The sequence below is a fragment of the Phascolarctos cinereus genome, unplaced genomic scaffold (assembly GCF_003287225.1).
Source record: "Phascolarctos cinereus isolate Bilbo 61053 unplaced genomic scaffold, phaCin_HiC Scaffold_726;HRSCAF=1367, whole genome shotgun sequence".
NCBI lineage: Eukaryota > Metazoa > Chordata > Mammalia > Diprotodontia > Phascolarctidae > Phascolarctos > Phascolarctos cinereus.
The window spans coordinates 375,021,852-375,166,030 of NW_027556098.1; the positions used below are offsets into that span (position 1 = coordinate 375,021,852).

Below are 144,179 nucleotides of genomic sequence, written 5' to 3' on the forward strand. Positions count from 1 at the left end.
TCTTTTCCAAAGGAAACAAATATAAGAAAACAATATCATCTCTGCCCTTAGGGAACTTACATTCTAATGGGGGGAAGACAGTCCATAGAGGGGAGCCAGAAAACTGAGGGAGGGGGACACAGACATGGCAGTGTAGCTTAGAAATGATGGGTGGGAAGAGATGTGGAGACCTGGTTCCAGGTAAGATAAGGTAAAAGCTCACCTATCAAAACCCAGGGTGCTCTGATATCAAACAAGGTGATAGATATCCACCAAAGGAGAAATTCTTAAAAATCAGCATGAAGGGGAGGGGGCAGCAGGGGATATAGTTTCTCAGCATATGCCCACATTTATATGTGCATATTATTTCTCCCCCAACAGAATGTGAGTTCCTTAAGCAATGGCATGGCTTTGCTTTTGTCTTTATAGCTGAAAGTTTAAATACTTAATATTTATTGAATTGTGGTAGGGAGGAATAGGGGGGCAGCTAGATGGTAGAGTGGATAGAGTGCCATGTCCAGAGTCAGGAAGACTCATCTTTGTGAATTCAAATGTGTGACCCTGGGCAAATCACTTCACCCTGTTTGCCTCAGTTTCCTCATCTGGAGAAGGAAATGGCAAATCACTCCAGTATCTTTGCCAAGAAAACCTTAAATGGGGTCACAAAGTGTTGGACACAACTGAACAGCAACAACAATAGTGAGCTATGGCGTGCTTTTTCCTCTTGGCAGAATACGCTAGGGTTGACTGTGTTCAGAGAAGAGGGTGCGGCTTGGGCTGATAGGGTATAGAGAAGTCAGTACCTGTCTGGAGTGCCTGCTCAGGGCTGAGTTATGGGCACAGCATTGGCAGAAGTTGCTTAGGGGTGGAAGGGAGACCTGCTTAGAGTGAGGGATGTGTTCAAAGCTGAGAAGGACTGCTCAGGACGGAGGACATAGAGAGCACTGGTGAATACAGGCAATGTGTGCTGAACACATCTGGGGCTGGATGCCTGGGCAGGATTAAGAAAACTTCTGCTGCTACTACTACCACTACTACTACCACCACCACCACCACCACTACTACCACTACTACTATTAATAATAATAATAATAATGATGATGATGATGATGATGATGATGATGATGGTGATGATGATGATGACCATAGCTGCCATTTAAGTTCTGGTTCGAGATTTGTAAATCACTTTACCTCCATTTTCCTCACTGAATCCTCACAAAACCCTGTGCTTTTATTATTATTCCCATTTTTTACACTAGGAAACTGAGTCTCAAAGACTTGCCCAGAGCCACACAGCTAGTAAGTGCCTGAGGCCATATACAAATCCAGGCATTCTCCCCACAGTATCCTGCTGCCTCTTAGTGGGTCACGTCATACGATCATTGACTCAGAGCTGGGGCATTTGACCCTGCTGGGCATCCTCTCATCCTGGACACTCCAGGTTTTCGTTACCCTTCTGTTTCTTACTTCACCACCTACCAGTCCCCCTAAGTCTTCTTTGCGGGGTTGTCATCCGTATTGAGTCCCCTAACTGTGGGCATTCATCCCCCAAGCCTCTGTCCTGAGTTCTTTTCTCCTTCTATCTCTACTCTGTCCTGGAGACCTAATCAGCTCCCATGGATTCAATTTTCCAACACTCACCTGTCTTAGGGATTCTCCCACCCCACCATCTCTCACCTTTGCCTCTTTGTCTCCCCTCACCCAACCACCACCCTAAGAGTGGAAGGAGCATTCCAAAGACTCCCTGGCTCCCATGGTCTTTGACCTTCGGGAGATCCCCTGGGGCAGCCCCTTTCTCATCTTCCTGGGAAATGCCTGGTACTGCCAGGGCTGCATTAACATCCAGCAGCAGAAAGCAACGGCTGCTCCGGGGCTTCCAGGTCAGAGGGGCTCCATTCTGCATTTTCCAAAATCCCCTCTAACAGAACAAAAGAGATGTTTCATCCTCACTTTTAAAGGGATGTAAACTGATCTGACCTTGGAGTATTTGCAAGCATCGGAAGGGGCCTCTCCTATTCTTGTGGCTCTAGGATTTCACCTGTGATTTTGGGGGTCTGCGATTCTGGAGTAGAGATTTCTAGGGATATCCTCTCTATGGGATAAGAGGGGGCAGGGCAGGGGCTGCAGACACAAACTTAGAGAAGACTGAAGCTCTGTTAGTGACCACTGCCGAAAAGAGGGCATGGTTCTCATCAAGCATCTAGTAAGCTCCTACTATATGCTGGGGGGTAGGGCTGTGAGGACAATACAGGCGATGATGACCCCCACTCTGGAGGAGTCTACATTCTACTTGTTGGAGAAAATGGCTACTTGGGCACAAATGGGTAAATAGTGCTGGATTGATAATCAGGGGACTTAAGGATAAAATACCTCTTAGCTCTGTGACCTTACAGAAGTCACTTAATCTCTGTGAGCATCAGGAAGGCATCTGTGAACCATACAGCCTCGAAGGCTGTCCTAGATCTACTAGTCTATGATTCTATTTTTTTGTGTGTGGGGGGAGGGAAACTAACAATTAGGGGATTCAGAAAAGGCCTCTGGGGAAGGTGGATTTGAGTCTTAAAGAGGGCTAAGGGTTTGCAGGGGAAGAGGCACAGAGAAAAACCACCGTAGGCACGGGGCACAGCTTGAACAAAGGTTTCAGGTAAGAGATGGAAAGTCTCAAAAGGGAATGAGTTGAATGGCTTTCCAAACATTTGCCCCAACCTAAATTAGTGGTGAGTGTAGTGCTTTTTCTTCCATGGAGTTCTCAGAGGCTTTAGTGGAGTAGAGGACTGGCCCTTAATTCTCATGGGACCATACACTTAGGAGTTAGGAGGGACCTCAGAGGTCCTCTAGTCTTTTACAATTTGTCTTTCATTCTCAAAGAGGATCATGACGTCAGAAAGATGATGCCATGACTTGCCAGTGAATTGAATTTAAGTGACGGGGGCTGTGCAAAGCTACCAGCCTCCTGAGCCATCTGGGTCTGGTGGCAAGATATTGATCAGGATGGCTAGAGATGGCCCCAGATGCAGTGGGAGACCTTGGCCTTTTTGAGCTGACTTTTCTGAAAGAAATCAAGATATTCAACGAGGGGATATTCAATCAGAAGGGAATGCATTCTGAACATGAGGGTTAGCCACTACAATAGCAAAGGTACAGCTATGAGAGAGACAGAGATAGAGACATAGAGACAGACAGACAGAAAGAGGGAGAGAGATGGATAGATAGATGGATGGTTAGATGGATAGATAGATGATAGATGATTATAGATAGATGATAATCATCCATCTATATATTTAGATATATCGATCTATCTTTCCCAATCTCTGAATGCTACTCTGTCTATGAAATTCTGTGATTGTGTGATTTCAGAACTGAAAGCACAAACCACAGAATCTGGTATTTGGAATAGGTTTCAACTTTACAGAATGTTACAGCAGGAGGGTACATTAGAATAAAGACTGGACCTTTGGTTTATTTCAACGCTATGAGGAACACCCAGATCAAGAAACTTCCATACGTCTGTCCATATGCTCCCGGAAACTTGGAGAGTTGCCAGAGCATGGAAGTGTTAGGGGTCTTGCCCAGGGTCACACAGCAAATGTGAGTGATAGGTGGATTGGAACCCAGGTCTCCTTGGCTTCCGGACCAGCTTGCTATCCACCTTGCTCTTGGGGCATGGAATATGAGAGCAGAAAATGCTACAGCTGGAGGAGGTCTGACCCCTCTATTTACAGATGAGGAAAAAGAAGCTCTGAGTAGGGGAGCCCAAGATCGCGTTGAAGGTAGCAACACAGCTTGGGGGAGAAAAATTAATCCAAGCACAGCCTCTTCCTGGGGCCTTACTCAAAGGCAGCTCCAGTCTGCAGAGGTTAGAGTGCTAGGCTTCGAGTCGCGAACACCTAAGTCCGAGTCCTATCTCAAAAATTTATCACCTGTGAGACCTTGGGTAAATTACTTCTCCTCTCTGATCCTAGGCTCCTCCTGCAAAAAATTAGGTAGTCACTCTGGGTGATGCCTAGGGTCCCTTCCTGTTCTGACATTCTAGGAGATCCCCATCTCAAAGAAGTCCAACCATGTGGTCGCCTGGGCACAATTTCACTCAAAAAGTGCCTCCCCTTCAGCCACCTGCTCTTCCTCCTCTGGCCCAAGAACATTATGGGGGGCCCAGAAACAGGAGAGAGAGAGGAGAGGATACAATAGTTTTTGTTTTGACCGTAGGTCACAGGAACCCAAGATTTAGAGCTAGAAAGGATGTTAGAGGCTCTGTGGTCCAAATGCCTCAGTGCACAAATGGGGAAACTGAGGGCCCAAACTTTTATCTCTCTGTCTGCATGGAACTGTGTGTGTGTTTATGAGTATGCCATGTAATGCAATTCCATTCAACAAACATTAAATGCCTAGGGACCTTAGGAATCTAAATCTAACTGCCTCATGTTGGAGCTGGAGTAGGGAGGAGCCTTAGAACACCGAATGTCAGAACTGGGAAACGGCTTAGAACACAGAACATCTAAGATGAGAGCAACCTTACAACACAGAAAGTCACAGCTAAGAGAGGCCTTAGAACATAAAATATAAGAGCTGGGAGAGACCTCAGGACATAGAATGTCAAAGCTGGGGGGGCCCTTAGAACACAGGATGTCAGAATTTGGAGGGGCCTTCAAAATACAGAATGTCAAAGCTAGGAGGGTCATTAGAGCATAGAATGAAGCACTGGCCCTGGAGTCAGGAGGACCTGAGTTCAAATCCGGCCTCAGACACTTGACACTTGCTAATTGTGTGACCTGGGGAAGTCACTTAACCCAAATTGTCTTACCAAAAAGAAAAAAAAAAGAACATGGAATGTTAGAGCTGGGGGGGCCCTTAGAACATAGAATGTCAGAGCTGGGAAGGCCCTTAGAAAACAGGATATTAGAGGTGGGAGGACCCTTAGAACACAGAATGGCAAAGCTGGGAGGGTCATTAGAACATGGAATGGCAAAGCTGGGAGGGATATCAGAATATAGCATATCAAAGTTGAGAGGGACCTTAGACAAATCCTCTCATTTTTACAAAGAAAGGAACTGTGACCCAGAGAGGGGAAGTGACTTACATGGTCACACAATAAGTCCATCACTGTGCCAGAACCAGAACCTTGATCTAACTCTGCTCTTTCCGTTGCCCCTACACTATCTTTTAGGGGGGACATGCTTTGAGGCCCATCAGCAAGAAGAGAGTTACCCAGCGTCACATCGTAAGCTCTGAGAACTTCCTGATGGTTGAGATCTGCTGTGTCCTCCCAGGATCTCCCCGAGATACCCCAAGACTAGGGAGAATCACAGGAGAAAACAGGCATGCGTGGCTTGGTATGACACCTCTCCTACATACAAATATGGCAAGATGTTCATCTGATGTGCCCCAGTTCAGAGAGCCGAGGAGTGACTTCCCTTCTCCTTCCTGTCTGGGCCTTTGCCCTGGGGTGGGCACTGCCTGACTTGTTTGACCCATGGAGAGGCAAATCATTCTGGGAGCCCGACCTGGAGGCAAAGCTAAAAGCTAAGGCTGTGCTGGCCAGCCCCCTAAAATCTACCACTGTGATGCTGCAGCCACCTGGACCATGGGACACCCCGAGGAACCTCCCCCACCTGCTTCTTCGTCAGGGAATGCCACCACTAGCGGCTGTTACAAGAGGCGAGCAACCATCAGAGATTTATACCTGAACTAGGAGTCAGGAGGCATGGACTTCAGTCCTGGGTGTGCCACTTACGGTGGCAATGACTGACAGCCTGGGCCCTCTGAGGGGCCTCAGTTTCCTCCTCTGTAAGTGAGTTAATGAGAATACAAAAATTCTAAGCCCTATGCTCTAAGGTCATTCGCATCTCTGACAGTCTCTGTTCTAAGTCTCCCTCCAATTCTGACTTTCTCTGACTCTATTTCATATGCAGTGGAAGACAGCGAAGGACCTAGGCTGGCTAGAACAGTGTTCCCGTAGGACAGAAGGTTAATTTTCAAAGTTCAGTTTGACCGCTCCCAGCCAGTGACATCACCCCTCCCCCCCCCTCCCCCTCCCCCACACCCTCTGCCCTCCTACTCAGAGCACTAATGATCTTTGTGCATGGGGCACCCAAAGTGATGGATCATGTTTCTCTCCCAGTCCTCACAGCTTTGATGAAGAAAGAAAAAGTCCCCGAGGGCAACCTTAGTTTATGGGTTCCAACAGACTTACAAACTTGGAAAAACCTTCCCAAGCCCTTCTGCTGAGAATGTGGTGGTGAGTCAGGGCTTTCCAGCCAACCCTAAACGGCTCGAGCTGGGGCTTGGAGCTGAGGGGTGGGGGACCAGCCACTAGAAGGTTGGAGGCCCAGGCTTTGGCCAATACCAGCCATCGATCCATTACCAATGAGCACGTATTAAGTGTCTATCGTGGGCCAGGCACTGGGAAAGGTGCTGGGGGTACAGATATGAAAATGAAACAGCTCCTGCCCTCAGGGAGTTTACCTTCTACTAGGTGAGTCTGACATATTCACAGAAAATGGACTATATGTTACGTACAAAAGAAATACAATAAATAAATTAAATAAATTTGGTCTAAGAGCACTGGCAAGAGGGAAAATTCCAAAGGAGGGGGCCAATGAGTTGGACTTTAAAGGGAACTAGGGTTCCAAAAAAATGGCAGTGAGGATGAAGAGATTCCCACCACCGAGAACAGCCTGTGCACCAAGGCAGAATATGGCATGTGGCCTAAGGCAGGCCCCTTCCACTACGGCATAGAGTGCCTGAGGAGGAATAGTGTGTAATCAGCCCAGAAAAGTAGACAGGAACCAGACGGTGAAGGCCTTCAAGGGCCAAACAGAAGGGGATGCAGTTTCTTCCAAAGGCAATGGGGAGCCACTGAAACTTCTTGAACGTAAGAGTAGCATGGTGTGACCTAGGCACAAGGCCTGTCCGGACCAGGAGATAAAAAGTAGCCCAAGACGGACTCATCTCTCAGTAACTCTAAACGGGGAGTCAGGAGACATGGACTCTGATACTTCCACAGAGATCTGGGGCGAGCCACCTTCTGGGACTCAGTTTCCTCCTTAGATTTTTTTGTTCGTTTTTTCTGACTCTGTGTGACCCTTCTTGGGGATTGTTTTGGTAAAGATACTGAAGTGGTTTCTCCAGCTCATTTTACAGATGAAGAAACTGAAGCAAACAGGGTTAAATGACTTGCCTAGGGTCATTCAGCTAGTCACTGAGGCCAGATTTGAAGATGAGTCTTCCTGATTCCAAGCCCAGCACTCTATTCACTGCACCACCTAGCTGCCCCTCCTCCTTGGTTAAAAGGGGATTAAACTAGGTGATCTCCAGGGTTCGTACTAGCTCTAAATTCTGAGATCCCGTGATTCCAAAAGGCACTTCCTGTTCTAACAGTCTATATAGGTCTTTGATTTGGGATCTCAAGGGATAATTTGGTCCATCCCTCTACCGCTAAGATTTGCACAATTAGGGGCCTATTCAGTGACTAATGATCAGGGTTTTGTTTAGTGGCTGCTGGTCAAAGCCGTGGTCTTCATATTCAATGTTCAGGAGGACAGGTTAGTCAGCAGTATTCAAAGAGCAGACCGTTGTCTTCCTAAATTGAAGGGCTGACCATGTCACACTCCTATTCAATAAACTCCGATGGCTCCCTATCACTTCCAAGATGAAATAGAAAGTCCTCTGATTGGCATTCAGAGCCCTTTATAATTTACCTCTCCCCCCACCTCCCCAGCCTTGTGCCTTACATACCACCCCATCAGGGGCTCTTCAATCCAATGACACTGGCTTCCTTGCTGTTCCTTAAATATGGTGTGGCACCTCCCACCTCTAGGCATTTTCCCTGCATCTCCCCCCTTACCTGAAATGTTCTCTTTCCACATCTCTGCTTCCTTCAAGTCCCTGCTAAAAACATACCTTCTGCAGGTAGCATTTCCCAAACCCCCTTAATTCTTAATTCCCTCTATTGATTATTTCCAGTTTATCCTGCGTATATCTTGTTTACACATCCTGGTTTTCCTGTTGTCTCCTCCATTCTCTTTGACAGCAGGGACTGTCTTTTACCTTTCTTCTGTATTTCCAGCACTTAGCTAAAATATCTGTTCTGAGGAGTATTTCTTTGAAAGGGGGACATTGTGTATGAGGGCATGCTGGGGGTGGGGAGGGAGAGGCAAAGAGGGAGAGAGTACCTTTTGCACCTTACTCCTTGCAAGGCAGCATGGGAAACTCACCAGCCCCATTTCCTTGGCATTCTTCCTCTTCAAGGGGGCACGTGGAACCCAGTAAATAAATGTCTCATCTGTGTGGGAGCTGCAGAGCCAAGAGTATAGGACATGGGGACTTCTCCCATAGTTCCCAAAGCTTCATGTGAGTAAAGATGCCCAAATATACATCCTAACTACTGATGGCTCATGAGTCCACTGACAGTGACCCTCCAGCCCCCAATCAGTCACACTTTTGAGGTCTTTGTGAACACCAGGTGAAAAGATATCTCCTTTTCCATCACTTTCACCCCCATCCTCAGGCTGCCTCCCTTAGTCCCTGCCCACACACCATATCAATACTGGGGAAGGAGAAGTAGCAGAGAAAATAATTGTTAGGGTCCTTTTAAACTTTAGGATTCTTTAACTCTCCTTTCAGGTCTCAAGGTGATCACTAGGCCTATGGCTGAGTTATAAATGGGCTACATTGGGAGCTCACCTTCTGGATAGTGGATCTGGAGTGCTGTTGAAAGAGAGTTAGGGTGCTGTAGGGACAGAGCATTGAATTTGGAGCCAAGAAGATCTGGGTTAGAATCCTGACTAAGGTAAACTACTTAATTTCTATGAGTCTCAGTTTCCTCTTCCTTAAAATGAATGAGAGGGGGAGGTTAGACTTGATGATCTTAAAGAATATGGTCAGCTCCAAATCTGTGACTCTATGAATACATGGAACCTCATGCTAAGATGGAAGGAACATTGTACAGAGTCAGAAGGCTTGGGTTCAAGTTCTTATTGCCTATACGACTTTGGACAAGTCATTTCTTCCTCTCTGAAATTCAATATTCTTTTCTATAAATTAAATTTAGACTTGAGGAACTATAAGATTTTTTGCAGCTCTAAATTTTATGGTCCCATGAGTATGATAATGGCAATCAGGAGACCAGGATTATAGTTCTAACTCTGTTACTAAGTCCCTTAGTAAATCCCTTCTTTTCTTGTGACCTCAGTTTCCTCATCTGTAAGATGAAGAGATTAGACTTCAGGCCCTCCCAATTCTGACATTCTACATCCTAAGGGCCCTCCCAGCTTTGACATCCTGTGTTCTAAGGGTCCCCCCAGCTCTGACACTGTGTCCTAAGGGCCCTCCCAGCTCTGACATTCTCTGTTCTAAAGGCCCTCCCAGCTCTGATGTCCTGTGTTCTAAGGGCCCTCCCAGCTCTGACATTCCATGTTCTAAGATCCCTCCCAGCTCTGACATTCTGTGTTCTAAGGGCCCTTCTAGCTGTGACATTCTGTGTTCTAAGGGCCTTCCCAGCTCTGACATTCTGTGTTCTAAGGGCCCTCCCAGCTCTGACATTCCGTGTTCTAAGGCCCTCCCAGCTCTGACATTCTCTAAGGCCCTCCCAGCTCTGACATTCTGTATTCTAAGGGCCCTTCTAGCTGTGACATTCCATGGTCTAAGCACCCTCCCAGCTCTGACATTGTGTATTCTATGATATGTAGTGGGTACATATGAGGGACAGAGATAAGGTAAATAGTTCGCCCATAACTCCTAGGCTCCATCTCATTGCGTTATAATCCTGTTGTATCCGTATGAAGACAAGCATCTCATTTTAAAGTCAGAGAACTCTGCCCCCACCAGCCCTGCTGCCAGGGCCAGGAAGCTCAGTGCACAGTCTGGTTGTTGATTGCCTAATCTCCTGGGGTGCCGGTAGATGCCTGGAATGCTCCATCGATAGCACACAGAACACCCATCAATTTCTCAACCACATAATGATCCCCCTTCCTTTGGACCAGTAAGTAAAGTTGGTATGTTTCAAATTTTCAGACACACCCATGGAAAATGGGGTCATTAAAGGGAAAGGGGGGGAGGGGAAGAAAAACCATAGACCTTTTTATGGTAAAGAATACGTTCTCTCTTTCATCTGGGGCCAGGCCACCTTCTTGGAATGGAGTTGAAGAGCAATACTAGCCTTTGTAGACAATTGCACCAACTCTGGCCTATGGGCCCCTTTGGCCCAGGGTAGAGGGAACTGGGTGGGCACTTTCATGGAAAAAACAGTTCCAACGGGGACTGGAGTTTCTGAAAGGGCTGTTGGCTGTGTCCTGGCCATAGGGGGTGTTGGAAATATCTGTGATCCCTAGAGCACCACAGCTTATGAGACGGATGGCAAGCTTGGGGCTGGGGAGGGCCCTGGACAAGGCTGACTCCTCCTGGGGGCCCTGCTGCGATGCCCAGCGCTCAGCTGGCTCTCTAGGGCTCTGAGAAGCTCCTCCTCCCCTTCCCTCCTCCCCACCCCATTCTGGGGTTCCAACCTCTGGAAGCTGGTTAGAAGAGTGTGGTCATCGACAGCTGCACATTCTTGTCGGGTTCCATCACCAGCTGACAGTGCATATCGTAGGACTGGGAAACCGGCTTGTGGTGGGCAGGGAGTGAGCCGGCGGTAGTTCAGACCAAAAGTCAATTCGAAGAACCATAGATGGTCTTCCTTTTTACTCTGAGGCCAGAGGAAGTTGTAGTGTTGACTCCAAGCTAGACTTCTGACCTACCCATCCACCCCCCAGCCCCAGGCCCTGGGTACCCTCCCACATCTTGATAGCCCTGCCACCCCTAACCCCCACACCTCACCCCCAAGATTCCCATCTTCCCCTCTGTTAACTGTAAATCCATCATAGATCCATAGGCCAGTGACAGAGCTGGAAGAGAACGTTAGAGCTGAAAGGGAACTTAGCGTATAGGCAAAAGAATGATCATTTCCGGGATGTCCACAGACCAAGAAATCCCCCACCGTGGGGTTCTTGTGCTTGGAGAACGCAGAGATAAGGAGCAGCTTCCCAGACCTGGGTCCAGTTGGACACACGACTCAAGGTAGTTCAGCCAGAACAGTGTCCCGGTGTATGGCTGAGGAGTTCCATGGTGTACACGGTCCTGCAAATATTCCAAACGAATGTGTGGATGGGGTTGGAGTGGGGGTGGGGGAGCCAGCAAAGCCTCTCCCTTCAATGAGAACCCAATTCAGTGTAGAGGCAAAGACCCACAGCCAGACCAGGTCATCAGAATCAGGACCCGCTTACCAACAACTCTCATTATGTCGTTGTGTCCGATTCCATGACCCCATTTGGGGTTTTCTTGGCAAAGATACTGGAGTGGTTCATTTTACAGATGAGGAAAATGAGGCAAACAAGATTATGTGACTTGCCCAGGGTCGCACAACTAGTAAGTGTCTGAGGCTGGATTTGAACCCGAGGTGAGTCTTCCTGACTCCAGACCTGGTGTTCTATCCACTGCACCACCTAGCTGCAGAGGCTAGCATAGTCTTGACCACGGTCGATGCTGCTCCTTAATGAGGTATTTCTATCATAAACCATAAGTCCTTTCAGCTTTTGCATGTGAGTGTACTTGTCTCCTCTTCCATCCTGAAACCTTGTTCATGCTTCCCTCATTCCAATGTGTTTTAATGATCTTCTTCCCCTCTGGTTTCTGTCACAAAATGTGCGTCCTTGTTAACTGTCAACCCCTAGGACATCTATCACGCTACTGGGGTAGAGGTAGGAAGGAGGTAGGTGAAGGGAGAGAAGGGGCAGTCGATGCTGACCCTCAACATCCCAGCATCTTCTTTGCCCACCAGTCAGAAGACCTTCAGGCTTCTCAGAATAGTAACATCCCTAGCTAGGGTCACTCTGCTTGGTGGGTTTCAGAAAGGAGACCAGGCTTATCCGGGCTCCGTTCTCAGAACCTGGGCTTTGTGGAAATCAGCCCAACTGGTGTGTTTCCACAGCATCCTTCTCGTTGCCCCCCTCCCGCAATGCCACTGGAACACATCCTGGCAACCCATGTACTGGGCAGTCACTTTGCAAGAACCATGAATGGTGGAAGGGGGAAGGGGGGGGTGGAGGACGGGACACCAGAGACCAGCCCTGAGCACTGTTTATATTGCGGCATATGCTTTGAATTTTTACTTAATACTAATTCATATAAAACCCCCGTCAAGAGCCACCCATCCACACATATGGAAGTGGTCTCACGAGTAACAATAGTCAGACGCAAAGGCCCGGGGTCGGCCCTGCTGGTGGGATGAGAGTTGCACCACAGACAAGTGTGGGTGTGGGAGAAGGGCCAGTTCAAGGAAGAAAACCCCTTCATGCCCATAGATGATGATTTCCATCAACCAATTAGCCATCCATATTATTCTCAGCCCTGGCAGGAGGACACTGTCATTAATTAAAAAGGAGGATGAGAAGAAAAAAAATTCTCCTTAGCTCCACACCCCCTCTCCACCATGCTAACTGTTTTCAGAACAGAAAACTAACTGGGCCAACAGTATAGGCTGTTCCTTACCAGCCAACACAGAAACTATCTTTTTTCTTTTTTTTTCTTTCTTTCTTTTTTTTTTTTTCAAAAGAAGAAGGAGCCACAGTGAGATCCTAGGGCCAGGGTGACGTTCTGGGTCAGGTGACTTCCCCCGGGCCAATGAGCCCATGTTGGGCTAAAGGCTTTTTCAGCCTGGGGAGCTGAGGTTGGCTTGACACTCTGAAGGCCTCTTCCCCAACCACAGAACCACAAGCTGGGAGTCCTCTGCCATCCCCAGGGGTACCTGGGTGGGAGGGAGGGTTGGCTTCTCTCCACACCCTCATCCCCACTCCCCTGCGCTGGGGAGGGGGGGCCTAGCCTTGCCTACACCTCTCACAGGTTGGGGAGGGGGTGCTGTTCTGTCTGCCTTAGGGGTAAGTTTCATTCATTCCTCTGGGCCCTGGCCCCCAGCCTGTCCTGCCCGCTGCTGCCTTGGGTCTCCCCCCTCCTGCCCGCTGCTGCCTCTGCTCTCGCCCTTTCCATCACTAATGATAGTCTGTGCATATACTTCTGTTGAACACTCTGTGGCCAGACATTCCTGTGGGACTGAGAACCCAAATTCTTGGGTACAAATAGGCATTAGTTTCCTCTGGGATCTCTCTCTCTCTCTCTTTCTCTCTCTCTCTCCCTCTCTCTCTCTCTCTCTCTCTCTCTCTCTCTCTCTCTCTCTCTCTCTCTCTCTCTCTCTCTCTCTTTCTTTTGTTGTTGTTTTTCCCCCCTCCTTTTTCAAGTTATTTTCAAAAGTAGCAGAAACACACACACACACGTCCCAGTTCCAACCCAACCCCCTCCAGGACTGAATTCTCGCCTCCCTCAGACCAGAATATGGCATCCAACAATATCTTTGATTCCTTCACGACCTATTCGCAGCCCTTCATTCGCGGTGAGTAGAGAAATCCCTATATAGCTGCCGGCTGCCCGATGCCCACTGCCCACTGCTGGGGCGGTAGTGGGGTGGGAGTGAAAAGGTGGGCTGTCTGGGGGGCATTTCTCCACCTTACACTGTCTCTTCTGAAGGTGGTCCGCCACTGTTGCGTCTCAACTCAAGCCCCCCTTTCCCTGCACCTCCTTCCCACCTACCCCTCACTGCCACCCCGAAGATATGGCAGTTGATTCTTGGAATGAGTTTCTTGTGTTGAACACTGGAACTCTCCCCTTAGAGAATCCCCATAGATGACTTGAGTGATATTACTAGCTTCTCTTTGGGGGTAGAGGATGGCTTTGTCCTCAGCCTGTGGAGGCTGAGAGGGGCTAGGCCATGACCATTTGAAGGGTGGGTAGTGTCTACTCAGTAAATCAAAGACCAGTGTTCCCGGGTTTCTGGGAGGGTTCCATTGGCTAATTTGGGAGGTAGGGGACACCAGTGTCCCCTCACCCACTGACTATGTTCGTAAGACCTTTCACTTTGCTCTGACTTTTGGGGCAAACATTGTCCTGATATGGCCCCAGGGACAGAGAAGGGAGCTTGGCCTCTGCCTTTACTTGCTAATGACCGTGCATGCCACAAACAGGCTGAGGGACTGGGTTTGGGCTTCTAAGGAAACCCTCTGGACTATCTCAGGCTAGATTCTGAACAAAGCAGGAAAAATTGGACCTGAGAAGTCAGGCAATATTTCTAAAGTTTTTGTTTCAAGGATTATCATCCTCAGGGTAGGAAAAAGGGAGAGGAAAGCAGCCAGAGACTGGTTGAGAATTCAGGTAACTTCTGCCCCTTGCCAGAGGCAGAAGGGTAAGAGAATAATCTTCCCTACAAAAGGTCTGTGGTCTCTTTTGCTGGGCAAGGAGAAGGTGTTTTACTATAGAAACTTGACAAGATCTGCTGGGGGTGAGGGGAGCGAAAAGAGCAGAGCTGCAGGCGTATCTCTTTGAGCATAGTGACACAGGCCGAATCCTTCCCTTGGGTTGCAGGGACCTGGCTGCCGGCTTCCCCAGTGCAGGCCACGCAGAGAGACCTGCTGATGTTTCCGATGGACAAGCAATTACTGGAGAGATGTTTCTCTCACCTTATCATGGCATAGTTCAACCAAAGCTGCTGGTTTTCTCAAAGACTATCAGAAGCCTAAATGATCACACTCAGAACCCCTTATGAGTGCATAGCGTGAGGTACTGGGATGGGGCTAGGAGACCCATTGTAGCAACCAATGTTATATAGGAAATAACTCCACTCCAGGATCATAGAATGTCAGACCTGGAACTTTGGAACATGGAGCATCAGAGCTGGGAGGACTCTCAGAACGCAGACTGTCAGGGCTAGAAGTGAACTTAGAATCTAAAATGTCAGAGCTGGGAGGGTTCTTAAGACATAGAGTTAGAACTGGACCAAATCTCAGGCCACCAGGCCCAACGTCTTCATTTTACAGATGAGGAAACTGAAGCTTAAGGAGGTTGTGTGATTTGTCCGGTGTCTGTATCCCAAAGGTGGGATTTGAACCCAGGACCTCCAACTCCAGAGCTCATGCTCTTTCTGTAATAGCATGTAAGAAGGGACCCTAAAACATAAAGGAGCTTAAGACATAGACTCTTAGAACTGTACAGGATTTTTCATCCCCGTAACATCTACGGGGCATAAATATTCAGAACTCGAAGGCCATCTAACCCAATTTCTTCATTTTACAGATAAGGAAATTGACTAGGGATGTTGTCCCAGCATACCCAGGTAGAGGACATCAGAAGGGAGGGTTGAACCCACATCCTCAGACTCAAGCTGGTATTCTTTCTGCAATAACTTTGTCCAAGGCACCTTAAAATGTAGAATATCAGGGCAAGAAGGGACCTAAGGCTATAGAATGTTGGAATACAGAATGTGAGATCTGGAAAGGACCTTAGAGCACAAACTACCAGAGCTGGGAAGAACCCAGCAAGTGAGGAAAGGGAGGCCGAAAGAGGAGGCTTGGGGGAACAGAGTTTCAGCGGCCAAGTTAAGACTTGGACTGAGTCTCCCAGTTGCCCGGATAGTGTTCTTTCCATTATGATAAAAAGCACTAGCAGGTTTGGGTGCACAGGAGCAGTGAACTAGAGGCCAGCAGCAGGTTGAGCTACCATTTCCTAGTCGGTCCACCTGTGTCCGACTGGCCAGCATTTCACTGCATCCAGTCATTTGATCTTGTGAGCCAAATCCCAGACTGCATCTCTAGAAGCCAGGCCCAGGTGGGACAAGACCCTGGGGGCCAGAGGAGAGGAGGCCCCAGCTTCACAATTGGGAGACTGATGTCATTTGCCCAGTTGCTTCCTCTTTTCCCCAACTAAGTCTGAACCGGGTGACAGGCCAGCAGGACTCCTAAGCTGGATCAAGGAGGAGGAGGAGGAGGAAGAGGCTGCAGATTCAGGAGGCCCAGGCCGCCAGCTGCGATTGCCACCTTCAGGTTAGCTGGGTCCTCTTTCCCCAGACCTGAGCAACCAGCAGAAAGTGGTCCTAGGAAAATGCTGGGCCTGGGGCAGTGTGTGAGCTCTCTGGAAGCTGGGTGCTCCTTCCCCTCCCTCCTTCTAGGATGCTCTTGTTTTATGGAAGTCCCTTTGTCCCCTCACTGTGCTAATGAAAGACAGCTCCGATGGCAAGAAAATAAGGGTTTATAAAAAACATTTGCACCACTCTTTGTGATCTCTATTCCCTCTTCTACAAGCCAGATGAAGAAACACTAGGGTTTGACTCAGTGTTCTCAAGACAGACACGTTCCTGTCTGTCTTAAATTTAAATTCCAAAATGATCACATAAGTTCAATCAATGACCAAGAAAATCACGATTAGGTGACTAGATAGCTAGCCATCTAAGTGGTGAGAAAACGGGACTTGGGATCAGAAAGACCCTAGTTCAAATCCAGTCTCAGACACTTATTAGCTATATAGTAGGCAAGTGGATTCACTTCCCCAACTCTGGTTTCCTTATCTGTAAAAAAAAGAATAACAATTGCATTGACCTCTCCACGGTTGTTCTCAAGATAACATGAGATAATATTTGTAAAGTTTGTTTTGCAAACCTTAAAATGTTACATAAATGCTATCTATTATTATTATTATGATTATTATTATCATGCCTATATTAAGCACCAATTATTAAAGCACAGCAATGGGAAAAGAACTGGATTTCAAGTCGGAGAGGATGTGAGTTCAAATCACACATCTGTCGCTACCTGTGTGGCCTGGGCAGGTCCTTAACCTCTCTGTCCTCAGTTTCCTTTTCTGAATGGGATGGATTACATAGCCTCTAGGGTCCCTTCTGGGGCTAAATCTATGAGCCTCTGTCCTAGGGACTGAGAATACCAAAAACAAAAAGAAAGAAAGAAACAATCTTTGCCTTCAAGGAACTGGCATTCTACTGGGAAGAACAATATTTACATACATAAGGATATACATTGTCTCCAGTTTATTTGTACTGTCTTTGGCATGTTATCTCCTCCATTAGCCTATGAGCTACTCGAGGCAGAGACTGTCTTTTGCTATTCTTTGTAGCCTCAGAGCTTAGCACAGTGCCTGACACATAATAGAGGCTTAATAAATATTGGTTGACTGACTGAAAAAACACACACAAAAAAAAAATAGATTCAAAACAAGTAGATGGTAATTTAGCGGAGAAGAGAAGGCAGGCACTAGCAGCTGAGGGGAATTAGGAGATGCCTCATGTGGGAGGGGATGCTTGAGCTGAGATGTGAAGGAAATTGGGGAACGTAAGAGATGGCAGAGAGAAAGTAATACATTTTGAGCATGAGGACCAGGGGGGAGATGGCAGGACCTGTGAGAGAAATAGCAAGAAAGATGGTTTGTCTCCAGCAGAGAGTGGAGTAGCTTATAATACACCTGGAAAAGTAGGGTGGATCCAGGTGGTGGGAGCTTTAAAAACCAAACAGAGGAGTTTGTGTTTGATGCTAGAGGTAATAGGCAGCCACTGAAGCTTGTTGAGCAAGTGAGTAACTTGGCCAGCCCCATGTTTTAGGACACTCACTGGCAGTTTTGTAGAGGATGAATTGCAGAGGGCAGGGAGACCCACCAAAAAGCTGGATGTAGCCAAAAGATGAGAAAGTAGAAATAGCAAGACTCGGTAATAGATTGGATAGAGGGGCTGATGGGAAAGAAGAGTCAAGGGTCTGCCATGTTCTATCCACACCATTCCATTATCTTCATGGGGTGTAACAGAAGGCAGCAGATGGAGCGATCTCATCCTTCCTTACCAGCCTGTCCATGGAAATCACTGTCCAGAGAGAATCTTTCTCTAAGGCTGACTCTGACTCCCACCTAAGTGGGCTCGTCTGCAGGATGGATTGTGGAGGATGTGAGGTCCAGGTGGGGTAGGAGGAAGAATTAGCTAGATCCCCAGTGTGGGAATGGGGGCGTTGGTGTGCCATGTGCAGCTGGACATCCCACACTATGCCTTGGAGGGCAGCACCCTGGTACTCCATTACAGGGACCCCGAAGAGCACACTCCCAACTCAGTGGAGGTTAGGGCCCCGGGGGCCGAGTGTGCAAGGAGATATTTCTGAGTTGATACCCTTTGGAGTTTCAGTGGGGTGGTATTTATGGAGAGGGAGCTCGAAAAAGGAATCTCAGTCTGTCCCAGGCAAGACTGACTAGCTCTTAGACCCTAGCTTTAGAGTGAGAAGGAAAGTTGGAGGCTATTAGTTCAACTTCCTCATTTTCTAGATGAGGAAACTGAGGCTTTACAGACTTGAAGTCATTTGTCCAGAGTCAAACAGCTAGTATGTATTAGATGCAGGATTTGAACCCAGGTCTTTCTGTTTTCAAGGCCACTATTATATCGACTATTCCATGCTAGCTATCAACTGCATCTGAAACTTTGACTTGTGTCCCTGGCTAGGTGATAGACAGGGTTGCTTCAGGGTTAGCCCGGTGACTTACATACAGTAAAATTTTAAGAATTCCCTTTCCATTTATTCATTCATTCACTCATTCATTTGTTCCACTGTTGGAAATATCAGGCCCATCACTTCTTTACACCCTCTGTGCCTCTGTTTTCCTGCTGTTGAATAGGTGTTTTTCCATCTGCCTCCCTTAGTTCAGATATGCTGCTGATGGGACCTCAAAATCCCAGGCCTTACATCCTTCCCTTGTCTCCTGGTATAGCCATGAAATCATGGGTTCACCAAATGTTAGTCGCAAAGGACCCTAGAACCCCAACTGGTGATAATGGAAGGGACCTCAGAATGTAGAATGTCAGAAGTGGAAGGGACCTGGAAACATACAATGTCAGAAGTGACCTTAGAACATATAATGTTAGAGCTGATAGGCGGTCTTACAACATACAATGTCAGATCTGGAAGCGGTCTTAGAGACCATGCAATTTAACCCCCTAATTCCACAGACAAGAAAACTAAGGCCCAGAGAGAAATACAGTGATTTGCTCACCTATGGAATGGTTGAACCAGCCAGCACTATCCCAACTGTATCATCCTAAGCTACAACCTTCATCCTGCCAGCATGAGGCATGCCAAGAAAGGCAAGCCCCCATCTCTTCCTGATACAGTTTGACCAATGGATGAAGTCAGGGAGAAGTTGTAGGGATACCAAACAGTACCTAGACTCCATCTGGCCTGTCTTAGAGGATCTTACCCACTTACGGGAAGGACTCAGTAACCCTTTCCCAGATCCACTCATGAGGCACCAGCTGGCTTTTAATGTGATATAGCGGGAAAAGCCTGAAATTAAGGAGAGGCCCTTGTCCTGCCCCTGGCTCTAGCACTAATTTGCTGTGTGACATTAGGAAATATATTTACTTCTCTGAACCTCAGTTTCCTCACTTGTAAAGTAAAAAAATTATACTAGACAGACTCCAAGGACCTATTCAGCTATAATATTCTATGTCCTGAGGTCCCTTCCACCTCCAACACTCTGTGTTCTAAGGTCCTTTCCACCTCTAACATTCTATGAGCTAAGGCCCCTTCCACCTCCAACACTCTGTGTTCTAAGGTCCTTTCCACCTTTAACATTCTATGAGCTAAGGCCCCTTCCACCTCCAACACTCTGTGTTCTAAGGTCCTTTCCACCTTTAACATTCTACGAGCCAAGGCCCCTTCCACCTCTAACATTCTATAAGCCAAGGTGTCTCCTAGCTCTGACAATCTCCTACCAGCTCTAAGGTCCCCTATCGGTTGGATATTTATATTCTAAGTATCCTCCTAAGTCTGATAATATGTGATTCTGTGAAGCATCCTTCCCCACCCCCCTCCTTCCCCACCCCCCACCCCCCTGCCCTCCTACCCCAGTCCAGGACCTTCCCTCCTTTTCCCCTGGCTATCAGTAATTCTTTCTCTGTCCCTCTCTGGTCTCATCTCTCCCCTTGTGGGCTGATCCTCACACTAGAACAGCACGTCACAAGAAGGCCCCATTTCCTTTCCTAGTCACTGTTCTCAGCCCCAAACACCTCCTACGAATACAAGGGTTTTTCTGAGGAAGACAGGAGGCAGCTGTTTCCCGCCTCCACCAAGGAGTGAAAAAGAGGAAATGGGCCCAAGTTGTAATAAGCAGGATTTAGGTTAGACCTCAAAAGGAAGAATCCTCTGGTTGTAATGGCTGTTAGAAGCTGTAGGGTCACCCTAGGTGGTAGGGAGCATCCACTCTTCTGAAGATCTATGAAGAGTGAGATAGCTGGAGACCAAGGGGTCTTAAGCTTCCTCTACCTTGGGGCTCCATGGAGAGATTTCACGGGGCCTATAAGCTTGGATGGAGGGAAAAAAAAATGTCTTTTTTATTAACCTCGATTGTCCTGTATTTTATTTTAGGTATTTGAAAACATTCTTCTTAGAAAAGGTCTATAGGCTTTACCTGACTGACGAAGGGGTCTACCACACACAAGCATGCAAGCGCACGCGCACACACACACACACTCTTACACACGATAAGAATTGTAGACAAATATGGGCAGGCAGAAGCTTGGATGGAAGTGGAGAACATATGGGATAATCCATAGAAACTCCCCTAATCCATGAAAACCTTGGAAAGTTACTCCCTTTGTATCTAAACCTTTCTGTCCCGAGACTGAGGGGTAGGGATAGGGGAAGGGGAGCCGTAGTCTAAACTTTTCATGATTAAAGGGTCTTAAATCTAGAGTTGGAGAGGATCTCAAATGCCCATCTAGTCCAACCTCTCATTTTAAACATGCGGAAACTGAGGCCCAGGCAGGTTGAGACTTGATCAAGGTTTGACTCATTGTTCCCTTGAGAGGAAAACAGCCCAGCTAGACATAGAAGGAAGCTGGAGCCACATTGGCCAGCCTCCGGCGATCCGTGACAGGCAGAGGTCACAGCACTAGTTGTGCCCATAGAAGGATAGTTCCAAGATGGATGGGCAGGCTGGCAGTGCCCACTCAGCAGTTTCAAAGCTGGTCCTTTGAAACCTCTCCTCTACATACCTAGGCCTGACCCCAGAGACCACCCAGCCAGACCAAAGTGTGGCACATTCCAAAGGGGTGGCCCTTTCCTCTCTCTCTCCCCACATGATCCCACCTCAACCCGATGGGGCCTCACCCTCTCTCCTGATTCATCTGCAAACAACAGGGACTCTATGTCCCAGCCTTGCCCACCATGGTCCACATAGAGAGACCATTGAGAGGCTCACCAGCCCTTCCCAACCAGCAGACCGCTGTCCTGTGGTCCTAGTGAAAGAATGAGGTTTTTCTAAACCACTTGGGGAGGAACAGGGTGGGGAAAGAGACAGGGAGTGGTCACCCAAAAGGTGTAGGCGTTGAAAGTATGACCCACCAGAAGGATCTGAAGGGTACAGGCCCCCTGAGGCAGCCTTTCCTGAGCCAGCATGACCACAGGCTCATGCAGGCCTTCTACAATGACAGAGGGGTGCTAGGATGGAGGTGAGGGGGCTGAGAGAAGGTCGCAGGTAGCCTGGGCCTATCATTTTCCCATCTGGAAACATGTCCTAGACAGAAATCCCGAGGACAGAAGCAAGTCCAAGGTGATATCTTGCATGGTTTGGAGTTATCATCTGAACCTCCAGAAACACGGCTGCCCTTTTCTCAGGGAATTAGAAAACGATGGAAGTGGAAGTGAATCTAGAACACCGAATATTCTAAATGTTCTAGAGCAGGAAGAGACCTTAGATGACAGAATATTAGAGTTTGGAAGGACCTTAGAACAGAGGATATAAAAATGGAAAGGACCTTAGAGCACACAGAAATGTCAGAACTAGAAGGGGCTTTGGAACATAGAATGTCAGAGCTGAGAGGGACATTAGAATACAGTGTCAGATCTAAAAGAGATCTTAGGACATAAACTGTCGCATCAGAGAAAGTCCTGAGAATACAGAACGTTGGCATCTGAAGGGATCTTAGAACATAGAATGCCAGAGGTACAAGGTGTCTTAGAATGCTTAAAACGTGGAATTTATTTATTTTTAATACATTCAGCACCTACACACATAAGGTCCTGTACTTGTTGCTGGAAATACAATGAAATTCTAATTTATTTTTGTTTTTTAAGTAATTTATCTTGATTTATCAACAATCACTTCCATAAGCTTTTGAGTTTTAAATTTTCCTCCACCTCCCTCCCCATGACAGCATGCAATCTGATTGAAATTCTAATTCTTCATTCTTCAGTTAGGGAAATGATTATCCAGAGCTCTCTCTTCTTCTTTTCCTTCTTCCTACCATTGGCTTTTTTGTTCTCTCTTCCCTTCCTGACCTTAACCTACTGCCAGGATCACCCTGCTATCTTAAATGTCCTAATCAGGAACTCAGGTCTCAAATTCAGTACTCCAATCCATTGTCCATTCAGCCACTGAAGTGATTTTCCTAAAGCTTAGATCCAATCAAGTCACCTCCCTACTCAATAAACTCCAATGGCTCCCTATCACCACCAGGATCAATTATAAAATGCTTTATTTGGCGTTCAAAGCCCTTCTTCACTCAGAGCCCCCTCCTATCTTCCCAGTCTTCTTGCACCTCACTCCCTAACACATATTCTTCTGTCCAGTGACGCTGGCCTCCTGGCTGCTCCGTCTCTCAATGCCAAGCATTCTCCATGGCTGTCCCCCATGCCTAGAAGGCACTTGCACTACTGACCTTCCTGGATTTCTTTAAATCCCAATTAAAATCCCGCCTTCCCCAATCTCTCTTAATTCTAGTGCCTTGCCTCTGCTCATTATTTCCAATTTATCCTGTATAGAGCTTTCTTTGTACATATTTGTTTGCATGTTGTCTCTTCCATGAGACTGGGAGCTCCTTCAGGGTAGGGACTGCCTTTTGTCTCTTTCTGTAACCCCAATGCTTAGTACAGTACCTGGCACGTAGTAGGTGCTTCATAAATAATTATTGAATGAATGAACTGATGAGAGGCAGTTATGACACTTGCTAGCTGTTCGACCCTGGGCAATGCTTACAATCTCTGTGAATCTTAATCTTCTCATTTGTAGATGGGAATGATAACACCTCCAATGAGATAATATAGGCAAAACATTTTATAAATTTCCAAGTGCTCTAAGTATCAGTTATTATGATGATCATTACTGGGATCATTGAATGACTTACAGAGAGTGATCTTTAGAAGGAAGGGAGAGATAAACAAAATAGAGGAGGGGTCCTACCTCCCATAATGTGCCAGGTGCTGTGGCAAGCACTCAGGATACAAAGTTAAAATCCAAACAGTCTCTGCCCTCAAGGAGCTTACAGTCTACTGGGGAGTGGGGGCGGGGGAGAGACAATATATACACAAATAGGTAGAAAGTAAGAGAGCACTAACAGCTTGGGGAATCAGGAAGGGCCTCTTGTAGGGGGGGGGACACCTGAGCTGGACTTGGCAGGAGGAGGGATTTTATGAAGTGCGGAGGGGAGGGAGGGCCTTCCAGACACAGCAGTGTGTTTGTTATGGGGAACAGCTAGCAGGCTGGAATAGGATGCACAAAGGGGAGTGATATGAACCAATACTGGAAAGTTAGATGGGGGCCAGGTTGTAAAATGCTTTCAATCAATCCATAAACATTTATTAAATACCTACTGTATGCCAGGCACTGTTCTAAGCTTTAAACGTTTTATGCTTTTACAATCAGAAGCAATAGGGAGCCAGTGAAGATTTTTGAGGGAAAGTATTATGTGTACATGTTGGGGAAGGAGGCAGGAGAAGGAGGGGAGGAGAGGTGATCAGGTTCAGATCTGTGAGAGTTTTTTTTCTGAAATTTTTTTTTAATTTAATTTTTAATTTATGGAATAAAACAAGCATTTCCATAACACAGCACAATAAAAAAGATGATTGTACATAAAATTGCAAATCTGCTATATACAGCTTACTATTCCTTTCAAATATGTAACATAATGAATTTGTGTTTTAAGAATATTAATATGGCAAAAAATCCCCACCTACCCTTTTTTTTTTTTTTTGGCTAGGCAATAGGGTTAAGTGACTTGCCCAGGGTCACACAGCTAGTAGGTGTTATGTGTCTGAGGCCGGATTTGAACTCAGATCCTTCTTGACTCCAGGGCCAGTGCTCTATCCCCTGCCCCCACCCTCTTCTTCAAGTCACAGATCTACTGGCACCTCCTCTTAGAAGCCTTCCCTAACTACCTACCCCCAGAACAGAATGACATTTCCTTCCCATCTCTGACCTCCTTTTTATGCCAAGCTCTGGGTATTAAGCATTGTACCACTGCAGGGGAGTTCAGTTATCTATACCTGTCTGCACCTGAGCCCGGCCTGAACAGCTTAGATGGGGAGCCTTGTGAGGGCAGAGCTCAGGTAGTCACTGGTGGCTCTTTGTATCCCCCACTTCCCTGTGAGTACAAAATCCTCATACTGTCGGAGTTGAGTGAATATTGATTGAATGAGTGAGTCGGAGGGATGGGAATTGGGTTGGCTGGAGAGCCTTTTAATCTTTATAGATTTCCCCTTCCTCCTGGCTCGATCCCCTAGGGCTTGAGGCCTAGCTGTGCCACAAATCCACCCTGTGTCCTTGGGCACCCGGGCCTCAGCTTTCTCCTCTATAAAAGGGGAGAGGTTAATCCTTACCCTGGCTGCTGGGAGGTGTAAATGAGATCATGAATGGGAGAATGCTTTGGAAACCTTGAAATGCCCTTCACACACAAGGAGTTATTGTTAGCACTCGTTAGCCCAAATCTGGGGCTTTCTCTGAGGTGGTTTCTGGAGACTGTTTAAAGCCTCTTGGCACCAAATTGGCTCCGTGTTCCACATGGGGTTGTTGCTAGGTGGTATAGCAGATAGAGCACAGGGCTGGGAGCCAGAAAGACCTGAGTTCAAATATGACCTCAGGTACTTAGTAGCTGTGTGACCCTGAGCAAGTCACCCAATTTCTGTTCGCCTTAATCCACTAGAGAAAGAAATGGCAAATCACTCCAGGAACTTTGCTAAAAAAGCCCTGTGGACAGTATTGGTGGGCTATGGTCCACAGGGTCACGAAGAGTCAAACACGACTGAACAACATTGCTATGGGAGAGAAGGAAGGGAAGGGATAAGAAGGTGTTAAGTCTAGTGGGAACGTGTGCTCCCTGCCCCACTGCGAGAGAACTGACCTCCCTTTGTCCCATGAACAAGACATTTCATCCCTTGACTCCAAATGATCTCTCTGGCCGCCCCTAGGCCTGGAAAGCTCTCTCTCCTCCACTGTGTCTCCTGACCTCCCTGACTTCCTTTAAGCCCCAAATAAAATCCTACCTCCCACAGGAAGCCTTCCCCAGCCCCTCTCAATCCTGGTGCCTTCCCTCTGTTAATGATTCCCTATTTATCCTGTACATAGCTTGCTTTGTCTATATTTGTTTGCATGTTGTCTCCCCCGTTAGATTGTAAGCTCCTTGAGGGTAGGCACTGTCTTGTCTCTTTTATATCCCCAGCTCTTAGGACAGTGCCTAACACGTAGTAGTAGACACTTCAAAATGTTTATTGAATTGAATTGTCTCAAGATCTCAGAGGACCCTCTTCCCCATCCTGGCCAGAGCAGCACGATGCCCTCGAGAGGGCAGCTAGAGCCCACATCTGGAGGCAGCTAGCCACAGTGAGAAAAGTCTCCCTGAAGTCACTTCCCTGACTCCTGCTTGGGGGGATGTGCCTCCCTTAGGGCAGATGGGAGGAATCTTGGTGGGGGTCCTCTCCCGCACATCTTTGGGAAGGCAAAATCTCTTCATCTCAGAAGGGGCCATCTGAAAGCTCCTCCTGACCTCACACCAGGACTCTGGGGCAGGATCCTATCATTTCTCTTCATTCCCTTAGGAGCCACTGCCCCGCATAGCCCAGGCATGGGCTTTTCCTCTCCCCCAGGAGAACCATGAGAACAGGCAGGGAGTTGTGCTGAACGGGGCCCCGGACTCAGTTCTATACGCCCCTTAGTTTCATGTTGACTGATTTCAGGAGCTTGTGGTAAGTTAGGAGGCAATATGACAACCCCCTCTTTGGGGTGTGGGGATGTCCAGCCTGTTCTCTGGCCTGTCCTCTCACCCCATGGAGCAACTGCAACCTCCCTCACCAGAGGTGGAGGAAGGGAGGGGACGTGATTGCCAAAGAGCTGCGGCTGGAGGAAGAGGATAGCGCAGCTCCAGGATCTGGCCGAATGAGGTGAGGTCGAGAAGGATGCTCTTGAACCCACCCACTTAGCTTCTCCTCTCCCCACCCTATCCTCAAAAACTCCCAGGCACTAACTTACCAAGTCTTTTCCTTCACCTTGGGGGCCAAGACTAGAAGAATCACAGATTCATAAAGCTAGGAAGGAGAACCTCAGAAATGTGAGCGTGAGAACCAAAAGGCATCTTCTAGGCTTTGATTGCCTTCTCTATCAAATGCAAGGAGTGCCCTAGCTGCTCTCAGGTTCCTTCTAACTCTAAAGAGGATAGAATGTTAGAACTGGAAGGGATACTGGAACATAGACTTAGAACACAGAATGTCAGAGCTGAGAGGGCCCTTAGAACACAGAATGTCAGAGCTGGGAGGGCCCTTAGAACACAGAATGTCAGAGCTGGAGGGCCCTTAGAACACAGGATGTCAGAGCTGGGAGGGGCCTTAGAACACAGGATGTCAGAGCTGGGAGGGCCCTTAGAACACAGGATGTCAGAGCTGGGAGGGCCCTTAGAACACAGGGTGTCAGAGCTGGGAGGGCCCTTAGAACACAGGATGTCAGAGCTGGGAGGGCCCTTAGGACACAGGATGTCAGAGCTGGGTGGGCCCTTAGGGCACAGGATGTCAGAGCTGGGAGGGCCCTTAGAACACAGAATGTCAGAGCTTGGAGGGGCCTTAGAACACAGGGTGTCAAAGCTTGGAGGGCCTGTAAAACAGAGAATGTCAGAGGTGGAAGAGTCCTTTGAGATCATAGCCCACTCCCTTCAGTTTATAATTTGAGGCCGGGAACTGTTAGAGAGGCTGCCCAAAAACAATGTTAATACTTAACAGAAGCTAGTCTTTAATTGCCACTGGAAAGGTCAGAGTTAGATTCAGCTCCAGGAACCGACCCATCTCAACTGATCAAACATTTATAAAAATGGCTTCTATGTGTAGTCCCTGTGGTCAGTCCTCAGGATGAAAAAAATAAATAACACTGCTTTTGCCCTCAAGGAGCTTACAGTCTAGAAGAGATGGTGGGAATGTAATGACCACCCAAATGCAAGCTCAACAGCTCAGCTTGGCCATCTCCTGAGCACTTATAGAAAAGAGGCCTATGAGGTTTGAAGAGAGAAAGGGAGTTACGTTCAGAAGACATCAGGAAGGCTTCCTGGAGGAAAAGGTAGCACCCCAGCAGGGGCTGGGCTGGAAGATGCTCCTGTTGGGGAGGAGTTGCTAGGGCTTCTGCTTTCCTGCCAGAGCCTTAAAGAATCTGGGTCCTTCTCTATGCCACGGTGAGGGATCAGAGGAGGCTGCCTGTGGAGGACTTCCCCTACAGGGGTGGGGAGCCTACAGCCTCAAGGCCACATATGGCCTCCTAGGTCCTCGGGTGCGGCCTTTTGACTGAGTCCAAGTTTTACAGAACAAATCCTTTTATGAAGGGGATTTGTTCTGTGAAGTTTAGATTCAGTCAAAGGGCCGCCCTTGAGGACCTAGAGGACACATGTGGCCTCAAGACCACAGGTTCCTCACCTCTGCTAGGACTATGCAATAGAATAAGCCAGAACAAAATATTATTATTATTATTATTATTATTATAACACATCATGGCAGAGTATGATGCAAATATGCCACCTAAGGGCTACATTGCAGCTGTAACACTTGGCAATGCTGCCCAAACCTGTTAAAATATAATTGGGAAATATTTAACAAGAATAAGTAAAAATACAATAGGACATAAATAATGTTAATGCATGATTTTATAAGCCAATATATGGCCCAGAGGGGTCCTTATGTATGATTTAGTGACTCTTATTTCTAATTGAGTTTGACATGACTGTTGTAGTGGATAGAGAGCCAGAAAGACCTGAGTTCAAGTCCTACCTCAAACACAGACTGACCATGTGACCCTGGGAAAATCTCTTAACCTTTCAGTGCCCCAGGCAACTCTCCAAGACTAGCAGTTGCCCAGCTGGTGCCATCCTGCATTAATAGAGGGAGTTTCCTCATCAAGGGCTTCCCTGTGCCAGGAATGTCAAAACTCAGATAGAAATGGGGGGCTACTAAACAGTATATAAGGATCTCTGTGGACCTCCCATAATATTAACATTATCTATGTTCTTTTGGATTCTGTTAAATATTTTCCAGTTACAAGTGCTGAACCTTCAATACCTCTGCTGTACTCCAAAGAAACTGTAAGTTTGGACCAAAAAAAAAAAGGGAGGTACAAAAATGTGCGTGGAAAGCACTAATCTGTCAATGTAGGAACAATTTCCTGACAATGAGAGCTGTCTAGTAGAATGGGCTGACTTGGAAGGTCGTAAGTTCTGCATAGAAGTCTTCATCCAAAGAATGGATGACCATTTACTGCCTGTTTGGATTTCTTTCTGTATGGTCTGGACTGGATGTCCACTGAAGTCCTTTCTAACTCTCAGTTCTATAATTCTGCAATCTTGATGGGGGAGTGTTAAGGGACACACACTTTTTAAAAAATTTTATGTAAAATTAATTTTTTCATTTTCTCTCCCTCCTAACTCCCCCACCTCAGTCCCACAGAAGAGGAAAGAGAAAAGAAAGCCCTCTTAGCAAACATGTATAGTCTGACAAAACAAATCCCCAAATTGACCATCTCCAAAAATCTATGTCCCACCCTGGGCCCTGAGCCCATGAGCTCCTGGTCATGAGTCCTCTGCAATCCTGCTTGGCCATTGTATTGATCAGAGTGCCTGCGTCTTTCAAACTTGTTTTTCTTTACAATGTGGTTGTATAAATTCCTCTCTTGGGTCTGCTCCCTTCACCCTGCCTCGGCTCGTATAAGTCTCTGTGATCTGGGTCTTGAAGGATGGGCAGAATGTCAGTAGGCAGAGTTGTGGGGGCAGTACAGGCAGACGCCCTGGGAAGACTGGGAGCAAAAAAGCCGAGTGAGAAAACACCAGGCTCATTTGGTAGATGACAAACAGGTCAGTTTGGCTGTGGCGGAGAGAATCCAAGAGGGGGAGGAGTGTGAGCTAAGGCTGGGCACCTAGGGTCAGCCTGTGAAGGGCCCCCAACACCAGCCTAACAAGTGTGGCTTTGACCTTCTGGACAATAGGGAGCCATAGAAGGTTTCTTAGCAGGGGAATGGCATGACTGGAGTGGTGTGCTCTCTGCACGTGAGACATGCTTCATGCATGTTTGTTGAGTAAAAAAATGATTGTGAATTAAGAAGATTCATTTCGAGGCACATGTAGGATATAATGTCAGGGCAGAGAGTGTAGTCAGGGAGACTGATTAGAAATAGAGTGTGTGTGTGTGTGTGTGTGTGTGTGTGTGTGTGTGTGTGTGTGTGTGGGCGCGCGTGCGCGCAAAGGAGGGGGTGGATTATAGTGAGTTTGGGAGAGGGGGAGGGTGTCCGGGTTGTTGAGTGTTTGTTGAAACCACAAAACAAAAAAATGTAGAACTTTGACTCAGAGCCAGGTTCTTAAATGTGTTTGTCTCCCCCTGGCTCTGTCAGACACCTCCCCTCCCCTCCCTACCAACGTCATTAACTCTTTCTTCTCTTATCAGTGAGTTCATTCATTCATTCACTCACTCACCTCAAATACCTCTCTTCTTTGAGGCCTCCTCAGGACATGTGGGAGGCCTCAGGTTCCTGTCTTTTCTTTAGCTTTTGCACAGAAATATTGACTTCAAAAGGCATAATCACAAATATACAAACTTACTCCTCCCGGGGTTGCACCACCTCTGGAGAGGAGGAGAGATTATTAGGTTCATAATTTAGCTCAATTCCCTTAGGACACAGTCCAGATTCCAAATCTAAAGCCCCCTCCAACTCCCAGCCCAGGCACACTGGCTTCTCCAGGCTCCCATGCTGGGCTGGCTGCACTGTCTCTCCTTCGATCCTGGCTCCAAGGTCACTGTGGAGGAGATTCCAGCAGAGCAGGACTAAGGCAGGACCTACCAAGGTGGGGATTCCTCTTCTAGGACTTCTAGGACTGGCTCACCACCTGCCTTTGAGACTAGCCCAGGAAAGTGTGAAGGGCTCACCCCCAGAGGCTCCAGGAGCAGGGGACCCACATGGCAACCTTGGAAACCCAGGGAGTCACCTCCTAACAATGACAGTGGCCCGAAAGGGAATGGAGGAGTGGCCTCTGGCTCGCCTGCCCCTTCCCTGGAGACCTCCCAGTGCAGGCTGGATATGTTGGGTCTGTTGGAGGGAAAAATTCATTTGGACCCCAGAAGGTCCCTTCTGTTCATCTCAGTAGTGCTGGGTGTGGTCAGAGGTCTCCTTCTGAGGAGAGTGTCTTGGTTTGAATCTGTGGAGGGAAGCCCTACTCTTTTGACTAACTAATTCATTCTTCCCTCTCTTCTTTCCTCTCTCCCTCCCCCTCTCTTTCCTTCCTTCCTTCATTCCCCTGTTCATTTGTTCATTCCTTCCTTCCTTCTTTCCTTCCTTTCTCCTCCCTTCCTTCCTTCCTGTCTTTTCATGTGTTTGTTGAATGGAAGTTAGTTTATTTAGTGGGTATTTTTTTTTTGAGTACCTGCCCTGCTCAAAGCTCCCTGTGTGGTACACAGAGATGAGTAGGACAGAGTCCTGGTGCAGAACCATAACTAGCAGGTGGTGAATGGGGCATTGTCCCAGGTCACTGGCTTCTTGTGGGGGCAGAGGGGCCAGTACCAGCCCATTCCCCTTTTGGACAACTCTCAGCTTTTCTCAAACTTCCACTCATTTCTTCTCCTGGCTCTGCCTTGTTTTCACGTCTTGCCTTGAGGTCCTCCTGCGGGGGAATCCTTTCCCTGGAGTCACTGTCCCCTGACTCATCACAAAGCTCAGGGCTAGACTCTCTGAGGGATAGGCTGGTTTCTTTCTGAGCACAATTGCAACCATGGGTAGGAATATCCTCTAGGCTGCTTTCACCATACACCTCCCCCAGGAACAGCTACTAACGTCTCAGTTTCTGCCTTCAGGGCCCTCCAACAAGTCTATTTACTAAGCACCTGCTGTGTACTAGCTCAGGAGTGGGGAACCTGTGCTAGATCCTGGGGACTCAAGACAAAAATGAGCCTGTGAGGGATTGACTTCAAGCTGCTTGAGGTCAGGGGTTATTCATTCTTTGTGTCCCTAGTGTCTAGTACAGTGCCTGGCACATAGTGGGAGCACAATAAATCCTAGCTGATTGGTGATCCTATGAGAATGTGAAAGTAGATGATACATAAAATGTAAAATAAAATATCATCCAAAGTGGGAAAAAATTAATTGGTTGGGTTCAGAGGATCATGGAGCTACAGGGGGTCTTAGAGACCAACTAAGCCAACTGCTCACCCATTTAACATATGAGGAAAGTAGAGGTAGAGATATCAAGGAACTTAGTCACTCATTTATCTCAGGATTATACATTCAGAGCTAGACCAAGTCCTGATTTTACAGATGAGGAACTGAGGCCAGAGAGGTTAAATGACTTGCCCAGAGTCATATAGCTCGGTGTTTGAGGCAGCACTGACCTCGATTCTTCTGTCTCCAAATCCAGCGCTCTCTTCACTGTGCCATCTTCCTCTAAGAGGTGGCAAGGGAGAGAGTCAAGATTTGAACACAGGTTCTCTGACTTCAGATCAAACCTGGTGCTCTTTTCCACTTTACCAAAATACAACACAGTAGGGCGAAACATGGCAAGAGTGCTCATTTCAGAGTCTCATAAACAAGGTTCAAATGTGTTACCCTACGCAGTGGATAGAGCACCGGCCCTAAAGTCAGGAGGACCTGAGTTCAAATCTGGCCTCAGACCAAACACTGACGCTTACTAGCTGTGTGAGCCTGGGCAAGTCACTTAACCCCAATTTCCTAAAAATAAAATAAAATAAAATGAAATAAAATAAAATAAAACAAAACAAAACAAAACAAAACAAAACAAAATAAAATAATAAAATAAATAAAATAAAATAAAATAAAATAAAATAAAATAAAATAAAATAAAATTTTTAAAAAGTATGTGACCCTAAATCACTTGACCTATCTAGGCCTTGGTTTCCTCCTCTGTGAAATGGGACAGGGTTAGACTAGAGGACCCCGGAAGCTCCTTCCAGCTCTAAACCTAGAACCTCTTATCTCATGCAAATAGATAAAATAATACAAGAGAGATAAGCTGGCTGAGGGAGGCAAAGTTAACACTTAGGAAGCCCATTGAGAAAATGAATGTGAAAACACAAGAGTATATGCAACCCTTCATGGGTGTTATACTGAGAACGATGGCAGCCTGCGGCCCAGAACCCCAGCCCTGGCTTTGACTCAGATCAGATTCAATCTCAAAGTCACCCTACGAACCATTGTCTTGGCTCTAGTGTTAGTGTGGACAGAGAGACAATAATAGCTGCCATTGTATATGGTGCTTTGAGGTTAGCAAAGGGCTTTATATACATTATCTCACTTGCTCATACAGTAAGCAACAGGTTACAATGGAAAGCATCAGGACTGGGTTCAAGTCATCCCCTCCTTTGTTGTTGTTCAGTTGTTTTGGTTGTATAGGACTCTTCATGACCCATTTGGGGTTTTCTTGATAAAGATACTCCAGTGATTTGCCATTTCCTTCTCCAGCTCATTTTACAGATAAGGAAACTGAGGCAAGCTGAGTTAAGTGACTTGCCCAGGGTCACACAGCTATTAAGTGTCTGAAGCTGGATTTGAACTCAAGTTTTCTCAACCCCAGGCTTGGTACTCTATCTGTTACACCACCTAACAGTCCCTGTTTGCTGAGCCTTAGTTTTCTCATCCATAAAATGGGGGTAATAATAATTGTGACCTATTGCTGTTGTTAATTTAAATTTAATTTAATTTAATTTAAATTACATTTTAAATTAATTAAATATTTTAAATGTCAGCTATTATTATTATGCCAGGAAATCACCTATTCATTCCACAAACACTTAAAATGATTTTATTACGAACTCGATAGACATAAACAAATAGGATCATTTCCATATACAAGAAAGAACTGAAAAAGAGAATTGTATATGAAACCATGAACCTCTCTTGCGTATAACTTGGTTTTCTTTAAAGTATAACATCTCATATCAAAGGTCAGGACCTTAAAGAGACAGCACCTTACAAAAATAAATAAATATAACAAAATATAAAATAAATATAATAAAAATAAAATAAAAAATAAATAAAATAAATTTAGCATGATAATTCCAATACTGCCCTGCTTGTCTGTGCCTCTTTGTGGACTTTCTTCTGTTATCTTCTGTGTGTTTTATACATGTTTCATCGATGCCCTTTTTTTTCTCTTTTTTTTTTTTTGCATCACTATTAATTCTTCCCCTCCCTTAACTCTTCCCCCTTACCAGAATAATGTCTTCCTTTGTGACAAAAAAGTATGGTCAAGGAAAATAAATGTGCACATTGGTTAACAGATAAGCATTTAAGAAACTACCATGTGTCAGGTGAAATACCAAGTGAATGGTCTAGCTGTTGAATGCTTCAGGGGCTCAGAGGAGGGAATTTCCAGAGAATCCAGAACAGGGCAACCAGGATGGTGAAGAACTTTGAGATCATGGCCTGTGAGGATTAGTTAAAGAAATGAGGGATATTTAGGCTGGAGAAGAGAAGACCTAGGAGACATAACTGAGGAAGCATGGTCTATTGTTATTATTCATTAATAATTATAAGCATTTTAAATTATGATGGGGCTATTATTATGATGGAAGACCTAGGTGTCACAGTGGTTAGAGCACTGGGCTTGGAATCAGGAACACTCTTCATCCTGAGTTCAAATCTGGCCTCACCCACTTACTAGCTGTGTGACCCTGGGCAAGTCACTTCACCCTGTTTGCCTCAATTTCTACATCTGTAAAATGAGCTGGAGAAGGAAATGGAAAACCACTCCAGTATCTTTGCCAAAATGGAGTCACGAAGAGTCGGACACAACTAAACAACAACTCAACTCATCATTGTGATGCCAAGAAATCATTCATCCATGAGTTTGAGTATTCGTAAGGTAATGATGCTTGGCCCCAGAGAGCAGAACTAGGAAAGTTAAAGAGAGACTTGAGGTCAGAAAAAAACTCATTAACCATGAGAGCTGTCCAAAAGTGAAGCGGACCTACACAGCAAGTAATGATCTCCCCATCCTCATGGAATGTCTTCAAGCAGAGACTGGATGTATACTTATCAGGTGTGTTGTAGAGAGGATTGTTGTGCAGGTATGAGGTTGAATTCTAAAGATCCCAAAAGATCATTCTCTGATTCTGGAAGAGTAGGATCAGGGAAAGCTTCCTGAACGAGGTGGCATTTAAGCTAGGTAACATTGCAATCAACAGAATGTCCATCGATGAGCACATTGTGGTATGTGAATGGAGAGGATATTATTGCAGCAGAAGAAATTACAAATATGAATTCAGGGAAACGTGGGAAAACTTGTACAAACTGGCACGGTAAGGAGAAGGCAGAACCAGGGAAAAGATACATGGTGATTATGTTGCTATCACAGAACATTGTACGAGACGACCCTGTGTAATCGTAGTGACCAGTCTTGGTCAAGGAGTTGAGAAAAGGAGTCTCCTTCTGTTTTCTTGGAGAGGTGGAGGACCATGGTTATGGAGCAATGCCTTTGCTGACATAATGTCAGCCAGTTTTCTTTGAGGCAAGAAAAGACTCCTCAGGGGGCAATGGGAGGGGTGGGGAGGGAGATCATGGCCAGATACGACTAGAGAAACATTGGGAACATCGGAGGCCAATGAGACAGTGCAAGAAAAGGGTGGAGCATGGATTTAACTGGAAGAGTCCCTAGAGAGCAGTGGAGTCTGACCACTCATTTTTCAGATGAGGAAACTGAGGCAGACAGAGGTAAAGTGACTTGCTCAGAGTCACACAGCTAGTAACTGTCTGAGGTGGGATTTGAAATCAGGTCTTTCTCATGCCAAGTCCAGCCCTCTCTATCCATTACATTGAGCTGACTCACTTGATAGACCTGTGATTTCATGGATGTAGGAAAATTCCCAATGAAGAGACACCCTCTGTCAGTGACATCAGAACCTTTGCTTCTGTATCTAGTCTTGGAGAGCTGCCTAGAGCAATGAAGGCTTACATGCCCTGTGCAGAGACCCCAATCTTCCTCCAGTCAGGGGCCCTCTCCATCCCCTTGGCCAGGTCGGCTCTAAGGCATTAAGGTGAAAAAGAGCAAAGGCCTCTAGGGATGTGCTTGGATGGAGGAGGGCAGGGGAGGGGCAGCAGGAGTTAAGTGAAGAAAAGCCGGTGGGCGCACATTTGGGGGGCTCCTCTGAGGCCTGGCTGAATGCTTTGGACCCAATTCCATAGGAATTAGACAGCATTTAGGTTTTGTCTGTGTAAGGGGCTATTGTATGTAGTAAGTGCTTAATAGATGCTTGTTGGAATAGATTGGCTTCTGAGAAGGGGGGATGGGTGAGATCTTCAGGGCAGTGGTTTCCCATGATGCATATTGGTGGCTTGGTTTTAAATAGGCCACTGAGTACATGCAACTGTGTGAGAGCCCACGCATACATGCCCTATCCCTCCCTCTGCATAGGCATAAATACATGCATCCAACATACTAATAACATATTTGTGCATGTGCTGACACATATAGACTCACAATCATAGGGTCCTAAGTCTAGAGCTGGGTCAGAGGCCTGTCCTATCATTTGACAGATGAGGAAACTGAGGCCCAGGGACCTTCACCTAACTTCCTCAAGGTCACAAAAAGAGAAGTTAGCATAGCAGAACCAGGATGCAAACTCAGGTGCCGTGATGTTGAGTTCAGAGTTCTTGCCACTGAGCCACACTACCTCTCTAGGTACACATGTTCAGAAGAGGCATCCCAACAGGACGGGACACACACAAATCTCAAAGGCAATGGAGTTCTCTTTTAAATGCAAATTCCAGCAGCGCCCCTCTCCCCAAGTGTCCTTCTTTTCATTTTTATCAAACAATTGGCATGAGGTACTGTTGTATAACCAATAGAGAGATGGTCTCAAGGTCAGGGACAGCTGGTACAAGTCTTGACTCTGACATAGGCTAGCTGCGTGACCCTGGGAAAGTCATTCCACCTTTTGGTACCTCCAGACAGGTATCTAAGACTACAAATCATGGAGCACATGCTGACTTTACTGGCAGGAGGGGATTTTGTATACCAAAGTCAGTCTATCAACATTTAGTATGTGCCTATTATGTGCCATGCAGGCGATAAGCATGTATTAAGCAACCACCGTGCTGGACACTGTGCAAAGCTCTAGAGATATGAAGGAAGGCAAAAGGAAGGTGCTTGCCCTCAAGGAGCTTACGATCTAATGGGGGAAACAACTTGCAAACAACTGCGTACAAACTAGAGAATGGATCCTGAGCTCTCCCCCACCCCTTAAAATAACCCATAACAATTAAAGAAGGAACAAGGTTAGAATATAGAATGTCAGTGCTGGGGGGGGCCCTTAGAACACAGGATGTCAGAGCTGGGAGGGCCCTTAGAACAGAGGATGTCAGAGCTAGGAGGGCCCTTAGAACACAGGGTGTCAGAGCTGGGAGGGCCCTTAGAACACAGGATGTCAGAGCTGGGAGGGCCCTTAGAACACAGGATGTCAAAGCTGGGAGGGCCCTTAGAACACAGGATGTCAGAGCTGGGAGGGCCCTTAGAGCACAGGATGTCAGGGCTGGGAGGGCCCTTAGAACACAGAATGTCAGAGCAGGGAGGGCCCTTAGAACACAGAATGTATGTCAGAGCTGGGAGTGGCCTTAGAACATAGAATGTCAGAGCTGGGAGGGCCCTTAGAACACAGAATGTCAGAGCTTGGAGGGGCCTTAGAACACAGAATGTCAGAGCTGGAAGGGGCCTTAGAACACAGAATGTCAGAACATTGAATATTAGAGCTGAAAGGGACATTAGAAGGTAGAATGTTAGAACTAGAACACACCTTAGAACAAAAACTGTCAGAGTTAGAAGGGGGGGGAAATTCAATGTCTCAATTTGTAAAACTGGGGAAACTGAGGCCTTGAGAAGTTAAGCAAGACCAAGAAGTCAGTAGGTATTGGCGTGGAGTCTTGAGCCTGCATCTCCAAGCTTTCTCCTGCTACCCCAACTGCCCCTGGGGTCTGAGAAATGGCAGGCACGGGTGCAGAGGAACCCCCGGAGAGCCTGGGTGAACATAGTAGTGAGCTAATGCCAGCCTGAGAGGCCGGTGAGGCTCATTAGTGCCCTGCCCCCACTCTGGATCTTTCTTAGCAGTCAGCGCTGTGCCCTATAGATGATGGGCCCTTTGAAGATGGTTGTTGAATGAATTAATGGAGAACTAGGTAAAAGCCCTGCTCCTAATTCCCCCCATTGGCGTCCAATATCCTTCAAGGCCCAGGTCAAATGTGACCTCCTCTAATTCCCCCCACACTCAGCTGAGAGGGATTTCTTCAACCTCTTCTGCCCTCATATGACCTTGTCCTTCTCTTACCTGCTTCTCACATTCTAATTTATGCCATAGTTATCCGTGTGTCTCTCATCTCCTTAGCAGACGATAGGCTCCATGAGGGCAGGGCCCACATCTTGCCTCTGTACTGACTAATTGCCTAATAAATGTCGAATTAATTAAATCTAAACTGGATTTCATAAAATGTAGGAGTTCTGTTCCAAGGATTCCCTGAGCTCTGATATTCTAGGTGCTAAAGTACCTTCCAGTGTATATTTTCTCTCTCCTAAGTTCTCTCAAAGTTCTGACATTTTATGTTCTCAAACCCCTTTCGGTTTATCTTCTACATTTTCAAACCCTCCCAGCTCTGACAGTCTATGTTCTAAGGCCTCTCCCAGCTGTGGCATTCTCTGTTCCAAGGGCCCTCCCAGCTCTGACATCCTGTGTTCTAAGGGCCTCCCAGTTCTGACAGTCTATGCTCTAAGGACCCTCCCAGCTCTGACATTCTCTGTTCCAAGGTCCCTCCCAGCTCTGACATTCAGTACTTCACAGTACTTTCCAGCACCAGTATTCCAAGTTATTCTAATTGAGTGGTCTCTTAGGGTTCTGGGGCCTTTGGAGTACACATATCTACCTTGCCCTGGCTGAGAGAGCATCTGTTCTGGGATATGCCCCCTTCTCCTGCAGGACAGCTCTGCAGGGCCACCCCCACATCTGGGTTTTGGCATTTGTCCATAGATGCATTTCCGTAATGCAGGTTGGGTGTGTTAGCAGCCATTTAAGTGTGTGTGCCTGTGTGGGTGCGTGTGGGTGCTTATACTCAGGGCCGCATGGCTGTGGTAATGTAGACAGCCCCACAGGACTGACTAGAATGGGAGTGTATGTGCAAGTCTGTTTGCGTGTGTGTTGGGGAGAGTTCGTGGGTTGATATGTGGAGATGAGGGTGGCTTTCTGCAGGAGGAGGCGGGAGATCACAGACAGAGGAAGTGGCTTCTCCGTCAATGGGAACCATGTGAAAGTTCTCAGAATGCGTCCCCTTCTCCCCCCACGCCCTCCTCCCCACAGAGGTTCTGCCTGCCTTCCTGCCTTCAGCATGGCACCCCCTCTGCTGCAGGCTGGGGTTGGGAGGGGGGAGCCCAGGATCTGACCTGAGATTCCAGGGCTCTTGGGCAGCTCCTGAGGGGGCTCCCCAGACTCCCCCAAGGGAATCTTCCTTTCCAAGGTTCCCAGATTCCATGCCCAGCCCCTACTGTGGCCACATCTATGGTTCCCTTATTCATGAATTCCCCTGGAATCCCCCTGATGGAGGATACTGCTATAATCCATGCACACATGAGCACGTGCCTACAAATACCTAGCAACCTCTCTATCAATAAGCATTTATTAAGCACCTGCTGTGTGAAATAGTAAGCACCCTGGGATGCAGATACAAAAAAAAAAAAAGAAATGATTCCTACTCTCAGGGTGCTTATACAGGAACATATGTGAATATGTATGTATAGGTATTCATATATATGCACAGAATAAATGTATATTGTATGTTTATATATGAAGAATAAATGCATGTTTATGTGTATACATACAGGATAAATATGTATATATATGCATGTGTGCATATATGTATATATTACAAGTTCTATCTATATATGTATCTTCATATGCATATGTACACACAGAATAAATAAAAAATATAAAACAGGATAGTTAATTACAAGGGAAGAAGAAGGGAATAAGCATTGATTAGGCACCTACTATGTACTATGCACATTACAAATATTATCTCATTTGATCTTGTACAATCCTGGGAGGTTGGTGCTATTATCATCCCCATTTTACAGATAAGGAAACCGAGGCAGATGGAGTTTTTTTTTCAAGTGACCTACCCAGGGTCACCCAGATATTACATGTCTTAGGCCAGATTTGAATTCTTGGACTCCAGCCCCAGAACTCTATCTGCTTCACCACCTAGCTGTGTATTCACATCTACACATACCTACACATGCATGTATACTCCTTCACCTTCAATGAAGCCCCATGCACACTCATAATATGGGCACAGACATAGACATACCTACACACACATAGGCAGAGGCACACACAGATCTATACATTGATGCCTATACACATATATTTTAATATATATGTATATGCATATCTACATACACCTCACATATACATAAACACACACCCCTACATAAGGACATTTCACTGCTTTGTACCCAGGGTCCTGTCTATCTCTGGGGTGCTGTGACAAAGTATGTTCACGCAGGTGAAGGGGTTTCTTCAATCTGGGCTTTCTATCTCATCTAGAGGAAATTCACCTCCTCTATTTTTACCTATGTTTCCCCTGGACTGTCCCGGATCCCAAATACACTCAGTACCCCTGGAGGCAACAGATTATGTTTTATCTAAATTTTCAATCTCCCCCAACCCTAACCACATACTCTGCACATGGTAAACACTCACTAGAAGGCATCTTGACATATGGTGGATGGGACGCTTGACTTACAGTCAGGAAGACTCTAGTTCAAATCCTGCATCAGACACTTAACTAACTGTAATAAGGGTGGCTGGGTGAGTCACATAATCTTTCTCAGCCTCAGGTTTCTCATCTGCAAAAGGGAGTGATAACAACGGCCACCTGACAGCCCTTTTCAAAGGATCAAATGAGAAAATATACATAAAACACTCTGCAAACCTTAAAGTGCCATCTAATAATAATTAACAATGCCCAATGCTCACATGGCACTTTGATGTCTTACACACCTTCTTATCCATGCAAGATGATCCCAGGATTGAATCTGGTCTGTAAAAACCCAGAGCTGTGGTTCTGGGCCATAGTTCCCTACAAATGAGGAAACTGGGACCCAGAAACGTTAAGTGACTCGCTGAAGGCCATACGATAAGCCGGGACAGAAGCTGAAACTGGAACCCCAGTCTCCTCACTTGCAATATAAGGCTCTTGCCATTGCCCTGAGGTGCTCTCCTTCAATCCCACATCTCTTAAGCCTGTGCTATGCACCCAGGCCCATTTCTGATGATGTGGGGGGGGGGAGGAGACAAGAGGCTCTATCCATCTAAGGGGGTAGCTCGGTGGCACAGTGGATAGAGTGCTAGACCTGGAGTCAGAAAGACCTGATTTCAAATTCAGCCTCAGCCACTTACTGGATGTGTGACCCTGGGCGATCACTTCACCTCTCTCTGCCTCAGTTTCCTCAACTGTAAAATGGGGATAATAGCAGCACCTATCTTCAGGGTTATTGGGAAGCTCAAATGAGGTAATATTTTTAAAGTGTTTAGCATAGTGCCTGGTGCACAGTAGGTCCTTCCTAAACGCTTATTCCCTTCCCTGCCTCTAGGAACTCATAGTCAGACCTGACATACAATCCCAGCATCCTACAAGACACTCTTTAACAGGTGATGGGGTGCGAGGGAGATGTGGTCTAAACTACGACATGCTTACACAATCTGGTAGGAGTAATCTGGGCCTGGGCATGGGGGAAGCTTCCAGGAGTGATGAGGATTTGAGGTAGGTCCAAAAGGATGGATAGAACGTGGACAGGTGGAGAGAAAAGAGGGTGGGAGGAGGCTTCATGTCAGAGATAGGGTCGGGGTCTGGGAGAGGAAGATGGGGCCAAGCTGTGGGGTGGGGGACACTCCTTTTGTCCCTGGGCCTTGGACACAGTGACTCGCTCATCTCATTAACACCATCCCATCTCTAATCTTCATGAACCAGAGCTAGGAAATGTTTTTGTTGGGTTTTTTATTTTGTTTTGTTGGTGGAGGGATCGGCTTTGTGTCTCTACTCCTGTGAATATGTGAGGAAAATCACTGGGCTCCTATTGACTAATCAGAAAGAGCCTCCCAGGCCCGGGAGTCAGGAGAACTGGGCATGAGTTGAAGGCCTTTCCCTAATTCACTACCTTGGGAAAATCACCTTTCCCTTTCTGGGCCTCAGTTTCCTTTCAGTGAATTGAGAGGATTGGACAGGGGGGTTTCTAAGATTTGTTCTATCCCTAATACTCCATGTTTGAAGACTCCTTCTAGTTCTCCCATTCTGTGATTCCTTGTTACATGCTCCGGGGCCTGGCATGTAGTGAGCCTGCGAAGTCCTGAACACAACACCCCCTCTTTTCCTCCTGTGCCAGACCCCAGCCCCTTTCCCACATGGCCATAAGACTCTGGTGTAGGCCAGCTGGGCATTAAGCATGTGGGGAAAGCCCCATGTTTCACACCCACCTCTGCTCCTCTGGTCTGTCCCACTCAAAGGCACTTCCAACTTCCTGGAGTCACCTTCTCATCGGCCTCACTTTTCAGTTTCTGTTGCCGGTCTCACTCCACTGGCCTCACCTCTGCATCCTCAACTTTCTGACCTCACCCACTGTGAGCTCCACCTTTCCCAAGGGAACTCATCTCCCTCACCTTCTGGCCTTGTTTGTCTGCCAGCCTCACCTTGCTGGTCTCATCCAGGGCTTTGCCTCTCCATCCTCACTCATTCAACCTCACCTCCCATCCTCACTCCTCCACCCTCACCTTTCCACCCTCCCCCATTTTACTTTTCTTTTCCAAGCTTCCACTACCCAGCTCCTCTCAGCTGACCCACCTTCCTCAGCCTCACATGCCCAGCTCAGTTAAGCCAGAAGCAGATGTACATACATAGTTTAATTCCCCCCAAATCAAATCCTCTGACCTCAGATGGTTTTATCACCCAAGTTTGGTCATGGGGATTTCCCATATGAGGAGTCTGGAAGGAGCTGAAACTTCTTCAGGTTAAGAGAAGTTTAGAAATTACCCTTGGATGACAGATTCAGGCCTGGGAAGCTAAAGTGTTTGGGGACAGCCCTAAATTTACATAAACATAATCTTGCCCTTCTCATGGATCCCCTATCAGAGCCAAGTCTAAGGGCACCTCTCAATGCTAACATCTGAAAATATTCTCAACAAGGTTAAGTCTCAGGCTTTTAAGTAGAACCTTGGACAGAGCCCCGTCCCCAGACCCAAGCCTCTATTGGGAGGCCATTCTGGACCTGAGATCATTGAGAGATTCTTATAGATAACTCTATAGGCTGGTGTCTTAGATTCCTAGTTAGGCAGAAAAGCCCAGTAATGAGACACTTCTCCATAGGAGCCTGCCTCACTGACAATCTTCCCCAGTAACTTACTGTAGTGTGCAGGTGACCTCAGGCTCTCACAGGTCAAGCCAACAGAGCCCAATTTCTGGAAGGTCCTCCTAAGCTGAAAAGACTTCTTGTGCGTCTAACATTTCAAGCACCAACTTCACCTCATCGCCAAAGGAGTGACTATGCTAGGAATGAACAACGTATGGCGGACCATTCACTAAGGCTGCAGGGCTGGTCCATGAAATCATAAATCTGTTCAGGAACTGAAGCTTTATAGGACATTAGAGTGCAGGGAAATGTCTGCTTCCTGGCCCCCAACTGCCCTAAGTGTGAGCTCGGAGAAATCACTTATCTTCTCTGGGCATCAATCTCCTCATCTGCAAAAAGATGATGATGATGATGGTGATGATGATGATGGTGATGATGATGATGATGGTGATGATGATGATGGTGATGATGATGATGATGATGATGATGGTGATGATGATGATGATGATGATGATGATGGTGATGATGATGATGATGATAAGAAGGGGACATCCAGCTGATAGTCAAGTGCCTTTTAATACTCATACTCTAGGAACCTTAGAACAAAGAATGTCAGAATTGTAAGGAGCTTAGAACACAGAAATTGAGAGCCATGAAGGAAGGACCTTAATACAGAGAATGTCAGGGTTTGGAGAGGGCTGAGAACATAGAATGTCAGAACTAGGAAGGACCTTAATTCAGAGAATGTCAGGGTGTGAAGGCAGCTTAGAATGTCAGAACTGGGGGGTAGCAAGGTGGTGCAGTGGATAGAGCACCAGCCCTGGAGGACCTGAGTTCAAATCTGGCCTCAGATACTTGACACTTACTAGTTGTGTGACCCTGGGCAAGTCACTTAACCCTGATTGCCTTGCAAGAGAGAGAGAGAGAGAGAGAGAGAGAGAGAGAGAGAGAGAGAGAGAGAGAGAGAATGTCAGAACTGGAAGGGAGCTTAGAATAAAGAATGTCAGCACTGAGAGGACCCTTAGAACACAGAATATCAGAGCTAGAAACTCTACCCTAGAATTTAATGGCTATACAACCTCGAGTTAATTCCTTCCATAATTTGATCTTCAGTTTCTTCCTTTGAAAAAAGGGGGTAGTGAGTCAAGGGCCCCTCTCTTTTGCCTTTCAAGGGCTCCCAGGAAGGAAACACCCATCTTCTGGGATCTGATCCCAGGTATGGCCCTAACTGTGTAATCTTAAGCAATTCAAGTGAATCCAAGTGACTTTATCCACTCTAGGCCTGTTTGCTTTCCTGTGAGATGAGAGGGTTGCACTCAGTGGTAGCTAAGGTCCCCTTTCCAATTATTTGTGAAGGACCCCCCCCCTCTGGTGTAGCAAATCTGGGACTAAAGCTTTGGTCAAGATTATAGGACCTCAAGGCGGAGAAAATTTAAAACTCAGAAGCTTATGGAAGTGAATGTTGAAAACTAAACATAAATTAATTAATTTTTTAAAAATTACAGGAGCCCAGATCTAGAGTAAGAAGGGATGTCGGAAGCCTTCTAACCCAACTCTCTCCATTTATAGATGGAAAAACTGAGGCACAACAAGGTCACATGATTTGCCCAAGGTCCCACAAGTAAAGAGGATGAGAGGCAGGACTTGAACCAGGGTCCCCTGACTTCAGAGTCAGTGCTCTTTCAGACTAAAGGAAGACTAGAACCCATAGTGGATAGAGTCAAGTTGGGGGAAGGAGGGGAGGGCCATTGTGCTGCCCTCCACAGGCTACTGAAGTGTTTTCTGAGAGTGGAGCTACTTCTATCTCTCTGTCTTCTCAACACACACGCCCTAGTTTGGAAGGGCAGGGGGAGACCTGGGCAGGCAACCTCAATTTAGAAGGTGGAGAGATGGGGGTGTGGAGATCTGGGAGTAGTGAAAAGACCATGGCGGAAAGGAGAAGCTGAAAGGTCCTGGATCTCCTGAGGGAAGCATCAAACTGAAACCCAGAGCCCTTCCCTGGGAGTGGGAAGGCCTGGAGGCTCGGCCCAGGGATGCCGCTAACTCACTGTGTAACTTTAAGCAAGTCGAGCTAATTAAAGTTACTTTGCCCTCTCTAGAGCTCAGTTTCCTCTTCTGTAAGATGACCCTCCAGAAGCTAAGGTCCCCTCATCCCCTGGCACTCTTGTTTCTACTCCCCAGCCAGCATCCTCCAGGTGCGTCAGCAGCTTGTCTGAGGAGCCTCCAGTAAAGTCCACGTGGTCCCTGTGGGGAAGGATGCAAATCGAGGAGGTCCCCCGGGACTCGGGCTAACATGAAATCATCTCTGTCCCCACCTCGATCTTTAGCCTATTAAAAGCAAGTTTCCTAGACTGTCCCCCCTTTCTCTCAGGTCAAAGGGAGGTCAGCCTTCTATCCCAGCCATTAGAGGAGCTCCACGGGGGCCTGTTCTCCTTCCCCACCATGCATAAAACCTCCCCCTCCTGCCTCCCAAGACCCAGACGTCAGGGTTTGCTGCTCTGAAGCACTCTGGCTGGCCATTCTTTCTTCCTTTGACTCAGCACCAATCATGCCCTCTCCCCCACCCCTTCCCTGGCCCAAGTTTGCACTGCTTGTCGTCTGAGAATTAGAAGGGTTCTTAGAACACAGTCAGAGCTGAAAGGACCCTTAGAACAGAGAATGTCAGAGTTTGGAGGGCCCTTAGAACAGAGAATGTCAGAGTTTGGAGGGCCCTTAGAACAGAGAATGTCAGAGCTGGGAGGGCCCTTAGAACACAGGATGTCAGAGCTGGGAGGGCCCTTAGAATAGAGAATGTCAGAGCTGGGAGGGCCCTTAGAATAGAGAATGTCAGAGTTTGGAGGGCCCTTAGAACAGAGAATGTCAGAGCTGGGAGGGCCCTTAGAATAGAGGGACTTTAGAACATGAGATCAATCAATCAATCAATTAATAAACATTTCTTAAGCAGCCTCAATGTACAAGGCACTGTGCCAAGCACTTCGAATACCAAAGAGGCAAAAGACAGTTTCTGCCTTCAAGTACCATACAATATAATACGGGGAGACAACGTGCAAACAAATATATGCAGAGCAAACCATCTACAGGATAAATAGGAGATAATTAACATGGGAAGATACTAGAATTAAGAGGGGTGGGGGGCAGCTAGGTGGCACAATGGATACAGCATTGGACCTGGAGTCAGGAAGACCTGAGTTCAAATCTGAACTCAGATACTTACTAGCTATGTGACTCTGGACAAGTCACTTAACCCCAACTGTCTCAAAAAAGAGGAAGGGGAGAAGGGGAAAGGTTTCCAATGAGAGAAGGATTTTAGATGAGACTTAAAGAAAGTGACATCAGAGCTGGAAAGGACCTCAGAATACAGAGGGAAGGGAGCTTTGGAATGTGGAATTCCAGAGCCAGCAGAGACCTTAACAGTCATCTAATCCAAGAGGTCTCCATGTTTTCTGAGTCCCGTACCCCGTGGGTAGTCTGGGGAAGCCTATAAATCCTCTCTCAGCCTAATGATTTTAAATGCATAAGGCAAAATGCATTGGATTACAAAGGAAACCAATTATACTGAAATACAGTTACCACATTAGAAAAAAAATGATTCACCCCAGATTGAGAACCCCTGGTAGTCTAAGCTCCTGATTTTACAAATGAGACTCAGAACGGGGCTTGGTCAAGGTCACATAAGGCCACACAAGGAGTTCTAGCCACAGCCAGGACTGGGCCACGGGTCCCATCCTCTCTGACCTCTGCTCTTTCGATCCTGTGTTATTGCTTTTCTCTACTGGGTGACTATCTCAAAGAGGCTGAACACAATCCCAAGGCCAGGGGAAGGCAGCACCCATGAGTCAATTCAATTCGATTCAAGAAGTCATTACTAAGTACCCGCTGTGCTCCAGGCATTGGGTGAGGTCCCAGGGAGACAGAGACAAAAATGAAACCCTCCCAGTCCTCAAGAAGGGGTTGACATCCAGGACAAAGTAAATACAAGGTGACAAGGTGGGAGAAGGCACAACAGAGGAGTTGGGGAAGGTTTCACCTACGAGGTACAGCTGAGTTGGTACTCAAAAGGCAGAAGCCTAAAAGGCTGAAACGAGGAAGGAGCACACCCCAGGCATGGGATCCAGTTTGTACAGAAGAGTTGAGGCAGGGGACGACCTTCCAAGGTTGGGGGAGTGGTCCAGTTTGTCTCCTAAAGCAGCAAAGGGAACAATGAGCTAAAAAAGTAGATTGGAACCAAAGGGTGGAAGACCTTGAACACCAGTCCAAGAAGTTCTACTTTATCCCAAAAACAGAGGGACAAAGATGAAGCTTTCCTCCTTTCTGTCCCCCAGTCTGTGGGATAGGGCCAATGTGGGATTGCCTCCTTCAAGGCAGTGTCTGCACAAAGTAGGTCACTCCCAGGAAGGGGGCTCCATCGGTTAGGGTCTTCATGGTTTTGTCTCATCTGTGAGCTTCGACGTAGGCTGCATCTCTGTGGTGTGATGTCTCCACCGGCAGTCTCCTCACAGGCTTTGTCTACACAGGATCATCCCTGTGGAAGCAATGTATATGTCAGACAACGTGTGACATATGGGTGTGTCTCATTCATTTCTCCTTGAGGGCAGAGCCTAGATTGGCAGTGTCTATAACACTGGCTATGTCTACAATATGTGGTGGTGTTTCATGTTGATATCTGTGTGGGCTATGTCTCCATGGGATAGTATCTCCATGAGGAATTGTCTACACAAGTTTCACCTCCATGGGCTTGTTCACTGGGCCACATCTCGATGAGGTAGTGTCTCCCTGACCTTGCCACACAACCCACTGTCTGCATGGGTGGGCCTTTCTTATGAGTTAGTGCCCCCATGGGAGACTTCTTAAGAACCAAAGGATTTCTAATGGTAGAATTTCAGGCACCAGGACAGGTGGGTGATGGAGTTATTTGGGGCAGAAGAGCCAAGGTTCTTTTTAAAAAATTGTCTTTTATTATAAACTCAAAAATTAACATTCCTGTGTACAGGAAAAAATGAAGAAGAGGGTTGTTTATGAAACCATGAATCTCTGTTACATAGAACTTGGTTTTTTGGAAAGTATATATTAAATTTAACATAATAGTTCCAATTGTCATTGAGTCATTTTGATTCTTCATGACCTCATTTGGGGTTTTCTTGACAAAGATACTGGAGTAGTTTGCCACTTCCTTCTGCAGCTCATTTTACAGACAAAGAAACTAAGGCAAACAGGGTTAAGTGACTTGCCCAGGGTCACACAGCTAGTACGTGTCTGAGGCTGAATTTGAACTCAGGAAGATGAGTCTTCCTGACTCCAGGCCCAGCATTCTCTCTAAGACCTCGCCACCTCGCTGCCCCTCGAAAGTACCAATACTGCCCTGCTTATCTGTGCCCCCTTCTAAATTTTCTTCTACTGCCTTCTGTATATTTTTGTACATTTTACTGATATTCTTCTCTTTCCTTTTTTGCCTCCTTTTCACTATTCACTGCCTCCTTCCTCTCAGCTCTTCCCCCCTCCACAGAAGCCCTCCCTTGCAACATACATCTGTGGTAAAGCAAGATAAATTCACACATGGACTCTGACACATAAAAAAAAAGTCTCACTGTCCACCTGCAGTCTATCACTTCTTCAAAAAGAAATGGGCAGGGGGCAGCTAGGTGGCACAGTAGATACAGCACCAGCCCTGAAGTCAGGAGGACCCGAGTTCAAATCCGGCCTCAGACCAAACAGTTGACACTTACTAGCTGTGTGACCCTGGGCAAGTCACTTATCCACAATTACGAAAAGGAAAGGAAAGGAAAGGAAAGGAAAGGAAAGGAAAGGAAAGGAAAGGAAAGGAAAGGAAAGGAAAGGAAAGGAAAGGAAAGGAAAGGAAAGGAAAGGAAAGGAAAGGAAAGGAAAGGAAAGGAAAGGAAAGGAAAGGAAAGGAAAGGAAAGGAAAGGAAAGGAAAGGAAAGGAAAGGAAAGGAAAGGAAAGGAAAGGAAAGGAAAGGAAAGGAAAGCAGTGCTCCTCTGGAATTTTCTCTTTCATCAGAGCCCTTCATCTTTCCAGGTTATCTTCCCATCCATTATTGCAGTCATTCCAAACATTATCCTCCTGGGTCATCACCCAGCATTAATTCATAGGAGTCTGTCCTTCCCATCCTTCCTCCTTCATAGTCACCATTTCTTGTAGCATTTGCACCATTCCATTACATTCACATACCATAAATTGTTCAGCCCCTCCCCCACTGATGCAAATCCTTCTAATAATAATAGGCACAGTATCAGCAGGTAGCATGAGGTGTTAGATGGATCCAGACTGGGAGTCAGGTGGACCTGAGTTCAAGTCATGGCTCTGACACATAGCATCCCTTAGCTTCTCTTTGTCTCAGGACAGGTGCCGACATATGTTGGTAGAGGGAGTTTCCACAATGGGAATTCCCTGAACTGGTGAAATCAGGGGTCCAGCGAAAATCATAATAAATCACATTAATAATAATATATCACCAACCCCTTCCAATTCATGATCAAAGACTCTGCCTGTCAGGAATCTCTCATCATCCCCAATTTGACAGAGGCTCAGAGAGCGTGTGACTTGCCCAAGGACACACAGCAGGTAAATCCCCTGAGGGATTTAAAAGGGAGTACTGATTATGAGATGAGGTTTTCTGGTCCATGGTACGAGGCCAGCTTTGTTCTAGGGAGGGTAGAATGATCATTTTATCATATTAAGTGCCTAACCCCAGGTCTGTGGCACTCACTGGCTGTGTGACCTCAGGTAAGCCTCTACCCCTCTCTGAGGGGGAGCTTCCCAATCTGTAAAATGAGTTGGTTGGACCAGACGGGGGCCTCCACTGTCCCTGCCAGCTTTGATGCTCAGCAAGCCTTCGGTTCTCCATTTCCCAGGGACTGCTACCACCCCGCCCTGGGCATCTTGGCTTCCGCCGCTTGGTGGGTGGTACGCCTGCCCAGATCCCACATGAAAGGTCTCCTCCCTCCCCTGGGTGTCCCAGCACCTGGAAAAGCCGGCAGCCTGCCCAGGACCTGGCTAGCCCTGTGGCTGGAACACCAGGGAGGATCAGTTGGGCCTGTCACATTGTTCCAATAAGGGGTAGACCAGGCGGCCTGCCTCAGCCCAGCCTTGTGCCCCTCGTCAACAACCTTGCCTGGATCTCCACCTCTAAAAAACAGTTGAGGCCCTCTTCTTTCCACTGCCACCAGAGGCAGGGCATAAAAGAGGAGAGGAAGAATGGGCCACCCCCTGCCCCTACCAGGCCTCCCTGGGCGCCAGTCCTGATTGCCACCAATGCAGCGTGCACGCTTGAGCGTAAATCACTTTTCTCTGGGCTTTCCTTTCAATTCTCAAAATGAACTCTTCCCTTTTCAGGGCATCTGGGAAGTCCAAAGTATTTTCATAATAATACTAAAACACTTTAATTTTGAATACAGTAAATTTTGATAGAAATAAGCCTCATAAGCAAAAGCGCTTGGGAGGAAGGGCTTCAGTAACTTTCAAGAGTTCTAAAGGATTCCTGAGACCAGAACATTTGAGAAACTGTTCCATGACCTATGCATCCTCCCAAATTCAGACATTCTATGCTCCAGGTTCCACAGTAGAGGTTCTCAGGGTGTGGTCCAAGGACCTGAGACCTTTTCAAGGGGTCCACAACCATCTTCATAATGATACTTGTGTTATATATATAATTCACGTAAACAAAAGCTCCTTAGGGTCTTTAATAATTTGTAAAAGTGTAAAGGGATCCTGAAAGCAAAAAGTTTGAGAATTCTTCTTCTAAGGCACCTAAATGAGACAATTTTTGTAAAGAGAATTTAGCATAGTACCTGACATATAGCTGTGGTTCAGTCATTTTATTCATGTCTGATTCTTCCCATGACCTCATTTGGGGTTTTCTTGGCAAAGATATTGGAGTAGTTTGCCGTTGCCTTCTCCAGCCCCTTCTACAGATGAGAAAGAAAACTGAGGCAGACAGGGTTAAGTGACTTGCCCAAGGTCAGCCAGCTAGTGTCTGAGGTTGAATTTCCCAAGGTCACCCAGCTAGTGTCTGAGGTTGGATTTGAACATAGGCCTTCCTGACTCCAGGCCCAGCACTCTATCTATTACACCACCTAGTTAGCATATAGGAGGTACTATAGAAATGCTTATTCCCTTCTCCTTCTCTTCTAACATTCTCAGGCCTCTCCCACCTCTGACATTCTATGTTCTGAGTTCTTCTGGCTCTAAATTCTAAAATCCCTTCTAGGCACCTCCCAACTCATATTCTATGTTTTAAGGTGCCTTCTGGTGCTGACATTTTTAAGTTTAAGGTCTCTCCCAATTCTGACGTTCTGAGTTCTGAGGGCGCTCCCATCTCTGACATTCTGTGTCCTAATGTCCCTCCAAGCTCTGACGTTCTGTTCTTTAAGAATTTTTACCTCTTCAGGTGCCTTTCTTCATACCACCAGCCCTCTCCTTTCTGACATGTCCTTGTACGGCTCTAAACATAATTGATACTCACTTATCTGTGCACATATTTTAACTCCCTGAGAAGAATATAGTCTCCATGAAGGCAGAACTGTTTCATTTTTTTCTCTGTATCTTTATCACTTTATCACCCAGTGCCTTGAACATAGTAGGCACTTAATAAATGTTTTCTGAATTAAATAGTAGGAGCCTAATCAATGTGTATTATTGAATTGAATTTGAATGGTGTGCATCAAAGGTGCATTCAAGATGTACAGAGATGGTTGGTGTGATACTGGTATTCTTGGTACCCAGAGGCAGATGGGGCTTATGGTACAGAATAAAACATAGGGTGATATGGAGTGTTCTAAGTCATTGGAGGTATTGCCATAATGCTGGGTATTTAAGGTATATAGAAATATACAGTATGCTACTGGCTGTTCTAAGTCCTCAAGACGTATGTGGTATGTTTTGAGGTGCTCTAGGTACAGAGGTATGTGGTATGATATGGAATGTTCTCTATTTATAAAGATATGTAGTATGACACTGGGTGCTTTAAGCATGTATGTTGTATGATATGAAATGTGTTAGTTGTATAAAAGTATGTGATTTGATACTAAATGTTTTGGATATATGTGTGTGTATGTGTGTGTATGTATATGTGTGTGTGTATATATATATACAGAGAGAGAGAGAAACAGACAGACAGACAGAGACAGACACCTAGGTGGTGCAGTGTATAGAATGCTGACCCTGGAGTCAGAAGGATTAGAATTTAAATCTGGCCTGAGATATTAGCTATGTGACCCTGGGCAAGTCACTTCATCCTGTTTGCCTCAGTTTCCTCATCTGTAAAATGAGTTGGAGATGGAAATGGCAAACCCCTCCAGTGTCTCTACCAAGAAAACTCCAAATGGGGTCAAAGAGAGTCGGAAATGACTATACATACACACATATATGTCTCTGTGTGTGTGTGTATATATATATATATATATGTATATATGCACACATATGTATCATATATATGTATATATACATATATGTGTATTATGTATATGTATGAGTATATGGCATGAAACTATCTGATCTGAATCCATAGATACATGTGGCGTTATACTGATTATTCCAGGTCCACAGGTGTATGTGGTATAATAATGTTCTAGGCCCACAGAGATGCCTGGGGGTAGCACTAGGTGTTTTAGGTGCCTGGGCTATGCCACAGAAGCTGAGAACTGGACGGAGCTATGAGCCTCCTGAAGATAAAAATGGGACTTCCAAGGCCCAGAGGAAAGATACCATATGTGTGCATGCACACATGTGCATGTGTGTACATGTGTGTGCATGTATGCACGTGCATATGTGTGAGCAAGTGCTGCATACAAGTGTGGCTCCACAGCTGTATGTTCTTGCACATACACGTGAGCACCCCAAAATCTCCATGTGTCCCTGTCTGTGGTTCTAGCCTTGGGAAGGGGCGGTGCCGTTCAGCAGCACAAGTGCTGGTTTCAGAGTCTGAGCATCTCAGTTCAAGCCCCACCTCTTCTGCCACTTACCTGCTTGATCTAGACTCTCTGGGCCTCAGTTTCCCCATTTGTAAAGTGAGGGAACCAGGTAAATTGATCTCTAATGTCTCTCCTCTCTCCAAATCCTGTTATGTTCGCTGATAAACAATGTCTAACATTTACTTGGTAATTTAAGCTTTTCTCTTAAGTGCTGTAGCTATGTCATCTCATTTGAACCTGACAATGACCCTGTGAAACAGGACAAGGATTCTCTCTTGGCCCCTTTAAAACCTCTGATGTCCAGCAGAGCGTAGGTTGGGTTTCAACTCCTCACATGCTTTTCCTGGTACCGTCAGAGGGAAGTACTATTATCCCCATTTTACAGATGAGGAGCCAGAGGCTGAGAGAATTTAAGGGACTTAGCGAGGATCACACAGCTAGTATCAGAGTCAGGTTTTGAACCCAGGGCTTCCTGCTTCTAGGAGCAGCACTTGATTCACAACTGACCATGCTCCTCATGTGCTAAATGTGTGCGTCTACATAGGAACGCACCTCGGACTCTCTGTATGTAATTTATAAGCACGTGTGTGATGACAGGCATAGGTGTTTACAGGTGTTTTATGAGGGTGTGGGTTTACAAAAGGCAACATGATGTAGTAGAAAAAACACCAGATGGGCGTCAGACTGGGAGCCTGCAGCTTCCTGTCTCTGTGGCCTTGGGAAGGTGACCTAACTTCTCTGGGCTGCCTGGTAAATCCTCATGGATTTCTGTAAGGTGGAGCTAAAAGGGATTTCTTCCTCTGTAAAATATGGGGGTTGAATAAGACCCCCAGTTCTGTATCTCCCCATCCTCTGACACTGTGCTCAGCCTATAAGTCACCAAGCAGTTATTAAACACCTACTGTGTACTAGACACAGTGCTCACAGATATGTGCATGTGTTTACAGGTGTGTGTGTGTTTACAGGTGTGTGTGTTTATGAGCATGTGTGTGTGTGTTTATAGGCATGCAGCCCTATGTATGTCACCCTAATATTTCAGGGCTTGGGGAAATGGGCCAGATGGACTTTTATAAATACATATCATTTTGGAATCTCTCCACCCTACACACACACACATACACACACACACACACACACACACACACACACACACACACACACACACACACACACCACCCCACCAGGGCTGTCCCCATTGCCCCCGTTCAGCAGCTCTGGCAGTTTTATAGCCAAATTATAGCCCCTTGAAAAAGAAGGGTTTATTACGGAAACACTGACCTGGCCTTAATGCGAGTGGAAAAAAGGGGGAGGAAAGGTGTCTCCGCCATGAAGAGGTGTTTCTCTAATGATGGTAATTAGGGCATAATAAGGGCTCCAGCCAGAGCTACTAGGTTCTGGGAGGGGGCTGGGAGGAGACTGTGCCCCAGTGGGACCAATGCCTGGGCAGCCAGGAGCCCCCAGGGAAGGAAAACTAAAGGGGCTGGGGCCACAGCCTTTGGAAAAGAAAAGGTCTGAGACAGGCTGGGGCCCCTGAAGAAAGAGATCTTGTGGAAAGAGCCCAGGCTAGGGAGTCCAGACAGCCAGCTTCCAACCTTGACCCTGCCAGTCATTTTGCTGGGCGTATTTGTAGAAATCCCAATACCCCCTAAAACTCAGTTTCTTCGTCCATAAAATGAAATATTTGAAAGAAACACTATGAGCTTCCTTTCAGCTCTGACTTTCTATGTTCTAAGATCTCTCCAAGATCAGACAATCTATGGTCTAAGGTCCCTCCCAGTTGTACTATTTTATATTTTAGGACAACACCCATCTCTAACATTATCTGTTCTAAAGGGCATCCCACCCTTACTAGCTTTGATTTTCTCTGTTCTAAGGTCCCTTCCAGATCAGATACTCTGGGTTCTAAGGGCCCATCCACCTCTAACATCTTAGGTTCTACAGTTCCTTCAAGCTCTCACATTTTATGATCTAATAATCTCTGACTCAGTCAAGGGGCACTGTCTCAGAACAGAGGAGGCACCCTCCTCCTGGCCTATTGAGGACAGTCACTCAAGAAGAGGGCTAAAAATGAAGCAGGAGGCAATTCAGTTAGACATGAGGATAGATTCCCTGACTCTCAGGGCTGGAATACTCAAGGGAGGGAATAGGGTGTGCCCTAGGAAGGAAATGGGGCCCCAAAGAGAATGCAGAATTGACAAAAGCAAGATGACAGAGCAGACTGGTGGATTCTCTGAGTATCCTCTAGCTCTCAAAACTGAGCTTTAGCATCTGAGCACATCCCCAGAGATGACCACACACCAGACTTGACCTTTGTGCCCCCATCAGCATGCCCAGGGCCCTTAAAGACTCAGTCTCAACTCACTCATTTTGCAGAGGAGCAATCTGAAGCCTAGAGGATTTAAGTGACTTGTCCACAGTCACACAGCAAAGCAGAGCTAAGACTCCAACTCTAGGATGACCTTCAGGCTTCAAGAGTTTGACTCCTTTATAAGAATACTGGTCATTCCTTAGTTGATAAATGGTCAAAGGATACGAAGAACTTAAAGCTATCTATAGTCATATGAAAAAATGCTCTAAATCGCTATTGATTAGAGAAATGTAGATCAAAACAACTCTGAGGTACCACAGCACATCTATCAGATTGGCTAACATGACAAAACAGGAAAATGATAAATGTTGGAGAAGATGTGGTAAAATTGGAACACTAATGTTGGTGGAGTTGTGAACTGATCCAACCATTCTGGAGAGCAATTTGAAACTATGCCCAAAGGACTGTAAAACTGTGCATATCCTTTGACCCAGCAATGGCACTTCTAGGCTGTATCCCAAAGAGATCATACAAATGGGAAAAGGACTTACATGTATAAAAATATTTATAGCAGCTCTTTTTGTGGTGGCAAAGAATTGGAAATTGAGAGGATGCCCATCAATTGGGGAATGGCTGAACAAGTTGTGGTATATGAATGTAATGGAATACTATTGTGCTATAAGAAATGATGAACAGGCAGATTTCAGAAAAACCTGGAGAGACTTGTATAGTCAGTCTAATGCTGAGTGAAGTGAGCAGAATCAGGAGAACATTGTACACAGGAACAGCCACATTGTGTGGTGACTGACTTTGATAGACTTAGCCCTTCTCAGCAATGCAAGGATCTAAGACATCTCCAAAAGACTCATGATGGAAAATGCTCTCCCCATCCAGAGAAAGAACTGATGAAGTCTGAATGCAGATGGAAGCTTACTATTTGCTCTCCTTTTTTCTTTGTTGTTTTCTTTTGTTTCTTCTTTCTTGTGGTTCCTCCCATTGATTCTAATTCTTCTTTGCATCATGACTAATGTGAAAATGTGTTGAATATGAATGTATGTGTAGAGCTTATATCAGATTGCACACTGTCCTGGGGAGGGGGAAGGGAGAGAGGTAGAGAAAATTTAAAACTCAAAATTTTATGGAAGTGAATACTAAAAACTAAAAATAAGTAATTTTTTGAAAAAGAGGGGGACTTGGCCCCTTGCCTGGAAAAGGACATAGGTTCCAGAATCAGACCTTATCTTCTTCCCTCTACTTTGCAGAAGAGCCACAGGGCAGGGTGCCTGGACACAGGCCTTACCACCCCACGTGAAGGAAGTTAAAAACTATTCAAAATGTGCCATCCTTCTCATTCAAGAGAGATTTGGGCTCTTGACCTTCCATCAGGAGCCTGTGTATAAGGACTTCCTTCTCCAGAAGGTAGCTGGGCTGCACAGAGCCATCCACATTCTCTCTCCCAGTCTGCCTTCCATTGAACAGTGTCAGCCTCCCAAGTATTAATTACGGAGCTAGCCAGCAAGCATACCCCACTCTGCTCTTCCTTACTGACTGAATCAGGTATGAACAGAGTCATTTTGGTTGTGCCTTAGTCACCGGACACCTTTTGTTCTTCATTTAACACTGGAGAGTCTATAAGTTTGTAAGAGTCTGTAAGAGGCATCACAGTGGCATGGCCAGAAAGGGTGATGAGCGCACAGAAGAAGGAGAGATCAGTGCGGATTGGGGGAGTCCAGGAAGGCTTCATGGAAGAGTCAGCATTAGAGGCCAGTCTTGAACCATGGAAATGAAGAAAAAATTCATAAGCAGAAAGAATCTTTTGGAAAGAAGAACCCTAGGGGTTATCTAGCCTGCCTGCTGCCTCAGGAACCTTCTTCCTAAAGGTTTTCTAGGAAGAAATCCATCAATATTCAGGCTCCTCTCCCCAGTTAATTGTGGATGGCTTCTTGGTAGAAGAGATATTTCTGGAGCTTTTGGAAAAATGGAAAGGAAGGTTAGCCAGCTTGGGGGGTAAGGGGAGGGGGGTTCAGAGAAGAAGAGAATATCAAAGAGAGATTGCAGTTGAAAGAATATAGCACTGGAAGCCAGGAAATCCTGACTCTGCCACTAATTAGATATGTGACCACTCTCTGCCTCAGTTTCCTCTACTGTGAAATGAAGGGATTGGATTAAATGACCTCTAAGGTCCCTTCTAGCTGGGATGTTCTGTGTTAGAGCTTTCTATAATTTTTCTATAATTTCAATAATTCAAAGTCTTGTCTATAATTTAAAGTCTCACCTCCCTAGTCAGATAGGAGATAGTGACTGTGTGACCACTCCATCTCCCCCTGAGTAGGTGCTACCACTCCCTACCCCCCACGATGGACTCACAGCTGGAGCTCAGTAAAGATCCAGCCAATGACCAATTCACCCCCATCCCATCCCACCCCAATCCCCAAGGCAGAAGCAGAATCCAAGACAGGGGTCCACACAGATCCCACACCGGGGTGGCACATGAACCCCACTCACCCCATGCTGTCCAAAAGTGTCCTTCCTGCTCCCCAGAGATAGGCAGATGGGCCCAAAGTGGGCACTGGCAATTGACACTCTGTTCTCTTGAGACCAGTCTGGAGCCCAAATATAAAGGCCTAACTGTTCTTGGAGCAATGGTTTATGGCTGGTTTTTTTATCTTATGCCATGTATACAAAACATAGTTGATTTCTTTCTGAAAAGTGTGTGTGTGTGTGTGTGTGGTGTGTGTGTGTGTGCACGCGCCCATGCACAAGTGTGAGTGTGTGTGTGTTTTTCAAGGGCGACATTTGAAAGCCATGTGGCTTTTATTGCTAGCAGGAATGCTAGGGGGGGCTGCGTTCCTAGCCAACCACATGAAATGCAGCTGTAATCTTCCTGCGCGTAAGGGCAAAGCCCCCTTGTTTCCTCCAAGCAATCAGCCTCTGAAATTAATTATGGCTCCGCTAGGGCTGACAGTCATTAGGCCCTTTCCAGGGAGGTGGAAAAAAACTCTAATGGAGCCCGCACTGGGCCATGGAGACGGGCCAGGCCAGGGACCTGCTGGGCCAGGGGGCAAAGGACAGGCTAGTGTTGTTCTCTGCCCCCTCCCCCAACCCTTCCACTCCCACCCCTGCAGCGTAGCTCTGGCCCGCTCCAGAGAGGCCCTTTACATGGGCACCATTTTTAAATGGTTCATGACCTTGAATTAGTCTCTCACCATTCCACTTCAGGGGTGGTTACTCAAGGAAGGCTTCCCTGAGGAGATGGGATTTTGAGGGTTTGGGGAAGGATGGCAGAGAAAACTAGAACATGGATTGGGTAGGAGAAAGGAAGAGGGAGTCAGTGTGCTAGAGTGGGAAAAACGTAGGTGGGACCAAGAGTCAGGAGGCCAGAGAGACCCACTTTCTGTTCCCAGCTGTGTCTAACACTTGTCTTTCAACCTTGGACAAGTAACTTGGCCTCTCTCTCTCTCTCTCTCTCTCTGTCTCTCTGTCTCTCTCTCTCTCTCTCTCTCTCTCCTCTCTCTCTCTCTCCTCTCTCTCTTTCTCTCTCCTCCTCCTCCTCCTCTTCCTCCTCTTCCTCTTCCTCCTCCTCAAGACCAGGGTTCCCATTTTATATACATCTCCCTTCTTGACCAGCTTCTACCAGAGGGCACTGTACAAAGTAGAAACTTAATACATTTTATTTGTTATTGAATGAAGGAAGGAAGGAAGGAATAGAGTAGTATGGCGTTCTCCTCCAGATCTAACATTGTACTTTCTAGAGGCTAATATGCTACATTCTCTGGTCCTTCCATTACATTTTGTGTGCTGACATTTGACATTCTAACGTCCCTCTGGTATTCTGTGTTCTAAAGGCCCTCCCAGCTCTGACATTCTGTGTTCTGAGGGTCCTCCCAGCTCTGACATTTTCCTTGGAAGCTGAGGTCCAGGGCGGGGAGCCGATTAGCCCCAATGCACACAGAACTAGTGACAGTGCTAGGTTTAGAGTCTAGGCCTCTTGACTCTAGCCCACTGCTCCCTCCCCTGTAGGACAAAGCCTCCCCAGTTGACCTTTGAACTTTTGGGGGCTATGAATTGTTAATAAGAAATTTCCGAAAGGGATTTTCTTTGAGGTTAATGCTAGGGTTGCTGCAATTCCACCTCAGTTTACTGAATTAAAGCCCAGGAGGCTGCCTGAGGGAGGGGAAGCCATCTGGGCCAGCTCCCATGGAAGGGAACAGGTTCCCTCCCTACCATAGACCCTGGAGCCTTTATATATCCAGCCTCCTTCAATGAGACCTGTGTTGGGGTGGGGGGAGGGAAATGACACTGGTTATTAACCTCTGCTAAAACATAGCCAGGGAAGAGGTCTCACAGGGAGCCAGATCTGATCTGTTAAGAGCTCTAAAATGCATTTCCCACAAGCCAATATGGACTGATTTCCCCCAGAAATGTAGACAAGGAGAAACTCCATGTGGGACATGTGGTCAGAGACCCAATTGGGCTGCTTGGCTTCTATTCTTCGCCATCCATCCATACATCCTGGCTTCCCCCTTCTTCTACCCAGAGGCTGCTGGGAAACGTGAGGGGGAGGGGAGGTAAAGGAGGGATCACAAGGCCTTTCTGAAAACTGACAGGCGATGTTGGATGGTCACAGAATCCTAGAGTGTTTGAGCTTGGGGCCCTTAGAATACAGAATGTCAGAGCTGGGAGGGCCCTTAGAACACAGGATGTCAGAGCTGGGGGAGCCCTTAGAACACAGGATGTCAGAGCTGGGAGGGCCCTTAGAACACAGGATGTCAGAGCTGGGAAAGATCTTAGAACAAAGGATGTTAGGGCTGGGAGGACCCTTAGAACACAGGATGTCAGACTGGGAGGCACCTTAAATCCAGTTTAATCCAGCTCCCTCATTTGAAAGGGGAAGAAACTGAGGCCGGGAGAAGGGAAATTATTTTTCTAAGGCTACAGCTCATAGCAACGTCAAGAGCAAAGCCCAAGTGTTTTGCCTCTTAGTCAAGCCATCCTTCCCTTAGCTCCTCCAAGGGTCCTTGAGGGTCAGATTCAGAGGGGCTGGCTGGATTGATGTGGCCATGCCAGGTCTGGACACTAACTTTCATGGTGAAGGAATGTGGGAAAGGAACAGGACACAGGTTGTTTGTTCCAGGGATACATGGTGTGAATAGGATTTGGGGAATTTGCAAAACAATACTGGAGGTAATTTGGGCACTGCAGTGAAGCCTGCCTTAGTGACCCATGACCCTTGCCTTCCCAATTTGCACGGGGCAGAGGGTGAGGGCCCCTGAATCTGTTGGGAAAGGTGTCTAGGTAGCTGAGGAAGGAAGGAAGGAAAGAAGGAAAGAAGGAAGGAAGAGAGAAAGAGAGAGAGAAGGAAGGAAAAGAAAGAAAGAAAGAAAGAAAGAAAGAAAGAAAGAAAGAAAGAAAGAAAGAAAGAAAGAAAGAAAGAAAGAAAGAAAGAAAGGAAGGAAGGAAGGAAGGAAGGAAGGAAGGAAGGAAGGAAGGAAGGAAGGAAGGAAAGGAAGGAAGGAAGAAAGAAGAAAGAAAGAAAGAAAGAAAGAAAGAAAGAAAGAAAGAAAGAAAGAAAGAAAGAAAGAAAGAAAGAAAGAAAGAAAGAAAGAAAGAGATGGAGAGGCTGAGGAGGAATGAAAGGCTGGCCCTCACAGCTCTGCAGAGGACCTAGAAAAAGGCCAAAATCATTCCTTACAACTTGCAAATGAGTCTTCTTCCAACTTATATCAAAACCTGGATAAGCTTATCTCTGGGCTGTTTTACATTCCTTCAATTGGTTTGTTCTCCAGCCTCCAAATACTGTAGATGGGCACCTGGTCCAGTCCATTTGGATCATAGCCCTAGATCTAGAAGGAATCTTAATGGCTATTGAGCCCAACCCCCTCATTTGACAGATAAGGAAACTGAGGTATAGAGAGGTTGTGTGATTTGACCAGGATTTAGAAAGTGCTACGTTTGTCCATTGATTCCAACTGTTACACTGGGTGCCAGAGAATATTTTCCCAAACCCCTGAATGCCCTGATAACCTACCCCTGCTCCTTGAGCATCTCTCTCTCTCTCTCTCTCTCTCTCTCTCTCTCTCTCTCTCTCTCTCTCTCTCTCTCTCTCTGTCTCACTCCTCTCTCCGTCTCTATCTCTGTCTTTCTGTTTCTGTCTCTCTGTCTCTCTCTGTCTCTCTCTTTCTCTCTCTCTCCTCTCTCTGTCTGTCTCTCTCCCTCTCCCTCTCTCTCTCCCTCTCTCTCTCTGTCTCTCTCCCTCTTTCCCTCTCTTTCTCTCTGCCCCCTCCCTCCCTCTGTCTCTGTCTCTTTTTCTGTCCCTCTCTGTCTCTCACTATTTCTCTGTATCAGTCTCTCTCTGTCTCTCTGTCTCTCTCTCTTCCCACCCTGCCTCTTCTAGACCCGTGTCTGTCCAGAACCTGCCTCCAACCTACCTTTCCAGCCTTATTTCACTCTGCTTATAGGACTTAGACATAGGTATGCACAGCACATTTCTTTAGAGGAAGTGCCCAGGGAATTTTATAAATTTTAAGGTGAACATTTATTGAAATCTCAGGCATAAAGAACATTATTTTTATTGGTCAAACTAAAGAAACTAAAAGTTAACTGAACTATTTTTAATTAATGACTAAAATTTGCTCAAAAATACAAGCTTAAAAAAATAACATACCAAATTTTTTTGGCCGGGGAAGACATGCTAGGATGTTAACTGGATAAATGCATCCTATTCTGTATTAGTATCTATGGATTCAGAGCTGGATAGGAACTTAAAGACACCATACTGCTTTATATTAGAGAGGAAAGTAGAAGTAAATTATCCGGGTGCAGAGGGGAGAGCTAAAGCCAAAGTTTCTACCTCGGAATCCACTGTTCCTTACAGGTCTCCCCATCATGATTTCCCTTTCCATGGTCCTAATCCCTTCAGTGACTGAATTTGCAAAAACATTCCCCCACCTCCCCTCCCCCACCAGAACACATTCCATGTATATCTCCTTCTCAGGGCCCACTTCAGAGGTCACCTCTTCCATGAAGCCTTCCCAGATTCCAATCCGATCCCATCCAACGATCATTAATTCAACACCTATTATATGTGAAGCTCTGTGCTAGGCACTAGGGATTGTTGTTTCAGTCATGTCTGACTCTTCATGGTCCCATTTTTGGGGTTTTCTAGGCAAAGATACTGGAGCATTTTGCCATTTCCTTCTCTAGCTTATTTTACAGATTAGGAACTGAGGCAAACAGTGTTAAGTGACCTGCCCAGAGTCACACAACTAGTAAGTGTCTGCGGCCAGATTTGAACTCAGGAAGATGAGTCTTCCTGACTCCAGGCTTAGTGCTCCATCCACTGTACCACCTAGCTGCTCCAGCCACTAGAGATGCCCCCCCAAAAAAAAAATCCCTTCCCTTAAAGAACTTGCATACTACTGAAGGACAAACAAATACCCAAAAGAGTGTGTATATGATAACGGGAGAAGGGAAAGCACTTTCTGATAGGAGTTCAACCAGATGGCTGCTAAAGTCTCTTCTGATTCTTAAATCCTGTGATGTTGCATGAGTGGTCTTCTTGTAGTATGTGGCACACACACCTATCCTTGAAGGAAGCTAATGATGCCAGAGGTGAGGGTGAGGAGGAAGTGCATTCCAGGCATGAGGACAGCCAGTGCAAAGGAACAGAGGCTGAAAAGAGAGTTCCATATACATGTAAGTGAGTTTGGCTGAAGTATGGAGGGTATAAGGAAGTAGTAATAGGAAATAAATCTGGAGAGGGAAGTAGGAGCCCTACTGTGAAGGTCTCTAAATGCCAATCAGACCCCTTTGCATTTTATCCTAGAGGTAGTAGTGAGTCATTGGAAGCTTCTTGATCAAGTGACCTTCAGTGCTTTTAAAAAAAAATACTATTTGCTATCTGTATGGAGGATGGATTGGAGCAAGGAGAGACTGAGTTCTGAGTTCTATTAGAAAGCTATTGTAACAATCAGGAGATCTGGAACCAGAATGGTGGAAAGAAGGGGAAGGATGAAAGCAGTACTTTGGGGGTAGACTTGACCAATCTTGGAAACTGATTGGATATGTTTGGGGATAGGGGAGATGGAAGAGCCAAGGATGACTTCAAGAGGGTAAACCTTGGTGTCTTGAAGGATGGTGGTGGCCTTGACAGAAACAAAAGAGCTTGGAGAACAGGTGAGGTTTATGGAAGAAGATAACCAGTTTCATTATGTTGAGTATGAGTATGGAGAAACTGGTTGGAAATGTTCAACAAGCAGCTGGGGATGTCAGACTGGAACTCAAGAGTCACAGGCTGATTACACAGACCGGGGAGTCACCTACACAGAGATGATCATTGAGCCCATGGAAGGCGATGAAATGCCCAAGAGAAGGTGTAGGGGGGAAAAAAAGAGGACTCAGGGCAGAGCCTTGGGTTACACCTCTATTTAGGGAGTGGGGCATATATGATGATCCAGCAAGGGAGACTGAAAAGGAGTGGTGAGACAGATAAGAAAAGGACCCAGAGAGAACAGTCATAAAAACTATCCTGGAGATTGAGAAGATCAAGGAGAAGGAGCATGAAGAAAAAGCCATTGAACTGATGATTAAGAGACTGCCAGTAACCTTGGAGAGGCACTCCCACTTGGGGGGTTGAGGGCTGCCAAAGATGGAAGTGATCATTCCCTCGGATTTCTCCTAGCATCTTTCCCCTGACCTCATTGAATTCTCAAGGATCACGGATGGAGAGCTAGAAGAGACTTTGGAGGCCATAGAGTCTGGCTTCCTTGTTTTATAGAAAGGAAACTGAGGCCCAGAGAGATAAATAACTTTCCTAGGGTCACCTGAGAGAGTCTGAGTCAAGATCTGAACTCCCCTCTTATTGACTCCCCGCTATCCTACATAGCTGTCTAATGTGCTACTTATTTGTGCACATAACTCATATATACATAGCACATTCTAGTTTATTTTCTTCACAAGTAGTCTGAGAGAGATATGGCCAAAATATTACTGGCCCCATTTTACTGAGAAGGAAACTGAGTTTCAAAGAGGTTGTAACTTGTCTAGCCAGAAAGTGCTGGAATTGGGAGACCTGAGTTCGAATCCCATCTCTCCAAGACCAGAACCTACATCTATCTCTCCATTCTCCACTCTTCCTCCCTCATTCTTCCAGTAACACCATGCTACCTCAAGTATATCATTCTCCCTACTAGAGTAGGAATTCCTCGAGGTCTGGCACCATATCTTTTTTCGTCTTTATATTTCCAAGTACCCAGTACTATACTTTACATATATTTCAGTTAGTCTATCAATAAACATTTTAAGCACCTACTGTGCGCTAGAGACTTTGCGGGAATATGGAGAAAGGCAAAAGACAGTTCTTGTTCTCAAGGAATTCACAGTCTAATGGGGAAAACAAAATGTCAGGCCTGAAAGGAACCTTAGAACATGGAATGTCAGAGCTGAGAGGGAGCTTAGAATACAAAATGTCACAGTTGGGAGGGCCTTTAGAACACAGAATGTCAGAGGTTGGAGAAAGCTTAGAACACAGAATGTCAGAGCTGGGAAGGCCCTTAGAACACAGAATGTCAGAGCTGGGAGGGAGCTTAGAACAGAGAATGTCAGAGCTGTGAGGCCCCTTAGAACACAGAATGTTAGAGCTGGGAGGGAGCTTAGAACACAGAATACAGAGTTAAAAGGGTCCTTAAGTCCCAGAATGTTAGAGCTAGAAGGGACTGTAGCACTTGGAGGAATGAATATAATATATCAAAGCAGGGATAAGCCTTAACTGTAGAATGTGGGCTGAGAGGAACGTTAGAGATCTCCTAGTCCAAACTTGTCATTTTACAAATGAAGACCCTGATGCCTTCCACAGATTTTTATCGCTCAACTCTTCTCTGTAAGACCCTGCTGCTCCCAGCAGTCATCCTCCCAAGGGGGGTGGGTGTGTGCCCTTGCTCACTACGGCCCTTCAAAGAAAGTTCAGGGCAACGTCCTTCCCCCCGGAATTCTCTTATGCCCCTTTGAAGGACATTCCAGTGTCCTTGCATTTTGGCCCAGGGTGGGGGCTGGAACCCTGACCCGATTTTCTCTGTATTCTCTCTACCCCTAGACCTCTCCAATTGGGGATTCCCCCTCGGACCTGAAGCCTTTTTTTTTTCCCTTCCTCCCCAGTATAAGCAGCCTTCTCTTTTGGTGTGAACACGAACACCAAGTGTCAAGGAACCAGGAAAGGGGGGAGGCAGGAAGCGGGGAGGGAGGGGGAAGGGAAGATGAAAGAGGAACCGGGAATAAACCACCCGCCACCTGCGTCGCGGCCTGAGCCCCACCCCCAAAGAGCTCCCTGGAGGGGCTGGCTCTAGGACTTGGAGAAATAGCGCTTCCAAGCGAACGGAACGCTCCCCTTGCCAGACTGTTGGACATCCCCAGGGCCCCCACCTCCGGGCCTAGCTGGAAGAAGGGAGGAGGCCGGGACTAGGGTAGATCCTTAGCTCTGCAGCTGCATGCATTTCTCGCCAGCTGACCTCAGGATCATAGGATTTAAAGCAGAAAGAAACCTCAGATAACCTATCTAATCCAATATCCTCGTTTTTACGTCGGAGGAAGCTGGGGGGAGCGACTTGGCGTACAGTGGAGAGCCTGTTGGGTTTTGAGTCAAAAGACCTAGGTTCCAATCTCACCTCTGCAGTTTACTACCTTGTGGGCAAGTCACTTAATAATCTCCCTGGGTCTCAGTTACCCGATTTGTAAAACGCCTGGGATTGTTCTCCATGAGCATGAAGGTCCCTTTTAGCTCTAAATCTATGATCCAATGACTCACACAGTTCTTGCTCTGGGAGTAGAGCCAGAGCCAGGGCTTTGTGCATTGAAGGTTGGAGTCCCTCAGTCTGGGACCTCTGAGCTCAAAGAACCCTGCGGTGTTGTCCCTTTGAGGGGCTGCACCCAGAGCAAATTGCTCACCTTCCGCCTACTGGGCAGCATCCTACCAGGTCTCTTATGCTAGCTCTAGAACTGGAAGAGATCGCTGGAGGCCATCTTGCCCAACCCCTATCTTTTACAGTTAAGAAAACAGGTCCATAGAGATGATGTGATTTGTCCAAGGTCACACAGCTAGTAAGTAACGGTAGAGCCAGACCGTTATGTAAACTGAAACCCATGTCCTTTGACCCCAAATCAAGCAGTCTATAAACTTCCCCATGGAGATTTTTAACCTCGAGCAGAAAAGATGCTCCCTACCCCACTCTTAATAACCACAATTCACAATTATATAGTGCTTTAAGGGTTACAAAGTGGAATTAAGCATAATAGGTCTTACATATATTGCCTGAGTGTATATGTGTATAAATAAGTATGTTTATGGATATCTATGTATATGTATATGTGTATGTGTGTATATCTCTGAGCTTAATTGTAGTCTGGGGAGGGGGGGGAATAAAGTAAAAAGCACACATCGGAGAACAAAAGAAAACCTACAAGGAAGCAAAGAAAAGATGGACAACTTTGAAAATAATGTGTAGTGTTTGCTATACAGATTTTCTTGAAATGGAAATTTATTGCTTTATATTGAATCCTCTCATGTTCTGCTGGGTACATGACAATTTTTTTTTCTTATTTTGTATTTAAGTTTAAAATAAATTTATTGCTTTAAATTTTTAAAAAGGCTTACAAAATAACATGCACTATTCCATTTGATCCTCAAAATCAATTCCTGGGTTAGGAGCATTTATTATCACCCCCCATTTTATGACTGAGGAAACTGAAGCTGAGGGAGGGAGGGAGAAACAGAGACAGACAGACACAGAGACAGAGACAGAGAGAGGCAGAGAAAGACAGAGAATTCCTGACTTGCCCAGAAGCTTAAAGTTAATAAGAGTTTGAGGTGGATTTGAACGCGGGTCTTCTTGACTGCATCTAGCTTTCTATCCCATCCACCAGACTCCCTGTATTCAAGTGTTTGAAGGTTGTCATTTGGAAGAAGTATTGGGCTTTTCCCCCTTGGCCCTAAGAGGCAGAACTAAGAACTCGGGATGGAAGATGCAGACGGCAAATGTAGGCTTGCCATACCGTAGAATTCTATCTAGCAATCAGGGGTTGTCCCAAAGCGGAGGGGGCTTGTGTCTGGAGGTGGTGGGCTTCCTCTTGCTGGAGTTCTTCGGACAGAGGCCACATACTTGTTCCGATGTTATAGGGAAGACTAGCTCTTGGTCAGGTTAGCGGAGATTGGATGAATGCTTTCTGAGGTGCCTTGGAAGACAGCTAGTGCCTGGAGACAGGAAGACCCGAGTTCAAATCCAGCCTCAGACACTTATTACTAGCTGTGTGATCCTGGGCAAGTTAAATGCCTGCCTCGGTTTCCTCAACCGTAAAAAGGCCATAACAGAGGGACTTACCTCATGAGGTTGTGAGGATCAAATGAGATAATAAAATGTATAAAGCTCGCAGCACAGTGCCTGACACATAGTAGGTGCTTAATAAATGCTTGTTCTCCCCCCACCCTTTCCTCCCCTCTTCGAGTTTCACTGGGTTCAACCAAGCCTCTCACGCCTCCAGGGGCTCTCTCTGACCCTTGCGGAACAGACCCTTGGGGTCTTAGAGACCCTGGTCCCCAGCTGCGGCAGAGAGGTCTGAGCAAGGACCAGCAGGAATCGGACATTTCCCGAGCAACCTTCGGGGCGGCTCCGCTGGGAGCCGGGCCGGCCGCTGAGCTCAGCGGCGGCCGCTGAAAATAACCGACGGGCTAAATATAACCTAGGGAGAGGGGGGGAAAATAACAACTTTCCGGAAAAACGAACCGTGATGAGAATATTTATAGAAACCGTTTCCAATCAGGAGTCCCCCACGGCCCTGGAAACGTGTGGATCCCACCCAGGGCCCGCGCGACCGCCGCCTAGCACACTTGATGAGGACTCCCTCGGGCCTCAGGCTCGGCCCTGCCTGGGCTCTAAAGTTGCCTGCGGGAGGGGCCGGGTGTGAGACCTAGGGTCTGGTTGCTACTGGAGCTTGGGAGCAGATCCAGAAGGAATACTGGGAAACAGACTCACTAAGTGGAAGCCGAGAGAGCCTCAGTTTAGAACGTGAAGTGTTAGAACACAGAATGACATCTCGGGAAAGGGCCTTAGAAGCGTGCAATGCTACAACATCGAACTTAGAGCCTGGGGGACTGTAGTACTTCGGCCGTCGGTAGTTTCTCTTTTCCCCATCCTTAATAATACCAAGCCAGTGTAAGTCTGGATTTAGGGGAGGGACACGCAGGGAGTTTTGCGTTAGGAAAAATTATTTGGATGGGGAGACCTTAGGAGCACATTGAAGTGCATTTTGTGTGGTGAAAAGAATTGCTAAGTTTGAATTCAAAAAACTTAGGTTCGAATGCCAGCTCGGCCTCGGGCAAGTCACTGAAAGGCTCTGGGACTCAATTTCCTTAACTGTAAAACTAAAGTGCTGAACAAGATTATCTCTAAGGTCCGGTTCAGTTCTAAAACCACGAGCCTGAAAATTGAGGTAGCGTGAGATCAGCTACCTCGATACATACAAACACTGGCAGTTACTGCCTGGTTTTACATCGCCACATCCCCTAAGTTTTCCTCTTGTTGGAGTCTGTGGCTGGAAGGTAAAAAACAAGGACATGAAATCGATGATAGAGTTGCTAAAGAGCTGAGAAATAAAGTCGAATCATTTTCTCCTGAAATCCTGAGGTGCATGTTGAAATGGAGCCCGGTTCTGGGAAGATATGTGCTGGACTGACTTCCCCCACATGCTATAGGTAGAGTGGGGTTCTAGCCTGTCTTCAATTCCCCGAGTGACTTTGGACAAGTCATTTGTCATCTCATTGCCTCAATTTCCTCCTCTGTAAATCAAGAGTATTATTACACTTGATCTCGGATACTGTATGTTCTAGGACCCCGGCCAGCTCTTAGATTCGATGTTCTAAGGCCCCTTCCAGCTCCGACATCCTTTGTTCTTCGCTTTCACTTAGGACATTATCAGTCTGTTCCCAGGAGGTTGCGTTATAAGCGAGTTTCAGTTCGGTCACTACAGACACTTTCAGTCTTTTCAGACACGGAAGAGAAAGAGGGATACGCAGCTAGCCTGGGCTGGAGGGCAAGAGGGTAGAGTTGGCAGCAGCCGGAAGGAGAGAAGGCCCCAAGGGAGGAACGCAGGTCAGTTCTCTTCCCGAGAATGGAGAGGAGGGGCGCTGAGGCTGGTTGGTTAGGAAAACCGCACTCCACCCCCACCCTCAGCCGGTTCCTGGGAAGGTCAGGAGCTCCAGAGAAAGGACAGGCAAGTCTCGGCCCCAGGCTCCGGGCAACCGGAGGGAGACTGTTAGTAAAGGACACCTGGCGCTTAGAGAGAACTGTCACTTACCAGCCCAACCCTTCCGGCTGCTGGGCACAGCGCCCTTCTTCAAACCCCGCGTGTTCACAGGGACGAGCAAGGTCCTGGCGAGAGCCCACTAGGCCCAGTGCGAAGCTTTCCGTGGACCCCACTCTTGCACGTGTCTGCCCACCTCCCTCGGTTATTCCCCCGGCAGCCTCCAAGGCACACATCTCATTCAACTTCCCATTTCCACTCAGAGGCTCACACACACAACATTCAGGCTTACATTTAATAGTTAAACACACTCTCTCTCTCTGCCTTCCACAACTCACTCAAGCACAGGCTTACAAGACCTGCATCTACCCATACTCCCATGTTCACAGGGCACACACACCAATGATACACCACCGCATCTTTGAGCCCGCACTCCGGCTTGTGGAACACACCCGAGTAGACTCACAGAATTCCCAAACACTCTCGGGCTCACACAATACCTGCATTCCCACGCACGGCCACGTGAAAAACCCGCACCCATTCACAGGTTCTTACTCATGCCTGTCCAGTTGGCCTTCGAATGTGTGTGTGTGTGCGCGCGCGTGTGTGTAAGCGGAGCCCTCCGCGACAATTAACAGCCGCACTCGCACGAGCTTAAGCGCGGGCGTCTTTTCCCTGCACCCATAATATGATGGGCTCCTTGAGAACAGGGACTGCTTTTGCTGTTCTTTGTATACGGTGTCTGGAACATAGTAGGCATTTTCTAAATGCTCGTTGGCTGTCTGTCTCAGGGCTGGGCTGAAGGTGAGGGACAATGAACTAGGCTGAGGAAAGCGGGTCAAGACAGGGATTAAAGGATAATGTAGAACTCTCGGGACTGGGAGAAGGTCGAGTCTAGGCTGACCCGCTGGGAGCAGACCTCCCAGTCTCTAGGACCCAGGACCCATCCCCGGAGGAAGAGGTGAGAGGGTTTCTGTTGCTCCCTTTTTCTCAAGAGCAGATCCAACAACACGTTCTGTCCCGGGCTCGGAAAAAGAAAGGGCAGTAATAGTCTGAAGAGGGCGGAGATGAGTTTCGGACAGAGTTGAGTGGCAGAAGGGTGTCTGGCTATCCAGACGGAGCGAGGAAGAAGGGCATGATCTTAATCTGATGGAGGCAAGGAGTATCGGTCCATTTGGAGAGGGAGAAAGACGGGTGTTGGTCAGCAAGGCACGGCGAAGAAGGGCGTCGGTCTAGCTGACGGAGAAGGGAGAAGACTGTAGATAAAGCGAATAAGAAGTGCGTCTATCCATCCTCGACGGCGAGGCACATGGGTGTTGGTCTGTCTTCGGGTGGGGGAGGACGACAGCCACGAATTCTTCTCTCCTGGGGGCCAGCCAGGACTGAGAAGAACGAACAGGTCAGCCCCAAGTAGCAGCTGCCTAGGCCTGGACAGTGCCGGCCGCAGCTGGGACACATCTGTGCGCAAGGGGCGCTGAAGCTGGGGGAGGGGGGAGGGGAGTAACCATCGACGGGACGCAGGCTCCAACTAGCGGTTGTAACGGGAATCGGTAACGGTTGGGTCCCGCCCAGGCTCTTCCTGCCCCGGCTAGGGCCAAAGGGAGCCCCAACCGACGGAGAGAGGGAGGGAGGGAGGAAGGGAGGGAGGGGCGGATTCCAGACCAGCCGCTTCCCCAGCTCACTCTTCCGAGGACTGCGGTTGCTCTCTCCTGTCCCGGATGCAGTGGGACAGAGACAGACATACTGTGCCTCCCTCCGCGGTTACCAGCAGGAGGAGAGGCCTCTTTTCACCCCGGGTAGCCTGTACGTTCTGTTCCTTCCCCCTGCAGCCCACCTCCCCGCTCCGTCTTCAGCCCGACCTGGAGAAATGGATTTTGTAACTTCCCCGCACGTCTGGAGAAGCCAGCCGAATGCCTACCGATGGAGGCAGGAGAGCTGGTGTGGACATGTGTTCCAAACCCGAAACTTTCTACCTAGAAGTCCTTCGACCTCTCTGAGCCTCGGTTGCTTAGTGTGCAAAATTGGCGCCTTAACTCTCGCGGGTTGGTGGGAAGACGCGTCTATGCACATTAGAAGGCATTCCAGAAACGTGAGCTAGATCGAACTGAGGCCTGCAGGTCGTGAGGATGCGTGGAGGAGCTGCGGCTGGAGCCTGGGGAGGCGGGAGGAGAAGTAACAGAGAGAAATGAAGAAAATATTAAAAGGGGAAAAGCGGCCTGGTTGTCGTCCGCCCAGCCCATTCTCCCCTATGTCTTTTTTCTACCAAATTGAAATTGGGGTTTCCTCGGGGAAATTGCTGGGGATGAGGGGCCTCTGTGCACGCTTGCAAGCCTAGAGAGAGACCTGCACTGGGAATCAGGGGAAGCCAAAGCTGCACCAATTGGCTGCGTGACCTTGAGCAATCCATTTCCCTGGGGGGCGGGGCTCAGTTCCCACCTTTTAAACATGGGAATAACTACGTGAGCTCGGCCTCCGGCTTCCCAGAGCCGTTGGTCGCAGTATACGGGTGTGAAAGGATTTGGATGCTGTGACTCTGCTGTAGGTTAATCGTCACAATAGTTGATCCGTCACGTGACCAATAAGGCACCGGGAGGCGTGTCCGCAGGGACAGATCACAATTAGCGACCCAGACTCTTCCCAGTTCCCCAATTCTCCAGTTCTCGTTGTAGTATATGCGGGATCCGAGGATCCCGTTAGACCAACCGGGTAGGGCGAAGGGGCAAGGCGAGCCATGTCAGGAGTATTGTGGCCAGTCCTGGGGGGCCACTTTAGGACGTTGACAACCTGGAGGTCAACCAGAGGAGGGTGACCCAGATGATAATAATTATTATAATGATAACTAGAATTTATATAGCGCTTTGCACAAATATTATCTCATTTTATCCTCACAAAAACCCTGAGAGGGAAGTGCTATTATCTGGTGAGGAATTTACAGATGAGGAAACCGAGGCTGGCTGGTTAAATGATACCTAGTATCACCCAGCAAAACGGTGGCCTGAAGTGGGATTTGAACTCAGGTCTTCCTGTCGTCAGATGAGGAAGGAAGGAAATAAAGAAATAAGCATTTGTTGTGCTTTTACTACATGCCAGGCACTGTGCTAAAGCCGTGGCATCTGAGAAAATGCAGAAAGAACAGGGGGACAGGAAGCCTAAGCACTATTAAAAGGATGGCTTTTTTCTCATAGTGACTGAAAGAAGGGACGTCCAGTGTCAGAAGGATCAGACCGATTTTTGGGGGGCCTCACACGGCAGAACTAGAAACTGAGGTGGGCGAAGAGGTGGCCGTGAGAGCAGATTAAGGAAGACTTCTCTAACCATTAGATCCATCCAGAATTGGAAGGGGGCTGCCCCGGGAAAAAGGGAGTTTCATGTTTTTAGTGGAGGCGGAGGAATTAATCTCTTGTCCGTTATGTTCTCCCCGCTGAGGTTCAAGCTGGACTAGACAAGTTCTTTCAAATTCTGAAATTCTGTAATTTTACACAGGAGGAAACTGAGGCTCGGAGGAGGGTTGCAACCCGGCTTGTTTCAGACGCAAGGGTTTGTGCACCACGCAGGATTTGCTAGTGACAACGCCCACCAAGGACCTAATTCATTTTGGATGGGGTCCTTACACTGTCCAAGCACCCGCCAGACTTTGCTCCTACTCTCACCCCCAACGCCCTTCCTGCAATTCTGAGGTCTACGTACCTAGCTAGGCCCGTCGCGCTGGGGCGGAGCAGGCGGAGGGAAGGAGAGGAGGAAAACCTGCCCTTAAAAATGCACTGATAGCGAGAAGGTCTTCACCGCCTTACTAATCCCTCGGGAGTCCGAGCTGCCTCGGTCAATGCCCAGTTGGCCTCCTGGACTTTGCAAGCCACCTGGGATCCTGGCTTGGTGCGACCAGCTGGGATGCAGGCTCGGGGTTAGGTTCTGGCCTCTGAGCCACTTCCGGCGAAGGAGGTAGAGAAGAAACTAATTAACATTCGATCCTATCTTAAAGATACCTTAAAGAGCAGCTAGTCACCTCCATCCTTTTACAGGTGGGGAAAATGATGCTCAGAAAGGGCAAGTAACTTGCTCAAGGTTGCCCAGGTTAGCAAACAGCAGAGCCAGAATTCTGAACCAGATGCGCTGCCTCCAAATCCCGGGCTGTTTCCCGGGCCTCTATGAGCAGTGACTAGGTTGGTCCTCCGCGGGCTAAGCCTACTTTTCCCCATCTCCCTGCAATTCACTGCAACCAGGCGTAATTCAGAGGCGCTCCCAAAGATCGACCCTGAGCCCCGGGGAGGGTTCGAAGAGAGGCGCCGAGTCTCCGGGGGTTTGAGAACAGAGGGCCACGGAGACCGCTCTCTCCGAAGGCCCTGGCAGGCGGCAATGCATAGCTGATAACTTGGCCTCCCAGTTAACTTTCTCCATTCCCCGCGCGGCCAGGGCCCTGGAAGAAAGCAGAAGACTTGGGGCCCGCGGGCCGTGTTCACACCAGCCTTAGTAAGGCTGGTTGCTCTAGACAAATGGGTATGGGTGGCCTACCGCGGGCGTCGACGCTCAGGTGGGGCCGCCCCATAGAGATTCCCCTTACTCTTCTAGCTCCTAAAAGCGTTTGGAGAGAGGAAACTCCCCTTTCCAACCGGGGGAAGAAAAAAAAAAACCTCCCTTTACTAAAGGCTGATAACTCTTGGCACCCACGTCCCCTCACCAAAATGGTCCGCTTCTCTCCACGGACAGATTGTTTTCTGAGAACTTGCCTACGAAAGATTAGTGAATAGATGAAGCAAAAAACTGGGTCATTCTGGCCCCCAACCCGAATTCTTCCTATTCCCGGCTAACGAAGGGAAGGGCGGTGTCCCCGCCAGGTGTCTTAAGTGATTTAGAGGGTTCGTCTACAGCGCCCTGGCGCACCGGAGGGCGTTAACCTTCCCAACCCTTCTGGCTCTGTCTGGCCAGGGGCCCCACGAACGTCGTCTCGAGGTTGGGGCCCGCGAGTCCTCCTAGGGCACAAGGAGGACGGGGCCCCGTGCCAGGAAGCAAAGCCCCGACCCAAGGCCGCAAAACCAGTGGCCTTGGAAAGCCCGTCTCTTTTTCTCTTCCATGTAAGGGCTTTCCAGATCGCCAAGATGTGCCCAGGAAAGAGCTGGAGCTGGCGCCCCAGGGCCCCGGCTTGGAGAGCCCCTAGCGGAGCCGAAGAGCTCCCAAGTCTCCTTTTCTGCCCCGGCTGCCGGCTTCCAGAGAAAAAGCAAGCCTTAAAACAGCGACTTGTTGAAATTTCTTTTGCTCCGCGCCCCGCCCCTGTCTGGCTGCTACAATCCCTGCCACCGGTTTGCGGATTTCTTGGGGGCATAGGGAGGATGGGAGGTGGGGTAAGGGTGGGCAGGTTGGGGCGTCGAGGAGAGAAAGGGGAGAGGTTAGAGAATGGAGTTTGGAAGGAGGTATGAAATGGGGAGGGGAAACAGAATAGGTTGGGGCGTCGGGGAAGGCAGGCGGAAGCTTCAAGCCCCAGCCGCTAATTGCAGCCACTTAACTTCCCCCAACACACACGCGTCGGATCCAGGGGGCTCTAGGAAGCCTAGCCTGGGCGCAGGGGGAAATTTCGCTCCAGGCCTGCGCGCCTAGGGAACGCACGGCGGAGACTCGGCCGGGGCCCAGACGGCGGCGCCCACCGGGCAGGAGAGCTGAAGTGAGGGCGGGGGAAGGAGGAAAGGAGGATTCGCGAAGCGAAGCAACCTCCCGGGACTTCGGAAGCTCGAGTTTTTAACTGGGTCGTTTAGAAAACAAATAAATAAATAAATTGAGCAAACAGCCCCCTCCCCCCTCGTCTCACCCCCGAGGAGCCTCGGCTCCCCTACTCTGCGCTCCAACACCCTCGGGGCGGGGGAGGGGCTTGCCTAGGACAGGCCACTCCCCCTCCGTGCTGGGTTTCTTTTCTTAATTTTCTTTTTTTTAAGTAAGGCCTTTCCCCAGCAGGCGACACGGATTGGCCGTTCGGGCCGTCGCTCCTGGCCGACCCCGCCCCCCGGCGGGCCCCCGGGTAACTACCCTCCCCGGGAGGCTGCGGCGCCGCCGCTTGATTATATATTTTTTTAGCTGGTGTCAGAGTCGGCGAAACGTCTGTGGGAAGCGGGGAGCGCGGGGGGAGGGGACGCTACTGGCGGCTCCGAGAGCTCCGGCCGGCGGGACCCTGTGGGGGAGAGGCCCCGGGACTCAGCCCACCGCCGTCGGAATTCATCGCCACCGCCGCCGCCCCGACTCGGGGGGTGGGGGGAAACCTGCCGAAGGGGACGCACTCATGCTGCCCTAGGAGCCCGGGTGGGGTCTGGGAAGGGGCCGAGGAGGGCGCGCGCACCGGGCCAGCGCTGCAGGCCCCTGGGGAGGCCCTTCGGAAGCTCCGAACGGACCGCGCCCTCGAGGCGGGCTTGGCCACCCCTTCGGTCCGCCCCCCGTGGTCTGGGGACGACTCGGTGGCCCCCGGCGCCCGCCCCCGAGGCCCCCAGAGCGCGCCGGGAGCGGGCGGCGGGTCCCCCTTCGGGGCTTCCCCTTAGGAGCCGCGCACCCGCCCCGGGCGCATTTCCTGAGCACCCCCGGCTCGCAGCCAGCCCCGAGCCGCCGCGGCCGTGCCCGCTTCTCCTTTTCGGCGCCTCTCTCCTCCTTCTGTCCAGAGCGGCCCCCGGAGGAGCCCGCGTGAGCCTCGGGGGCGCGCGCCTCCTGCCGCGCAGTCCCCCGCCGCTGCCCCGCCGCTGGCCGCGGCGCCCTGACTCCCGCTGTTATGCGTATTCCCGTAGACCCGAGCACCAGCCGGCGCTTCACACCTCCCTCCACGGCCTTCCCCTGCGGCAAGATGGGCGAGAATAGCGGGGCGCTGAGCGCGCAGGCGGCTGCGGCCAGGCCCGGCGGGCGCGCCCGTCCCGAGGTGCGCACGGTGGTGGACGTGCTGGCCGACCACGCGGGCGAGCTGGTCCGCACCGACAGCCCCAACTTCCTGTGCTCCGTGCTCCCCCTCGCACTGGCGCTGCAACAAGACGCTGCCCGTGGCCTTCAAGGTGAGTGCCTCCCGCTCCCCGACCCCGCAGGACAGGCCACGGGAGGGGGGAACCGCTGCCCCGACCGCTCCCGCCGGGCCAAGCGGCCCCGCCCCCCTCGGACGGCTGACCTGACCGGACTCCCCACCTTTGGGGAGCCCCCGATGATTTCGCAGGATCGGTTTCGTTGTTGTTTGGGGGTAGAGGAAGTTGTGGCAGCCGGGTTTTAAGAGATTTAGGTAGTATTGGCTGCAAGGGATCTTGGAGGTTCTCTAGGTCAGCTCTCCCTTCTTCCCACCATCACCCATTTTATAGATAGAGGAAACTGAGGGCCACAGAGGTTAAGGTGACTCCCCCAAGGTCACAGGCCGTAAAGTAGCAAAGACGAGAATTCATACGCAGGTCTTCCCACTGCAAATATAGGGCCGTTGGCGGAGCACCCCACTGGTCCTCCCAGCTGGGGTGGCTCTCCTTCCACGCCCCAAGCTGAATCCTTAGATTTTTTTTTTAACCCCTGCAAACCCCTAGCTGAGACCTGGGAACCCCCTTCCGCTGTTATCTGGAGAGATCTTTCTCTGCAACTGGGTGGCAGGAACTGTTTCGTTTTCTTCTTTATTTTTAATTTTTAAAAAAAGAGGCAGAGATGAAATGAAAGCAGCCGGTTTTCCCCTAAAAAATCGGCGTGAAGATCACACACATGTCGTGAGGATGGGCTGGAGGAAGAGGGGCGTGCAAAAACTGCTGCTGGGTGCTACTCCACCTGGGTGGATTCCTGACCCAGTAGGGCCTTGCCCCGTTAAGGAATCTCACATTGGGGGAAAAGAGAGACTGTGCCTCTTTCTCGGGGTGACATTTGAAAATCCTGCACAATGCCTGGGGTTTAGAGGGGGAGGGAGTGGCAGTTCGTGGGGGAGGGGAGGAAAAGAAGGCCACTGGGACTTGAATCGCCCGATCATGGGTTGCACTGTCATTCGGGGCTTAAAAGGAATCTTTTGAAATTAAAAGAAGACAGGATGCTGACAGGAAATCTGGCCTTTTTAATCATACCCCAAAAAATTTTCTCCTTGAAATTTTTTCCATCTGGATTCCCAGTCTCTGAATGCGGCAGTCACGTTAACGCGACTGGTGCCCAGCTCCCATCCCAGCAGCTAACTCCTCAGTTTTCAGAAGGGCACATCTCCCCAGCCATAAGGCACTCAGCAGATGGGTCATTCGTATCTAGTGGGCTACAGGGAATGGCATTCTCCTCTGTTTTTGAGTTAGACTGACAGGTGCATCCTTGTCTGAGAAGACCCCCGTGTTTCCCTACCCTTGAAAGCTTAGTTTAAAAGGTCCTAGACTAGGAAAGATTCTACCCTCCCATAATCCGCCTCCCCCCCAAAAAAACAAAACAAAACCCCCAAAAAAAAAGCGCCCATCCAGGCACTTGGCAGCCTAAACCTAGGCTTTCTGCAGCCACTGTGGTTGGAGTTCTGGGGTCACAGAATGAACCTACCCGGCATTTGCTCCTTCGCCTTAACGGTGCTAAGGAGGACATTTTAAAAATTAGCTATTGAGTTTCTTTGTTATTGGCTGTATTGTTGGGTTTTTTTGTCTTTATTTCCCCTTTGTCTTTTGTCCAGAAATGTGGACAGTGTCCTAATTCTTCACGAGCCAAGCTTAGCGAAGTAAGGACCCAGCTGCAAGTTGGCTCTCATATAGAGAGACAGACAGATAGATACAACGTTTTGCAACTGATAAAAATACTTTTCTTCCACAACCTTATGAGGTTGATCAGTGTGAATATTGTACCCCCCACACACACCCTTTTTTTTTTTTTGGACCAGTGAGGAAACTGAGGCTTAGTATTGTGAAAATAACTTGCCCTTGATTGATCTAATGTATTGGGTTTTTTGCCCCTTCCCCCATCCTTTGTTTTGTTTCTCCTGTTTTTGTTTGTTGTTGTATATAGGGTTGTGGGGGGGAGAGATAAGGGGATGGGAGGAACAGTGTTTGGTTTGGGTGTTTAAATCTTAGATTATTTTTTTTTTAATCTTCATCAGGCCCCTTGGGTAGTTTCATAGAATGTCTCAGCTGCAAGGGACCTGAGGATAGATTACCTGGTTCAGCTCTTCATTTTATAGATGAAGACAGTGAGTTGGGGACTTGCCCAAGGTCACAAAGCCGAAGGTCAAAGAATGTTAGAGCTGGAAAGGGACCTTAAAATACAGAATATTGACACTATAAAGAGACCTTAAAAACTGCCTAGCCCACTACCCTCGTTTTAGCTCAAAGGGATCTCAGACACCATCTCATCCAATTGCCTTATTTTACAGATGATAAAACCGAAGGCCCCTGGAGGTTAACCTTAACCTCCAACAATAAATGCAGGGCTGAGCCCTTGACTGCCAGTCCAGGGATTTTTCCCCTGTAAGATGCTTCCATTAGCGGGTGGGAACTCTGAGGGCTGAGCCTCTCCTTCCCCTAAGGGCTCCTCTCCAGTTTGACCTAAACTCCTCTTTTCCCCTGCCTCACTACCTTTCGCTAGGTGGTGGCCCTGGGGGATGTCCCCGATGGCACGGTGGTGACGGTGATGGCCGGCAATGATGAGAATTACTCGGCTGAACTTCGTAATGCTTCGGCTGTCATGAAGAACCAGGTGGCCCGATTTAACGACCTTCGATTCGTTGGCCGGAGTGGCCGAGGTGAGGAATCGGGGTTTGTTGTGGCTGGAGTGGGGAGTGGGGAAGCTGCAAAATGCCCGGGGGATGTCACACCAAGGTGAAGTTAAAGAGAAGCACGACATAGAGGGTCCCCAAACGGAAGCAGCCTTGATGAGCTGTGAGATTGGGAGAACCAGGGAGGAAGACACCCACAGGCTGTCCAGCCGGGAAGGACCTTAGGGGTCATCTCATCCAGTGCCTCAGTTTATACTTGAGACTACCGAGGCACGGAAGAAAGGTTCAGTGATTTGTCCACAGTCACCCAGGTAGTGAATCACAGACGAGATTCAATCCCACGTCCTCTGACTCCAAACCCAGCTGCTTTGATTTCCCATCAGAATGGGTGGGCAAGGGGGCTACCAGCAGATGAGGCACCCCAGGGGCAAGGGACAGATTAGAGAGGGCCCCCAGAGACAGATGTTCCAAGGACAGGGACTGCCTCTGGATGATGATGTGTCTGGGCCCAGCCCGAGGAGGTGAAAAGCCTCGGGCCTCTGAGGTGGTGAGGAGGCCTCTGCGGGCAGGCTGTGTAGACCCAGACTCAGTGTGGGTGACGGACGGTTTAGATCTGAAACCTACCCAGGTCTTAAGTCATCCCCTTGGCTTTGGGTAGGGGAGAACAGAAAGCAGGGGTCCGGGGCCTCACAAGATGACTTCAAGGCAGGATAACAGATGACGGCAGGAGGCGAGGGACTCCATGCCGATGGTAGCAGATTATTAGCGGGGCGAATGCCCTCCCTCCATCCAGTCCCTCAAGGGGCCGGGTCTGCCTGCCAGCCAGCCGGCTCTGTAAAGAAACCCAATGGTGTCCTTTGCCATCCCCTCCCTGATTCTGTATAAACTGTGAGGGTTTTGATGCTCAGTAAACAGAATTGTGCATTTCATCACCAATAAACAAGGACAGGGGGAAGGCTTTCGTTGCTTAGAAAGGGCCAGTCTTGTGTTTAACGGGCATCTGGGCTGCATTTTTCGTCTTTAACTATTCAAATGTATACATCCAAACGTCAAACATATTTTAACTTTTCAGCATTAATTAAAACCAGGGCATTATTTGCATGTAATAACTGTTTATTCGTGCTTTTTATGAAACTGGAATAGTTTACATTCTTTTAGACGTTTCCTGTTCCTGCTGGCCTGATTTCCCGGTCGCAGATTTCTTTCAAACACTGCCCTTAACTGGTTACAGGTTGATGGATGGAAAATGTTTTCTTTTATGAATTAAGCTTTCATTGCTGCGCTAAATTATTCTGTTAGGCTCTTTTATTTTTTTCATCTACAAATTTCCAAACCGCGTGGAACTGAATTTGAGCCCCGATCTGGGACTCTGGATTTACTCTCTCTGGTTCTGGTGGGTGCCCTTGTTTGAGACCAGGGGGAACGAGTGGGGTGGGGGCACCCTCACCCTAGACCCCTCCTTTTGCCTGGGGCTGTGGCGTGGGGCAGGGACACCCTCCCCCAAGATACCTTTCTCCTTGCCTGGGGCTGCCCCTTGAATGTCTCTGGGCCTGACGGTGCAAAGGGAGGCTGATGGTCCTGTCTGCTCATGAGATGATGAGTGTCAAGGGAGTGGTGGCTCTCCGGGCCATGGGGGGATTGTCCCCTTCTCTGTCCCTTCCCTTGGTGGACTCATGAATCCCTCACCTCTCCCTCCCCTTCTCATGTTCCCACAAATCCACCGCCCCCCCATCTGTCCCCTCTCACATATTCACCCATTGATCGATCACTCCTTGCTCCTCTCACCCTTACACAGACAAATGGCTCACTTGTCTGTCCCCTCCTGCGTTCCCACAGATGGGCTCATCTTCCTCCACGTACCTTCAGATTCCTCACTTCTCCCTCCCTCCCTTCCCTATGTGCCCATGCAGTGGTCATCCCTCCCCTTTGCCCCAGGCAGCCACAGATTGCTTCCCTCTCCTGCCCCTCGTACCCACTAAATGCTCACCTCTCTGCTCCCTCCCTCGTGCCCTCAGTGCTCCCCTCTCTCTGTGGACCTTCCTATTTCTGCCTCCTCTCTCCTCTCCTCAGGGCCAGGAGCCTCTCACCTCTCTGTCCGCTCCTGGTGGACCCACAAATCACTCCTCTCTCTCCAGGTCCTTCTGAACCCCTTCCATCTCCTCCCTCTCCTCTGGTATCCACAAATCAATGGCCTCTCCTAGTGGTTAGCCTGCCCATGAACCTCTCGCCTCTCCTTCCTCTCCCCAATATGCTCTCATATCAATTGCCTTCGCTTCTCTTCCTCCATGTACCCAGGAATCAATGCCCTGTCCCTCTTCTCCCTGAATCGCACCAGTCTCTTGCCTCTCTTCTCCTTCCCTTCTGCACTCACCTCCCTGGCCTCGAGTAGCAAGGACCCACGCGAGCTCCCCCCGCCCTCCCTTATCCCCGGGAATCACCTCCTCTCCCCTTCTCTTCGTTCCCTGGTGGTGCTTGCATCTCTGCCCTCGCCCACCACACACACACACACACACCCCTGGAGCAGAGCAGGGTGCAAGTCCTGAAGACCAGAGACATCCCCTCCCAACCCCCCCAGAAGTTCAGGAAGTTGTCATTACCAGTGATCTTATTTGGGCGGAAGGACTGATAAAACTGTAAACCCCAGACCCAAGTCTTAACCCCAGAGCACGCTCTCACTCTCACACACACACACACACACACACGCACACACACACACACACACACTCTCACACACACGCACATACACACACACTCACACACACACACACACACACACACATACACACACGCGTGCACGCACACACACATGCACGCACACACACCACTCCCAGAGGATTCTCATAACTGCTGATGTTGATGGGAGCCGCTGCTAATTTCTTTCCCTCCTGCCACCCCCCACCCCATACTTCAGACAGCAAATATAGACAAGCTAGTTTCCTTATGCATTTGACTGCCCCTTAGTTGTGAGTGACTGGTGAAAAGCTTCAGGGTAGCTTGTTGGGGGCTGTGGGGGAGGGGGGACGAGACGGAAACGATGGTGATGTTGAGTAATATTTTGCTGGTACGACCAAACATGGATTCCTAATTTTTTTTCCATGTCTCAAAGCTTTCACCTTGCTTGTCACCTCATTTCGTCCTTACCTCAGCCCCAGGAGAGAATCAGGGCAAGCATGGTGATTCCTATGTCACATATGAGGAGATTGAGGCCCAATATAGAGGGAAATTTTCCAAATAGAGGGAAATGGTCAGACAGCTAGCTCAAGGAAGGGCCAGGGTCCGTTAGCTCCCAGTTAAGGGGGTCTGTGGCACTGGGGCTCAGTAGAAAGGTGACTGGCTCCTGGCTCCCAAGACCTGGGTCAGATCACGCTGATGATGCTTTGCCAGCTTTGTGACCTTGACCTTTGTGGGCCTGTTTCATCATCTGTAAAATGAAGCGGTTGGCCCGCATGACTTCTGAGGTCCCTCCCACCCTAAGCCTATGAGGCTAGGACGCCTAGACCAGGAAGAAGTTAGGAGTGAGAAGCTGGGTTTCCGCCTCTGCCCTGCTACCTGCTACTCCGCCCCTCCCTGGGCCTTAGCTTCCTGGCTTCCCAGGCTTCTGAAGACTCTTCCAGCCCTAATGTTCTCTGACTCCAGAACTGAGATGTGATTTAGAGTGCGGGGGAGAAACAGGAAATCCCAGGAGATGCAAATAGTCTGGTTGGGTAGGAGAGGTGGAGGGTTACAGCTATGAGTAAGAAGGCCAGACATCTCTAAAGATGGCTTGTGCCTGCTCTGCAGCTGGTAGCCATGTGTAGAACGATCCATTTTACAGATTGGGAAACTCCCCTTTTGAGAGAACAAGTCTGTAATTGAGAAGGGCGTGAGGCTTCTAAGCCCTCTGCTGGAAAGCCTGGATGGGGAGGTGGTCCTTCTCACCAACTGTCCCCAGCGAGAGGGCAATTAGGACAGTACCTGGGGTTCCTGCCTGGGCTTTCCCACCCCTTTCTATAGGGGTGAGGCAAATGGGCAGTGCCTCATGAAGGAATCTCACAGGGAAGCGAGGAGACAAAGCTACCAGCTGATGCAGAAATGGCCCAAAGACAAGAAAGGGGGTGTCTCAGAATGAGCATTGGATTTGAAGGCAGAAGATCTGGGTCATCTCTGGGATGGCCCACCTGTCTCTAAAGCTATGAATCCCTACTTCAAGAGAGGGGTGGTCAGGCCAGCTGAACTGATGGGGAAGGGTGTTCGTATGGTCAGATTCACAGGGAGAAAGGCATACAGTCAGCCAATGGGCATTTATTAAGGGCCTACTGCATTCTGTGCTAGACCCTGGGGAGACAAAAACAATCCTCCCCTTCAAGGAACTCCCATTCCCCATCACGGCAGAGAGGTAAAGCCCCGGCCCCCATCCCCCATCCCCTGGAACTATTGAGGCCTTTCAGGAGAACACCAGCGATCCAGGACTGTAGGAAAAACTATCGCCTCTCCATCAAGAAAGGATATGTATTGGGAGACAGCCCTGCTGCCTGGTGACATTTGTTCAGGATGACATCTCTTAGAGGAAGCAGATTTAAGGAAATCGGGGCCGGGCATGGAAACTGAAGTTGCCTCCGTCCCTAGATTCTTTAGCCTGATCAGACACAGGAGAGGATGGATAGAATGAAGGAGCCTAGGATGGGCATGGAGCAGCCAGGGAGCAAACGCTGTGCCTCTTATTAGAAACAGTCACCTGGACTTTTCCTGAAACTTTCAGAATAACAATAGCTAATATTCAGTAGAACTTTAAAGTTTGTGAAGCACCTGACATATATCTCATTTGATCCCCACAACACTCCAAGATAGATATTGCTATTCTCCCCATGTTACAAATGAGGAAACTGAGGCAGACAGACGTGCCCGGAGCTAGTAAAGGTGTGAGGCTAGATCTGAACTCAGGTCTTCTTGACTTCACCACTCTCTCTGCTGCACTGAAGGGGATCTTCTGTGCTTTCAACCTGTAGGAAGTCCTTTTTTGGTTTGGGGAGGGAGAGTGGAAAGGTTCAGCTTCTAAACTGATTTTATTCTAGCTAAGGACTCAAGGGTAATTTCAGATTTGAATTTCCATGAGGACCTAGACTTGGTAGCACTGACAAATGCTTTGCAGACTCTCTCCATCCTCTGGATTAAAAACAAACAAAAAAACCTCAAAAAAACCCAAAACAGTTTTTCATGATAAAAATAACCATCAGTCAAACAAAGGACAAAAATCATGCTTAAAACCACCAATTCCAAATTCTTTAGAGTGTGATACGAGGAGCAATTATGTTTGTAAATATATTTGGGTTTGGGGAATTTCATCAATATGGGGAACTCCCACTGTGGAAACCCCCTCCACTGATGCAGATTGGCACCTTATCTGTAAGTTAGTGTTAGACCATTGCCCGAGGAACTGAGAAGTAAAGTGATTTATACAAGATCCCACAACCAGTGGGTGTCAGAAGTCTTCTTGATGCTAAGGCCAGCCCTCTCTCCAGAATACCACACTGCTGCTTAGGCACACACACACACACACACACACAAGTATCTATACGAATATAAATACATATATAAATATGTACATGCATGCATATATGTGATTTTAAACAAAATAACGTTAATTTTTCTGTACCTACTTCTGACTTTTTTTTTCATTTGTATTGTTTACATATTGTCTCGCCAATTAGATTATAACCTTCTGGAGGGCAGGAACTATCTGGAGTGTATCCCACAGTGCCTGGCCAAATGTGGCTTTAGGTACTTACTAGCTGTGTGACCTTGAGCAAGTCACTTAATCTCTGTCTGCATCAGTTTCCTCAACCTTAAAAGGAAAAAAATAACACAATAACACCTATCTCAAAGGGTTATAATGAGGATCAAATGGAATAAATAAATAAAGTGCTAAGGACAGTGCCTGGCACATAGTTGATGCTACGTGGATACATATAATATTATCTGTTATATCACATAATTATAGATAACATTATATAATCAGTATATAATATGAGATCATATTATAACATGATATATGATAACATTTATCTTATATTTATATTATGTACAATAACATACGGTGATATTTATATTATATATAATAGCATTATCTTCTAATATTTATGATATATAATAACATTGTATGTTATATTTATATAATATATAATGAATAGTTTCTAGCCTGCTTGTTAAATGCCTGTTGACTGACTGTGTGCCTAATCATATTTTTAAAATATTGTCAGCATATACATGCTTTTTCTAACCCCGCTTTATTTTGCATCATATAAAGTCATGTCAAGTCATTTCATCTTCATATTCCTCATATTTCTTTTCCCTATGATGCAGTATTATCCTATTAGATGGACGGAAATAGCATGGAATTTGAAGTTTTAGAGCATGATTCTTTTCTGTATATATGTGTGATTGCAAACACTTTCTCTGTTTCTTGATCTGTAAAGTGATGGAGCTGGAACAGACAATAACCAAGGAGGCCTCCTGATCTAATTGTTACACTCCTCCGATAGGCCACAGTTTGTCCAATCCTTCCTCAATCTTAGCTATACATAGGCTGGTTAGAATTTTTTCCTGTAACAAATATAAGATATTTTAAATGTTTTCATTCATCCATGTATATGTGTATATGTGTGTGTATATATCTCCCCACCCCTTTTTTTATCATCTTCTTCTTTCAGTGATACTCTTAGGATTTAGTCCTAGCAGAAGGATCTTTGAGTGAAAGGTTAAAATGGGATTCACAGTTTCCATTGAAAATCACCAGATTGTTTTCCAAAAAGGTGGCACCAATTGGCAGTAGCTTTCCTGTTTCCTCACAGCCTAGCCAAGAGGCCCAGAAAGGAGTAGACATCAATTGAGACTAATGATTACTGCCACCCCTAACACGTGAAAATCAGTGAGAGATTGTCCCTTCATATTTTGTAGCTCTCTTTGCCAGTGTGACGGGAATGCACTCTCTCTGATCTCTCTCTCTCTCCCCCCCCCTCCCCCTTTTCTTTCTTCTCTCTCTCTCTCTCAGAGACACTTCTAACTTATATTTTCAATCGTGTTTGGTCTGCCATCTTCAGTTTTCTACTTTCTACCCATATGAGTTTGGGGGAAAGATTGCATTCGCTTTTCCTCCCTGGCCTTAGCCCACTCAGCCCAAGTCATCAATGAGACAGCCTAGGGCCTTTTTTCAAGTGTACTAAACATTTGTATTTGAGAAAAATCATAAATGATAGCTCCTTAGGCTTTCTAATTGGTTAAAAATTCAGGACCCTGGAGTTTTCACCGTGGTATTGTGGTTTAGTTACTGTAACTTCAAGCTAATCTCTTCGTACCTTGCTGTCCTGAATTAGACTTGACTTTCTGTTATGCATTTCACAGGCCTGCCTTACAGTAGGCACCTACTAGTTATAGAAAGTCCAGGGTACCACCATCTAAGGGGGTTAAAAAAACATTCATTGTCTACATGGCGTGGGTGTCTGTGGAAATCTAGCACGATCTGTATAATTCTGCCTGCAGTGGGTGTGGGAAGGCACTGGGAAGCCAGACCAAGTCTCCTAGGGGGCACCATAGTGCACAGAGCCCCGGGCCTCTCTTCTCAGTCAGGAAGACCCAAGTTCAAATCTACCCTCAGACACTTAGCTATGTGACCTTCTAGGTCCTCCCCAAGTGGGAAAGTCACTTACTCTCTCAGCCTCAGTTTCCTGAACTGTAAAATGGGGGTGATAGAAATAGCACCTACCTCCCAGAGTTGTGAGGCTCAGTTAGGATAATATTTGTAAAGCACTTTGCACAGTGTCCGGCACATAGTAGGAACTTCCTGAGTACTCTGGACCTGTGTGATAGGGAAGGGCTGCCGTCCACTGGAGGCCTTAGCAAGAACTGGGTTAGCAAAGGCATTGAAGGCTAGTGCCCAGGAGTCTGGGTTAGCTGACTCATAGAACTGATTCTGACTATAAGGCAGCAGGTAACATCTGGCTTTGCCCTCCTGGGGGTGCAGGGGTTTCATCCCCAGGTATCTTTGCTTAGGGTGAGGAAGTGTGCTTAGCGCTGGATTTAAGACTCAAGTAGTAATGGGTTCTGATGGGGACCCTGCCACTACCGGTCATAGCCAAGTCACTTCTCCTTGACGGTCTTTCCTGGCTGCAGCATTTTATGTTCTGAGCTCCTCTCAGCTCCGACGTTCCATGTTCTAGGGTCTTTTTCAGGTCTGAAACTCTCTGTTCTAAGGTGCTTTCCAGTTCTGACGTTCTCTGTTCTAAGATTCCTCCCATTTCTGATGTTCTGTGCTCTGAGGGCCCTCCCGGCTCTGGCATCACGTGTTCTAAGGTTCCAAGGTTCTGTGAAATTCCGGGATTGACATTGCCAGTTACCAAACTGACCATTCCTTGTTTGCCCTGGGTTCTTCTCCGCATGGGAGATAAAGAGGACTAGGGTCCAGCCCTCAGGCAGGTCACAGTCCAGCCAGGCTGGACCTGCGTGCACCCAGATAAGTTACTAAGTCAGGCAGTATGGACCAAATGCCTTAGGAGTTCAGAGGAAGGACAGATGGCTGTGAGCTGGGGGTTGTCCTTAGAGGTAGGGGAATTTGAGCTGGGCCTGGAAAGATGAACAGACTCTTTAACAAGCAGAAGGGAAAGTGTGAACTGAGATACAGAGGCAGGGGACTTCAGGTTGGGTTTTGGGAGACTGTGAATCACTCTCGCTAAAGGGCCATATAGGGAAGGAATGAGAGATAAGGAGACAGGGTTAGGCCGGGGCCTGGGATGCCAGGCTAGAGAAGTGGGAAGAGAAGGGCTGTGGCTACAGAATAAGGGCACTCGATCCAGGGCATTCATATCAACTAGTTTGAGGACAGTTAGGTTATAATCTTACAGCTGGGAGGGCACCTAGAACACGGAATGTCAGAGCTGGGAGGGCAGTAGAACAGAAAATGTTAGAGCTGGGAGGAAGTTTAGAACACAGACTGTCAGAGCTAAGGAGGGACCTTAGAACAGAGAATGTCAGGGCTGGGAGGGAGCTTAGAGTGCAGGGTGTCAGAGCTGGGAAGGAGCTTAGAACAGAGAATGTCAGGGCTGGGAGGGAGCTTAGAGTGCAGGGTGTCAGAGCTGGGAAGGAGCTTAGAACAGAGAATGTCAGAGCTGGGAGGGAGCTTAGAACAGAGAATGTCAGAGCTGGGAGGGAGCTTAGAACAGAGAATGTCAGGGCTGGGAGGGAGCTTAGAGTGCAGGGTGTCAGAGCTGGGAGGGAGCTTAGAACAGGGAATGTCAGAGCTGGGAGGGAACTCAGAACATCCTACGATTACGTCTGCTCCATTAATCATATTAGAACTGGAAGGGATAATCTAGTCCAGGGCCATCATTTTACAGAGGAGGAAATTGAGGCCAGAGGGGATAGGTGACCCCTCGGTGACCATCTGGTCTGTTATCAGCAGAAGCAGGACTAGAGCCTGATCTCCTGCACTCTGGCCAGGGGCTGGATGAGGATAGGAGGAGGAGAAGGTGCCTGAATTCAGGAGGCAGCTGTAGGTGGTAGAGAGAGTCATAGGATCTGTGTTGGGTTGCTGTCTCTGTCACTCCCTGTGTGACCCCCCCCCTAGCACTACAGTGTGATCCTGGTCTCACTCCTGGGTTGCCCAGGGCAATCCCCACTTGCCCCATAAATTCCCTCTTGTCCCCAGCAGTTTCCTGTCCCCTCTGGCAGGGTCAGAGAGAGGGGGCCGCAGTCAGGGTTTGGTAGCCGGGTGGGGACGGGTCCCCAGGACGACTCTGACTGTTGTTTCCCACCACAGAAGCTCCAACCCCTGACCTGGCAGCTTGCACTTCGACCTCCATCCAGCCCCCAGCTTCACTCCTCTACCACCTTTCCCTGATCTCATCTGTCCCTCCCCCCACCTTTTGTCACCCCCAGGGAAGAGCTTCACGCTGACCATCACCGTGTTTACCAACCCCACCCAAGTGGCCACCTACCACCGAGCCATCAAGGTGACCGTGGATGGGCCTCGAGAGCCAAGAAGTAAGTGCTTCCAGGTACCGCTGGTGCCTTTCCTGATGGGGCCGGGGAGGAGGGGGAGGCCCGCAGGGAGGGAGCCCGAGCCTGGCAGCCAAGCCCAGGGGCTCCTGCACACTGCCTCCTTCTCAGCCATCTGCCCTGCAGGGTGCTTTCAGCACCACTCTGCTGGTGGACAGGGCAGAGCGGCCCCCCAGCCCGGGAGGCCACAGGGAGAGGGACCAACACTGCATCCGGGGTCTCATTGGTGGAAGGCACTTCCAGAAGGGGGGGATGTCTGTTGGCATCTTGGCTACGCCACTAACTTTCTGGATGGGCTGGAGTGCCTTTTTCCCCTTCTGGGCCTTAGTTTTCTCTGTGGGCCCAGAAATAATGAGGGAATGGGAAATGAAAGGAACAAGGAAGCAGCCAGCATGCTTGGTGCGAAAAGTATCTGCTCCAGAGTCAGCGGTGCTGGGTTCAAATCTCCCCATGCCATTTACTACCTGTGTGACCCTAGGCAGGTCACACAATCTTCACTGCTAGGTGAGGGTAAGAGAAGGTGACAGAGCAATCTGAGTTCTGAAGAGGCAGTGAGTACTATGTGGTAGGGAGAAAAAGACCGCTGGACTCAAAGGATCAGAGTTCAAATCCTGCCTCTTATGACCTTGGGTAACTCTCTTAACTTCTCTGGGTTTCAGTTTCCTCATCAGTAAAATGAGGAGGTTGGTCTGCCTGAGGAGCATCCGTGTGAGAGTGGAAAATTAAAGGCCTCTGGAGTTGTGCCTCCCTCCGGCACAGAGAGGTGGGGGGGCGACGGGTGCCGAGCTCCGCATGTGCGGTCAGCTGAGGGCATGGGTTTGGTTTTGTATCGCTGTTTTTCTGTTAGAAGGGTGGACTGGGGATAAGGCCATATGTCCTGCAATGAATGTCGTCTGAAAACCGGAGGCATCAGCAAAACTTAGAAATAAAACAAAGTACTTTAAAAGCACTGACAATAGTAACTTCCTTTCCGGTTTGCAACATGCTTTACTATTATTAATAGGAGCTAATATTTATATAGCACCTACTGTGTGCTAGGCTCTGCACTAAGAGCTTTATTATTTGATCCTCACAACAGCTCTGGGAAGTAGGTGTGGTTATTATCCCCATTTCACAGAAGGGGAAACTGAAGCAGGCAGCTGTGAATTCCTGGGGAAGGATTTGAACTCGTCTTCCTGACTGCCAAGGTCCAGCTCTCTGCTCACTGATCCTCTCTACCAGTGTAAAACGTGGTTCATATCACCAGGGCTTATTCTCTCTGGGTCTTGTCTTTTTTTTTTTTCTCATCTTAAACAAAAAAAAGGACTAGACTAGGTGGTCTTCAAATCCTTGTTGGCCCTGACCGGCCATGAGCAACGTTCCCAGGCCTTCCTCACCCCCCAACACTTCCCACTGGGCCGTGTGCCTTTGAGCAGTGTCCGTAGTCACTCTAGGTTCCAGCTTCAGTAGTCCGGGGCCTCAGTCTCCAAGAGTAGGCAGGTTTCAAGCCAGAGACTTGTCTTGAAGGGGACCAGCGAGATGGGGCAGGGGGAGGGCAGGCTCTGGGGCAGTGACGCAGCATGAGGCCTCGCTCCAGGAATCTCCCCAGCCTGTGTTGCAGGCCGCACAACCCCATCCATCCTCACTGCAGACAGAAGGAGGAGGGTGGAGGGGAAGAGGAGCCCTCTGTCTTGGACCTGAAGCTTCTGAGGAGTTTTTGACAATGGGTGGGAGAAAATAAAGATCTAGAAATACACGGAGCTGCGGCCAAGGAAGGTTTTATTTTCCACGATTTCTTTTTTCTATTGCCTATCACACTTCCCACACAGATGCCCCTGCCCTGTGGAGAGTCTCAAAGGGTCCCAGCTTCTCAGAGAGGAGGGAGGTGGATTCCTTACACACCCCTGCTCCCCCATCCCCACGAGGCCCAGCCAAGGTGTCTTAGAAGAGGCGGCCACATGGGCAGCAGCCTCAGCCACCCGGGTGACCTCAGACCTTCTCTGGGCCGCAGTTTTCTCATTTATGAAATAAGTCGAATGAACTTGATAGCTGAGGGCTCTCTCTTAGCTCTGACATTCTGTGTTCTAAGAGCCCTCCCAGTTCTGACATTCTGTGTTCTAAGGTCTTCCTCCCAGCATCAATATTCTTGGTTCTAAGGAACCCCTCAGCTCTGACACTCTGTCCTAAGGGCCCTCCCAGCTCTGACATCCTGTGTTCTAAGGCACCTTCCAGTTCTGACATTCTGTGTTCTAAGGCACCTTCCAGCTCTGACATCCTGTATTCTAAGGGCCCTCCCAGCTCTAACATCATGTATTCTAAAGGCCCTCCCAGCTCTGACATCCCATGTTCTAAAGGCCCTCCCAGCTCTGACATTGTGTGTTCTAAGGCCCCTCCCAGCTCTATCATCTTGTGTTCTAAGGACCCTCCCACTGACACCTTGTGTTCTAAGGTCCCTCCCAGCTCTGACATTCTGTGTTCTAAGGCACCTTCTAGATCTGACATTCTGTGTTCTAAGGGCCCTCCCTGTTCTAACTTTCTGTGTGTTAAGGCCCCTTCCAGCTCTGATATCCTGTGTTCTAAGGTCTCCCTCCCAGCATTAACATTCTTGGTTCTAAGGGACTTCTCAGCTCTGACATTCTGTGTTCTAAAGGCCCTCCCAGCTCTGACATCCTGTGTTCTAAGGGCCCTCTCAGCTTTGACGTCCTGTGTTCTAAGGGCCCTCCCAGCTCTGACATCCTGTGTTCTAAGGGCCCTCCCATCTCTGACATCCTGTGTTCTAAGGGCCCTCCCAGCTCTGGCATTCGGTGTTCTAAGGCACCTCCTAGTTCTGACATTGTATTCTAAGGCACCTCCCAGTTCTGACGTCCTGTGTTCTAAGGCACCTCCCAGTTCTGACGTCCTGTGTTCTAAGGCACCTCCCAGTTCTGACATCCTGTGTTCTAAGGCACCTCCCAGTTCTCACATCCTATGTTCCAAGGCACCTCCCAGTTCTGACATCCTGTGTTCCAAGGCACCTTCCAGTTCTGGCATCCTGTGTTCTGAGGCACCTTCCAGTTCTGGCATTCTGTGTTCTAAGGCACCTTCCAGTTCTGACATCTTGTGTTCTAAGGCACCTTCCAGTTCTGACATTCTGTGTTCTAAGGGCCCTCCTAGCTCTGACATTTCATGTTCTAAGGGCTCTCCCAGCTCTGACCCTCTGTGTCCAGTGACTCATGCACGTCACCGTGTTCAGCCCCCACCGTCTTAGCCTGCCCTCTGTTCAAGCCAAACCCTCTTCTGTCTGGATCTGGGTAGACACGACCCTCTCAGCTAGGTCAGACCCTCAAGGTCTGCTGTCCCTTCCAGAGTCATTTACATGGCAGAGAAGGACCCTGGAAAAGACAATGCTTGACCAAAAGGCCTGAATCCCTAATGAGGAAATTCCCGATGTTTGGGGCAGAGAGCTGCCAGATTGCCCCAGCCTGTGGGCTGCTCCTGGAGACAAGACTCCCCTTCGCTGTGGTCTGACTGCTGCCGAAAGCAGAGGGACCTGAATTGTTCTCCGAGAGTCACAGAAGTGTTTGTCATAGCTTACCTCACCTTAATCTGCATGAGCAGCCCTGCCACAAAGAGCCACAAGCATGTGTTGTCCCCGTTTGAGAAGTCAGGGAACCTAGCTGTGGTCCCACAGCTACTAGGTGTCTCAGCAAGATTTGAACCCAGGTCTCTGACTTCAAGGCCTCTGCGAGCTGTAGAATCACAGCACAGAAGAGACCTGGGGAAACATCTGGGCCACCCCCTTTTCAGAGAAGGAAAATGAGACTGGGAATGGGTTCATGTCTTAGTTAAGCACATAAAGAACAGTGCAGTCTGGATTCAAACTCGCGTCCTGTGACTCCAGATGCTGTTCCTGGTCCCTCCAGAGGACCTGAGCCCCTCTGGTTATTGAGTGGCTTTGCCCGTGAGTTTGCATGTTCGCAGAGAGCGGGCGGCAGCCTTCTGTATTCCCTTATCAGTGGTCCTCCTGCCCCCCGCCCCTGCCTCTGTCACCCAGATCCTCAGCAGTCACCCGGGAGACAGAAAGAATCCCAGACAGGAACAGAGCCACCGCCTCAGAGGGGAACAGTCTCTCCTTACACCCCGCCCCCCCTCCCCCGAGGGCTCGTGAGGAGGAGGCACCATCTGAGCCTGAGTGGCTCCATGCAGAGGCCTGGGGAAGAACCCAGCATCTCGTTTCTGAGAATCCCCGGGGAAAGCCCCAAAGGCTTTCTAATAACAGAAGAGGGGAGCGTGTGGGAACTGGGCTAAAAGCAAGGTGGCAAAACATTGAGGACCAAAGCTCTGGTGGAAATGGAGCTGAACAAGATCCTCACCCATTCTATATTTTGAAGTCCTAGCTCTGATTTTCTCTATGTTAGTTTCCTCCATTTCTGACATTTTATGTCCTGAGATCCTTCCCAGCTTTGACATCCTGTGTTCCAAAGGCCCTCCCAGCTCTGACATTTTGGGTTCCAAGGGCCCTCCCAACTCTGACAAAGTGTTTTGTAATCTCTCCCAGTTCTTACACTCTCTGTCCTAAAATCCCTCAGCTCTGACATTCCAAGTTCTGAGGTCTCTTCCATCACTGACATTCCACGTTCTAAGGGCCCTCCCAGCTCTGATATTCCATGTTCTAAGGGCCCTCCCAGCTCTGACATTCCATGTTCTAAGGACCCTCCCAGCTCTGACATTCCAAGTTCTGAGGTCTCTTCTATCACTGATATTCCATGTTCTGAGGTCCCTCCCAGCTCTGACATTCCGTGTTCTGAGGTCCTTCCCAGCTCTGACATTCCATGTTCTGATGTCCCTCCCAGCTCTGACATTCCAAGTTCTGAGGTCTCTTCCATCACTGACATTCCACGTTCTAAGGGCCCTCCCAGCTCTGATATTCCGTGTTGTAAGGGCCCTCCCGGCTCTGACATTCCAAGTTCTGAGGTCTCTTCCATCACTGACATTCCACGTTCTAAGGGCCCTCCCAGCTCTGACATTCCAAGTTCTGAGGTCTCTTTCATCACTGACATTCTATGTTCTAAGGGCCCTCCCAGCTCTGACATTCCGTGTTCTAAGGGCCCTCCCAGCTCTGACATTCCGTGTTCTAAGGGCCCTCCCAGCTCTGACATTCCAAGTTCTGAGGTCCCTCCCAGCTCTGATATTCCATGTTCTGAGGTCCCTCCCAGCTCTGACATTCCATGTTCTGAGGTCCCTCCCAGCTCTGACATTCCACGTTCTGAGGTCCCTTTCAGTTCTCACAGGTCTGACTGTGTACTTTTGGGGGAAGGTTGCTTGGAGGTCCTTGCTCTGCTGGCACCTGATGGCCTGTGCTGGTCGTCCCCCTGTCTTGCCACCTATGGCTCTGTGCTCTGGGGTTCAGCAGACCCTAGGGAGGGAGCAGGGTTTCCCCTGTATGTGTGGTAACGGAATGAGGAAGGACAGGGGGATCAGTGGTGGTAGGGCTTTGGTGCCCCAGAGTGGATGGGAGGCATAGACGTGAACATGGCGTATAGAGAGCAGGAAAGACTGTGGTTAGAGCAGAAGACCATGGGCTGAGGAGGGGTGGGAGCATTCTGGCCTGGGGCAGGAGACCAGAGGAGACATCAGGGCTGTGGGTGAGGCTTAAAAATACACCTGCCTAAAGGAAGGGCCCAGAGCCAGGCACAGGGAAGGTGCTTGAGGGATGCCTGCACCAGACTGTCTTAACTCCAAGGCCTCTGGGCATTGGGATGCATGGATCCTGAAGGGTCCTCCTGCCTTTTCAAGGGGTCTGGAAGGAGAGATTTAGAAGCATCTCTGTAGCCTCCCTGACTCGCTAGTGGCTATTTAGGCAGGTGGTAGGGAAGGTGGCTCAGAGCTACTGTCCTTCTGGCGACTGCCCAGGCCCAGCCAGTCCTGTGGTCCCCCACTGGGACCCACCTCAGCCTTACTAGTAGGAGATTGGGACACCATCAGACTTAAAGGGAGCTGGCGTTCCTTTCTCTCGGCTCCTCTGGGCACAGCCTGCCTCAGGGAGTGGGGCCCGGCCTGGCTGGGCGGAGGGGCCCCCTCTGAAAGTTGAGGTCAGCAGGAAAAGGGACAGGCTGAAGACAAGAGGAGGGGGTCTCGAGGCTCTGGCCTCCCCCAGCCCTGCAGTGGTTCAGCTTGTCCTGTGGGGGGCTTTTGCTTTAGTATCTCTGTTGTCCCCATGTATCAAACACCTTGGCTTCCCCAAGCAGGGAACTTCCCCTCCTCCCTTTGGCTTGTGGTTCCCCAGAGAATAGAGGCAAGAAGAGGCCCAGGGACTAGGCTGTGTAGCTTAGGGTTCCTAGAGAGGCTTCTTCCCTCAATTCTAACACCTCCCATTCCCCAGTGTCTACTTTCTAGCTTTAATGTCCTAAGGGCCCCCCCATCTCTGACATTCTGTGTCCAAGGTGCCCTCCCAGCTCTGACATTCTGTGTCCAAGGTGCCCTCCCAGCTCTGACATTCTGTGTTCTAAGGGCCCTCCCAGCTCTGACTTCCTGTGTTCTAAGGGCCCTCCCAGCTCTGACATTCTCTGTTCTAAGACCCCTCCCAGCTCTGACATTCTGTGTCCTGAGGGCCCTCCCATATCTGACATTCTCTGTTCTAAGGTCCCTTCCATCTCATTCTGTATTATATTCTGCCTTTCCTACATTTCCATTCAGTTCTACAAACATGTATTAGGCAGTAAGCATTTATTAAACACCTACTGTGTACCAAACACCATGTTAAGCACTAGGGATACAAAGAAAAGCAAAAGCCAGGCCCTGTCCTTAAGAAACTCCCAGTCTGATTGGGGGAGGGGGGCACAACATGCAAATAAGATGTAGACGAGTAAATTGGAGGCTGCCTTAATTCCCTCTGGTGCGCACTAGAGGGAAGGCCCTAGAGTGCAGCGGAAGGCTCCGTGTGGAGGACAGCATTCTAGCTGAGACCTGAGGAAGCCAGGGATACGTGCAGGGCCAGATGGGGATGTTCTAGGCATGTGGCAGAGACACGTGGATCCCTGGGCACTAATGATTCGGAGATGAAGACGAAACAGTCTGTGCCTTCAAAGAGCCTCCATCCTTGGAGGGAGGGCAGTGTCCCATGTACTCAGGTAAGTCGATCCAAGGTCACCGAAGGAGGAGAGAACCCTGCCAGCCGGGTGGGGGAAGGGAAGGGGGAGCATAGGAGGTGGTCCCTGAGCTGAGCCTTTGAGGAGGCTGGAGGGGAGGGGGACAGTCAGTGGAAGGCCAAGCCCATGGAGCAATTAGTAATCCATTTGGGCTGGAAATGAGAATGGGCAAAGCAGAACTATGGGAAATAAAACAGAAATGCAACTGCAGCAGACATTCAGTGCCAGGCCAGGAAGTTTGTATTTTAACATAGAGCAGAGGCTCTTAACCTGGGGCCTCTGAATTCGTTGAGTTTTTAACATGCATTTTGATCACTGTATCTCAATATAATTGGTTTCCTTTGTGATCCTGTGTATTTCATTTTATGCATTTAAAGATATGATTCTTCGAAGGGGTCCATAGGCTTCACCAGACTGCCCAATGAGTCCCTAGCTCATAAGAAGAACCCTTGATTTAATCCAGCCTCCTCCTTGCACAGATATGGAAATTGAGGCTCTAAGAGGGGGAAATGACTCGCCCCCAAAGTCACACTTTTAGTAAGGGCAGCAAACCCAGGACCTCTGGTGCTCAATCCAGCTCTTTATACCACACAAGGAGGTGAAAAGGGAGGGGAGGGAATGATGGCTTTACACTATTCTGTCTTTCAAGAAGGTGAAAAGGTGTGTCTAGGGAGTGGGGGAGGCAGTTCTGGCCCAGATCTCAGGCTGGAAAGGATCTTAGAACATGGAAGGTCAGAGCAGGAAGGGAACTTAAAACAGAGTGTTGGTCCTAAGAGAGGCCTTAGAACCATTGAATGTTAGAGATGGAAGGGTTCTTAGAACCTTGTCCCTGGCACATTGGTGCAGAAAAACCCTCAGAACGCAGAATAGTTAGAGCCAACGTGAACGTTAGAACATACGGCTTCAGCATGTTGACAGCATGTCTCCCTCCTCATTTCTGCCTCCTGGGTTCCTTTAGGTCCCAGCTAAAAGTCCAACCTTGTCCAGGAAGCCTTTTCTGTCCATCTCAGTGCTGGTGCCTTCCCTCTGGGGATTATCTTCCATTCAGCCAGTATACATCTTGTTCATACATAGTTGTTGGCATGCTGTGTCCCCCAGTAGCTGCGTGAGCCCTCCCTCCACCTGCTCCCTTCAACCCTTACTCAGGGATGTCAAACACGTGCCACTTTTCCAAGGCCTGCAACCTCCATTTCCCTTCCCGTTTATTCACTTTGGCTCTTGCTTCCTTCCAAAGGGAGCTTCCAAACCACTGTCCAGCTTCCTGCCCTCTTGGCAGTTCCAGCAGGCCTTGGCCAGTCTTCAGACTCCCCCAGTTTAGGTGTATCTGTCCGCTCCTGGCTTGCCTTCCGCCCCTTTTGGTATTTGGATGACCCCAACCCCAACAGAACAAACTTGTGGTTTCTGAGCTCAGACATGTTGTCACTGCCTCTCCAACTGGCTTCAGGAACTCCTGGATCCATCCAAAATTCCTGTTCATTCCTTCCAGTTTTAATCTAATTCTTGCTGCATAATTAGTCCCCAAATTACAGGACTGGAGTAATCATCAGTGATGTTTCTATAGCGTTTGAAGGTTTTCAAAGTCCTTGATTCCCACCTCCCAGTGAGGATGGAGAGGGTAAATTGTCATTAGCACCATTTTTGAGGTGGGGAGACAGACTTGGAAAGGTTATGTGGGCTCATCATAGGCCACACAGCTAGTGAGTCCTCACACTCAGTTCTTGTGACTGACCAGCACAGCCCAGGCCTGTTCTGCTCCCTCCCCTCTGCCTCCTGGTGTCCTGGCTTCTTTCAGGACTCAGCTCAGATCCCACCTTCTGTAGGAGGCCTTTCCTACTCTCAGATTCCTTCTCTACTTCTCTGTATGTCTCTAGATATTTATGTGTTGTTCCCCCCTTAGAACATAAGCCTCTTGAGGGCAAGGACCTTTCTTTGCATTCCTTTGAGCTTGGCACACAGTAAGGGCTCGTTGACTGCCGGTCCCTCTGACTCTCTGTCTCATGTCCTAGGTCCCTGGTTCTGAAGCTTACTTGGTATCTTCCCCACCCTAAACCCCCATCGTGACTCCAGCGGGCAATGTGGGAGAAAGATGGAGACAATGATGTAACCTAGAGATGTCACCTCGGGCTTAGCATTACTTCTGTCATCAGGTCAGAGGACCTGGGTTTGAGTCCTGACTTCTTACTACCTGTGTGGCCTTAAGGAAGTCAAGTCTCTCTGGGCCTGGCTTTCCTCACCTGGAAAGTGAAGGATTTGGGCTTCCTTCTAGCTCTCAATCTGAGAGTCTCTCCTAAACCACTCCATGTCCTGGTCCCCTTGGGCAATCAGAAAGCCCACTGGCCCCTTCTCAGAATGATGCTTTTAAATTCATAAAATTCATGAGATGGCAAAGAGAGTTCAGATCTGACGTCTGACACAGCTAGCTTTGTGACCCTGGGCAAGTCACTTAAACTCTGTTTGCCTCAGTTTCCTCAACTGGCAAATGGGGATAGGAATAGCATATATCTCCTGGGGTTATTGTAAGAATAAAATGAAATATTGTTTGTAAAGTGCTTAGCATAGTCCCTGGTACATGGTAGGTACTATATATGCTGGCTGTCGTTACTATTAGTAATATTAGTATTGTTATTATTAGTGATGATGTTGAAATGCGGTTATCAAAATATTTTAAAAACAAATTCACAGCCCTCATCTAAGAACTCCTGTCCTGTGACGTCCTTGAGGTGTTGAAACCCCACCCCCATTGTAACACCAGCAAACGTCATCGCTTGCCAGAGATGCCAGTGGATAGTGCCCTAGAACACTGGACATAGAGTCAGTAGACCTCATTTGTGATGGCCTTACTAGCTCTGCTTCTGGCACTTACCAGCTGTTAGATCCCAGGCAAGTCCCTCCGCCCTCTGAGCTCCATTTTCCTCATCTGTTAAATGAGGATAGCATTACTTACACTGTCTCCATCTTAACCTCACTGTAGTGAAGAAAGCACTCAATGAACCACCATCGTCCTCATCATCACCATCATCATCATCCCTTGGAACCTAGCTGTCTATGTTTCACCTTATGGGGTTTTTATTCAACTGGGGAGGATGAGTAAGGGTTTCCTTGAAGAGAAGGTACGTGAGGCTTATTTTATGAGGTAGATAGGTCATGACCTCAGTACCCTTCAAGGAGTATCCAAGTCTGGTGGCCAAGACAATTTTTATCTTGGAGAACTCTCCTCCTCCATGGAGAAACATCATCTCCGCTCTCAGTCTGTGGGGAGGAGATGGTCTCTAGTCTTACAGACACCACCCCCCAGATCATTTTGGCTCTTTGGGAGCCCCCAGGCTCAGGGAGGAAGTGACTCCCACCTGCTTAGGGCTCTGGGAGATGAATTCCTCCAGGACTCTGGCTTCTGGTTGCTCTCTTCCCTGCCCTCCATGACCACCTTCAGAGTGAGCTAGCTAGAACCGTGCCCCCTCCCCAGCCATTGCCACCTGGAGAGACCATCGGGTGCCACCCCTTAAGGCCTCTTGAGTCTAGGCAATCACTTGACCTCTCACCATTCTTGCCCTGTGGGGGGAACTGTTCTCAGAAGCCACAGGGAGCTGGGCCCTTCCCAGGCGCCAGCAGATGTGGGTCTCATCATCGATACGTAGGACCCTGAGTGGGTGTATTCCATGCTTCAGGCTCAGTGGAGTCAGGAGACCCAAATCCCAGCCCCAGTGTGGCTCCTCCTTGCTGGGTAGCTTACAGCCAGCCTTATCGCCATCATTCCTCCTAGTCATCGTTCCAGACTTTCTCCTCCTCTCCCAAGTCCCTAGCGTCAACCCTGCCCCGTTCTGCCACCGCTACCACCTCCATCCTCTGAGCCCCCATCGGTGGGTGACCTTACCTGCTACTTTCTCCAGAAGTCTGAAGCCTTCTCCTTTGGATGTTCTTTTCTCTACTTCTCTGTGTCATGACCCATTAGTCTCAGCACATGAAGTTGTCCCTTCTTGCCAAGGCTGGTGCCTTCACTTGTACCCTGGATTCCATCCCTCCCTGAGTTTGGCCCAGCCCCTCTCTCTTATGCATATTCAACACTCTCTCAACTAGCTTCTTACCCTTACCCTGAAAAAAGCAAACAAACCCAAAACCACTTTCTCTTGATCTGCCAACCCCTTCAGCCCTCTTCGCCCACCTCTCCTCCCCTTTCACCACCAAACTTCTAGAGTTACCTAGATTCACTGCCTACAGTTTCGCACCAACCACTCCTTCCTGCGCCCCTGGCAATCTGCCTTTTAATCTCACCACTCAAAGCTGCTCTTGCCAGTGACCCCCTTAAACACAGGGCTATGAATTTAGAGCTGGAAGGGACCTTCAGGGCCTCATTTCACAGGATGGGGAACTGAGGCTCAGACGGAGGCCAAGTGACTTATCCTGTCAGTCACCAGGTATTTAGTAAACGCTTACCATGGGCTGGGCACTGTACTAACTAAATACTGGGGATACCCAAGAAGAAGGCGAGAGCAGAGACCAGTCCTTTTAGGGGCTCACATTCTAATGGGAGGTGCAGCACGCGAAGAACCATGTACTGTGCCATGTACTATACTGTGAACCGCATGTATAGTACTATGAGCTCGCTCGCGCGCACTCTCTCTCTCTCTCTCCCTCTCTCTTCTCTCCTCTCTTTTTCTCTCTGTCTCTCCCTTTCTGTGTCTCTCCTTATGTGTGTCTCTTCCTCTTTTCTCTCTCTGTGTCTTTCTTCCTTTCTCTCTCTCTCTCTCTCTCTCTCTCTCTCTCTCTCTCTCTCTCTCTCTCTCTCTCTCTCTTTCTCTCCTCTCTTTTTCTCTGTTTCTCTTTTTCTCTGTCTCTCTCTTTCTCTGTCTCTCTTCCTCTCTTTTCTCTCTTTCTTTTCTCTTTTTGTCTCTCTCTCTGTCTCGTCCTCTCTATTCTCTGTCTCTGTCTCTGTCTCTCTCCTCTCCTCTCTTTTTTTCTCTGTCTCTCCCTTTCTCTGTCTCTCCTTATGTGTGTCCTTCTCTTTTCTCTCCCTGTGTCTTCCTTTCTCTTTGTCTCTCTCTATGTCTTCCTCTCTATCCTCTCTCTCTCTCCCTCTTCTCTCTTCTCTTTTTCTCTGTCTCTTTCTTTCTCTGTCTCTATGTGTCTCTCTCTTCCTCTCTTTTCTCTCTGTCTCTCTCCCTTTCTCTTTGTCTGTCTCTTCTTCTCTCTCCTCTCTCTGTGTCTCTTTCTCCTTCCTTTCCCTTTTTGTCTTGCTCTCGCTCTCTCACACACACACACACACACACACACACACACACACACACACACACACACACACACACACACACACCCCATAAATGGAAAGGAGTCTCAGAGGGAAGGCACCAGCAGCTGGGGGAGGGTAGAGGAGTGTAAGGAAAAGGGAGAAGGGTCTTCTGCTGTGGAAAGCAGGATTTGAGTTGAGACTTGACAATAAAGAAACTGAGAGGTCGAGGTGAGGTGGGAGGACAGCTGAGTGCGAAGACTCCATCTGGAGATGGAGTGTCAGGTTCACAGAATAACAGGAGGTGGGTGTCTCTGGATCAGTGAGTACCTGGAGAGAAGTAAAGTGTAAGAAGGCTGGAGAAGTTAGAAAGGAGCTAATCAGAAGACTTTATATTTGATCTTGAAAGTAATAGGGAGCTGCCGGAGTTTATGCAGAGAGGGGATTGTGACATGATCAGACCGACCTTTAGAGAAATCCCTTTGACGGTGAGTGGAAGATCAATCGGAGTGGAGAGAGACGTGGGGCAGGGGCATCAATTAGAAGCCTGTTCCCATAATCCAGGAAAGTGGTGATGAGGGCATGGACTAAGGTGGTGGCTTTGTGAGTGGAGAGAAGGGAGCATAGATGGGCAGTATTGTGGAGATAAAAATGACAAGATTTGGTGATGGATTGGATCTGTGGGGTGAGTGAAAGTGAGGATGATGCCAAAGGCCTGAGTTGGGGTGACTGGGAGGATGGGGGTCAGATAGAAAGAGGAGTTTGGAGCTGGGTAATGAATCTTCTTTTAGACTCATCATGCGTTGTGTTTAAGATGCTTTGGTGACGTTTGGCTGGAGACATCCACGAGGCAGTTGGTGATTTGGGGCTGGAACTCAGCAAACTAGTACTGGATGGATAAATCCAGGAGTCATCTGCATAGAGGTGGTAATTAAATGTACAAGAGCTAATGATCTCATCAAGTGAGAGAATAGAGTGATCGGTGGGCCCAGAACAGACCATGGTCTAGTGGGCATGACCTGGATGAAGATCCGGCAAAGGAGACTGAGAAGGAGCTGTGGGGAGGGTAGGAGGAGACTGAGGAAACAACCACATCATGAAAACCTGGAGAAGAGAGAGTATCCAGAAAGACAGGGTGACCATATTGTGAGGGTCTGAGGGAGCATTTGAACTCAGATCTCTCTGATTCCACCCAGTGTTATAAATACCACTATGACACCTAGATGCCTTGACCTTTATTTTGACACTGTTGGTCAACCTTTTCTTCCTGCACACTCCTCTTGGCTCCTGTGAGGATCTCTCCTGGTTCCCTTCCTATCTCTGACTGTTTCTTCTCCATCTCCACAATCCTCTTTCCGCCCTCTGAGCATTTGTATTCTGAGTCCCATCTCTGTCTCTGTCTCTGTTCCCTTTTCCCTCCCTCTCTCCCTCCATCATATAATGGCCAAAACAATTAGGCCAGACCACCCCTCTTCTCTACGACCATCAATGGCTCCCTGTTGCCTATAGGATAGCGTGTCTTACCTTGGCATTCAAGGTCCTCCATAAGCTGGCTGCAAGCTACCTTTCGAGCATTATATTCCGTCCTACACTTCCTGTTCCAGTCAGACTGTTCCTCCATGCCTGGAACACCCCCCTCCCCAATCCCTGCCAGCTGAGCACAGTGAGGAAACTGCAGGCCAATTGCCGTGAGTGGGTTTGTCCCCATTTCTGAAGCGCAGGCTCCCATGCTGCCTTTGTGGACCAGATGGAGAGAGGGTTAGCTGATAGATAGTTTGTGTAATTGAATGAGGACCTGGTTGAATGATGGGGACCCAAAGAGTTGTTGTTAATTGGTTCAGTGATGACCTGAAGTCTTCCAGTGCAGGCTGGACCACTGTTTGTTGGCCCCTAGTGGAGAGGGGATTTGGGGTCAGTTACTGGTTGGACTACTTGACTTTTAAAAGGCACCTTCCTTCTCTTGATATTCTGTGATCCTCTGACACTTTGGTTCTTCAGGCCTCTATTTTCTAAAACTGTAAATGGACAGGATTATCCTCACCTTCCAAGGATCAGAGGAGGTAACAGGAAGTGCTTGTAACATTGCTAGGGCTATATGAGAGTGAGCTGGGATTGTTTAAGGTGAAGGAAAAGCACCAGCGTTCTTCCAGTCCCCATAATCAGGGATGGGTTTAGAATGGCCAGGCTCAACCCAGTCTTGCCCCTCCAGAGTGTCATATGGAATAATCATAGAGGGTAATAATTATTAGGATTCAGTATGGGCCAACCTCTCTCATTTCATGGATGAGGATGAAATGCCAGAGAATTTGAGGGCCTTGCCCAGGGTCACAAAGCTAGCATCAGAGGTAGGATTCAAAGGCAGGTCCTCTGATCATAAGTCTAGTGGTGAATGGCCTCCAGGGCTCAGGATTCTCCCATGTCAGGCCTTTCAATCTCTCATCTCCCGCTGTGAGGTGTTCTGGCTGCCAGGTCCACCCTGCCTTCTCAGCCCCGCCTTCTCAAAGACACAGACATTCATCAGCATCCCAGGTCACCATGGCCTTTGGGACCTTGTCAAAGGATCAGGGCAGTTTTCGAGTTGTTTTCTTTTCCTTCTCCTCTTTTTAATCTGGCTTTGCAGAGACAGCTTCCAGTCATTGTAAATCTCCTGAGAAGCCACTGCTATTGCAACACCGTGCCCCCCCCCCGCCCAGCCCCTTCCCCTGCCACCTCGGGCTGGGCAGAGACAGTAGAGTCTGTGTCTGGGTCCGCCAAGGGGGCCGGTGCCAAGAGCGGCATGACCTGATGTCGTAAGCAGGCCCACTTCAAACGAGGGAAGGATGTGTTATCCCGGGCCTCAGAAGGCTCTCTTCCCCTGGGTCAGGCTGGGCTGGGCTGGGGGCTTTGGGGTTTTTTGTTTGTTTACTTCTTCTAATACCCCTGAGCACCACTCCTCTCTCCCTCCCTGTCCTTTTCCTCTCTGCCCTGAGATCCAGCTGACTGTACCCTAGGGCCCTAGACCTTCAGTTTTGGTAAGCTGAGCTCCTCCCCTCCCCGGATCCCCCGTACCTCCTCACCTACTCCCCTGGCCAAGATGTGTCCTCATGGAGGCAAGGGGACTCATTCATTCATAGCATAAGAGCAATTAAACTTGAGAGGTTTGGGAGGCAGAATGATATTGGAGCCAAAAATGCTGCTTTTGATCTCAGAATCACAGGATAATAGCTGGAGCTCGGAGGGGCTTCAGATGCCATATGACACAGCTCCCTCATTTTACAGATGAGGAAACTGAGGACCAGTGAAACAAATTGACTTCCCAAAGTTAATAACACAAGCAGGATTTGAGCCCAGGGCCTCCGGCTCCAGAGCCAACATTCTTTCCACAGATTTGAATCCCAGCTTGGCCACATTATAGATTTAGGGTGAGAAGGGACCTCACAGGCCAGCCCCCTCCCCCTCTTCAGTTGAGGTAGCTGAGGCCCAGGAAGCTTCAGTTAATTGCCTAAGGTCATACCTGTCAGAGGTGAGATTTGAACTCAGGCCCTTTGAATCCAGAGACTGTGCTCTTTCCCACTACATCTCTGCCTTGCAGTCTGTCTCATCTCTCTGTACCTCAATTTTCTCCTCCATAAAATGAGAGGAGTAAGACCAGATGATCACTAGTGTCCCTTCTTGTGCTGTTATATAATGTGCATAAAAGCACTTTGCAAACCTTGAACCTGTATCAGTATTGGTCTTTGTTAGTAACATACTGAGAGTGTCTGCCTCCCTCCCACCCCTCCCATGTCTTGTAGATGAGAAGACTGAGGTCACCCAGAGACTTGGGAGACTCCTGACTCCCCATCCAGTGCCTTTCCCAATTCCTATTTATTCAAGGAGTGTTTATTAAGCTTCTCACATTGGCCAGGCATGCTTGGCCTCAGGCATGAGAAACACAGTTTAAATAAGGCGATAAAGGGTCATTCTGCCTTCATGGAGCTCCTAGGCCCCCTGGGGGGGGGCCAGGATTAGAGTTTGGACACATATCTTAATGCATCAGAGAGTGCAGGGTTCTCCAAGGCCCAGGGGGAAGGTTAGGACTGTCGGGAAATCTGGACAAATGTCCCGGAGAGAGTGACGGCTGAGATTGGCTCTCAAGCCAGTCTAGGATGCAAGGGATAGCATTGGAGGTGTGAGGAAGTGCAAGCAGGGAGGCAGGAGAAGGCAGGCTGTGCCTAAGGAATTCAGACCTGATGGGTGTTTTCAGGTTTATTTTGTTTGAATTCCTAATTTGGGGGTCACACCTAGGAGTTCATTGGTATACAGGTGTTGGTAACCTTTTTTGTGTTGTGGGTTCCTTGGGAAGTCTGGTGAAACCTATGAAATTCTTCTCAAAATGTTTTAAAATGCATAAAACAAAATCCTCAGGATCATGAAAAAAATCAATTATATTGAAATACAGTTATCAAAATGTGTGTTTGTTGGGTTTTTTTTTTTAATCTGTGGACTCCAGGTTAAGAATCTTTGGTGTAGGGAATTCTTGTTGAAGAAACTTCCTCATCCAAAGGATCTTTTAAAGGTTCTTATAAAAACTGGAAAAAAAAAAGTGAAATAAGCCCCACAGTATATTGGCAGCTATTCTGCAGTTTATAATCTTAGAGAATTACCTAGGGCTGTTAGCAGATTGAGTGACTTGCCCGGGGCCACAGAAGTAATAAACATCAGAGGGGAGATTTGAACCCCAGTTTTCTGATTCCAGAGTTTTGCTGTTCCCTCTGCACGTTGAGGAGGGCATGATGTCAGCTCAGGGGATACCCGCTCAAATCCCTTCCTGGTCTCCCCCTCTTGGCGGCCCCTCCCTTTGGAAATGGCATCATATTTTTATTCACCTATGTACATTATGTTCCCCCCAGTAGAACATTAAGCTCCTTGAGGTCAAGGAATATTTCTCATTTTATATTTGTATTTCTAGGTCCTGGCACAGCGCCTGGCATGTAGTGGTGGTGGTGGGTAGTGATAGTAGGGATAGATAGATAGATAGATAGATAGATAGATAGATAGATAGATAGACAGATGTTGAATGGTGGTAGTATAAGTGGTCATGGTAGTGATAGCGGTGAATGGTGGTAGGGTAAGTGGTTGTGGTAGTGATGGCGGTGAATGGTGGTGGCGTAAGTGGTTGTGGTAGTGATGGCGGTGAATGGTGGTGGCGTAAGTGGTTGTGGTAGTGATGGCGGTGAATGGTGGTGGCGTAAGTGGTTGTGGTAGTGATGGCGGTGAATGGTGGTGGCGTAAGTGGTTGTGGTAGTGATGGCGGTGAATGGTGGTGGCGTAAGTGGTTGTGGTAGTGATGGCGGTGAATGGTGGTAGAGGTGAGTGGAAGTGAATGGTGGTGAGAGTGATAGGTAAGAGTTGAAGGTGGGGAGAATGGTCGTTAGTGGTAGTGGTAGATTATAGTAGCAAGGGCTGACGGTGGTGGTTGAAAATAGTGATGGTGGGGGTGGATGGTGGTGGTAGTGGCTGATGGTGGTGGTAGGTGGTGGTAGCAACTTAGGTTTACATAGGGCCTTAAGGTTGCCAAGTACAGTATCATTTAAAACTCACATCGTCCCTGGGAGATGGGTGCAGTTATTCCCCCATTTTACAGATGAAGAAACCAAGGCTTAGAGAGGTTATTCTCCCAAAGTCTCTGAGGCAGCATTTGAACCTAGCTTTTCCTGCCTCCAGTCTAGGCTGTGAGCTGAAAGGGACCTCAGAGTTCCCCCAGTCCAATGTCTCTTACTTTATAAATGAGGAAACCGAGGCCCAGAGGGGTTAGGACCCACAAGTAGTCCCAGACAGAATAGGTGCTCTTACTCCAGGCCCGTGACTCCAAGTCCGCCAGTCTTTCCACCATACCTCAGTGTAACTCCTACACCACACTGCCTTTCTAAATAGATGATTAATCAATGTTTAATATTCCATTTGAGAAACATGAGGCCCTGGGGAAGGGCTGATGACTAAGACAGTGTTTGGAGCATGTCTGTTTGAGCACTTAGAGCTTCTGAGCGCAGAGCCCCTTTGTAGGAGCCTTGGGGGCCCATCGGTTGCTTCCCCTTTCCCCGTCCTCCTGAGTAGAAAGGAGCCCTTTTCCTCTCTGCCACTGGTTCAAACACAATGGCAGAGGGCCTTTGGGCTCCCCAGGATGCTCTGGGGGGCAGGCCATCCCTCACTCCAGCCCAGCACGACAGCCCTAGCAGCCTCTGTCACCGCTTGTCACAACACTGGAGTCCAGGGTAACATCTCAGGGGCCGCTGATTTCATTTTCCAGATGGTAGCCCATCAGATGTATGAAGACAGCAGCTGGGTTGCCCGATCTTCTCCTCTCCCATTAGACTGGATGCTCCTTGAGGACAGGGGAAGCCATCAGTCTCTTTTTGTATCCCTTGCACTTAGCACCGTGCCTGGCACGTAGTAGGCGCTTAATAAATGCCTGACTCACCGACTTACGTCCTTGCGCGTCTCCTATGACCTGGTCCCCAGCCCTTTCGCCATTCTTGGGGTGGACTTCAGCTTGGCATCCCCCTTCCCTAAATGATCTCTCCATGGTGTCTGACCGTGGTGAAAGGCAGCCCTTTCCCACCCCAGCCAATCCACTTCTTCTAATAGGGCCCCAAATCGCATTCCCTCTTCTTGGCTGCCATTGTCATATGTAGGACAGGACAAACCAAGTGAACAAGCAGTTATTAAGTGCTTGCTGTGTGCTCGCCATTGTGCTAAGTGCTGGAGAGCACCCCCTCCCAAGAAAGGTAAAAACCCTGCCCTCAGGGAGCTTGCAGTCCAATGAAGGGAGACAATATACAAACAGAACTATGTACACACAAGATGTCTACAGGATTAAACTGGAGATCATCGGTAGAGGGAAGGCACTTGTATTGAGGAGATTCGGGAAAGGCTTCTTGTAGGGGATGAGCCGTTAGCTGGGACTTGATGGAGGCCAGGGAAGCAGGGAGGTGGAGATGAGGGAGGGCAGTCCAGGCATGGTGAACAGCCAGAGAACATGCCTGGAGCTGAGAGATGGAGGGTCTTGTTCATGGAACAGCCAGGAGGCCCAAGTCACTGGGTCTTGGGGACCGCGGAGGGGAAGAGGGTGTAAGAAAACTGGAAAGCTAGTGAGGGGCCAGGTTACAAGTGGCCTTAAATGCCAAGCCAAGCACCAGTGGGAAGGCTGGTCCGTTTGGGTTCTGGCCTCGGCGCCGCCCCCGATACTACCACATGGCTTTGGCCAAGACTCTTCCCCTCTTTGGACACCAGTTCACCTCTACCATAAAGGGGTTGGACTCAGATAATCTCCCAAGAAAGGGACGTGGGATCGTGCTGTGGAAAGAGCCCTGGATTGGAAATCCGAGAACCTGAGTTCTCGGCCCTGCTGATAAGCACCTGTGTGACCCTCTCTTTCCTCATCTGTAAAGTGAAGGGATTGAACCAGGTGATTGCTAAGATCTCCTCAATCTTTAAAAACTTCCTGCAATGACCCTCTCAGGGGAGGAGCTACAGGTGCATAAATTTCCATGGAAGGAGCTGAATGGTAAAGTGGAAATTAAGATCTGGGTTCAAATGTCAGCTGTGCTACTTCCCACCTGTGTGGAAAGTTAGCTTCAGTTTCCTTCTGTGTAAAAGGGAAATTGAGATCCGTATTCCTGCCTCACAAAGGTGTCTGGAAAGCACTTTGCAAACCTTAAAACTATCTCCTAAGTGAAGTTTTCCCTTATTTCCCTCCCTCTACCCCTCCCCCACCAGTTATTATCATGTTCTCCCTCTTGAAGTTACTCTGCATATACTATGTATCTACTTGTGTGTAGGTGTGTGTTATATTCTCCCGCACACGCACCCCATAGAACGTAAACTTCTTGAAGGCTGGCATTGCTTTGCTTTTGTCTTTGTATTCTCAGTGCTTCGAGTAGAGAAGGGTTGCTTAATAAATGTTGACTGAATTGAATTATTCTCATCATCTTTTAGGGAGCTAGTAGCAGCCACCAAGGTGCATCACCCCTCCCCCAGCCTCCCAAGGTTTTGCTTATGTTTCAGAGTGTGGGACTTAGAGCAGAAAGAAGTCTTCATCCCATCCAGCCCCCTCAGCTTACAGAGGAGGAAACTGAGGCCTGGAAGGGTGAAATAACTTGCCAAGGTCATACAGTAGCAAAGTCGGGGTTCAGGCTCATGTTCTCAAATGCCAGATCCGGTGCTGCTTCCATTCTGTCATCCTGGCTCTCCATCATGGGAGACCCAGGCTGAGACCTTTCAGTGAGATCCCAAGGAAACCCTTCCTGGCGGGGTCATGGGGGAGATTGTGAAATCTTTCCTTCCCTGGGTTAGTAGAGGCAAGAGACGAGGTGGGGATGGATGACGACAAGGCAAACTCCTGGAACTCGATGCTGACAGACACTTCCTCCCTCCTCTCAGGGCACAGGCAGAAAATGGAAGACCAGCCGAAGGCCTTTCCTGATCGATTTGGTGAGCTGGACCGGCTTCGAATGCGAGTGACGCCAACAACCCCTAGTCCCCGGGGCTCCCTGGCCACCTCTGCTCACTTCAGCACTCAGGCTACAGCACAAGGTACAGGGGCAGTGCCCGGGAGAGGGAGGGAGCAGGGGAGGGGAGTGATAACAGCTAATCCTTCTTGGAATAGATTGACAGCTCTGCCTGCATGTTGTCTTTTTGTTTGAATATAAGCTTCTGAGGGCAGGGACGTGTTTTCACCCTTACTTGTATCCTCACAACTTAGTTCTTGGGGTATAGTAAGTGTTTAATAAATACTTTTGCCCTGCCCTCAAGGACAGGGGCAATTAGGTGGCAGAGTAGATAGAGTGCCAGGCCTGGAGTCCAGAAGATGGTCTTCCTGAGTTCAAACCTGGTCTCAGACGCTTCCTAGCTATGTTACCCTGGACAAGTCACTTTACCCTGTTTGCCTCAGTTTCCTCATCTTTCAAATGAGCTGGAGAAAGAAATGGCAAACCACTCTAGTATCTCTGCCAAGAAAACCCCAAATGGGGTCAAAGGAGGGTTGGATAGGACTGAAATGACTGAACACAAAAGGATTTTGTATTCTAACAAAGAAGAATATGTATATACAGAAGTATATAGTTCCAGGGTAGTGGGGGGCATTATGAAATAAGGTCACTGTTTTCTGGAGGCCATACCCAAAAGTGGAATTCAGAAGAGGGAGAGAACCGTTCCAGGTACAGGGAACAGCATGGGCAGAGCTAGGCGTAGATAGGGTGAGAACTAGGGGCAGGGGAAGGTACAGATTCCCTGGAAGGTGGAAGACCTAAAGGGAAGATAAGCCTGGGCAGGCAAATGAGAGCCAGGCTGTGGATGGGGCCTTGGAGGCCATGGGGAGCCACACAGCATTTTTGAACAGGAAAGAGATACAATCTTAGGGCATTAGAAATAGCGCTTGAACAGGAGGTGGGAAGGATGGATTGGGGAGTAGTGGGGGAAGAGAGGGAAAGCAGAAATGGCAGGGGATGAATGGAAGGTTCACAGTGCTTTTTCCTCATCCCTAAAGAAGCTGGGTGGTAAAGGTATGGAACTGGGTGACCTGCCCCAGGTTACTCATCCAGATGGCTGTACAAGCCAAGATAGGAACTCAGGCCTCCCAACTCCAAGGTCACGGTGCTTTCTACTGGGCATGCTGTCCTGGCAGGCCTGCCAGAGATATTGGGACGTGCTGGGCAGGCCACACTGAGCCCCTGCCAACTGGGATTACTCCCCCAGGGAATCGAGGGCATCAGAGGGGAAGGGATGCCTGGGAACCCTCCCCAGCTTGCTCCGATGAAATCCCCTGCAACAGCCATGCTGTTCCAAGCAAGAGCTGACAGTACCCCAGTTAGACATCAGAACAGGGAAGCCAGGCTCAAAGGGGGCTTCTCTTTCTTGCAGAGCCTTGGAGACAGAGGGCTAACTCCCTGGGATGACTGGGGGCAGCCCTGGCTGAGACAGAAAGGGAAGAGAAGGGCCTAAGCATTTATGTAATGCCTGCTATGTGCCCGGCATGGTGCTCAGCACTTTACAAGTATCATCTCAGTGCCTGGGCTGGAAGGGAGAGGGCCTGTTTCTTAATGCCTGTGTAAGAGTGGGGAAATCACCTGCCCTTGCTCAGACTCAGGCCCTTCCTTTGTAAAATGAGGAAGCTGAACTCGGTGAACTCTGATGTCTTTTCCAATTTAGAACTGGCATTAGGACCCTGTGAGCTTCGGACTGGGAGGGGCCTTAGAACACAGGATCTCAGAGCTGGGAAGGGCCTTAGAACACAGGATGTCAGAGCTGGGAAGGGCCTTTAGAACACAGGAAGTCAGAGCTGGGAGGGCACTTAGAACACAATGTCAAAGCTGGGAGGGCCCTTAGAACCCCAGAAAGTCAGAGCTGGGAAGGGCCTTAGAACACAGGATGTCAGAGCTAAGGGTGTCCTTAGAGCACAGAATGTCAGTGATGGGAGGGCCCTTAGAACACAAGATGTCAGAGCTGGGAGGGCCCTTAGAACATAGAATGTCAGAGCTAGGTGTATCTTGGAGCACAGAATATCAGAGCTGGGAGGGAGCTTAGATGACAGAATGTCAGAGCTGGGAAGGCCTTTAGAACACACAATGTCAGAGCTAGGTGTGTCCTTAGAGCACAGAATATCAGAGTGGGGGGAGGGTTAGAACATAGCAAATCAGAGATAGAAGAGACTTTAGAACATGGAATGTCAGAGCAAAAAGGCAAGGTTCAGTTCAACTCAAGAAACCTTTCTCAAGTACCTCCCATAGGTCAGGCACTGTGCAGGGCTCTGAGAATACAAAGACATGAACTCGACAGTTCTTTCAAGAATATTCTAGACTTTTAGAACATAGAATGACAGGATTAGGAGGGACCTTAGAACGTAAGATATTGGAACATAAAATGTGAGACCTGGGAAAGACCCCAGAATATCGTTTTTGTTGATGAACGAGTCCAGAGATTCTAGAAAGGTAGAAGACAGAAAATTGTAGCTTGAAGGACCCTGAGAACCTAGAATATAAACACAGATCATGATCTTGGAAATTCAGAGGATGTCAGAGGATGTTCCAAGAGGCCTCGGAACATAGACTGTGTGTCTGTGTTTGTCTATATGTGTATTTTTTTTTAAATTTCTTTGCTTTCCTCTGATCTGGTTATTTTACATGACTTATAAAACCATCACCTAAGTTATAGCTAGTAAATAAATAAACCTTTTACTCCTAATATGTTCAACACCTGAACAAACAGACTTTGCTGCCTCTTCTCTATCGGTCCTGGCTCGTCTCCTGATGTAGTGAGTGGGCCCTCAGGAGCAGAGGCCTCATGCAGGTGTGCTCCCAGAATGGCCCCTTCCTCTCACACAAAAGGCATCATTTGTGAAAGGTGACTGGGAGTCTGGTTCTAAGGGCACCTCGGCCTCCACCGAGGGATCTTCCTTTCTTTGCAGGGGTGCATATTAGGGTGTAGTGTAAAGTCCCTGGAGGCCATAGGCAGAAAGGGACAGGGGGAGCCAGAATGAGACACAGGTCTTTAGGCCTGGGCTACAGTTCCCTCCCTCCCCTGTACTGATGCTGCCTGAGAAAACATTGGCCAAACCCACACCCTGCCGCCCTGGTGGGAAAGGTCCAGAGAGCTCAGCCCTGATTGGCTCATCCTGGTCTAAGTTATTACATCCTACATCCTAAGGGCCCTCCCATCTCTGACAGCCTGTGTTCTAAGGCCCCTCCCAGCTCTGACATCCTGTGTTCTAAGGGCCCTCCCAGCTCTGGCACCCTGGGTTCTAAGGGCCTTCCCAGCTCTGATCTTCTGGGTTCTAAGACCCCCTCACAAGATCTGACGTTCTCTGTTCTAGGGTATGCAATGTTCCTGAAGACAGGAACTATTTAATTTGTGTCTTTGCTTCTCCAAAACCTGATCCAGTGAGTGATATATTTATCAGAAGTTTGTTGATTGACTGACTGACCACCTCCCTGTCTCCCCCTTTCCTTTGTACCCTCCTCCCTCAGCAAGAGGCTTGGGGCTGCCAGTCTGGCAGGCTGTCTTGGCTGCCTGTTGATTTAGAGTATCCCTTGCTCCGGGCAAAACCACTGCCCCTCCACAGCCCTAGTGACAGCAGGGCTGTGGGGGGAGGAAGCAAGCTGACTGTGAGCTTGTCCCCATGGCTTTGGTGACTGAGAACCTGGCCCTGTTGGCCTAGGGGGACCGAAGGGGGCCAGATCAGAGCCACTTTTGACTAGGGCTGAAATACAGTAGCTGCTTCTGGGGGAAACCCAGAAAGATCATTCACTGGCCTGAAGTCAGGAGACACCCCAGAGCAAAGTGGGAATCTACACGCTGCTGCTGCTGCTTGGTCTCTGCGTGTGACCGGAAGCAGGTGGTTCACCTAAACCCCTGGGGGCTCGGTGTCCTTTTCTGTTGAATGACGGGGTTGGCCTGGAGTACCTCAGTGTCCTAGTCTGACCTGTCAGATCGAGGTAAACCAAGGAGAAGGAGAGAAAGCTGGTAGGATCTTTGGGAGCTGTGTGAGGTGAGGTCTGGGGATGATGCCATGGGAAGATGAAGATGGCGCCTGTGCAGTCTAGGAAAACATCTAGGGAGATGTGTCTTCACTGCCCCACAGAGAAGGGATCAGTCTCATTCAGCTTGGCCCCAGAGGGCAGAACACGAGGCCCAAGAGGGAGAGTCATCAAGAAGCCAATGGAGCATCAGGAAGAACCAGCCATCCGGGCTCCTCGTCCTTGGAGGCCTTCGAGTAACGGCTGGGTGACCACTTAGGGGAGATTTCAGAGCAGGGACTTTTATTCAGAACAAAGTAGCCTTGGCGGTCTCCCCACTGGGGCTGGCCATGCCCAGGCCCAGGGATCGAGGGATGATGCCATGGAATGATGAAGATGGGGGCTGTGGAATCTAGCTGGGAGGGCACCTAGAACACAGAGTGTCAGAGCTGGGAGGGCCCTTAGAACACAGGATGTCAGTGCTGGGAGGGAACCTAGAACACAGGATGTCAGTGCTGGGAGGGGCCTTAGAACACAGGATGTCAGCTGTGGGAGGGGCCTTAGAACACAGGATGTCAGAGCTGGGAGGGGCCTTAGAACACAGGATGTCAGCGCTGGGAGGGAACCTAGAACACAGGATGTCAGCGCTGGGAGGGGCCTTAGAACACAGGATGTCAGCACTGGGAGGGGCCTTAGAACAGAGAATGTCAGAGCTAGGAGGGCACCTAGAACAGAGGATGTCAGAGCTGGGAGAGTCCTTAGAACACAGGATGTCAAGCTGGGAGGCCTTAGAACACAGGATGTCAGGACTGGGAGGGCCCTTAGAACACAGAATGTCAGAGCTAGGAGGGCACCTAGAACAGAGGATGTCAGAGCTGGGAGGGCCTAGAACACAGGATGTCAGAGCTGGGAGGGCGCCTAGAACACAGGATGTCAGAGCTGGGAGGGGCCTTAGAACACAAGATGTCAGAACTGGAAGGGCCCTTAGAACATAGGATGTCAGAGCTGGGAGGGGCCTTAGAACACAGGATGTCAGAGCTGGGAGTTGCCTTAAAATATAGTTTCCACATCAGAGAGTTCCACCAGGAGTGCTGCCCAACATAGCAAATGCCCCCATTTCATATCAAGTGCCTCAAATAGTCACACAGGTCATAAGTGACAGATCTGGGTTTCCAAACCAGCTTTTCTCATTGCAGATTTAGTGCCCTGCTCACAGCACCATGTGAGGTGGGATTTGAACCCAGTACTCTGTCCATTCTCTCCTCCAGGGACCACATGGCCCTTCCTCTTTCTCTCCCACCCCCAGCCTCCCCTGCTCACCCTGCGTGAGCAGGCTGGGGGATATCACTCTCTTTTTCTCCCCTTGGCCTCCCACATTCCCACCTCTAGCTGGCCTTCCTCCTTTGGGGTTTCTGTCTTCATCTATTAATAGCTGGGAGCCCCCCCCCCTCAGCTTCTGTTTATCTGCTGACCACCAGGCAGGCCCAGGCCTCGGGGCCTCAGCCCCATTCCCTTTTCCTGGGAGGAAGCAGCGGCCCTGGGGTTGTTCGGGGCGGGGCAGCCAGGCCTGCTCAAGGAAGGGGGGTAGAGCCCCAGTGGTCCAGGCACCTCAGCCTTTCTCCAGTCCCGCTCAGTTCGGGGATGGGGCCCAGGGCACCGCCCGACACAGAGAAATTCTTAGAGCTCAATGGGCTCATTCAGTGAGTGCAGCAGCCAGGGCAATTTTGAGAAGAAAATAAACATTTCCTTCCACTATTTTCATTGGCCAGCAGACAGCGGCAGTATGCATCTCAGGTTTCCAGGGGCCGCCCCTTGGCCCAGCCTCAGGAAGGGCGTGTGGGTAACATCGATGGAGCTGGTGCTGCTCTGTGTTTGGGGGGGGTCCTGGGGGCACAGGGAGGGCTCTGAGCCATTGATGGGCCTTAAGATGCTTCATCAGCTCCTGTGCCAGTGAAAGGCAGAGAAAGGGAAGCAGTTCGATGTGTCAAGGCAAAAAACCAACCCCCAGAAGTCAGTGAATCCCAGTTCTGCTCTTTACTCACCACATAAGGTCAGACAAATCACTTACCTTCTTTGGCCTTGACTTTCCTTGTCTGTAAAATGGGAGCATTGTGCTAAATGGTCTCTTAAGGGCCCTGGGTTCAAATCCCATCCCTGACACTCACCAGCCCTGTAACTGTGGGCAAGTCACCTAATATCTCTGAGCCTCAGTCACCTTGTCTTCAAAAAGGAGAAAATAAGAGACCTACTTCACCAGGTGCTTGTGATGATAATAATAATTACAATAATAATAGCTAGTATTCATATAGCTCTGTGTGCCAGGCACGGGGCCAAACACTTTACAAATATTATCTCATCTAATCCTCACAATTACCCTAGGAGATAGGTGCTATTATTCCCCATTTTATAGTTGAGGAAACTGAGGCAGGCAGAGATTTGGTGACTTTCCCAGAGTCCCAGAGCTAGTATCTGAGGCAGGATTTGAACCCAGGTTTCTGGTGTCCCAGGACAGCTCTCTGGCCGCTGCTGCCCCTATAGGCAATAGGAATGAGAGCTATTGCTATGGCCTGTGGCCCAGTCCAGCTCTGACATTGTATTCTAAGTCTAGGGTCAGAGAATTCAGAGCAGGGTGGACCATATCAGTCCCCCCAGCTCTGATGCCCCCACTTAACAGGAGAGAAAACTGAGGCCCGGAGTGGCTAAGTGATATTGCCTAAGACCATGCGTTGAGTTAGTGGCAGAGCTGGGACTCAGACCCAGATCTTCTCCTTCTCCATCGATCGCTCTTTCCACCAAAACGACCTGGAGCCAGTAGAACATAGAATGGTTTAGGTGTTTAGCAGTGAATCAGCAAGCGTGTATTCAGCACCTACCAGCTACCGGCCTGTGGCAGGCACTGTACAGAAGAAGACTGAGAATGAAACACCTCTCCCTCCGGGGACCTTCTGTTCTCGGAGGAGGAGAAGGAAGGGAACACGGGGGCAGGGGAGAATGAGCATTTTTATAGCACCTATGGTGCGCCGGGCACTGTGCTAAGCACATTTTACAAATTACCCTGGGAGCTGATATCCTCGTCCTGTGTCCTAAGCAGTCTGTGAATCTTCCTTAATCTCACAGGCTGGGGGCAACCCTGGGAGCAGATACAGCCTGGCAGCCTAGGAGGTTTTAAAGTTTTGGTACTCTGAAGATCCCTTTGAATGCTAACATTCTGTGTCCTGGGCCCCTCCCAGCTCGGACATTCTGGGTTCTAAGGGCCCTTCCAGCTCTGACATTCTGGGTTCTAAGGGCCCTTTGATTCTGACATTCTGGCTTCTAAGGGCCCTCCCAGCTCTGACATTCTGGGTTCTAAGGTCCCTCCCAAATCTGACTTTTTGTGTTCTAAGGTCCCTTTGATTCTGACATTCTGTGTTCTAAGGACCTTCCAAGCTCTGACATTCTGGGTTCTAAGGGCCCTTCCAGCTCTGACATTCTGAGTCCTAAGAGCCCTCCCAGCTCTGATGTTCCACGATCTCAGGCTTTTGTGTTGTGTTCTTCTCAGGCTGTCTACTACTCTAGAGCCTCCCCCAGGGCCCCTTACTCTTCTCCTTGCCCTGCCCCCTGATAACAACCCTAATAAACCTTCCCTGTTTTACTGATCAGTTCTCTTTCCTTTAACAGGCACATCTGACTTAAGTCCATTCTCCGATCCACGCCAATTTGATCGCTCTTTCTCCAGCCTGCCAGGCCTCCCAGAGCCTAGATTTTCGGACCCCCGGATGCATTACCCGGGGGCCATGTCAGCTGCCTTCTCCTACACGGCCAACCCCTCCCCCACAGGCATTGGCGGAATTAGCATGACCAGCATGCCTACGGCCACCCGCTTCCACCACACATACCTCCCCCCTCCCTACCCAGGCTCCACCCAGAACCAGAGTGGGCCCTTCCAGACCAATCCCTCCCCTTACCACTTGTACTATGGCACCTCCTCCAGTTCCTACCAGTTCTCCATGGTGGCCGGTGGGGAGCGCTCCCCCACCCGCATGCTGTCCTCCTGCACCAGCACCGGGCCGGGAAATAACCTCATGAACCCCAGCCTGGCCAACCAGAGTGATGGCGTCGAAGCTGACGGCAGTCACAGCAACTCCCCGACTGCCATGACCACCCCCGGAAGAATGGACGAGTCGGTATGGAGGCCATACTGATGGGCACCATGGAGGATGGGCCTCCCTGGGATCATCCTGTCCCAATCCTGACTCCAGGCCCCCATGGAGCGTCCCTGGCCTGAATCACGAGGCTCCAGGCAGGGCTTGGACAGCCGCACCAGAAGGGCCCCCTCTTTCCCAGGGAGAGGAAGACCTGAGACCTAGGGGAGGAAGGAAGCCAAGCTGTCAATACATCAAACTGACGGGCTGGGGTGGGTGGGGAATGAGTTTTAGTTGCTGACCGCTGTGTACATAGGACCCACCTTCCAAGAAACAACCAAAGCATCATGGAATGGGAAGCCCTTGGAAAACCTGGGCTCGGCCAGTGAGGCGCTGTGTGACCTCAGGCTGAGTCCCTTCCCCATCTGAGCTTCAGTTTCCTCTTCTGTAAAGTGAGGAAGCTGGACCAAAGGACCTCCAAGGTCCCTGCAGCTCCATATCTTAGGTTCTAAGGTTCCCTTCAGACACCAACGTTCGTTTCCCAGTGTTGTAAGGCGCCTTCACGTTTTAATGTTCTGTGTTCTGACATTGCTTCCAGTTCTAACGTTCGGGGCTCTGATGTTCCCTGTTCTAAGGTCCTTAAAGCAGCTCTAATGTTCTGTGGTCTAAGGTCCCTTCCTTCTCTAACCAGTGTTCTAAGGTCTCTTCTAGCATTCTGTGTATGTTCTATGATTCATTTCTTCCTGAATCCCCAAAGAGAAGGCAAATTTTCCCTTTCCCTCCCACCCAACAACCTCAGACTTTGTTATTCCTACTTCCCTTTTCCAAGGCCTGAATTCTACCCGCCAAAGAGTATTTGACTCCTTAGGACAGGGAGTCTACCTCTTCCTCAAGTAATAACCCAAAAGAGCACCATCAGTCACCAGGAAGGCCGCCCGCCTGCTTAGTTTCATGCTCCTGTCTCATCTGGTAAAGTGCCAGATGGCCTCTGCTCCTGGCCAGTGTCCCCTCACACTTTGAGAGCCAAAGGATGCCCCCAAGACCCTCCCACACCTTCCTGCTCCCTGCCTTTGCTGAACCCCATCGCTCTTTCGCAGCCGGGGTTGGGGTCTATAGGTGACAATATCGGGCCGAGAACACGATAGGACCATGGCTTTAGGGAGATCCAGTTCCTGGTGATATTGAGCCCAGGGCTTCCTTCTTTGGGACAGGGAGTCAGGCAGGTGATTGGTGGGAAGGCCTCCCAGTAAAGTCCACACACAGGTCCTTTGGCTGGGTACTAAAGGCAGGTCCCACTCCAGCTCTTGGTGGGCCCTGGGATGGGTCCCAGACCATCTGTTCCTCCTCTGAGCATCTTGCCCACCGAAGAAGAGTGCATTCCCAGAGGCCTTGGGGTAAAGGACCACTAACACCAGCCAGAGAGAGCCATAAGTTTGGCCTGGACAAACCACACCCACTCACCTTTCTCTTTTGGCTGTTTCCATTGGGGGACAGGGAGCTAGGTAAAGTTTTCCTTGCAGAGCAACTTTGTACATATGTATGAGGTGGGTGAAGAGGGTGGGGAGCAAAAGCGTAGAGATCTTTCACCCCAACATTGAGTGTGAAGGTGCTCATGGGAGCACGGGGAGCCCTGAACCAGAGACCAGAAGGCTTGCCTTGGCTGGGGCAGAGGATTAGCTTGACTGCACATTTACCCTCTCATCTTCAGTTTCTTCCTTGGAATAATGAGAGGGGTTGGATTGCATGACCCCTAATGGGCTTTTTCCACCCCAGTTCCATAATTTTTATGCTATCTAAGGCCCTGACAGTCTGACATCTCTGCGAAATCTCATGTTCTGTGTGCCACATCCCCCATCCCCAGCACTTAACATTCTGTTCTAAATACCACAGTGGAAGGGCCTTTCCAGCTGCAGCATGCTGTGATCAGTCTGTCACTCCATGTGGGAAGTTCCCATCTAGCTCTGATATCCTTCTAAGGCTGCTTGAGGTTCTGATGTTCTGTGTTCTAAGATCTCTCCCAGCTCTTACATTCTGTGTTCTAAGGGCCCTCCCAGCACTGACATCCTGGGTTCTAAGATGCCTCCCAGCTCTGACCTTGTGTTCTAAGGACCTTCTCTGTTCTAACATCTCCTGTTCTCAGGGCCCTCCCAGCTCTGGCATTCTCTCCAAGTTTCCTCTAGGCCAGTTCTCTATTTCCTACCTACAGTGCAGTCAATACCAGGTTCTTTTGTTATAGAAAATGACTGTTAAGTGAAATGAATTTGAGAAGCAAGAAGCATCTTGTACAAGACCTATCCATTGCCTCAAGTTTGCTGTAAGCAGATGAGAAAGCACTTATTTCTTTGAACTGTTTGCTGGGGTGTGGAAATTATTTCTAACAGGAAAAAAGAAAAGACCCTTTGTTGTATTGGGGTTTGTTGCAATGGGATTGCCCATCCTCTCCACCACCAAGCTCATGGCCTGCTCGTAGGAAGGCTTCCTGTGGATATAGGGAGCCATTATGAAGAGGTCACCCAAATTCTCCCCTACGTAATTACCTTCTTGCTGCATTCATTGGAGAAGAAGGCATAGTCACCACCTTCTCAATGACCCTATTTTCTTCAAACATCTTAACCCTGGCACTTTGAAATCTAAAAACCTACTGTCCTAGGGACCACCCCACCTTGTGTGGCCACAAGCTGGTAACCTTCCCGCCAGACCAGCCGTACAGATACCAGCAGAAACATGCTTCCCACTAGGCTGTGACTTCTTCCTCCTTGTGGTCCCCACCCAGCTCCATGTTCATCAGCTGAGGCAGGGTCTCATACCCTGATCTCCACCTAGAAAGAGAGTAGAACAGGGCCACCCCTGTACGTAGCAACAGGAAAAGGGAGGAAGGGTCCAACATGCTGCTGATGGCAGGAGACAAGTGGCCAGGTTTCTCCACCTGCCCAGGCAAAGGATGCCCTACCATTCCCATGCCCGGATACCAACGCTGCCCCTGTGTCTTTTGAAAACTTCGCTTCCCCACCCCATCCCCCTCTGTTGTTGGGTGGTGAAAATAGGCTTTGCACTGTAATTTGCTTGAGTGTCCAGAGTATTTTTAATGCTTGTATGGTAAACTTGGGTCTGCCTTCTGTACTATTTAATGGCAAAGTCCAATTTTGTTGTACTTGTTATAATAATATAATTCTGAGAGACATTGAAACATCCCAACCTAAGGCTGTCTCTGTGTGCGTGTGCGTGTGTGTGTTATGTGTGTGTGTGTGTATGTTTTAGTATGTGTGTGTGCCGCCTACTGGCCCTTAGGGCAAAGCCAACAGGATGCTGCCAGTTGGTGTAATAGAGTTGAATGGAATGGTCACTTAGGGTGACTAAAGAAGAAGCCAACCAATAAAAAGCCTGAGTCCATAGCCTCTGTCCCTCCTGGTTTGCTCTGTGTGGGAAAGAGGCCATGAGATTGGCCTTCTTCGGAGCAGGCCACCTGGGTGGTGGTGTAGGGTGAGATGGTGCTGGTGCACACCTGATTTCCCAGACTGCCTCTCTGGCCCATTTTCTCACTACTATGGAGCTTCTCACCTTGCACTAATAAACAAGTGGTCACAGCTCTCTCTGCTGTTCCTTCCGAGCAGCTGCTGGCTGCCTTTCAGGGCCTGGAGGCCCAGCTGTTTGAGCCGGTGGAAGACAGCCCCTGATTTACTGTCAACCCTAGAACCTAGGAGGAGAGTGGAGAAAACCAGGAACTTCAAAAGCAATTAGATGTGCTGTTGTTAGGACTGGCTTCTGATTAACTTTTTTGTTTGTCCTCATGCTTTTAAAATGGGCTCTCCAAGGCCCAGTAGGGATCAGGCCCTATATCAAAACTCAGTGACCACAAAAGTCCATTTCATTATTCACCCCTAAACTGTGTATCTCCATTCCCCATTCCCCTAAGCCCTTCTAATCACGTTCTTCCAACTCTCCCTTCTTATTCCCTGTCTCCCCAGGCTGGGGCGGGACAGAGGTAGAGGGTAGAGACTCCAGGGTTCACTGGTGTCTACCATTAGCTCAGGGTGGGAATCTGCAAAACAAAGATTATTTTAAAAGGGAAGGGTTTGATTGGAGGTTCCAAATTTCCATATGGCTGTGGGCTGCTTCAAGAGTTGGGTGCCATCAGAAAGCAATGGGGTAGAGGGAGAGAGGTATGTGCGGATTGAGAAGGGGATGGGCTTAACCATCTCTGGGGGATGTTACCCTGGGGGAGGGGGCCCTTGCTGCTCCCACCAGAAGCTCATCAAAGGTACTTTTCAGTTGATCTCAGAAAAGGTCTCCATGCCTCCTCTCTCCCAACCCACATTAAGGGTAGTTGTCTTCTTCATTGGGGCCAGTTAACAATCGTGGAACCCTTGGAGCTTAGGAAGGGCTTGGACAAATTAATTGGCTCTTTTCACTAAAGATAGCTTCGGGTCTACATTTTCCATGATCATTGTGTGTCTTTTGTTCGTGGGTTCAAATCTCACCTCTAACACTGAACTGTTGTGAGATCTTGGGTGAGTCACTTCTCTCCAGCTGCTTCTTCAGAAATGACCGTATTATTGTCCCTATTTGACAAATGAGGAAATGGACTCAGAGAAATTAAGGGACTCAGCCAAAGTCACACAGCTATTAAGGTCAAGTGGACAATAACTGTCCCAGCCAGAGGTCAGGCTCACATCAAATGATTCAAAAAGTCCAGTGCTCTTTCTACTATATCACATGATTACTTAAGGCCCCTCCCAGCTCCGACATTCTATGTTCTAAGGCCCCTCCCAGCTCTGACATTCTGTGTTCTAAGGGCCCTCCCAGTTCTGGCATTCTGTGTTCTAAGAACCCTCTCAGGTCCATTCTGTGTCTTAAAGGCCTCCCACTCTGACATTCCTTCTTCTAAGGTTCTCTCTTGGTTCTGACATTTCTGTGTTCTAAAGGCCCTCCCAGCTCTGACGTTCTCTGTTCACAGACTCACAGAATGTGAGAATGGGCAGGGACCTTAAAGGTAGCCTCATTGTCCAACATCTGCACAAAGGAATCCACTCTATAACAAACCTCAGAAGGGGTTCTTCATGCTCTGAAGACCTCCAGACAGGGGGCAGCCTTCCACCTCTCACTGTTAGGAAGCTTTTCCTGACCTCAAACCTCCATTGGCCTCTTAGCAACCCTCCCCAGTTGTGCTGTTTCTGCCTTATCTCAGATAAGAGATATTTGAAGACAGCTAACATGTTCCCTCCTGAATCTTCCCTGCTCCAGCATGAACAAATCCCAATCCTTCAACCAATCCTTATACGACAGGATTCACAGCCATTTGCTATCCCATTTTCTCTCCTCTCCAGTTTATCAATGCCCTTCTTAAACTGTATCAACCAGAACTGACCACAGTATTAAAATGAGGTATGACAAAGCACAGTGGGACTCTCACCTCCCTATTCCTAGAAGCACTACCCTTCCTAATATAGTCCAAGTTTTCGTTAGCTTTTTTTTTTAACCCTATCCCACTATAGATTTGTACTGAGCTTGGAGTCCCCTAATAGCCTCAGATCTTCTTCAGATCTGCTATCCAATCATGCCTTCCCTATTACTTGTACTTGTTAGGTGATTTTTTTTTTGCACCCAAGTGTAACACTTTATATTTATCCCCATTGAGTTTCACCTGATTAGATTCAGCCCAAAGCTCTGACCTGTCAAGATCCTTTTGGACCAATGGGGGAAAAAATGTACTATGAGCCAAGTAAATCCAAAAAAAGGGAGAGTTGTGATCATGCTGTCTGACAAAGCAAAACCAACTATTCAAAAACAAAAAAGGAGATAAACAAGGAAACTATATTATACTGAAAGGAACCATAGACAATAAATCAATATCCATAACAATCTTACATATGCCAAATGCTTTAGCATACAAATTCATAAATGAAATATTATCTGAGCTTCAAGAACACATAGACGCAATGTGACGCAATGTAACACAGTAGCGACAGGAGACGTCAATATCCCCCTCTCAGTTTTAAACAAGTCTGACGGAAAGATGACCGAAAGGGAGAACATGGAATGGAAGATCTTTGGGGGTCAACTTTGTTAGCCACCTTTGTGTTAGTAGCAAACTTAGTGCTTCTGCTATTGATGCCTTTATCCAAGTCACTGATAAAAATTTTTAAAAATCACCAGGCTGAGCATAGATCATTCCACCGGAGGCCTCTTGCCATGTTGACATTGAATGGTTAACTCTTTGAGTCCAGCCTTCTAATGAATTATATAACCCTCTAATTGGATTTTCATCTAATCCATATTTCCCACTTTCTCCACATGCAAAAAAAATTGAGGTCTCAAAAACTTTGCTGAAAACTTACATAAACTATACCCATAACATTCCTGCCATCTACCAGGTTAGTAATTCTGCCAGAGAAAGGAAATGAGGTTAAGCATGACCTCTTCTTAATAATTGCCTCCCTTCCCTTCCTATTTAGATGGTTACCGACCATCCTTTTACTGATGTGTTCTAGAATTTTCCCAGTAATCTGAGTCAAGCTCACTGGCCTATAATTATCAGACATTGTTCTATTCCCCCCCCCTTTTTCCTTTTTTTTTTTTTGCAAAGTAAGACATTTTTCCTTCTCCACTCTTGTAACACTGCTCCGTGATCTTCCAGATAGTACTGGGTGTGTGTGGGGGAGCCAGCTTGAACCAGCTCCCAAGAGCTAATTGTTAAATTTTCAGCATGAGCATTTACACCTTGGAAGCAAACGCTACAAATTAGGGTTTGACTTATAATGTCTAGGTTTAAGAAAGTCTAGTCTTAATAACTTAATTAAAGTCTTAATAACGCAGATTAAACCTTAAAGTACGTCACAGTAACATTTCCCGAAGGATAATTGTTAAGCATTTGCCAACACACCACTGGAAAGCACCGGCATCTGCCAGCTCTTTCCACATCTGAGGATATAGTTCATCTGGGCCAAGGGACTTGAACTGAGCAAAGACAGACTGGGATTCTCTTATTATCACTTCACATCTCTTGACTCTCAACCAGGTGTGTGCTGGTCAAGGTTTAACAACCGGCTTTCCAAAAATGTTACACCTGGCACACTTTCAAGTTTAATATTTTCTCCGTTGCATTCTGAAGTCTAGACAATCCACAGAACAATGAATCAAGCCTTATTTTGCAGCGTTTACCAATTTCTGACGTGCAAATGCTCGTAATGAAAATCGAACGATTGGTCAATTCGAGTTGGCTTCAACACGTTCTTGGTATCAATTTTCCATGAATCCCTTCTGTTGTCAAGTTTCCAACATGGAGAAAACAAAAGCAAAATCAACACTGAGCAGCTTGGCCTTCACTCTGTCGTCCGTTAGCACTGTTCTGTCTGGCCGGAGCGGACAGTCCCCAGCCCTGTTTTGAGTCTCTTTTTATCTCCCGATAGAAATTAAAAAACCCTTTTTATTGTCCTAGGGCACCCCTTGTCAGCCGGAGCTGAGTCTGAGTTCTAGCATTTCCGGATGCTTGTTTTTGCAGGGCTCTGCCACATGCTTTGATCTTCATCCTCACTTCCATCTTCTGTAGATTTCTGCTTTGATCTTCATCCTCACTTCCGTCTTCTGTAGATTTCTGCTTTGATCTTCATCCTCACTTCCGTCTTCTGTAGATTTCTGCTTTGACCTTCATCCTCACTTCCGTCTTCTGTAGATTTCTGCTTTGATCTTCATCCTCACTTCCGTCTTCTGTAGATTTCTGCTTTGATCTTCATCCTCACTTCCGTCTTCTGTAGATTTCTGCTTTGATCTTCATCCTCACTTCCGTCTTCTGTAGATTTCTGTTTTGGATCTTTTTTGGATTTCGTTGGGCAGTTTCCTTTGCATGCACATTGGTATCTTCAGGTAGGTCCCATTTTCCCTCCTTATTGGAATTGTTTCCCATTGTGTCTTCAAAATTCATTCTAGAGCATCTCTCATCCCTCCGGGCTAACTTTTTTTTTAATACATGGGATGCTACTTATTTCCTATGAATCCTTTGAAGGTTGCTTTTCCAAGATCTAGGGTGCATGTCAGACTATGCACAGACTTCCTCTCCTCTGTCACAATCGCTAGGAAGAGACAGCCACTTCCCCACCAGATTCCCATTATTTCTACCATAGCAGCCAGTTTTTCCCTATCAGTGAGAATCAGGTTCATGATGGAATTTCCAATTCTGTTTCTCTTTCTGTTTATTTCACCCAAATTCTCTCAGTTACATTTCTTCCTTCCTCTCTCCCCCACCCGCTCCATGTTCCTGGATTTCCTCACATCTGAATACCTTCTTAATATACAATGCCACCCCATCCCACACCTTTTACCTCTTCTATTTATTTTGAATAAGAAATGCCCACCTAAAGCCATGGATTTCATACCACTTGACCCCTCTGATACTTTTTTCTAATTTAATACATTTTATTTCCCCCCAATTAAAAAATTCTACTAAAATTTTAAAAATTTAATTCTAATTTAATACATTTTATTTTCCCCCAATTACATGCTAAAACAATTTTTAACATTTTTTAAGTTTTGAGTTGTAAATTCTATCCCTCACTCCCTCCCCTCCCCCCTAGACTAGAATAAAAGAAAAAAAATGAAAGAAAGATAGTGAAAAATAGCACTCTTTAGTCTGTATTCAAACAGTATCGGTCCTTCAGTCCTTTCTTTGGAGTCAGACAGTATGCTTCATCATTAGTCTTTGGGGATTGTCTTGGATCCTTGTGTTGCTGGAATAGCTAAGTCATTCACGGATCTTCACGAACAGTATTGCTCTCACCGTATACACCATTCTCTTGCCTCTGTTCACTTCAGTTTGCATCAGTTCATGGACGTCTTTCCAGATTTCTCTGAACTCATCCTGCTTGTCACTTCTTATAGCACAATAATATTCCGTCACCATCATATACCCCCTGTGATACTTTTCAGGTAAAATTTGTTGAGTTAGAACTCTTTATGCCTCTTGTCTCTTGCTTAAACTTTGACCAATAGTCCAGACATCCATATAGGCATTTGTTCTATGAAGTTTGAATTCAGTCAAAGGGCCTTACTTGAGGACCTAGAGGGCCACATGTGGCCTCCAGGCATTCGGTAGGCATTCGGGGCCATGGGTTTTTACTACTGGCTTCTTTCTTGGAGTTTGTGAACTTCTATGAGTCTCAAATGCTATTCTTTTTTTTATCTATGGTGGCTTATGTGAGGCATCTACATAAGCAACTTTCTCCCTCTCCCACCCTATGTCCCCCATTTTAGTTTAAAGCCCTTTTGGTTAGATCTGCAAGTCACCTGGCTAATGCAGTCTCCTCAGGCTTTGTTAGGTGTATTCCATCTTTGACTAGGAATTTGTCATCCCTATAATGTTAAGCCATGGTCCAGAGGTCCATATCCCATATTCAGATACCACCTCCCTTCTTAGCCAGTTGTTCACTTCCCAAATCCATTTTTCTCCTTTGCATTGCCTGCCTTTGATGGACAGATACCAGGGGAAAGACCTCATGTCCCCATGCTCTTTCATTTCTTGCCCAAGGTTTCAGAATCCTTGCCCATGCTTGTGAGGGTCATTCCGGCATTTTCAGGTAGCTGCCCTCTGTTCTGATAGGTCTGGGGAGGTTCTCTGTCATCCATCCCTTCCCCAGGAAGACAACAGAGCTGTCTGTTGTTATTACCAAGTTGACAAATAGCTGCCTCAGTAAAGCTGAGTAGAGAATGATCTTTCTTCTTCCCTTTCCCCCTGCTTACTGGTGGTCTCCCACCCAATGGCTTCCAAGGTTCTACTCTATCATTCTCGGGAGGACAAGCTGTTTCTCCCTCCTCTGGGGAGCCATCTCCTTTCTCAACATGAAGAGCTAGGTTTTAAACTCTAATTGTACAGATGCCTTCCCTGTCTCTAGCGTGTGGGACTTTTCCACTGCAAGACATCTTGGCAACGATTATCTATCTACTCCAGTTCCCATTGTTTTTCCCCATGTTTCACTGACAACCTAGAGTGTGGAGAGGCATTCTTTGGGTCCCTTCACCTTCTCCAAGAGGCAGATCGGCTTACACTTGGACACAGATAATGGTCATTTGGCTGTGACAGATATACAAGCATCTGCACATTTAATGATGGTCATAGCACAATTTCCCCTACTCCCTGAAACAATCAAGATTTTTATTCTTGGTTTTATTTTGTTTTTAACTACTTGTGAGCGATTGAATCTCAACCCTAAAGAGCTGGTTAAAACATTTACGATTAATTATCACTTCTTAACAACCTGGCGCCCCCAATCAACTTCTTTTCCTAGGCCTTACAAACTCCACTCCCACCCTGGAGCCTCTCCTCCTGCCTATTTTACCAATTCACCCCGCACAACAACCCACTGTCTCAATGAGCCTTATCTTCTACTTGCTGCACTCTCCTTTTCTTAGGTACCTTGCCCTGTCTTGCTGGCTACCTTCTCCTTTTCCTTCTTGAGTCTTTCTCTTCAGCTTCTATTTCCTAGTTCTCCTTTATCCTTCTTAATCTTCCTATATTCCCCTTATGTATTTTGCTTCTGCTCCTCTTCAAGTAGAATCTGGTCCAGTATGTTGGCCTAGAGATTGTTCTCTTGGGGGGGGAGGTCCTCAATACCTCCTAAATGTCATCAAATTTTCCCTCCCCAAATTCAACCTTTGACCCAGTTGACAAAGGTAAAGACCTTCAAGTCACCTTCACAATTTCCTTTTCCTTTCTTATGCAGTTCAAACACTCTTTTCTTCCACTTCTTCAACCAAGGAAGTAGAAGTAAAAAACCGAAGATCTCTCCCATCTCTCTCCTATGTCTCCTATTTCATAAGTGGGAGAGAAGTGCTTACGGTCAGAAAAGGGAGAGGTCGTGTTGGGCTGGGCTGATCAGGGAAGTGGAGATGGAGTTTAACAAAATCTTAAAGGGCTGGTTCTCCCCCTGCCCAGTCCAGGGTGGGAGCCAATTTTTCCAGTGCCTAAGAAAAATTGGTGGTGGGGAGGAAGTAGTAATTACAGCCATGACAGAGAGCTTTGGCCACTGCTTCCCTTCTTTTTTTAGCTCAAGGTCGTAGGATCTTAGGAAGGGACCTCAGAGAGGCCATCGAGCCCAGTTCCCTTATTTTACAAATGAGGAAACTGAGGCTAAGAGAGATTAAGTGACTTGCCCAAAGTCACATAGCTAATAAATCTCTGAGGAAGGAGTCAAACTTAGATTTTTCTGACTCCAAGACCAGTGCTGTATCCACTGGACCACCTAGCTGCCCACGGTCTTAGAATGCTCAACTCCCCCCCCAGCCCCACCTTAGAATGTCATTTTGCGTACTAGCAACTAGGCCAAACATAGTCATTCAAAGAAGCCCGTTTCCAACCCTCAACCCACATCCTGCCAGGAATCCCCTGTGAACCTTTGCAAAAGCCGTCTGAACAGGGAGGAGGCCACTCTTGCTTTTCCCATGGAGAGAAATCATTTTTCATTAGGAGTCATTCCAGTAGGGCCTTGTGTCTCTGTCCTCGGAATGGCTTTAAATACCCTTCTCCAGGCTTACAGCCATCGAGAAACCACCCATTAAGGGAGTCAGGCTTTGGCTGGACTTGAAACACCGTGGTTTGCTCATTTCCAAAGAGGAGTCATTGGAATGGGACCTCAACAGAGGGTATTTGCCCACCCCTTCCCCTCGTCCCCAGAGTGGGAAGATTGCAAGCAAGAAAGCAAGATCCATCTTGCTTTCCTCCTTCTCAAGGAAAGATTGGGGTCAGCTCTCCTTGGAGGCCATCAAGCAGCAGGACTTTAACTCAACTCATTTTTTTTCTTTCAAAAAAAATTACTTATTGTTTTAATTAACATGCATTTTTTTCTCTCCTTCACACTCCTCTCCCAATGCCCCTGAAAAAAAATAAATAAATAAAAATCCTTGTGCCAAACATGCATAATCCAGCAAAACTAATTCCGCACTTGCCATGTCCAAAACATATCTCGTTCTGCACCCTAAGTCCATCTCCTCTATGTCAGGAAATAGGGAACACACCTTACGATTGGTCCTCTGGAGTCGTGGCTGGTCATTGCATCGATCAGAATTCTTAAGTCTTTTAAAATTTTTCATCTTCACAGTATCGCTGTTGTATAAACAGCTCTCCTGGCTCTTATCACTTCCCCCTGCATTAATTCATAGAAGTTTTCCTGGGTTTCTCATTAGGGGAATAGCTAAACAAATGATCACACACGACTGTAATGAAATCATATTGTGCCCAACCTAGTTCTGAAAATCTAACCCCTTCCCAGCCAAGGCAACATTCTTTCTACTTGGGACTTTTAGCAGAAGGTAGGGCTTCGGGACATATCCCCTTTCAACTCACAGAATGTCAAATGTGGAAGGCACCTTAGAAATCATCTTCTTCAAACTCCTCATTTAGTATGGAAGGAAATTGAATCTTTGAGAGGGGAATTCACAGAATTACAGAATAAAAGACCCAGAAGGGACCTCAGAGAACGAGTAGTCCAATCATGCCAGAGGGACTGTCTGATGAGTGGCCATCCAGTGATTGGATGCTGCCTGTAACAGAGAACTCACTCCTTCCTGAGATGACCCATTCCATGTTTTGAATTGTCCCTCAATTGTTAAGAAGTTTTTACTAACATCAAGTGGAAATGTGCTTTTTGGCAATGTTTACCCACCTCTCCCAGACATGTCCTCTGGGGCCAAGCAGAAGTAGTTCAATCTATCTTCCTTATAATAGCCTTTCAAAGACTCGAAAATAGCTATCACATTTCCCCTAGCCGAATGTCCCCAGTTCCTTCAACCAATCTCCAGATAGTGTGATCTTGGGCTCTTTGTCATTGGCGTTCCCTTCCTCCATAGCCCCTCCAGCCCATCAATGTCTTTCCTCAAAGGTGACCCTGACCTCAGTCCTGAACACAGTCCTCCAGATGGGGTCTAGAAAAGTCAGAGCTCATCCAGGAGTCCCACCTCTCTATTCTGGGATATCATGCCTCTCTTAATGAGGTCTCATAACATTCCCTTTCTTGGCCAGCATATTCCACCGTAGACTCATCTTGGGCTTACAGTCCATTAACACATCTTGGTTCTTTATCAGATGAATCACCATCTTCCCCAATCTTGTGCTTGTGAAATTGATTTTTCTAACCCAAGTGGAAAACTACATATTGAACTCTACTAAGTTCCATCATGCTAGATATGACCCAGTTTTCCAGCATGTTTTCGTTTTGTTTTTATTTTCTGCACCCTGATCCTCACCCACCATGTCATGCCTTCCAGCTCTAGGTCATTACAAATTTGGTTAAGCCTAACATCTGTACCTAGGATCAAGCATACACATCCATGGGGTGCTCCATTGGGGACCTCTTTCCAAGCTTATATTGAACGATTAAGAAAGAGTATTGAATTTATAGTTGGGAGGAACTGGGTTCAAATGCTACCTCAGACATTTTACCAGCTGAGTGACCCTCAACAAGTCACCTGACTCTCTAGGCCTCAGTTCCTCATATGAAAATGAGAGGGTTGGCCCCTTCAGCTCTAAATCTATCATCCCGTGACATTCTTTGAGTTCATTTCCAATTCAATCAGTTCCAAAATTCACCTATTATCTTTTTTATTAATTTATTTATTTTGATTTATCAACAATCACTTCCATAAGCTTTTGAGTTTTAAATTTTTCTCCCCTTCCCTCCCCAAAACAGCGCGCAATCTGATATAGGCTCTACATATACATTCCTATTAAACATTTTCACACTGGTCATGTTGTAAAGAAGAATTAGAACCAATAGGAGGAACCACAAGAAAGAGGAAACAAAACAGAAGAGGAAAAAAAGAGCAAATAGTAAGCTTTGATCTGAATTCAAACTCCGTAGTTCTTTCTCTGGATGTGGATAGCATTTTCCATCATGAGACCTTTGGAGATGTCTTAGATCCTTGCATTCCTGAGAAGGGCTAAGTCTATCAAAGTCAGTCATTGCACAACGTGGCTATTACTGTGTACAACATTCTCCTGGTTCTGCTCACTTCGCTCAGCATCAGTCCATACAAGTCTTCCCAGGTTTTTCTGAAGTCCGCCTGCTCATCATTTCTTATAGACAGTAGTATTCCATTACATTCATATACCAAATTCACCTATTATCTCGGGGAAAAAATTTTATATCCTTCTGAGCCTCAGTTTTCCCATATATACTTCTTAGTTCATAGAATTAGAGCTGGGAGGAAACTCAGAGGTCACCTAGTTTAATCTCGTTTTATAGAGGAGGAAACTAAGCCCTAGAAAAAGGAAGTGACTTGTCCAAGGTCACACAGGCTAAGACACAGAGCCAGGGCCTCTGACTCCCAGTCCTTCAGGGATATTTCAGAGACTTCATTAATTATGGGGGCTCCCTCTGCTAGTATGGATCTCAACCTGTCTACAATTTAGGGAATGGTCTTTGTGAGTTGTGGTTAAAAAAATGTATCACCCTAGAACTAGTTTAGCGATCAGCCCCCTCCAATTTAGCGAGTCTGGTCATTGGCAGCAGCTCAAAGAGACCTATCAGACCATGGATTCAGTCAACAGGGCCTCTAAGAACCCAGGTTCACCTCTATAGTATGATGGGGTCTCAGGAGACTTCAATGGAATTTTCTCATCTGTAGAATGGGCATAATAGCCCTCCATGCACTTAACACAGAGGACAGATGAAAAAAATCAAACAAAATAATGGGTACAAAGTTCTCTATAACCATAAAGACATTATATAAACATGGCATTATTAGAATCGGAGATTTTTTTGAGTTGGAAAATGAAGGCCATCTAGGTCAACTCATATCTGACTCAGAATCCCCCCCACCATATCCCCAATGTGTCCATCAACTTGTAACCTCCAGTGAGAAGGAACTCATTCATTCTTTTTTTTAAAAGATTTTATTTTTAAATTATTTTTATTTCATTAAATATTTCCCAATTACATGTAAAAAATTTCATAACCATTTTTTAAAATTTCAAGTTCCAATTTGCTCCGTCCTTCCCACCCCTCTCCTCAACTTGAGAAGGCAAGCAGTTTAATTTCAATTATACGTGTGAGGTCATGCAAAACATATCTCAATATTAGCCAGAACTCATTAATTCTTTTCTCTCTTCATGATTCAGCCTCTTTCTATACCCCACCCAAAAAAATAGTTGTTTTGTGCTTACTGTCCATGCTGACCGTCCCTCCCCCACCCCACTCCCAATAGAATGGAAGCTCCTTGAAGTCTGGAACTGTTCAGTTTTAATCTGTCTCCCCAGAACCTGGCGGGAGGTAAATGCTCATTGAACTATGCTGAACTGATTTGAATGAACTCCTAAACTAGCCTAGGGATTACTCTCATTTTTTGAAAGTTTTTCCTTAAATCTATCACAAATCTGTGGGTCAATCAACAAACCACTTCCATGCATTTGCCCTGGTTCTGCGCTCTGGGCCAAACATGGGAGAAGCCTTTCCTGGTTACCTCCTTCCCCAAATGCTAGCTGGGTAACCCTGGGCAAGTCACCCTGGTTGCCTCAGTTTCCTCATCTGTAAAATGAGCTGGAGAAGGAAATGGCAGATCACTCCAGTATCTCTGCCAAGAAAATCCCGGATGGGGTCATGAAGAGTCAGACATGACTGAACAACTGGACGATAAGAAATGCTAACGTCCTCCCTCCAGGGGTACACTGGACAGCCAATTGTTAAATTTGTCAGGGTGAGCATTTACGCCTCAGAAATCGACAAATGCTACAACTCTGGGCTCGGTTTAGTGTTTGTTAAGTATCTGAACTTAAGGTGATGGAGAAAATGTTGATCATGCAAGTTAGACTTATGGGCCTATCAAGATACCATTTTTCCCAAAGAGAGAACACTTTAACTCTGTCATACACTTCTCAGCCCCTCTTTGTCTCTCTCCCTAAGCTGCCTTGTTCTCCATATACTTGTATAGAATGGAAGCCCCTTGAGGGCAGGGATGGCTTTTGGTCTTATATCCCTACCTAGCGTCCTGTCTGGCATACTGTAGACCTCAATAAATACTTGTTTTATTAAATATTAAATAAATGAATAATTAAGTGATTAATAATAGATTTAGATGCCTGTTTAGAGGTCCTCTAATTCAATCCCCACACGTCACAGATTAAGAAACTGAGACACAGAAAGGCCAAGTGATTTATTCACCCAAAGTCTTAGAGCCCAAGTGGCAAAGCCAAGATTCAAACCCAAATCGTCTAAGTCAAAATTCAGCCCTTTTCCCACTAATCCCTGTTCTACATGTCAGCCTTCCAAATCCTGGAAGACATCTCTCCTTTCCACCCCCACCCCCACTCTTCATCCACTCTTCCCCAGGCTAATCATCCTTAGCTTTTCCACCGACCTTCCTTTAGCAGCATCTCAAATACCCCTCACCATCCTAGTCACCCTCCTCTAGATGGGCACCACCTTACCTGAGTCTTTCTTGAAGCGTGGCACCCAGACCTGAACCTAGTCCTCCAGGTATAGTCTGACAAAGGCAGAGGTCAGTAACACCATCCCCGCCATATTCCTGGACTTTGTGCCTCTTACAGAGGCAGCTGAGAGCTGTGGACCTGGAGTCAGGAACACCTAAGTGTAAGTCTGGCCTCAGTCACTTAGTAGCTGGGTGACCCTGAACAAAAGTAAGTAACTTAAACCACTGTCTGCCTCAGTTTCCTCATCTATAAAATGGGGATAATAAGAACCTCAACCTATCTCCCAGGGTTGTGAGGATCAAATGAGATTAAAATATGATATGATATGATATTATACAGTATAATAATAATAATAATAATAATAATAATAAAAAACTGAGGCCCAGAAAGAAGTGACTTTGCTGAGATGACATAGATAGTAAGTGGTGGAGCCTGAATTCCAGCTCAGGGCTGCGACTTCAGACTCCCCTGCACTATCCCGGTATGAGTGCCTAGAAGTGGGTGAGGGGCTAGAAGGAGACGTCACTAGCCGGGGGCTCATCGCCCTGGATCTACATCTAGCCCAGGCCTCCTTCTTCGTAGGCCAGTGCCCTTTCCCTCTGCTGCCACCTCCTGAGGCCCCCAGAAGACCGCCTGGGTCTCCTTTCATTCTACTGGGTCTGCCCCTGAGCCTCCCTCCCAGCTGAAGCGCATTGACTTTCCTGGCCCTTCCTTCTCTTGCAGCAGATTTCTGGAGCCCCCTGGCAGCTCTCCAGGCAGCATAGTTTGCTTATGGTGGAGGGAGGGAGGTGTCTTTACCTTTGCTCAAGTAAGCAGGGAGGCCCTAGGGTTTGAAAAAAAATATCAGAGAAACACTGCACTGTTCTGCTGCTGAAAATCAGGAGCTGAGGTGGGCCAGGGGCAGAGAGAACTTTATAATCCCTCTTCCCCCAGGCTAACTCAGAAACCGTAATAACGCTATTATTCTTCCCAGCCTGGTTCTGGATGCAGACACCCTCCCCCTAGCCCCCACGGCACCCATTGCTGGCCTCTGATATCCATGGGGGTCTCCCAGGCCCCCCAGGAGGTTCCCAGGGCCCCTTCCTGGGCTTCGGCCTTGACCTGTCACCCGGTGGGCTCCTTGACGGCTCCAAAGGCCCAGGGTTTTTTGCCATCGTGTGTGTGAGCAACTTCATTCCTCAGTCATAAACGAAATGGGCTGTAAAGCAGTGATGGGGCCTGGGGGGCCCAAATGAAAGCCTGGGCTGTTCTTCCCCGCACCGGGAGCGGAAACCTGCAATGCCCTGTAGATTCCGACCCAGACAGGCTGGGGATGGCCGGGCTGGGCCCAGGGGCTAATATCCACCCCACAGCCAGCGTCTGGGTGGTCTGGGGCTGAGAGGGGCAGGGGGGTCCGGATTCCTGGCTTCCTGTTTTATGGCTTGCAGCAAGTATGGGAGGCCCTGATTGGAAGGAAATTCCTACTCCTGGATCCCCTGGCTGTCCACTGCTGTCCTTTACTAGGGGATGATGTCTGGAGGTGACACCCCTGACCCCCCATGGGCTCGGTTAAGCTGAACTAGTGCTGGCTGAGTGCTTGCCCTATGTAGGGCACTGTGCTAGTACACAAATCAATCAATCCAATCAATAAGCATTTATTGAATACCTACTATGTGACACCAATCAACCTGTTTTTATTAAGCACCTACTATGTGCTGCCAGTCAGCAAGCATGTATTAACCTCCTACTATGTGCCAGGCACTGTGCTAAGCACGCTTATAAAAACAAAGATTTTTTTTAAAAGTCCCTGTCCTCCAAGAGCCCACAGTCTATTGGAGAGACTACGGATACCTAGGTAAGAATAAGTAAAATCTCTATAAGATAAAAACAAGCTAAATCTGATTGGGTGGAGCAGGGGAAGAGAGGGAGATAAAAGCAGCTAGGAGAATCAGGAAAGGCTTCCTATACACAGGGGCATTTGTGCAGAGTACGGAAGGGAGCAAAAGATTCTAAGAGGCAGAGATGAGGAGGGAGTGTGTTCTAGGGAGGAGGCACAGACTGTGCAAAAGTGTGGCGGTGGGATATTGAATGTCGTGTCTGAGGAGTGGCAAGGCTCTATGGTCTGGACCATAAAGTGTAGGAAGGCGATTAACGCAGAATGACTTTGCGAAGGTCAAGTAGTGTGGGGCCAGGTTATGAAGCATATTAAAAGCCAAGCAGAATAGTTTATGCTTGGTCTTAGAAGTAATGGGGATTACTTAGAAGTAATCAGAATTTATTGAACTGGGAAGGTTATGGGTAGATCTACACTTCAGGAAAATCACCTAGTGAGTTCCTACTACTAGTGATTAGTATGGAAGGTGGGTTAGAGTCAGGAGAGACGAGGCAGGAAGACCAGTTATGAAGCTATTATAAGGGTCCAAAATGAGAGGAAGGAAACAGGCATTTATGAAGCACTTGCTGTATGTCAGGAATTGTGCCAAGTGCTTTTCATTTACTATTTCACTTGATCCTCACAATAACCCTGGGAGGTGGGTGCTATTATCCCCATTCTACAGATGAGAAAACTAAGACAAATGGAGGTTAAGTAAGTAGCCCAAGATCACCCAGCTAGCAAGTGTCTGAGGTTGGATTTGAACTCAGAACTTCCCGACTCTCAGCCTGTCATTCTGTGAGAATAAGGCTCATATGGTGAACTTTGATGCCCGACTGGAAAGTCAGCAGCCTGCTCCAAGCATTTGTATGTTCCCTTAACAATGGTAGAAAGAGCCCTGGTTTCTGGGGTCAGAGGCTCCGGGTTCAAATCCTCCTCTAATGCTTATTGTCCATGTCACCTTTGGTAATTACTTAACCTCTCTAGGCCTCAGTAGGAAAGGAGGGGGTTGAGCCAGATGACCTCTGACGTTCCTTCCAGCCCTAAACCTATTATTCGATGAATACATTATCAACGGGAGGGAGAAAAGGGACCTTGGAGGAAGAGGGCTGTTGTTACTGTTGGAGGGTGTTGTTTTTTGATTTTGGGTTTTTTTTAATTCAGATCTGTGATTTCATCAGAACAGGGAAATGCCTAGTAGGAAAGCTTCCTCCACCAAAGCAAGTCCGCAACTGCTTTGCAATTTGTAGTTTTTAAGACTTGCCTGGGATACAGAGATTAAGCAATTTGCCCAAGGTCTCGCCCCTAATATGTTTCAGGGGCAGGTTTTGAACTCAGGTCTTTTTGACTCCAGGGCTGGCTCTCTATCCATTACACTGACCCACGCAGAGAGAGGTTTGAGAGTTATCCATCAGCCCAGCCACCTTGACCGAGGCCACGGAGGTACAAAGGCATGTACTGTGGCCCACCCTCCCACTTGCCAATCATTGTATAAACACTTGCCTGGATATATAGACGTGGTGGGAATAACAGCCTCGGTGGCACGTTCATTCCCTTTCCCGGGTTTCATTCCTTGTTCAATGAAAACAACTCAGGCCCAAATCACCAAGGCCTAAAATTATAAAAACAACAACAAAAAAAATGGGGTCTATATTATCATAAAAATATTTGAGCACAGTAAGGCCCTATTGGTAACAAGCCAGGGCGGCCCATTTCTCTAAATCATTCTGTTTCAGGAGTATCCCCCTGGAAATACTCAGAGGCAAGAGAAATTTGGTTTTCATTAAACAGTGAATGTGAGGAGTTCTGTCCCTTTGAATGGGGCTTTGATTCTGGCTGATGGTGGAATCTTTCCAGGAGCTGGTGTGTGTGTGTGTGTGTGTGTGTGTGTGTGTGTGTGTGTGTGTGTGTGTGTTTGGGGGGGGGCGGTGTTGTTGTTGTTATTTCTTATAAAATGGCCCCTGCCTCTCTATCTTATATCTTCCCAAACTACATGGGAGTTAGGCAGGGGCCTCAACCACTTGGTTCCACATAAGCTGTAAAGTCAACAGCTAGGGTGGGTGTGAGAGGCAAGAGAAAACGGCTACCTTTATTGACTCTGAGGTTTTATTAAAAACATTACGATGTTTTCTTGCGGCCTGGGTCAACCCCATCTGGGACTGTGGGCCAAGATGGGGTTGGCAGGGCGAGCAAGGATTTCATGGGATCCAGAAAGGGCAGGTCAAGGGGGACCCCCCTTTTATTTGCCCCTTCACCTTTGCAAGTAGGGATCTGTTCTGCACTAAACCTCTTTCAGAATACAGAATGGTAGAACACAGAACATGAGAGCTGGGAGGGCCCTTAGTGCATGGAATGTCAGAACTGGGAGGGCTAGTAAGTGTTATGTGTCTGAGGTCAGATTTGAACTCCGGTCTTCCTGAATCCAGGGCCAGTGCTCCAACCACTGCACCGCCTAGCTGCCCCTCAATAAACCTTTTTAAAGTGACTACTACAAACCAGACACTGTGGCCAGCATAGGGGATACAAAGACAAAATCTGTAAAATGTACAGAATCATATCCCCTCCTCTCTTCTCAGGATAGTCACAAGGAAAGTGCTTGTAAGCCTGGAAGACCCAGAGAAATAATAATTGCCATCATGATGATGATGCTGTGAATGACTCCTGTGGGAAGGCTTCTGTGTGGTTCAGTGGACAGAATGCTCTATCTGGAGTCCGAGGGCCTGAATTCAAGTCCTAGCTCTCACTTCCTGTGGGATCTTGAATGACGTCACCTACCCTCTCTGGCCTCTAGCTTCCTCCTCTTTAAAACAAGGAGAAGGCATTAGGTGATCTCTGGGATTTCTTCCAAATCTAGATCCAGAATCCTATTCTATGCAAGACAATTTGGGTAAAATTGTGTGTGACCCTTTCCATCACTCACGTTCTCAGCCATCCAAAGATCAGCTCCTTGAGGGCCCATCCAAGTGATCACAAGCTCCAAATTAGGAGAATCCACAGCTATGAACTTTTTATCTCAAGTTTCTAAGAGGCTGCCTGAGGGCAGGGGCCTACAACTACAGCTATAGAGGTTCCTTTCAGGCTCCAGCTTCCCTCAGAAGGAGAAAGCCAGCCCAGCCCAGTGTGGGAGGTCAATGCTTCTGTGGCCCTGCCTGGCTCACGCTGCTTTTAATCCAAAGCTTAGAAACCACGGTCCCTGCCAGACCCCAGGCAGAGTGTACTTAGTAGGTCTGAGAGAAGAAGTGACCACCCAGAGGCAGGACCCAGGGAGCAGGGAGGGGAAGCAGCCAGGCTGCCATGTGGGTGGACCACAACTGGAGAAGAGCAATGGACCTGGCTCCTTTCCACAGACTCTGGTTTCCGAACTTATAATAAAGATATTCTACGCAAGCAGCAGTGTGGTCTAATGGAAAGAGCTTTGGACTCAAAGCCAGAAACTCTGGGTTTGAGATTTTGCTCCACCATTAACTAGCTGTGTGACTTTGGGCAAATCCCTTCACTTCTCTGATGCTTAATTCCCTCCCATCAATGCTCTCCCTCCTTACCTCTACCTCTTGACCCCCGGGGCTTCCTTTAAGACTCAGTTCAAATTCCACTTTTGGCAAAAAGCCTTTGCCTATCCCCCTAGCGGCTAGACCCTTCTCCTTGAAGATCACCTTCTACTGGGTATATATCCTTTGGTACCTAATCAATTACATGTCTCCTCCACTAGAGTTCAAGCCTTCAAGGGCAGGAACTGTGTTTTTGCCTTTCTTTGTAACCTCAGCCCTTAGCACAGTGACTGGCACACAGTAGGTGTTTTATAAGTGTTTGTTGACTGACTGATTAATTGATACTGTATTTCTACTCATAGGGTTGGTAAGAGGAAAGTGCTTTGCAATTGGTTAAGCACAAACTGGTGCTACTCTATAAACAACGGTAATAATAACCAATCTATGGCAGTTGGGGAAGCTGTCCAGTGTTGATATTTTTTCTTTGACAGTGGTAACACAAAGGGGTTGGACCAGAAGACCTCTGGGGTCTTTTCCAGCCATAGGTCTTAATGATTCTGTGAAGATTTGCACAAACCATTCTCCCGTTCATTACCTCCTTTGATCCTGGACACAGCCCACTGAAGTAAGTGCCATTCGTATCCCCATTTTACAGATGAAGAAACCAAGCTTCGAGGGTTGGTCACCTTTTGGCAAAAGGTGGGATTTGAACTGTCTTAAGGGAGTGGAGGTTAGGAGGGACAGCTCCGGTGGGGGGAAACTGAGGGGCAGAGAGGTGGTCATACAGCTAACCTGGGTCACACAACTATTAAGTGCCAAGACAGGATTTGAACTCTTGTCTTTCGATGCAGTTCTCGTTCCACTGTGACACCTTGCCTGTCATGATAGACAGTCAAGAGGTGCATTGCCTTCCCCAGGTGCATATTTAAGATATTTAAGATATTGCAAAGAATGTTCTAAGCAAGACAAACCTGATGAAGAGGAGGGGAAGGGAGGGGGAGGAGTAAAAGAAGGAAGAGGGCAAGGGAAAGGGGGAGGGGGAGATGAAGGAGGAAGGAAGAGAGAGGGTTGGTGGAGAAGGAGGGGGAGAGAGAGGGGAAAAGGGAGAAGGGAGACTGAGGGGGAAGGAAAGGGCAAGGAGTGGGAAGAAAGAGGAAATAGAGGAAGGAAAAGGGAAGAAGAACTGGAAAAGGGGGAGGATGAAGGGAAAGGGAATATGCATTTATATAGCACCTACTATGAGCCAGGCTCTGTGCTAAGTGCTTTTTATCCTTTTCTGGTGATCCACGTGGGAATGAATGACACTTTCAAAAGGAGCCTGGAAAGAGACTCTAGGAAAGAGCGTCTTCACTTTGGGGGAGGAAAATCTGGCCCCCTTAGACAATCTAGGGAAGCCTAGAGACACCCCCCCTTCTCAGAATCATGTTCTTAAAAGCATACACTAAAATCTGTAGGAACCAATTATAATGAAATACCAAATAAAATTATTTTTAAAAAGAATTCATAGGCCCCAGGTTTAGAATCCCTGCTCCAGAGATTACAAAGACCTGGCAGGAAACTGAAAGGTGTAAGTGGTGTTTTTATCTGTTGCCAACTGAAGATAGGGTTTTTGGAAAATAGAAAAAGAAAATGGAAAGTGAAGATCAGTCTGGCTAAAAGTTTTCAAAAGTGTCAGAGGAAAGGATACAAGTAGTTGGTTTTGGAGTAATGTGTTCCCTCTACCCCTTTCAGGGTACCCTGGGATGCCCATCTCCCACCCCCACTTTCCACCTTCCTTTGTTTTCCTCAGTCAGTTTTTGTCCTTTCTTTTCCATTTGGCCAATTGTGCTTTTTCAGGAGTTGCATTCTTCAGTGGATTTTTGTATCTCCTTTTCCATTTGGCCAATTCTACTTTTTAAGCAGCTGTTTTCTTTTTCCAAGCTGTTGACTCTTTTTTTATAATTCTCTTGCATCACTCTCATTTCTTTTCCCAATTTTTCTTCTACCTTTTCATATGATTATTAAGCTCCTTTTGGAGCTCTTTCATGAGTTCTTTCTGGGCTTGAGACCAGTTCCCATTTTTCTTTGGGGCTTTGCCCATAGGTGTTTTGACATTGTTGTCCTCTTCTGAGTTTCTGTCTTGATCTTCCCTGTCATCATAATAACTTTCTGTGGTCAGATTCTTTTTCTTGTTGTTTTTTGGTCATTTTTTGGGCCTTTTCTCTCTTTTTTTTTAAATTTTCTCCCCCTATGGCATACATATTTTCACATTAGTCATGGTTTTTTTTTGGGGGGGGGCTAGGCAGTGGGGTTAAGTGACTTGCCCAGGTCACACAGCTAGTAAGTGTCAAGTGTCTGAGGTTGGATTTGAACTCAGGTCTTCCTGACTCCTGGGATAGTGCTTTATCCATTGCACCACCTAGCTGCCCCCTGCCCTTTCTTTTAAACTTGAGCTCTGCTCCCTGGGTCAGGGGCTGCAGGTGCTTGCTGAAGGAGTGGGGTGGGGTGAGGGGTGGCCGGCAATGCTGGAGGTTGTAGGGGTCTGGCAGCTTACCTGGTGCGCAGCTGAGGTCCTAGTGGTGGGGTCTGGCACATGCTGAGGCTGGTGGGGTGTCTCTGCGTATTCCAGGGGCCACACTGTCCACTGGCGGCCGCTTGTTTGCTCAGGGCCATGCTGAAGCACGGGGAGGTTCTCAGAGTTGGAGTCTGCCTGTTCCCCTGGCCATGCTGAGGCACCGTTGGGTGTCCTGTGTTGTTGTTTGCCTGCTCCACCACACCGAGGCTCAGTACCTCAAAGCCTCGATGGTTTGCTAATATGGGGCTTGCTGCTGGCTTGCTGGGAGGCTTCCTGTCCTGGACCAGGCTCTCCTTTTGCTTGAGTGAGACAGGCCTTTTTTGCCAATCTTCCAAGTTTCTTGGGCTCAGACATTGTTTCACCTCATCTTTTTGCTGGTTCTGCTATTCCAGGACTTGTTTTGGGGCACTATCTTATGGTTGTTTGGAAGTAAATATGGTAGAGTTATGGTGATTTACCGCTTATTCTGCCACCTTGGCTCTGGGAAGCCTCACCTTTCTTTTGCATGTTGTCTTCCCCATTAGATGGCAAGAATTGTCTTTTTTTTCTGATTTGTATTCCCAGTTTAGCACAGTGCTGGGCACATAGTAGGTGCTTGACTGAATTCTATTAAATTTAATTGAATGAAAAGTCTCTTGGCTAGGGATAGAATGCATTTAATGAGGGTCAGGAGGAATCTAGGGGGAAGGCAGAGAAATATCCAGATAAAGCAGAGAACGGCAGGTATGACATGGGAAATAAGCCATGCCTCACTGCTGTCTGGAGAGCCCCATCTGATGGTGGCCACCTCATTGCTAGGCTTCTGAAAGCTCACCTGGAAGATAAACGTTAACATAAACAAAGCTTAGCTGTGCTGTGCTTTCTCTTCTTTGGTCACGGGAGGTCTCTAAACCAAGGCCCAATGGCCCCTTATCAGGTTTATTAGAGAAGAAACTCAAATAAAGAATGGACAGGGTGAACAGAGCTCAATGGAAAACGCACTGGATTTGGACATTAAGGTTCTTATTCCAGCTTGGTGATTTACTTGATCTGTATGACCTTAAGCAAATCACTTAATATCTCTGGGCTTCAGTTTCTTCATCTATGAAAACTGAGGGTTGGACTTTCTGGGGTCTTTCCCCATTCTAAATCTGTGATCTCATCTCTGAAGCCACTTCCTCTTCAGAGATTCTAGGAGGGGTTTCCTCCCTCTCTCCCCCACTCCCCAACATACCAAAATGTCAGGAGGTAGGCCTCTAGGGTTTCATCCCTGGCATTGGCTCGGAATTACTCCTGGATGACTGTGGCTTCTCTCCACACTAATGTCTGGGTAGGAGTGGGCAGTGGGGACACTCAGGGGCATCACTTCCGTGAATTGAGAGCTACTCTCTGGGAGAAAACAGTGACCAAAGCACCAAACCTCATTGGTCTTCTATTTATAGGCTGCTATGCTGTCATGAAAGATACTGGGGAGGGAACCCTCCTCCACTTTCTAGAGGAGGATTCCCAAGGGGGACCCACCTGGGAGTAAAGTAAGACAAGTTGAAAGAAAGGCTGACTCCTGCACTTTGATACAAATGTTGATGCTCCCAGGTGCCCTCAACTTTCTTCTGAAAGATAGTTATCTTTCAAAGGAAAAGGAGGAGGAGGAGCAAGGGGGGGGGGCATGTGAAGCTCACTACCGTGACTTTGCAGGAGATTGAGAGATGTCTCTCCACCCACAGAGAATGGAACTGCCTTGGCCACAAGCAGGGGCTCCATTAGCCAGGGCCTGAAAAGGAATGCGATGGTGCTAAAAGATTCTCTGGAAACCAGGTCCCAAAAAATGTTCCTGCTTTCATCTCAGGAGAAATCTGACCTGGCCTCAGGGCTAGATGGAGGAGAAAGGAGGTGAGCCAGCCAAGGAGAGAGAACTGCTAAAGACTCCTTTCCAAGAGAGCGGGCAATGATGCATTTCTGCACAGAGGAGGAGTGGACAAGGAGCAAATTTCCTGAAGTGAGGGAAAGGTCTAGTACAAGATCATAGGACTTTTTAGAGCTAGAAGGAACTTTTGAGGTCATCTCGTCCAATCTTCCCTCATTTTATAGATGGGGAAACTGAAGCCCAGAAAGGGGCAGAGGCTTTTCCAATAGTCCCCAGGTAGCGTGTTTAAGCTGAAATCCTAAATTCAGAGCCAATAAATCAGTCAACCGGCAAACATTTAGTAAGCATCTATCATATGCCAGACATGGTTATAGAAAAGCAAAAGATGAAAATAGCCTTTCTCCTCCAGGAACTTACCGTCTTGACCAGG

At 48.0% G+C, this 144,179-nt stretch overlaps 1 protein-coding gene across 1 annotated transcript; it reads left to right on the forward strand.

Moving 5' to 3' along the window:
• The first annotated feature begins 12,694 nt into the window (after positions 1–12,694).
• On the forward strand, positions 12,695–120,791 carry RUNX3 (RUNX family transcription factor 3). The gene is given in 7 exon segments (XM_020983129.2): positions 12,695–13,396; positions 75,767–75,978; positions 75,980–76,024; positions 78,531–78,687; positions 88,567–88,671; positions 109,414–109,566; positions 117,141–120,791. Coding segments are annotated over 7 exon segments (1,254 nt in total). The 5' UTR covers positions 12,695–13,338; the 3' UTR covers positions 117,665–120,791.
• The last annotated feature ends 23,388 nt before the right edge of the window (positions 120,792–144,179 follow it).